The sequence below is a fragment of the Odontesthes bonariensis genome, chromosome 1, assembly GCF_027942865.1.
Source record: "Odontesthes bonariensis isolate fOdoBon6 chromosome 1, fOdoBon6.hap1, whole genome shotgun sequence".
In the NCBI taxonomy this organism is placed as follows: domain Eukaryota; kingdom Metazoa; phylum Chordata; class Actinopteri; order Atheriniformes; family Atherinopsidae; genus Odontesthes; species Odontesthes bonariensis.
This window is the reverse complement of record NC_134506.1, coordinates 5,976,546-6,117,958: the sequence shown is the minus strand read 5'-3', so window position 1 is coordinate 6,117,958 and position 141,413 is coordinate 5,976,546. Positions and strand designations below refer to the sequence as shown.

Genomic DNA, 141,413 nt, shown 5'->3' with positions numbered 1-141,413 from the left:
TAGGTGCCCTAACCTCTCCACAGTGCGCAGTGTTAAAGCGCCTCTCCTGTTCGGTGTGAGGGTGCGCGGTTGAATAATGAGCCATCACTCTTCCAATTACGGAGTTGTACTTGTTTAATTTATTTAATTTGCGTTTATGTTTATATTTATGTTGAAGTCAAATAAAACATGGGCCTTCTTTGAAGTGATAAGTCTGTAATTTTAACCAAGGGATTTGTTGCGACTCATAAGGCACGCACTAGTGATGCTGCTGTTTATGTATGCTATTGCAGTCACCGCATGTCAAAATGGAAAAGTGCGTACACGGCCTCAGACCTGTCGTGGCGATTTCATCTTTCCTGCGCTCACGATGGATTTGATAAATGCCAACCTTTGCGCAGAAAAGAACGTACACACGACCTACGCACGTTTTTCGTCTTACGCAAGTTTGATAAATGAGGGCCACTGTGTCTGATGTGGGCCTGTCTGATCATTCCTGTGTTTTCTTTGAGAGTACGATTTCAGTGCACACAAATGTCTCAACAGCAGTGATCTCAAAACAGTGTAGAACTGAAAACAGTAGTGAGATCTTTAACCAGGTCTTCTCTTTAAAACCTGCCCTGTCTGGGGATTCAGTCAATGAGCTCGTCAGTAGCTTCAATGCTAAAATGTTAAATGTTATGGATACTATTGCTCCCATTTAGGTGAGGGTTATCTCTGGAAGGAAGAAGTCTCCATGGCGAAATTCCACACTGGTGAAAAATGGGAAAAGAGAGTGTTGGAAAGCTGAGTGCAGATGGAGAAAAACCAATCTCCAGGTTCATTATAACATCTATAAAGAGAAAATTCACTCCTATAATTTACAACTGAGGAATGCAAGAAAGTCCTACTTCTCTGACATTATCACCAAAAACAGTCATAATGATCGGGCCTTATTTGCTACAGTTGACAGGCTAACAAATCCTCCTGTGTTAGTGGCAACTGAACTTCATTCCACCATGGCCTGCAATGACTTTGCCAAATTCTTCAGACAAAATCCAAAATATTAGACAAGCAGTTGGTACATCAGAAGCAGGCTCAGCATTTGTACCGTGTCCACCGAAAACCGATTTAAAAACCATGACCTAGTTTCAATCCATTAACAGCAAAGACCTGGAGGACATCTTACGTCAGCTGAACTCCTCCTCTTGCTGTTTAGACATCCTGTCAACAGGTTTTTTTAAAAAGGGTCTCAAAGATTTTAGAGTCAGACCTGTTACTGATTGTGAACTTGTCTTTAATGTCAAGTGTGTTTCCAGAGCCACTAAAAACAGCTGTAATTAAACCTCTGCTGAAAAAGGACAATCTTGACCAGACACAAATGAACAACTACAGGCCCATCTCAAAACTCCCATTTTTAAGTAAGTAATTGAAAAGGTGTTTTTCAACAGCTGAATTACTTTTTTAACTCAAAATAACTGCTGTGACACCTTCCAGTAAGGTTTTAGACAGCACCACAGCAGCAACTAAGACTGTTCTGACCAAAGTGTTTAATGACATATGTCTGAATACAGACGGTGAAAAAAAAAATGTCAGTCTTAGTTTTACTGGATCTCAGTGCTGCATTTGATACAGTTGACCACAATATATTACTCAAACGACCGGAGAACTGGACGGGTCTTTCCTGAAATATACTAAACTGGTTCAAAACATACTTAGAGAACAGGAAGTACTTTGTGTCAATAGGTAACTTTACATCTGAGCAGACAAGAATCACATGTGGAGTTACCCAAGGTTCCATCCTGGGACCTCTTCTTTATAACATCTACATGCTCCCACTTGCACAGATTATAGAAACCAACAAAATAAACTACCATAGCTATGCAGATGACGCGCAGATATATATTACAATGTCATGAGGAGACCAAAGCCCTCTACAGGCTCATGGTAAATGCATTGAAGAGATTAATGACTGGATGTGCCACAACTTTCTCCAGCTAAACAAAAACAAAACTGAGGTAATTGTCTTTGGAGCCAAAGAGAAACGATTACAGGTCACCACAGAGCTTCAGGCTACCTTTACACGGAAACGATCTGAAACCAAAACGCAAAAGTGGCGTTTCGTTTTCACTTTTAAATCTGCATTTAGACGAGCGTTTTAGGGTGAAAATCTGCGTGCATACGGAAACGCAAAAGTGTGTGACGTTTCATATCTATCGATGCAGTAAACACGCCAGATGGCTAGGTGGCAACACTACCAAGTCATTTCTATGTGACGAGAAACGCAGTTTTGCGTTTTCATCCTTTCCACGGTGGCGCGACAGTGGAGCGTTTTCAAGAATTCCACTCTGGAGGGCGGTTTCACTTTTTTGCGTTTTCATGCCCCCTAAACGCTGTTACCATCTAAACCAGGGGTCCCCAACCACCGGGTCCGCGAGACATTCCAAACCGGGCCGTGAGGTTCGGGGGGGGGGGGGGGGGGGATTTTTTTTTTTTTTTTTTTTTTTTTTAAAAAGACATGGAAATCGGGAATTCTTTCATTTCACTCGCTAGATTCTATACTTGGAAACTGCATAGATTGCATTATAGGAGGCCGATTGTGCACGTTTATTTTTTTCAATGATGACTGTCTGTCTGTCATCATATCCTAATTTGTAAAAGCATCTGCTAAATGTAATGTCTGTTGAACGTAAAGTACAAAAAAAAAAAAAAAAAAAAAAAAAAGTATCTCTCCCCCCCCCCCGACCGGGCCGCGGGAACAAATTGCAGAACCAAACCGGTCCTTGGTGCTGAAAAGGTTGGGGACCCCTGATCTAAACGATATAGTGCATCCGCAAAAAGGTTTTGCTTTTTTACCCGTTTTCGTTTCCGTGTAAAGTGCCCCTCAATCTATAAACCTAAAAACTACCAACCAGGCCAGAAATCTGGGTGTAGTGATGGACTCAGACCTAAATTTGGAAAAACACATTAAGGCAATAACAAAGTCAGCCTACTATCACTTTAAGAATATATCAAGGTTAAAAGATCTGATGTCTCAAGAGGACCTGGAAAAACTAGTCCATGCATTCATCTTTAGTAGGCTTGATTATTGTAACAGCATCTTTACAGGTCTACCTAAAAAGTCAGTTAGACAACTGCAGCTCATTCAGAACTCTGCTGCTCGATTCCTCACTAAGGCCAAAAAAGTGGACCACATCAGTCCAGCTCTGAGGTCTTTACACTGGCTGCCTGTCCATCAGAGGATAGACTTTAAAGTTCAGATGCTGGTCTATAAAGCTCTGAATGGTCTAGGACCAAAATACAGTGACCTCCTGACCTAGTATGAACTTTCTAGACCCCTCAGGTCATCTGGATCTGGTTTGTATCAGTTCCCAGAGTCAAAACCAGACATGGAGAAGCTGCATTCAGCTTCTATGCTCCACATGTCTGGAGCAAACTCTCAGAAAGCCTCAGATCAGCTGAAACACTGTATTTAAATCCAGGTTGAAGACATCTATTTTCAGCTACATTTTAATAAAGCTCCAAATATGAAGCTTGAGTTTCAAAACTTAATCATATTTTAACTTCTGATTTTATCTATTGATACAATCAATATCAATAGAAATAAACAAATATACAAATAAACTTGCCTTACTGAAAGGCTGTGTGGTCCGATGAACTTCTCTGTGCCTCGGTTTGCTTGACGAGGCCTTTGTTATGACACAGCTGAAGTATGTAGCGCTTTTGAGCTTGTTTATCGCGGAAAAACAACCGATTTCTTATATTTTCCAAATTGACTCCGTACAGTTGCATTGGCTGCGTTTCTAACAAAACACTTCAAAATAGCCAACTTCGGAATGCCGCGGTCTTTCGGAGAAAGGCTCATCACCCATATAAATTATGTGGCATGACCATGTGATGCTCAAATTATCATTTTACGCCGAACCATTCCTTTAATTCAGTAACATTCTGGGGGCTGAATGGAAAGCTGCTTTCACTGCTTCACATGGACTGCTCTGAGGAATGTTGTTTAAATAGGGGTGAGAAGACAGCTTTTGTGCTTAAGCTATACTTTGCCTAAAGCATGTAAAAATTTCTCTGCCAGTTTGTTAAAAAGAAAAAGAGCATAATATTCCTCCATTAACAACAACAAGGAAGTAGAAAATACATGGCACTAGCAGCATCAACTGATCACGCTGTCGGTAAACACACGTAATCATGTTTTATCATGTTATCTTAAATTGATATCAGATCAACTTACATTCATGTTCTTTGGCCCTTACTCCAACCATTATTAGTACTTGCCTAACCCTGACCTTCCATTTAATCTAAACTGCACTAGTCTTTTTACCTAACCTTAACCTTTAACTGAAATCTAACCTATATCAGCTATAAATTCAATTAGCTAAAATCTAAATATTTGTTGTATGGGGCCTTTCATTAGATTTACAACATGAATAATAAAACTAAACATCACCTCTGTCTATACTGCGGCAAGGCCTTGGTTTCCACAGCAAACATCTTGGATACAAAGATGATGACAGGAGCATTATCCACACTGGAACACTGGATTAATGCTGAAAAACACACAAGTGGTGAAAATTATCACATCTGAAATTTTTACACAGGAGCCAGAAAAAAAAAAAACACTGAACAACTTTTAAGGGTTTTTTTTGGCTTTTTCCAATATGAAATAATGAAATACCACCTTGTATAATGGGTAACCTTGGGTAATATGTAATAAAAAAAACAGAATGCAATGATTTACAAATCATTTAAGAAGAATAGAAAAATACTTTATTCATCACCCAGTGGGGAGAATTGAAAGTACTGTAATTAACTGAAAATAGTGCAAACATACTAAATGTTTGAAAATATTGTTTTGTTATTCAAAAACAAAATGGATGTTCAATATTAATTTGATGCTACTAGCATTAAAAAAAGCTGTGACACTGAAATAAATTTCCCAACTTCTTAAAAAAGTAACTGACAAAACCAATGCTAATTTCACAGCAAAAAAGTTTTACCATGCTTGCTTGATATAGGATTTCATCAGCTTAACAAGTCATGGCTCCGTTTGTTCCATTTTACACTTCATAATGTGCAAGATGTTGTCAAGAGGGTGATGGGTAGAAATACTCATGTAGTAAATGGTGCCCTCAGATGTGAGCGTTACCCATTCCGTGTGCAGAAATGTGCCTCCGTATAATCATGATTACTAGCTTTAAACAAGCCAGATAATCCTTTTCATCTTTAATCCAAATGCCATGACATCCATGGTCTTCAAAAACAATTTCATCAAGTCACTATTGTTCGATACAAAATTGAGCTGGCCCTTTTGAGTCTCGTTCAGCATGAGTGATCTGTCCCCAAACCAATTTGGTTGTGTTGGTCTAGGTTTGAGAAGCTCTTTGGTTTTTTTTCAAAATTTTTCTAGAGAATTACAGTTTTTACTAGTGTCATATGCCACATGGAAAAATGTTACATTGGAACATGTCTATTGACATGAAATTCAAATTCAAAGAAATTCAAAAACATATTAATCCTCAAAAGGAACTATAAAGTTGTTAGTGTTGATATTATTATTGTACATCAATCTTACAATTGTTGTACATAAGAAACGACATAAAGCCAGTCAGGGAAAGAGACCTCGCCTGAAATAGGGAAATCTCGGCACCCACTGGAGCCCCACCTGGTGGCCAAGCCCAAAGAAGCCACAGGGTGCCACCTCCCTGTGGGCTCACCACCTGCAGGAAGAAACACTGAGGTTGGGTGCAGTGTGACCAAAGTGGCAAGCAAAGGCAGGGGTCTGGCTATTGGCTCTTGGGATATGAAACATCACCAGTGTGTGTGGTGGTACAGTATCAACTAGATAGAGTTCGGCTCAACTCCACACAAAGTAATGAGGGTGAACTGGCAGCATCTGGTGGAGGCTTGTGTCCAGAAGATCTTCAACAAATACCTTCAGGAGAGTTTTTCCAAAAGTACCAGATGAGGTATGAACATGGAATCGGAATGAGCCATATTCACAGCCTCCACTGTGGATGCAGCTTCCAAGAGCTGTTGTCAGATGGACATTGGTACCCGTCGTAGCAGCAACCAGAAGATCTGCTGTTTAACACTGGCACCAGATGGCGTCAGGCTGAACAAGTCCTTTCTGGCTTGGTGGTCTCAGGGGTCACCTGCTGAAAGGTTTTGAATGTCCAAGAGGGCCGCAGAATTTGTGGTTTCAGAAGCTAAAACTTTGGCGTGGGAGGACTTCAGTGAGGACATGCAGAGGAACGTTCAGTTATCCTCAATACAGTTCTAGCAAACATTTTGTCAACTCAGAAAGGGAAAGCAGGCCTTATCCCAGGTTGTGCTTAATCTTGGTAGAGAGGTGCCAACCCAAATTTGGGATACTGTCAAGCGGGTTTTTGAGAGAAAACTCAATGAACTACGCAAGTAAGAAAAGCACTTAGCACTGGTTTTATATAAAGCACAACTGGCCTCATACAAGGTTGCAAACAGAATTGCTCAGAGCAAGAAACCACACAAGACTGCAGAAGAGCTCATATTCCCTGCAGCCAGAAATATGGTGTCAAAATGATTGATGAGACAAGCACTGCAAAATTGAAAGCTGTACCCACGTCCAGTGACATTGTTGCAAGACAATGTTTGCTATTCACAGCAACGAAGACTGCCTGCTTATTTCTTATGTTCAATATGTGAACTTAAAATCACTAAGTGAGGATGTGCTGTTCAGAAAATATGTTGCAAACAGAGTCAGAGCTTTGGAAGACTTTAACCTTACCCTAACAGACGAATACCTGACAGAACATGGGCTAAAACGAAAGAACTGTGTGGGTGTTCAAGGACTTGCAGGCACTAATCAAGTGCCAAATGCCCTGTGGTCATACTGCAACATACACAGAGAAGTGTGAGCAGCAAGAAAGTTGAGCCCAGAACTAAATGAGTTTATAACTGACATTATAAGCTGAGTCAATTTCATAGAAAAAGACAACTGAAAGCACAATTTTTCTCTTTTCTCAGTGCAAAGCTGGAAAGCTCTCACAAGATGAGGCGTTATTGCAAGTGTTTGAGCTCTGAGAGGAAATTCAGGTGTTTTTGGTGGAAAAAAATGCATGTATGAAGTTGCAGCCAAGTTAGCTGATAATCAGTTTATGATGAAACTGCTATATCTTAGCAACATATTTTAATTAAGTCTCCAGCTTTAAGACAGACACCAGTATATTCCTCACCTATCAGACAAGAAAAAGTTCACTCACTCGAAACCTTCAGATGTTGGGGCAAACTCCTTGAGAGGGGAAATATTGGCTCCTTTTAGAATATGATTAAAGTTGTTGAGAGTGCTTCCACACAGTGATTTCATGTCTCAAGGAACACATCTCTTTCCTGAGGGGAGTGTCTCAAAAATATCTCTCAAACAGTGCTCAGTATGACTTGGTGAACGATCCCTTCAATGCCGTAGCACTTGATGAATTCAGCACTGCTGAAGAGGAACAATTTATATAGATGACGCCTGACTCCTCCCTGAGACTGAAGTTTGCATAACAGACACTGAGTGAATTCTGGATTATTGTGGAAAAGGAGTATTCACTAGATGGGCGGAGGGATGTGAGTATTAGGCTTCCTCTCACCACTTCCAACCTACAACCAACTCCTCTTTCCCATCAAATACCTGCTCTTTTTTTACACTGACTGAACTTTATTTGTTATTGTTTTGGGTACAGTGATAAGCACCAGAGCCCTTAAAACTTAAAACTTTTTTTTAGTACAAATATAACTAGATTTGTTGCTTTGAAAATATGTTCTGTAGATAACAGGCTCACTCCAGTCACTACTGTGATAGAGACTGGATATTTGTTGCCAAATACTTGCTTTTGTTCTTGTGATCTGATTGCACTCCCTTGTTGTTCAATAGATCTGTAGTGAAAAAAAAAAAGAGGTCATCAAAGCCACTAATTCTGCGATAATATTGAGCTCTCAAAATGTGTTAGTTGTTTACCTTTAAAAAGATTTAACTTTATTGTTATTGTTCTGAAAAGTTAATTCAGCATTGCATTTTATTGATGTCGGTTTTTGAAAAAGCACTGACCGATGGAGCAATGTAGAGAACAAATGTCAATAAAACTGGTCGACAAAGTAAATTTTTTATTGACACAACAAATTACTTGGAGAATATGAAAAAGGTCTAAGTTAACACCTGACCCATTTTGTTGTACTTTTTGGGGGGAAGTGGGGCCAGGGTATGTTTCTTCCAAAGAAAGGCATGGCAGATAAAGCTTGAGAGCCACTGGTCTAGGGGGATGTATAAAAAAAAAAAAAAATCTGAAATACTATAATGATGGATACATGTACAAGTGGTCTACTAATCATTTAATGTCATTGAGTGCAATTGCTTACTAGATATTGACTTCATAAACACCATTTTGAAAATGAATTCTTTACAAACTATTACATTGATGGCAAAAAAAAAACAGTCTATATATTGTCACAATCAGTTCTAAATACTTCAAAACAGTGGGGTTTAGAAGCAAACTATAACTCCAGCAATCTTTCACCAATTCTGATAAACTGAAAAATCCAAGTTATCCGGTATAGGGCTGACTTTTTCAGCTTTGTCTACATAGGCATTTTCTTGATTCTATCTGAATTAACTGCTCCTTCATACACATCTGATTTGGTTAGAACCTGAAAATTGCCACTTCAGGATACATTTCTTCCACAAGGATCTTAAGAGACAGGAGTGCATCTGGCCACATAGTGGTGCTGTATTAAGGCTTAAAATATAATTTTGAAAGGCTACACTCTGTATTCCATGAGCCAAAATGACTTGATATTTGACATGTGCCTAGCTCAATATTCATCCATCCATCTTCTTGAGCTATCCAAGGTCATGAAGTCAGAGAAAAACCTAGACATCCCTCTACCCTGGCAACGGGGGGGGGGGGTTCCAAGGTGTTCACAGGCCAGAAGGAATGTTTAATTCCTCAACCAAGTTGTGGGTCTGCCCCAAGTGTTGCCAAAAACCTCCAGGCTAGATTCTACTAGGAGGCATCCTAATCAGATGTCAGAATCGAAGCAGCTGACTTTTCTATGCAGATGAGCAACAGCTCAACTCCAAGCTCCCACTGGATGTATGACCTTCTGACCTAAACTCAAAGGGTGAGCCCAGCCACCATTCTAAGGAAACTAAATCTAGTCGCTTGTATCCACAAACTTGTTCTTTCTCAACTGATTCAAGTTCAGTTTCAACATCTGTTGTTTTTGTACCGTTTCTGCTTAAATATGATTTATCTGCAAACCACTGCATTCTGTCGGACACATACTGTATGGACTGAGTGGTGCTGGGAAACACCCCGTCAAAAAGTTTTACATGTCGATTACCCTAAAGTGAACCAGTTGCCTGGCTGTGCTATCTCTTATTATGGGTGCCAATGCCAAAGGCATTAGACACACATCTTACTCCTGTGCCAGACTCTTATTATTCTGTTTCCGCCCTAAAGTTCGGCGACTAACTAGTCTGGCAGCGATGGTCCCACCGACATAAAAAGCGCACCGTTAGGTGCGCATTGATCGGGAATAGTGTGCAAAGACTTTTCTCTCTCATTAGTCAAAAGGAATTCCCGCAAAATGGGAAAATTTAAACAGGGAATCCTCATCAAAAAGTTTTAAAAAAATGGCGATTTTGGGCCTTAACGAGCTTGAAAAAGGCATTTTTAGAGGCCTTATAACTCAGCCATACAGCATAGCACAGACCTCATTCAAAGTTTGTAAGTGACACGAGAGTCTCGGCTTTAACTGAATCGAAGGGTTTGAATATATTTAATACGGCTTTGACACGACGGCAGTTTACGTTTGAGGGTGCCAAAATGTCAGGTCGCGCGTCTCACGCACTCACTCTAAAAATCATTAATCACGGATTCGTCAAACAAAACTCTCTCATGTCTGAAATATCTGGCCGATCTGGACAAATTTTATCACAAAACGTAGGTATTTTTGTCCTCTTTCACACAATGTCACACTCATTGACCTCTGCCACACAGATTTATCACAAATTGCCTCTGAGCGCAAAGTGCCGTCTCTCAAATCCATTATAAATGGCTAAAATCCTCAAATCAGTGTTTGAATATGATTTTAAAACTGCCATTTAAAACGAGCCCGAGGGGGTAGCCGAATGAAAATTACACCGCTGGATTCGGCCGTCCCTTGTGGCGCTCACGGTACAAAAATGATTCGGATACGATCTTTACTTTTCGAGTTGTGACCGTTTGTTCGAGAAAGTAGGCGGAAATCAGAAATGCTCCATTTTTAACAGGGACAAGTGTGTGTCATTTTCAGCACCTGTCAGTTGGAGCTGCGCTGACGAGCTGTCTCCTAGCAACAAGCTTAACAGCCTGCTAAGGGCTGAGACAGAGACTGCTTAGGAGGAAAAAGCCAAGATGGAGCCTTTCTGGAGCCATATTGTGCCTTCCAGATGCCTTATCCAAGTACCCACGATGCATTGGGAAAATGCATTGAAAAGCACTTAACATTAAGCACTTAAAGCAATACTATGTAACATTTCTACCTTAAAATAACAGCTTGAAAAAAATTGTGCGGCTAGAATGAGTTTTAATATTACGATTGGCCTGTCTCCTATGCCCTTCGGGGGTCTGAGTTGGAAAAACTGCGCTATGTAACTTTGCTGGAGCGGCCCGGTGGCGGCCCGGTAGCGGCCCGGGAGCTGAGCGGAAGTACTTCGACTTACTTTCTGGCACACCTACCGCAAAAACAAATAGACCCCTCTCACGCTCCCAGGTACATTTGATTACTCTTACCTTCTCGGTCGACATAGCTTGCACCTTCTGACTCCTCGCCAGTTCGTCAACAAACGTGAAAGTGAAAGGGTGTTGTATTTACGACAGTGTAACTGTACATTACCTCCAAGCCTGTAGGGGGAGCTCCATAGTGGGCTTTTTGAGAAGTTACATTGTATCGCTTTAAGCTTATTTAAAATGGCATAAAAACTGTTTTTTACACCGGACCTTGATAAAAATGACAAATGTCTCCCCCATTTAGGGGCTGGCAGAAGCGCAAAATTGAATTGGAAAATCGATTGAAAAGCACAAAATGAGGCCATTTTGAAAATGCCATTAAAGCTGTATTTTAACCAGGACCTTGATAAAAAATGACTAAACTGTCTTCATCAGACCTCTCTTAGGAATTTTGGGTCTCGCAGAGACCCAAAATTCAATGGGAAAATCGATTGAAAAGCACTTAACGAGCCCCAAAATGCATTTAAAAATGCTAAAAAACTGTTTTTTTTTTATAACTGGACCTTGATACAAATGACATGGCTGTCTACAGCTGACCTTTCTTTGGAATTTTGGGCCTCGCAGAGGCCCAAAATTCAATGGAAAAATCGATTGAAAGGCACTTAACGAGCCAAAAATGCCAAAAAATTCCCTGTTTTGGAGGCCTCATAACTCAGCCATATGAAATCACAGATACCTCATTCAAAGTTTATATGGGACAGGAGACTCTCAACTTTATAGGGTTTGTTCCAGGAATATGCATCAGGATTAAAACTCACGGTTATAGTAGAGAAAAAAAAGACACTTTTGCCTAAATGCCAGAAACTGCCCTATTTTGGAGGCGTCATAAGTCAGCCATACGACATCGCAGAGACCTCATTCAAAGTTTATATGTGACAGGAGACTCTCGACTTTAACTTAACATTAACAAACTTATCGATTGGGCGGGCAGTAGATTGGCACCCATCAAAATTTCTTCAGGAATTTTCTAGTTAGAATGTACTGCTGTGATGTTGTCATGTTTGATTATTTCTGTCATGAAAAACCAATAAATAGTACAAAAAAAACATTGCATTCTGTTATTTTCACTTTACATAGCCTCTCTGATTTTTTTAGAAACAAATAAACAACATTGTACTTAATTGATCCTTAGGGAAATGTGTAAAAATGTTTGTTTGCTTTAAATTAAACAAGACATCAAATAAGTGAGTGTGTGTATGTACCCATTTTCAGTTTTTGCGTCTGGTCAGGTAGCGAGTCAAATCGATGCGCTCCAACACTCATCAGTCTCTCCACCCTCTCTGCTGTCATGTCTAAGGGACTGGGAAGCTTATCACAAACCATCACTGTAGTACATGTCAAAGAAAACTGAAAACAAAATTACTAAAGATCTTAAAGAATGATAAACTGAGACAGTAGAGTAAAAGTTAAAAAAAAATTGTAAGCAGAGGTGGTACACATTTTATATCCTACTTTTCATATTTTATTTGTTCAAAATAAGACTACTTCCTATCTCACGACAAAACATGGCAAATGGTTGGTGAAAATTCTGACTTTGAATCTGCTCACATCATGAAGGGATTTAACATATTCTGAAAAACTTTAAAGTGTAGACAGTCTTGTTGGAGCAGACCCTCAATATTTAAAACAGTTACACTCTCTGTTTTTAGTGGGTGTGGCTAAGGCGATGATGGGAGGTTGGAATGTAGAGCTGTCAGAAAAGGACCTTGATTATACCTGAAAAGTCTGATACACTTTCAAACCAAAATGGATGATTTTGGGTTGGGTTTAGGCTATGGCTCAAAGACAATTTTTTTTCTTCATTCATTGGCATGTTTAAGTGTGTGCCAATTTTAAGTAGCAAATGAAAAATCTCATGCCTTTTCGGGGCATGTTTAGGCCCCCACAAATGTAGAATAAAAGCTTGCATTTAATTTGGCCTTTGCACCACCTTTGGTGCTCAGGTCTAAACACTAAAGCTAGAAATACATTAGATCAATAAGCCTTCACTTGCCTTCCTTGCATTGGGCATAATAAATAAAAAATTTAAAAACAAAAAAACATGGAAACTTTTGAAAACAGCAGACGCCGTTTAAAAGCTAAGGTTGAACAAACATACACATCAAAGGATACATAGGACAGCCTGCGACACAGGTAACCACTGGCTGCAGATAGCAGACAAGAGGACTTTTGGGTCAGAATGACGCAAATCCCTCGGTGCCACCTTTATCTCTAGTGATGACACAACTTTTTCCACTCTATCTTGGTCTCTGATTAAAAAAAGATACAATGCATATCCTGACAAAGAGCCTGTGTAACAATAACAGCATAAGGTTCTGATCTGCTGGCCTTTTTGACGGCTTCTTTTTTTCACATATTTTCACATACATATATACATACATTCCTCAAAAAATAAAGGGAACACCTAAACAACACAATGTAACTCAAGGTCAATCACACGTTGTGAAATCAACCTGTCGAGTTAGGAAGAAACACTGATTGTGAATCAATTTCACCTTCTGTTGTGCAAATAGAACAGACAACAGATGGAAATGAGAGGCAATTAGCAAGACAATCCCTATAAAGGAGTGGTTCTGCAGGTGGTGACCACAGATCATTTCTTTGTTCTCATCCTTGATAACAACAACAACAACAACAACTTTAATTTATATAGGACCATGCGACCCAAAGTCGCTTTACAAAAAACAAACAAAGAACATGGACGACCAACAAACAAACAAACAAACAAGCAAGCAGAATACAAGATACCACAGACAGGATGAAGGGGATTACTGGTTGAAAGCCATGTTGAAGAGATGAGTTTTGAGATTGGTTTTGTAAGTGTCCAGAGCATTGCGTCATATCAGGGGGGAGAGAGTTCCAGAGGGTGGGTGGCCCAACTGATGGCCCAATCCCCAAAGGTGCGGAGTCAGAAGCGGGGAGGTCATAGAGTCCGGGATGTGGTGTGGAGATGGAGGAAGTCAGACAGGTACACTGGGGGGCCAGGCCATGTAACCAACTTGTAAGTGAGGAGTAGGATTTTGTATTTTATACGGAACTTGACCGGGAGCCAGTGGAGGTGAATGAAGGTGGGGGTGATGTTCGGCCAGGGCCTGGTGTGAGTGAGGACCCTGGCAGCTGAGTTCTGGACGTACTGGAGCCTGTCCAGGGTTTTGTTGGGAACCCCGAACAGGACACCATTGCAGTACTCCAAACGGGAGGTGATGAATGAGTGAATGAGTTTTGAATGAGTCTGGCAATGTTTTTCAGATGGAAGAAGGCAGATTTGGTGACGGATTTGATGTGGGACTGGAATGAGGTGGATTTGAGGAGCTGCCTTGACCAGTGCTGTGGATGCAATGATATTGGTAAGGGCAGGTGCACATACTGTCCTGGGGCCTCATGTACAAAGGGTGCGTACGCACAAAAAAGTGGCATACACACTTTTTCACGTCAACTATCAGATGTATCAAGTGCAAAATGATCGTGGAAATGTGCAGTTCCTCCTGCCAACTTCAGGGCTGGCATACGCACTTTTCTACAGCGGTTGATTCTTTGACGGCACTTAGAGGTGATGTTGGGAAACTGTTATAATAAATAAATAAATTAGTCCTCAGACTGAGTTGGATCAGCCTGTAATGTGATTTTCCACTTTTATTTTGAGTATGATTCCAAATCCAGACCTCCATGGGATAATAGTTTTGATTTACATTTTTATGTTATTTTGTTCTCAACGCATTCCACAATGTAATGAATAATGATTTTCAACTGAAATATTTCATTCATTGAGATCTAGGAAGTGTTATTTTAGTGTTCCCTTTATTTTTCTGAGCAGTGATATACATATATATATATTAGGGCTGGGACTTTAGCGCATTAATTTCGATTAATTAACTACACACATATTAGCGCGTTAAAAAAAATAACGCATTTTAATCGCACACTATAATTTTTTATTTTTTTTATTTATTATTTTTTTTAAATACAGACGGATGGAAGCGTCGACAAGAGCGTGGTTGTGTGCAGATTATGCAACAAGGAATTCGCGTATCACCGCAGCGTATCAAGCCCAGAGGCGGCGCTAAGGGGTTGCTTGTGGTTGCTATAGCAACCCCAAGAATGTGCTCAGCAACCCCATAGCTACCCCAACTTTGGGGCTAGAGGCAGGTTTACTGCTCACAAAGAACAGAAGTGCAGTGCAACAACGACAACAATATTAAGAAGTAAAGAATCACGTATGTTGCTGCATGGTAGCCTATCCCCGTTTTTCGTTCTTTAGCTGATAAATATACATATGGAAAGGTATAAAACACCACCTTTACTGGTGAAACGGCTATCCACATTGTTCCTAGATCTACAGTAGCTGTGGTGATGTCATTCTACAGTCAGCCAATCACATCTGTTCTAAATTGCCCGGGGAAATCGGAGGTCTAAAATAATATTTCCATAAAGCAGATTTATGAGATAAATAGAAACCCTATTTAATTGTATTCTCAGTTTAATTCGTTTTTGAATAGTCATATGTTACAGTTTTCCTCTCATTTTAGCACCCATTCACTCATAACATAGCTAAACTGCAATTCTAAATGGATATTTGGCAATTCTAACTGGAATATGGCGATTTTGAGAATGTCCTTCTTCAAGTAACACAAATAAGGTAGGAAATCCCAGTTGTTTTTCATATGCTCGCCGAAACACTATTATCAAATAGTCTTCTTGTGACTTGGTTTGTTAGTCGACTCTAGGTGCTTGCAGTCTATCTAGAGCTACTTGCTAAGTAGCCTAGTGTCAGTGCAGTTAGCACCATCTTTTGAAAATAACGGACACACTTTTTACTTTATGTTAGGTTGCCAGCGTGCTTCCTCTGCCATAATGTGATGCGAGTAGATTGGCTTGAGTAGGCTATGTGTCCGCTGTGGCAGCGGACAGACTGGTGTGAGCAACAAGTTTGAACGTAATGTTGTGCCTGTGTGATTTAGCACTGTACGAGGCTACTGTTGGAAGCCCGCCGGGTAGAACTATCTCTTGAAAGTTGTCGCCTACAACTGTTGTGCGTCAGATGAGATGAAATAGAAAGTCCGCACTGTAGCTCATTCACCCACCAGCTCTTTTTTCGAAGATGAAGTTGATCAAAACTTATGTGAGGAACACAGTGGGCAAAGTAGCCTTTGTGGATTGGCTATTTTATCCTTAGTGAACGGGCTATGAATGAATGAGATGGACAGGTATGCCTGTGTGTGCGTGTGTGGTTGCGTACACGGGCTGGGGCTGTCTTGCCCCTGGACCTTCTTTTTTTTTTTTTTTTTATATTCAAGAAAGCACAAAGTAAGATACTTTAAATACAATATCTTGAATTGTTTTGTTTTCTTTTTAACTAAACAGAACCCACCCACCCACAACACCCATATACTGCTGTAAAGGAAAAGGAAAAAAAAAAAAGAAATAAAATAAAATTCATAAGCATAAATAGCAAAGTTAAATAAATGAACATTGCCATAAATTAAATAAATAAATAGATACAAGAAAATAACACCTGGACCTTCTATGCAGCTGTTCCACCACAACGCACAGTGCGACATCTGTCTGCTTGGGAGCAGTAAGCTCCGCTGATAACTTAAAGTTTACAGTATGCAAGGCTACATTACACTATGCAAGGCTGCATGCAGACGGTGGAGTAATGGGTCAGTAACGTTGTTGTGTTGATGCGCGCGGGGGGGGGGGGTGCTGTTTTGAGTAGCAACCCCTCACATTCATGCAGCAACTGCATAGCAACCCCAACGAAAAATCGCTGGCTCCGCCGCTGATCAAGCCTCAAATATCACCTCAACGCTAAACATGTAGCAGCTAGCGTGGAAGCTAACGGGGGCCCAACGCAGCTTAACATCCAAGATTCTATATACTGTGTTTTCATGCATGCTACATTCAGATTTCAAATAGGGATATGTTCTGTGTTTGTTGAAATATTGTTGAAAATGTTAATTTTCTAAAGGATAAAGTATATGCGATTAAAATGCGATTAATTAATTTCAAAGCCTGTAGTTAACGCGATTAAAAATTTTAATCGAGTCACAGCCCTAATATATATATATATATATATATATATATATATATATATATATATATATATATACACACACACACACACAATGTAAAATAGATATATTTCACATTTTAAATTATCTTTCTTTATATTTTATAAATATTACATCTACAAATATTTACACACGCAGATGTACAGTTTAACCCACCTCCTCGTGACAACTGCTTCGTACAAATTCCAAATGTTATTCAACACAAGCTGCACAAACAGTGGCTTCTTTCCTTTGGCCTGCAGAAAATAGAAAGACAAAAACACCGCAATAGAGTAGAAATCAGAAAAAGATGATATTCTGTTTGTTTGTATATATATATATATATATATATATATTTATATATATATATATATATATATGTATACACACACACACACACTATATATAAACATTTATATAGACATATATAGTGTTTATACTGATACACTGCCTAAGGTCAGATTGTTGGATCAGTGTTTTATTATTTTTTTCGGCATGAATTTGTATTAAATTATTCATAACCATCTATTTTCTTCATTTCATACCTTTTTCTTGGTTGCGCTGCTTCAAGTAGTAAATGCTCATGTTAGAGCTTTTATACAATCATATTTCATCCATCAGGTGTTGCCATATCTACGAATTCTTCAGAATTAACAGTGCAGATACTTGTAACTTAAAATCAATGCCAATGAAACTGGTTTTAACCAATCAGATTAATTTAGAGTTGGTGACACCAGCCCATCTAGCAGGTGTACAAGTAACGCTGGCAATTTCACCTTCTTTGATTGGATGACAGAAAGTGCAAGAACTATCAAAAACACATTTGTAGTGACCTGCACAGCTAAAACATTTCCATGATTTAATAGATATTTCTTTCAACCTACAATTGTAAATTCAGTAGAAGATATTGATTTGGTCACAGATATACTTTCAGTGTCATTTTCAAGATGAAATTTTTCCACCTGTAAGCTAGCAAGAGTGTCCCAGCTGGGGAAAGGGATTATCCACCACTTTCAATTCAGTAACTACAAGTGGTACCCTCTGCCCACCACTGGAATTCAATGTATGTATATTGTTTTGATAGTTGCTGTGTAAGGATAATTATTATTGTGTGCTTATAAAACAACCTTAATTACTCTGTTTATTTGCTGACTCCTCAAACTAGTTGAGCAGGAAATCAAGCATATTTACTCTGTGTGAATTTCTTCATTGGTTTCTGCTTTGCCTATTTACAATGTGCATTATTCCTTGTCTTAAATCAATGACTAACAATATGATGGCAGGGCTGTTTTCGAACTAAACAATATTTTATAGACAGACATGTAGTGTGTGAACTTTGCTTAGTGTGATACAAAGTAATTCAAGGGAACTGTGGGAAACAGGGTGCTCTGGTCTTCCCATGCCCAGTGAAACATTTTGTTGCATCTTGTCGCATAACCGCTGAATAACTATGCAATAAAGAAGGCTAGAGCGGGAAGGGAAGGCAGAGAGAGTCCGTGAGTGGAGTTGACAACAGGGCACACTCTCTGTTTTCTCCCTTTTGCAAAAGCACATTAATACCAACTTCTGGTTTCTGTCTGTTTATTCTGGTGTTTTGCTATTATAGCTGTTGTGTGAATCTAACAGCTGCTGACCTGAACTGCTGCCTAACTTGGCATGGGCACTGTTGGGGAAGAGATTTTATATCTCAAGAGTTTTTATTTCCTGGTTAAATAAAATTAAAATAAATAAATAAAGACAAAGCTGTCCCTCATTCTGAAAAAATTAGGAAATATTTAGAGTTATTATGGCAGAGCTAATCTAGAGGTACCTAAGAAGAGGAAAAAAATGCTTGTACACTATCCTGTCAGGTCCACTTTAAATATTTGCCAATTATTTCAGCTGTAACATCAGTTACATTAGTTATTAGAGTCGAAAGAGGTCACTTGTGGTCACAAATGCAGGGAGGAGTCAATGACAAGCAAATCAAGCTAGCAGTTACTTAACAGCGGCCTTTCACTTTGGCCTTTGGCATTTACATTAACACTATGTATTCTCAACCAAAGAAGGTCTGTGTTAGGCAGGTAGTGCATAGCCACTGGTCATTGATTGACTGTCACTCTGCACAATCTGAATAACATAGATTTTAAGCTGAGAAAATAGAGTGCCAAGGAAAGCTTCTGCTACCAAAGCAACATTGAGTAAAACTATGCTTATGATGGAAAACAAAAAAAAAAGGCAAATAGTGTTATATAGTGGAACTAATGTTGCCACAGTAATAGTTACTTTGTAACTTAGAATGTTGGAGTGGAAGTGAATGTGTTGTTGATGGGTGACGGGACGTTTTCTTATGCCGGTATGTTTTGATGTTTTGAGCTGTCATTAAAAGTAAATATAAAAGGATAAAGCAGACTCTCGATTATACTGCATGCTGTCAGAAGTAGTTTCAACGTTTCAAGACACAAAGTAAGAAGACGGACAGTACAAAAAAAAAAAAAAAAAGGCTAAGTTTAACCCTCCAGAAAACTTTGACAAACCAACGGAATGGCCCGAGTGGAAGCAACGGTTCGAGCAATACAGAATTGCAACAAAACTTCACAAAGACGAGGGACAAATACAAATGAGCTGCCTGATTTATGCCATGGGCAACGAGGCAGATTTTTTTTTTTAAGTCATTCACGTTTGCTCAAGACGAGGACCGCAATGACTGTCATTTTTATCGGGAAGTTTAACGACTACTTTTTTTTCAGAGGAAAAATATTATCCACGAATGGCCATGTTTTTAGCAACGGATCCAACGGCTGGGTGAAAAGGCAGAATGTTTCATCAGAGCCCTGTATGATGTCTTGGGGACTGTGAGTTTGCAGTAACTCAAGAGGAAAATATCTGCGAGCACATCGTCATCGAGTTACTGGATAAAGAGCTCTCCCGCAGGCTGCAGCTGATGGCAGACCTGACGCTGATGCAGACAATAAAGACCGTCAGACAGGGTTCAGTGTGTGATGAGAAAAGTGAACAGTGGACTGTGCAACTACAGGTGGATACCACTCCAGTAGAATTCAAAATTGACACGGGAGCTGATGTCACTGTCATAAGTGAGGACACATTTCACACACTCATCCCTGAGAGAACACTGGACCCAACTGACATTCCTCTGGACAGCCCTGGAGGTGAGCTGCTGTGTCTGGGCTAACATGTTAAAATGCATCACCAGCCATCTACAAACCCACAGTGAACTTGGCACTCTAAAACCTGAACCAGTCAAAAGAGAACGCTACATCCTGCCTACCTCAGACGAGACAACAGCCAAGCTGAGCGGTGCAACTGTGTTTTCCTCCCTTGATACTGCCAGTGGATTCTGGCAGATCCCTCTGCATCCAGACAGCTGTAAGCCGACAACATTCATAACACGGGTTGGCAGATACTGTTTCAAGAGATTCCCTTTTGGCATAACAAGTGCACCTGAGATCTTCCAGCAGAAGATGCTGGAGACTCCAGAAGGACTGGAAGGCGTTGCAGTCTTCATGGATGACATCCTTATCTATGGGACCTTGATGGAGCAACATGACGCCCGACTTTAGGTGCTGCAGCGTGTTGAGTTGGCAGGATTGAAACTCAACAAGGAGAAATACTCCCTCAAACAGAGCCAGCGATGCTTCCTGGGTCATCTCGTCGACCAGTCAAGGGTCAGACCAGACCATGACATCTTGCTCTTCGTTCGCCATTTTCTCAAATACCCGAGTTTGTTGTTGTTGGTGGTGGTGAAGAGGTCAACCAGATGTGGCTCTATTAGCGATAGTGGAAATGGGTACAGCGCCACCTATCGTATCGGAGTGCTTTGGGCCTATGATTCGATTCATTCACCGCCATATATCCAAGGATAATTACCCTTGCTCAAATAAGAAGCAACTCAGTCTTATTGTAATTTAGCCAATAATCCGATCCTTTTAAGTGATGTCATGACACTCATGCCAAGAACAAAAGCGGGCCCAACAAAAAGAGCCACTCATCTCTACACCTCTGCCCGACCATCCATAGAAAAGAATAGCTCTTAACCTCTGTGAACACAACAGAAACAACTACCTAGTAATATCAGATTATTACTCATGGTTCCTCAAGGTGCTGCAACTATCACCCACAACAAGTGCTCAAGTCATTCAGAAACTTAAAGCAACCTTTGCAAGGTTTGGGATCCCGGATGAGGTGGCGAGTGACAATGGTCCTCAATTCTTCAGCACAGAATTTCAGGAGCTGGCCTGACAGCTAGACTTCAAGCACATCACGTCTAGTCCTCACCATCCTCAGGGAAACGGTCACGCGGAGAGAGCAGTACAGACTGCGAAGAGAATCCTCCGACAAGAAGACCCTATAACAGTCCTTATGTGCTACAGATCAACTCCCTGTGCCACTACGGGAGTCAGTCCAGCAGAACTGTTCATGGGGAGAAAGAACCGAACAACACTCCCCACATTAGAGAAGAACCTTCAACCTAAATGGCCCAACAAAAAGACTGTTGAACAGAAGGCTGCTGGTGAGAAGGCTAAATAAGCTTTCTGTTATAATCATCGACATTAAGCCAGACCTCTTCCACCACTACGACCGGGAGACACAGTCCTCACCAAGCTGGATCAGGAAAACGCCTGGGTGACACCAGCAGTTGTTTCAAAGGTGTGTGACTCCAAGGTCATACATCATCAGCACACCGCAAGGAACTGTGACGTGGCGGAACCGCCGCCATCTCCGGGCAAATCTGCCTTCACAACCTGCCCAGGACACCCCACTTTCATCAGCTAAGAGTACAGGAGTGATTTCCCAACCAGCAAGTGTCATCACTCCAGAGACTGTTTCTTCTAGTCCGAAGGAAGTCACAAGCCTCACACACACAACTGCACTGACACCAGGACAGTATCGAACCAGAGCTGGACGACTGTGCAGACCAGTCAACAGGCTAGTCCTGTAGACAGACTCTGAGGTGGAAAAAAAAAATGAGAGAGAGAGAAAGAAAGAATGAATTATGTATGTTAACTGAAAACCATCTTGTGATTGTGAAAGTACCTTGGTTAAGTTTAATGTCATAATATTTTATTTAATAATTAAGATTGAGTTAAGTAAATAGCATTTATAGAGTCTACTATTATTCTTACAATTTATGGCATCTTGTGTGGATTACATTAATTAGCCTACAGGGGAAATGTTTTCAGGGGAAAAGTGTTTATTATTGAAGTAGAATTTACATGCTAAGGATACATGTTATGTTTGAATATTAAATATTTTCTGGATGTTACTGTATGTATTTGTCTGTTATAATAACAACTTAAAAGGGGAAGATGTCATAAATAGTTATATAATGGAACTAATAACTCAGATCATGTCTCATAAAAAGAAATCAGAAAGCAGCATCATTGGAACTATTTAACTACACATCTAATGTTAACCCTTTCCAAGTCTAATTTAATGATGAACTTCTAATTTATTTTAAACCCCAGTCTAGCAGAACCAAATCAAAACCCACAGAAGAAAGGTGAAAGGAACACAGAGAAAAAAAATATATGTTAAGACATCTAATTAGCCATTACCTCAGCTCCTTTCATGATCCTCTTTGCTTTAGCATCAAGGTAGAAATCTCCCCACAACGTTTTCAGTAGCACTTCTGCCTTAATACCCATTCTCTCACTGTAAATGTAGGCAAACTGCTGGATGCTACAAAACACAAAAATCAAGCACTTAGTTGGTCATCTGCATTTTATGAGAACACATTGACTACTGAAAAGCATTTGTCTTCTTGAAAGCAATTCAAAGGAATTGATTTGCTATTCTTTTAAACTGGGTGACTTTTTCGTTACAGTCTTGGTAAATTCAAAGATGACTTGTGTTGCAATATTAAAGTAAATAAAGCAAGCTGGCATCGATTGTGCTTGAAAAAGCCTTAGAAAATCTCAGGGTTTCTGAAAAACATAAACATGTCCACTAAAACATTTCATTTCTCAGCCTGTGAACAAACTGGAAACATGAAATGTGTTGGGGATCAGGCAGAAGCTGGATTAGTTATTAGCAAACATTAGTTTCTAAGGACAGTGAACAATGAAAGCCATTACCCGCACCACTGACGGAAGTCATAAACTAATAACTAAAACCCAGTATCAGGCTCAAAGTATGCTGGTCTATACAGAACAGATATGAAGGCTAAGCATCAACTTGACTAATTCTATGTGAATATAAAGGATGCCTCCATTAGGAAAATCAGACCACAATCTGGGTCTCCTCACCACCAACCATATACCCATTGATCAGAGGTTATTAGATTATTAGAGTCATTAGACTGACTTTCATCAGTGTATATCGTAAGTAATAACTTTGGTTAATAATTTTACAGAAATTTAATATCTGTCCTTTGACACTTATTAATATTTGCAAATAACTAATCCAGCTACTGCTTGATTCTCAACACTGCACTATTCTGTAAGTAACTGCAGATAAAACAAGTGGATGTCCCCACAATCACCTGGATTATTGATTACCTCGCAAACAAACCACAGTTTGTGCAACTGAGGAGTTGTGTGTCTGACATGGTGATCAGCGGCACCACAGTAGACTATGCTTTGTTTCTCTTCACTCTGTACACCTCAGACTTCAGTAAATCTCAGTCCTGTTATCTCCAGAAATACTCAAGATGAATCCGCTGTTGTTAGGTGTATCAGTGATGGAAAAAGAGGCCAAGTACAGGGAGTCTACCTGGACAGAAGACTGGATTGGAAATGCAATGCTGAGGCTGTTTTCAAGAAAGTATACAAAAGACTTTACTTCTTAAGGAAGCTTAGGTCCTTTGAACATCTTTTTACAGTATGTGGTGGAGAGTACAATCTGATTTGTATTCCTCTGTTGAGGTAGCAATGTCAGAGCCAGAAACTCTTAACACTTGACAAACTGATAAAGAAGGTTGGCTCTGTGCTGGGGACTGCTCTACAGTCCCTGGGTTGTAAAAAGTAGAATGTTAAAGGGGAAGTTAGTTTTTTTTTGTTTTTTTTTTCAACCTGACCTTATTTCTGGCATAAAATACGTTAATCTTTTCACCGATAACAGTTTGGTGAAAGTCAGCATCCTTAGGAAGATATTTAGATTAGATAAATAAGCTGTGCTGCAGCATTCTCACTGCTGTTTTGCAGGAACAGCTTTTTCAAGTTGTGAGAATGCGGTTAAGCTTTTTCTAGTTTTTAATTAAATATTTATTTTCTGTCAAAGTTGAACATGGCATGTGACACTATATAACCGTTTCAGATAAATACAGAACAGGTATTTTAAATTAAAATCCTATATCTGACCGGTTTGCTCTCTAGCAGCGGTTGTCTCTCTTGCTGTTCTGGAGCTCTCTCCCGACGTTTCAGCTGATGTAGACATCCCTCACACACGTAGTAAACTCACTCACTTACTTGTATAATAAACCCACAGGAAACATGTTGCCCTGAACTCGGTGCGCTGCACTCGCTCACTTGCTTCAGTGAGGAGGTGTCTCTTTATTAAACATTAACCGGGAACACAACTACGACGCGTGTGTGTAAAGTTTGTCTATAGTGACAGACATCGCACTCTAACATCAACTAATCAAAAAAAGTTTGCATTCTCTGTGCTCAAATGGGTGGCGCTGCTTCAGGTAATGAAAAAGATTAGTGGTATTCCCCGTCTTTGTCGGAACATATGCTCGACATAACAGACTACTCTGTTTCGTGTCAGACTTCAAAAATCCAAAATACTTCCACACCACCAAACTTTTCAGGCCCTTGTTATCAACAATGTCATCCCTTATGCCTTGGGCTGTGTCTTCCGTTGTTTCTTCCGAGGGAGCACTAATTTTCTTATTTTATACGGCTGTAGCAGCACAAACAAACAAACACGCCACGGATAACTGCAGGCATGGCTCTATTCCAGCCACGTGATTGGTTCGTTGTCATTGGCTATTCGTACCGTCTGTCAAAAGATGGACGAATGTAATCTATCGAAAAGTATATCGACCGTGTTTCATATCACTATCGAGGAAAAGTTAAATCTTGATAGCTATCGTTATCGTTTTATCGCCCAGCCCTAAATACATGTAGATTATCCAAAATCACATAGACAGTAGCACCAGAAAACAGTGAGTTATTGCAGTGAAGATGCGCGTATTCCAAATGACGAAATCACTGACAATCAATGTTGTCGTGGGAAGACTGGCTGTTTTTTCTGTCAGTTTTTTGTTGGAGCAGTTCAGTTTAATGGCAGAAGAGGACGAAGAATGTTGGTGAATCACGGCTTAGATTAGGAGCCTGCAGTAATGAGAGGAGGACATCGTCTTCCCCAGGAACAATGTTGGTCATTTAATCCCAACATCCAAGGCCATTTACATATGCTCTGTTTTAAGTCAGTGATTACAGGTAAACTACATACGCACTTTCCTAACCTGTTAACAGTTGATTCCCTTTACAGTTTGACAAACTAAAGCATTTTGAGCACATTGAACCAACTAAAAGTGGTGTAGGTCTGGGGGTGCGTGATTTTTAAAAAATTTTTTGGGTAGTAATAAATATTTGTCCATGAGATATTTCAATTCAATTACATGTCATGATTTTGGGGACTTTACTGTATAATTACAGTTTTAGTTTTCAAACACTGTTATACAAAATGCGGAGGAGCAAAAACATAAGTTTGCATCCCCACTTTGAAAAATGGGGGTGCAGTTGCCCTCCTTGCTCCATTGCTCAGCAATTCACATACAAATGGATGCATATGAGGCAACATGGGGTTCAGTTCCACTGATTGGAAGGCGACTGCTCTTCCCTCTGAGCCACTGTCGCCCCAACAAATACCTGAATGCTTCAGACCAGTAAATTGCAAAGCACTGCCTTAATAGAGGTTGTTATCCTTGCAGATAATTAATAAACAGATTTTGATTAGCCGCACCTGGTCCCTGCATACCCTCTTAATTTCTTTTGAATATGTATAAGGGGAATTGTCAGGTCATGTTAATTCTCAGTGCTTGAACGGAAAAGCAACTGGACCTCCTCATTCTATTGAGGTGAAATGTCGTCAAAAAGGTAAGAATCCCTGTATGCTGTTTTTTTTGTCAAACGTTTTCTGATTTGGGGTTGTAAACATTGCTTAATCTATCCATGTTTCAGCTCACAATTCCAGCGTTTGATTTGATAAGTGCTTATCACAAAATATTTACTTTGAATCAACTTATAACTATAACAGCAACAATAACAATATTGACTATGACAGTTTCAGGCTCTAAGGATCCAGCTCTGCCTAATTCTATACTATAAAAGTTGCATGGAAATGTGACATCATATTAAATAATATCCATATTGAATTCTTGGTATCACCAAATTGTTTCTTGAATATTGCTATCTGATTTTATAAATTTACATGGATTTATGAATAAATAGAATAAGAGATTCTTAATGACAAACTTCACCTGAAACCCCATCCGTCTATGGCGCTTGCAAAGACCACATTTCCTTGGTCAGGAGAAAAGTAGAGGTGAGAGTCATCAACCTCCTCCAACCCAGAGCTCCAGTCATAAACCTGGTCACCACTCAAGTTCTTGCCCTCCTTTTTCTCTTCCTTTTTCTCCACTTTCTCCGCCCGTTCCTCCAGCACTTTGGACGTGAACAATGTCCCTGTTACGGCATTCACCTATGTGGGAAAAGTTACGGTGATCTATGAAAGTCTAGCAAACTTTTTTCTACATTCAAACTGACAAAAAACAGTCTTTATTCAAAAGGATTATAACAAAAAAGTACCACTTCACTCATTGGTGCCTTAACAAGCCATACTGTAAAAGCCTGACAAATGTAGTAGTTGTGGCCTGTGTCAGATGAGAGAAGAGCCCACTACCTGTCCCAGGATCTTCTTCAGGTGGGTGTACGCTTCCTGACAGGAAAGTTTCAGCTCCACGATGAGTCTGTCCATCTTATTGATGACCAGAACAGGCCTGATGTTCTCCAGCCATGCCTGACGGAGAACTGCCTGGGTCTACAAACAATACAAGCATGCAAAATAAAACAATAATCCCCATATCTATATACAGTGATATTTTAACTTTTTTTCCTTCCCTTCTCCTTTTTTTTTTTCTTTAGGTTAGTATAGATTTGTATGAACAAAGTAGATTTCATGCTAATAAGAGAGCCTTAGAAATGCAAGTGGGTGGATTTTCTCATTTCGTTAGTGTTAGGCATTTTATTCACAAGACGTATTTTGCTAGTAATCAATAACATCAACTGTGTGAACATTCTAATTTTAAAGCTACTAGATCAACAATAACATTTACCTGTGGACATACTCCCTCCACAGCATCAACAACGACAATTGCTCCATCACACAGCCTGACAGCAGTGGAAACTTCCGAGGAGAAGTCAACATGGCCAGGAGAGTCAATAATATTTAGCAAGTATTCCTCATCTCCTAAGGAGAGAAGATGCACAAGAACATTGTTAAGTGTCCTCAAAATGTATGAACACTGTATTAAAAAAAATCTTTAAAAAGTTTTTTTTTTTATTTATTAAATTCAAAACACTATTCATCCCAGCGGGGACAATTCATAAAGTAAGCAGAGTCGTATGATTAAAGAAAACTGTAGCAGGGTCTCTGCAGGTTTCAACAAGTCAAATTTAAGACTTTTTAAGACCATAATTAATACAATTTAAGACCCATTTCACATCCATACTGTCAAAAAGGAGGCTCGGAATTACTTTCAAAATATATGAATTTATTCGTCGAACATCAGCATTAAGGGACCCTTAACTTTGGAGATAAGGTCTCTCTTGATGAAATAGCCTAATCCAAATCGCGCGATGTAATGCTTATTGTCTTTTCCACACTTAAACGTTTTTGCTATCTCAGAATCCGGGAACATGGTCTGGAGCAGCTCATCAATGTTCTCATTGCCAGTATATCACTGGTACTTAGCTACCGTGTGAAGAGTCCAGAGCACCTCCGCTTTTAGTGTGGGCGTAGACACAAACGCTGTCCGGAAGTCAACTGGAGTTGTAGCAGACTGCACAGGTACTTTAGTTCCGTTATAGCGTCCTCAAAAATCAAAACATTTAAAAGCGGGGCTGAAGTTTATAGATTTGTTTAAAATAAAAGTTACTACAATACATTTTTAAGAACTTTCAAAATCGTATTTAAGACATTTTATGAGATTTCAAGAGAATTTTAGACATTTTAAGGCCTAAAATTCAAATGATTGGTTTTTAAGACTTTTTAAGACCCCACAGATACCCTGTGTAGACATTATAATAGGATTTAGTGCAACATCAGAGTAAGCTGCAACAAAGAAATGAAAACAATTATGGTTGAGATATCAAGAGAATATCAAGGTACATATTAACATGAGGTATATAACTATTGATGGATAACAGCAGTGGTACTGTCCAGTGACAACATGGAAGTGTTCAGATCACATTATGACCGTATTTCATAGCTGATCTGTTCCACATTTAAAATGTACAGTAATATCAGACAAGTTCGCAAATGTGAAGGACTTCATTGAAAAATATAATTTTCAACTACAACCAAAATGGCATTAAAAAGAGAGAAATTTTGAAGTTTGGCTTTACCTTTGCTAAAGTGTAGAGAAATCGCACTAGACTTCATTGTGATTCCTCTGATCTGTTCATCTTCTCTGCTGTCCAGATATCTCAGCTTGATGGTTAACATATTTCAAAGAACAAAAGAAAAAAAAACACATGGCCACCTATTCAAGAATCTTATGCATAATTTGCCAGTAAAAGAGTATGATGGCTAAAACAGTAAATATTGAAAATAAACTGCCCTACCTTTCCAGCCAGTCGACTTGATATGATGCCATTGCTTGCCACCAAGCTGTCTGCCAGAGTGGTTTTGCCTAAAAATATGCAGAAGGTTTCAAGTGAGATTACAATTTACAACCTAACTTTTTTTTGTGTGTGCGTGTGGCTTCTGTAGAAATGGTCCAACATTTCCTTAGGAGATTATGAGAGGAAAAATTTGTCAGACGTATTCAAATTCATTATTCAAAAATCAACACCTCTGTGACAAGAGAGAGGGTTTAATCACTCATTGGCAGGCAAAGAAACTGGTGTAATGACCCATAATGCTCATTTAAAGGTATTGTAGACAGTGGGAAAAACTAGTTTGCCTATATTCCGAACAATATAACTCTTGATTAAAATCAAGCAATTTAAAGACAGAAATAAACTTTCAGTTTCAAGCTGGAAGCCATAATCACTTTTTGGCAGGATATAAAAAATCTATAAAAAGAAGATCTTGACTGGAATAAAACCATTTCAAGAAACATATGTACTTTCAGCCTTAAGATAGGAGCTGTAATCACTTTTTGGCTAGTTCAAAGTTGTATTTGTGCTATTTTAAGAGCATTCCTATAAGGCCAAAGGGGGTTTGTTAATTACTGACCAATTCAAACCCTTTTTTGTCCCATTAATTAAATGAAAGCATTTATAAAACTCCCAAATACATGTAGTGGTGTCTCTATTTTATGGAGTCAAATGCAGTGTTTTTTTATAAGCTGTTATAAGATATACTGTAGCTTAGGAGGAAGAACAGTCCTCTGCCTTTTGAAAGGTTGGCAATTTAATTCCCAGCTTTCCCGGACCACATGGCGAATTGTCCTGGGCAATACAGTAAACCCCACATTCCCTCTGATGTGTCGATCTGCGTGTGATTGCGTGTCATATGTTTTTTTCAAAAAGCACCATGAAGCCTGTAACATTGTAAGACGTGCTGTATAAGTGTGTGTGTGTGTGTGTGTAAATGGGTAAACTTGGCTTGTAGTGTAAAGGTACTTTGAGTGGTCATCTAGACTAGAAAAGCAATACATGAATGTACTTCATTTTGCATTTATATACTATAATCTTTTCCATATTCATATTTTGTTAGTAGGTTTTTGTTTTAGCTTGGACGATAACCCAGATCATTTACTTTGTTAAATCCAGGTGGTCAGGTGGTCTTTTTTGGCTAGATCAATCAATCAATCAATCTTTATTTATATAGCGCATTTCATACCACAGGCAACTGAATGTGCTAGATAGTGTATGACTACCATTTGGACATGAGTAGAAATTTACTGATCAAATTTTAAAAGCTAATCGTACAGCGTGTCCATAAAAACAGGACCCTGAGCTTAAAATGAAGGATGCCTGCATATAAAAGAGCATGGGGAAATTTGGCGTCTAAAAACCACACTTGATGCCTACTTCACATTCTCCATAAGCTGAATAATTACAAGAGATGTCATTTTAGTCGTCGATTTCAGTTTATTATAGGCTCACTATTGTATGTACAATAAAAAAAATGTACACTATAACATCAGCGATAATTACTGCAACATAAATGTTACATGTCTCAACTTACCATGATCCACATGTGCCAGAATGCACAAATTTCTGATGTTAGTTGTGTTTCTCTGCAGTGCAATGATCTTATCCACGCTGACAGGTCCCATCGCGAACGCCTAAATAAATTACAACTTTATGTTTAAGGTACACAGCACAATTTACCTTAATTTGCTAACGATCTAAGTCTACTGTAGATACTGCAATACTCTAGTGAAATGATAGTACAGGCCTAGTATACCGTTTCGTTACTGTATGTAAAATCGTATGTAATCGCTAATGTAGTCAGTAATTTCTTACCATTTGTTAATTATAGCAAACTAACACAAAGATCGACAGTAAACTTAAATTGAGGTACGTGCACTTATTTCTCTTGGACTAGATAGGTGACACCTGCTAATAATGTGGCACGATTAATCCAAACTTAATCCAAGGATAAACGATCTGACTTTAATTCTTACACACGGAACTACACAACTAACACACATTGTGAAACTGTGTTAAGTGAAATACTACCTAACTTAAACCCATATGTTAAAGATCTGGACAACGGTAACTCACGTTGATTTTCTTCCTCACCCTCCTCTTCTTCCTTCTCTTCTTCTTCTTTTTCCTACAGCAGCTGGCATCCATGAAGTTGCATTACTGCCATCTACCGGAATCATCTTCATCTTCTTCTTCTTCTTCTTCTTCTTCTTCTTCTTCTTCTTCTTCTTCTTCTTCTTCGTGTGAGAGGTGTGGAAGTGGAAGAGCTGAGAGAAAGGCTGAGAGAAAAAGTGGTTTTTGTGATCTTTATTCTCTATCCTTGGTTTTCTTTGTTTCAATGTTTCATTAGTTGTGTCTTTCTGAGTACTTTGTCTTGTGTGTTGTGAGTTTAGTTTAGTTTTATTTGTAGCGTTTGTTGGGCGTGCTTCCCAGCACTGCTGGGAAGCCGCAATGGCGGCGGGCGGCTTCTCCGCGCTGTCCAGGCAGCATGGCATCAGGGTTGGTGCCGGTAGTGATGGCAAAATGAGGCTTTGTGAACCAATGAGGCTTTCCAGCCCAAAGGTTCGCCAAAAGGTTCATTACCCGAAGCCTCATTGAAATGGTCTCTCTAGTGACACCTGCTGTGCAAAATGAATATATGACAGACTAAATTAACCCAGAGTTAGAGCATCCTGCAATATAAAATAAACAATTGTTGTCACTGTGTCTCAATGAAAATAAATGTGTGAAAACTGCATATATGGAAGTATTATTGAGTGCTATGGTGTTGATCACTCAAATGAAATATATCAATGATGTACACTGACTACAGTGCTTATGGAACTGGGAGTATGAAAGTGCTTATGGGACCGGGAGTCAGGAATAAACTGTAACAGAGCAGTATGGGCAACAAGACAAATATAAGTTATTGTTTTTTATTTTAAAAAATGTGTGTCAATAACGTTGCGGTTTAATATGCCCAGAAGAAAAAAGAGCGACAACAACTACCGATAACTATGTTCTTCTCTCGAAAAAACACACTGCACCGCGGGCTTTAGAAGAAAAAAAACGCTGAGTCAGGAATGCAGCGGCTCAGTCAGAAGAGCAGTGAAATACACGCGAGTCACTATTTGTCCTACTGTAGCCTACTTTGTATTTTGTTTTCATAATCATTTTTCATTTTCTCCCGTTCTAATCCAATGACTCGGGTCGCGGTGGGGCGGTGCTGATCTCCGCAATTTGAAGCCTTCAGTTCGTATTGATGATTCAAATTATTATGTTACAGTAGGCCTACAGTAGTTATTTGTAAAAAAAAATAAAGGTTACTACTTCACGGATTTCGCCTATCACGGGTTCTTTTTGGAACGTAACCCCCGCGAAAAACGAGGGTTCATATCCTATATAACTATTCTAACACTATTCTAACCTAATTACGATATATTCTAAATGCAGTATAATAGATGATATAATAACTGAACTTAACCACTAACTCTGATACAACCAACGCACACTCTACCTCTCACCAATACCAAACGCCAACTCAAAACCCTCGAAGTGCCGCAAGGTTCAAACCCTTTTTATGCGATATTGACGCTCAAAATGAATCAGTGACGTGTACACTGAATCCGAGGTTCTCGTTTGTCATCAGTCACGTGATTTTTATGGAAACGATACAAGCCTCGAACCAACGCTTCATCTGGCTCGCCCCTTTTTGCTCGACACATGCTCCGAGGCCTCGCTTCAAACGCCACATCACTAGGTGCCGGCTCTCTGTGCAGCGTGGAGGACGTGGCGCTGGCGGTCGGGCAGGTGATCGGGCACAGCTCGGTTAAATCTGCTGCCCGCATGAACAAGGCTGTGGTCATCTTTGTGGCGAAGGTGGAGCAGGTTAAGCTGCTAGTAGAAACGGGAGTCACAGTGAATGGGATCTTCGAGCCGGTGATGCCGCTGACACAGCCGGCTTCGAAGATCGTTCTGTCAAACGTGCCCCCGTTTATCAGTGACGAGTTCCTGATAAAGGAACTCTCCAGGCACGGGAAGGTGGTTTCCCCACTGAGGAAGGTGCTGTCGGGCTGTAAGTCCCCACTGCTGACGCATGTGGTGTCTCACCGCAGACAGCTCCTCATGATATTAAATGATAAATCAGGGGAATTAAACCTGAGGTTTATTGTGCGTGTGGAAGGGTTCGATTACACGCTGTTTGCCACTTCCTCCACAATGAAGTGCTTTGGCTGTGGAGTGGAGGGCCACCTTATTAAAGCTTGTCCCGGCCGGGCCGCTCCGGCCGGCTCCAGCGGAGCCCCGGCTGCCGGGCAGTCCGCTCCTGGTGCCGCGGGGCGGGGCGGGGATGCTCCCGCCTCCGGCTCTGATGGGGCCGCGGCTGCCGGGCAGCCCGCTCCTGGTGCCGCGGGGCGGGGGGGTGATGCTCCCGCCTCCGGCTCTGATGGAGCCGCGGCGGCCGGGCGGCCCGCTCCTGGTGCCGCGGGGCGGGAGGGTCCCGCCCCCGGCTCTGATGGAGCCGCGGCTGGGCGTCCGGGGGGGCAGACACAGAGCCAGCGGGGGGTGAGCCGCGAGGGGGAAAGGGAGGAGGGTGAAGTTAGAGGCAAGGTAAGTGAAACGGGTAAGGTGTGTGAGACAGGTATGGTAAGTGCAACAGGTGAGATAAGTGAGATAGGTAAAGTACGTGAGACAGGTACAATAAGTGAACCAGGTAAAGCAAGTGAGACAGGTAAAGTTAATGAGACAGGTAAGGCAAGTGAGACAGGTAAGGTGTGTGAGACGGGTCCAATAAGTGAAACAGGTAAGGTAAGGTAAGTGAGACAGGTCCAATAAGTGAAACAGGTAAGGTAAGTGAGACAGGTCCAATAAGTGAAACAGGTAAGGTAAGTGAGACAGGTAAGGTGTGTGAGACAGGTCCAATAAGTGAAACAAGTAAGGTAAGTGAGACAGGTAAGGTAAGTGAGACAGGTCCAATAAGTGAAACAGGTAAGGTAAGTGAGACAGGTAAGGTGTGTGAGACAGGTAAGGCAAGTGAGACAGGTAAGGTAAGTGAGACAGGTAAGGTGTGTGAGACAGGTAAGGCAAGTGAGACAGGTAAGGTGTGTGAGACGGGTGAGGTTGCAGGTGAGGTGAGTGTCCTCCCTGCAGCTTGTCCAGGTGCTTTAGCTGCTGGAGCTGGACTCATGGAGACCTGTGAGTCTGGGGAGAACTTTGTTTCTGTAAAACGTCGCAGCAAGCACAAAAATGTGGTGAAGGTTGTGGGGGGCTGTAAAACCGGCCGGCTGGAGGCTGGAGTGAGCGACGCAGGCGACAGCGAGGGCGGTGTGTCTGACTGCAGCGAGCTGTCCCTCAGTCAGACAACCGCCAGTCAGGAGGGTGACCTGTATCCCGCTGAGGTGTTCCAGACCTTCCTGCACCAGACTAAGGGCATGAAGGGCCTGCGGCTAGAGCAGCGTTTTCCAGATCTGCTAAAGTTTTGCGTTTCAGCGAGACACCTTATTCAGCACAAAGCTTCCTCAGGTCTCACTGATCGGGAAATTTACAGACTCAGGAAACACATGATCAAAGTGAGAAGTCAAATCGGACTTTAATGATGAGGGTTTTAGAACTGGTTTTACTTCTCCATTTTACTGTCTTTGGTTTTAACATCTCCTTTACCATGAACATTTTAAAAATGGGGACGTTAAACGTCAACGGAGCCAGGGAGGCCAGAAAAAGGGCTCTGGTTTTTGACACAGCACGGAGAAAAAATATAGATGTGATGTTTCTACAAGAAATCCACAGCGATGGCAGCAACGAGGCAGACTGGAACAGGGAGTGGGAAGGTGAAGTGTTTTTAAGCCATCACAGCACTCAGAGTGCAGGAGTAGGCTTCATCTTCTCCAGAACATTTACTCCGTTGTCTCTGGAGGTCGAGCAAATTGTACCGGGGAGGTGCCTTTTAATCAAAGCAAAGTTTGAACACCACACACTGTTTTTTGTAAATATATATGCTCCGACCAATGGTCCAGGGAGGGAGAGCTTTTTTAATCAGGTCAACGACAGACTGAACTGCTGTGGCTCGGAGGATTTTTTATTCTTGGGGGGGGATTTTAACTGTACTGGAGACGCGGTTTTAGACCGTAACCATGCAGAGCCTCATCCAGCCTCCCAGCTCGCTCTGAGGCGGCTGGTCTGCTCCCACGGCCTGGTGGATGTGTGGAGAAGGACGCACACAGACTGCAGGCAGTACACATGGTCCCACCTGACAGACAATAGGATCTCCTCGGCCAGGCTTGATCGCTTTTATTGTTTTAAACATCATTTTAATGTTTTTAAGGGCTGTACGATCATGCCAGTCGGTTTTACTGACCACTCTTTGGTTTTATGTCATGTTGTTCTAAAGAATGTTTTACCCAGGAGTGTGTACTGGCATTTTAATTCAGCGCGTTTGATAAAGGTTTTAAAGAAGCTTTAAGTTATTTTTGGGCCATTTTTAGACTTAGGAAGGGTGATTTTACGTGTCTCAGGCAGTGGTGGGACCATGGTAAGACTGAGATAAAACTCTTGTGCCAGCAGTACACTCTCAATGTTACACGGGATGCCTGTCGATCTATACAGGACCTGGAGACTGCGATCGTGGAACTGGAGACAGTTGCCACTTCCGCAGGAAATCGAGGATGTATTGAAGTCCTCAAATCTAAAAAGATGGCTCTGGCCAACCTGCTGGACACAAAGGTGCAGGGTGCACTGGTCCGATCCCGGTTCCTAAACATCTCCGAGATGGATGCTCCCTCTAGCTACTTCTTCGGCCTGGAGAAGAAGCGAGGTCAGGCCAAGGTAATCCACTCTCTGCTCTCCGACACAGGGCAGGAACTCACTGACACTGCAGACATCAGACAGCAAGCTGTGGATTTTTACGCATCCCTCTATGCGAGTGCATATGAGGAGAATGATGCACTGTTTGAGGAGTTCTGTGGTGAGCTGCCTCAGGTCTCTGAGGAGACCAGCGCACAGCTGGAGCAGCCCTTACAGCTTTTGGAGCTGCAGGCTGCTCTGCAGGGCATGCAGTGACGGAGGGCTCCCGGCATCGACGGTCTGACTGTCGAGTTTTATAAGGCCTTCTGGCACATTTTAGCACCCGACGTTTTAGCTGTTTTTAACGAGAGCTTGGCTTCGGGTTCCCTGCCACTGTCCTGTCGCAGGGCTGCTGTCACCCTCCTGCCAAAGAAAGGCAACCTTCAGGAGATAAAGAACTGGCGCCCTGTGTCGCTCCTGTGTACAGATTATAAAATCCTGTCCAAGGCCTTGGCGAACAGGCTGAGGAATGCTATGGAGCAGGTCATCCACCGGGATCAGACCTATTGTGTACCTGGCAGGTCTGTGGTAGACAATGTCTACCTGATTCGGGATGTTTTGGAGGTCTCCAGCTCATTGGGCTTTGATACTGGTCTCATTTCGTTAGACCAGGAAAAGGCTTTTGACCGCGTTGAGCACAACTTCCTCTGGAAAACCATGGAGAGGTTTGGGTTCAGCGCTGGTTTTATAGCCAAGATCCGGGTGTTATACTGTAACATTGAGAGTATGCTGAAGTTCAACGGCAGTCTGTGTGCTCCTTTCAGGGTGCATAGAGGCATCCGGCAGGGCTGTGCTCTGTCTGGGATGCTCTATGCACTCTCCCTGGAGCCCCTCCTCTGTAAGATTCGCACACGCATAGATGGCCTGCTTTTACCTGGTTTTAAACAGAGCATTGTGTTGTCTGCCTACGCAGATGACGTCATTGTTCTGATCGGATCCCAGAGAGAAGTAGATATTTTAGTTGAACTAGCCGCCTCCTTTAACACTCTGTCCGCAGCGAGGGTGAACTGGAGGAAGAGTGAAGCCCTTGCTGTGGGCAGATGGTGTGATGGCCTCCCAGTTCTCCCTCAGCACCTGCAATGGAGCAGAGAGGGGCTGAAGTACCTTGGCGTCTTCCTCGGGTGTGAGGAGATGACCAGGAGGAACTGGGAGGGCGTCACAGAAAAGGTTGTAGGCAAACTACAAAAATGGACATGGCTGCTCCCCCAGATGTCTTACAGGGGTAGAGTGCTGGTGCTGGACAACCTGGTAGCATCTCTGCTGTGGCACCGCCTGGCCTGCGTGGAACCCCCATCAGGTCAACTGGCTCAGGTCCAAGCAAAGATTGTCGACTTTTTTTGGAATGGTCGGCATTGGGTGCCACAGGGGGTGCTGTTTTTACCGAGAGAGGAGGGGGCCCAGGGCCTCATCCACCTGGCCAGCAGGGCCTCCACTTTCAGGCTTCAGTTTGTCCAAAGGTTTTTAACAAGTCCAGCGGACTTGGTGTGGAGAGAAGTGGTCGGCTGCATTTTTAAACGTGCGGGTGACCTGGGACTGGATGCTGCTCTGTTTTTAACCGATTGCTATTTATTAACTTTAAACGGGTTGCCTCCTTTTTATCACAGTGTTTTTAAGTCATGGGTCCTTTTTAAACTTGACTCGCGACAAAGCTCTGCCTCCCTGTTCTGGCTGCTGCAGGAGCCACTGGTGCACGGGGCCCGTCTGGACGTGTCCAGCGGAGCTACGCCTGGACTGGGAACAGCACTGTGCAGGAGAAAGGTTCTGGTGTTCCAGCAGCTGGTGGACACTGCGGGGCCGGCGCTGACGGACTCGCAGGCCGTGGGCTCTCTCCTCGGCATCAGGTCCGCCAGGGTGGCAGAGCGGGTACTGGAGCTCTGGAGGCGGAGGCTCTCTGGCAAGGAGAGAGGCCTCCTCCTGGACTACGGCAGAGGGGTGGAGCCGGACCCTGGGGACCCTTTTCCTGGGGTCAACGTGAGTCCCCAGCTTGGGGAACTCAGTGGGCCTCTACTCGGGGACCCCGGGAGCATCAACTTCTGCACGGCTGGAAGGAGGACTCTCTACCACCTCTGTGTGACAGTGCTCAACAGGAGGGGGCTCTGCGACAGGGAGCCCACCGTGTGGACCGGCAGTTGGGAGCCGATGGAGCCGGTCCACAGTGGCGGGTTCTCTACAAGCCTCCCATAAAGAAACGGACTGCCGACCTCCAGTGGAGGATTTTACATGGTGCCATCGCCTCCAATGCTTTTATCTCTGTTTTAAACCCGGCTGTGTCTAACCAGTGCCCTTTCTGTCTCCTTCGGGAGACAGTTTATCACGTTTTTAGCGAGTGTCAGAGACTCACAGTGCTCTTCACTCTTTTAACCACAGTGTTTAACCTATTTAATGAGTCTTTTAGCATCACACGTTTTATCTATGGCGCAGGATATAAAAAAACAGACAAACAGAAGTTTCAGCTTTTAAATTTTATCTTGGGTGAAGCTAAGTTGGCTATTTATGTTTCTAGAAAGAACAAAGTGACGGACAAAGCGGGTCAGGAGGCGGCCTCTGTGTGGTGCTGCAACCTCAGGTGCAGACTGAGGCTGGAGTTTTACTTTTACAAACTCACAGACGATCTCCAACGTTTTAAAAGCATCTGGTGTTTTAACGATATTCTTTGTTCCATTGATGTTAATAATGAACTGCAGTTTGCACCTTTTCTTGACCACTAATTTATCCTGTTTTACAGATTGACACAGTGTGATGTATTATGTTAAAATGTGAATAAATGTTTTTGTAAAAATCAAAAAAAAATCTTCTTCTTCTTCTTCTTCTTCTATTGGGTTTTACGGCAGCTGGCATCCAGAAAGTTGCATTGCCGCCTCCTACTGGACTAATGCACTACAAAATTAAATTCTACTATACAGTCCAGTATCATATAAAAACTTAAAGAAGTGGCGCTTTCCCTTCACACTTGTTCCCACATCAAGCACATTTTTCAAGGAGACGTCCTTCAGCCCACATCGCTTTAGGCGCCTGATCAATTCTTGCCTATGGGATTCATACTTCCCACAAAATATCAATACATGTTCAACAGTCTCCCTCTGCTGGCAAGAACACAGTCCGTCCTGATGCTTCCCTAAAACACACAGAGTGCTATTTAGACATGTATGGCCTATCCTTAGTCTCGCAATGATAACATTCTCCTTACGCTTACCACTAGTGCAGGCCGTAACCGAGTCAGAGACATTACTAACTATGGAATAGAGATGCCTGCCCTTTGTGTCTTGTTCCCAAAGCTGCTGCCATTTAATAAGAGAGTTCTGCCATACTATACTCTTTCCTTCTGATTTTGACAGAGTCAGAGGAACATCTATGTCTTCCCTTCGAGTCGCCTCCTTAGCCAACGCATCTGCCTTCTCATTCCATCTGATTCCCACATGGCCAGGTACCCATAAAAATGACACCTTCACTCCCTGTTTACTCACATTATGGAGTGCCAACAGTATATCATACACAATATCCTGCCGCCCCTTGGACATTCCCTTCCCAAGACTCTTGACTGCAGACACAGAGTCACTGCATATTAAAACCCTCCTATCTCGCAATTGATCCGCCCACTGCACAGCCATCAGGATGTTGTATAACTCTACTGTGAACACATGTAAGGAATCAGACGTGCTCTTTGAGGCATGGACATTCATTTTCTGAACAAAAAAGGCTGCTCCAGTAACCCCTGACTCCTGGTCCTTCGACCCATCAGTAAACACTAAAACACAGTCATGGTATCTTTCTTCTATATGACAGTGAAAACTATACACAAGCTCTACTTCAGGATCTTTTTCCTTGATTTCAAGCAGTGTCAGGTCAATTTCTGGAACACCTAGCTGCCACACAGGAATCACAGGCCATATTACTGTTGAGCAAAAGGAACGATGTAAATACCGGAATAATCTACATTCAGAGAACTTCAAATGCTCTCTCTCTTTTTCCATCCATCCATCCATTATCTATACCGCTGAATCCGTCGATCGGGTCGCGGGCAGGCTGGAGCCTATCCCAGCAGTCAATGGGCGAGAGGCGGGGTACACCCTGGACAGGCTGCCAGTCCATCGCAGAGCCACATAGAGACAAACGAGACAAACAACCATGCACGCTCACACTCACTCCTAAGGACAATTTAGAGATGCCAATCAACCTAACATGCATGATTTTTTGGACAGTGGGAGGAAGCCGGAGTACCCGGAGAGAACCCACGCATACACGGGGAGAACATACAAACAACTTGTAGAAGCATTACCGTCACCAACTGGTAAGGAGTGTGGATCACATGACAATTTCCTAATTCCATATATATATGTATATATATATATATATATATATATATATTTACATGTATATATATATATATATATATATATATATATATATATATATATATTTATTTATATCATACACTCTTTCAATATAAAAAAAATACTGCTACAACAATCTCTTTATTTACTTGAGCCTTCCTAATTTCATTCTCTAGACATATTACTGGATGCATTGTACTCCTCCCTCTTCTAAATTCACTTTGATACTTTGATATAAGTCCTTTACTTTCTATATAATATAACAATCTTTCATTTATCATTCTCTCCATTATTTTACATATATTGGATGTTAAAGCTGGTCTATAATTTTCTGGTTTTGATTCATCTTTTCCTGGCTTTCTAATTGATATAACCACAGCTTCTTTCCAACTTTTTGGTAATTCTCCCTCCTCCCAAATTCAATTACACAATTCCAATAAAATGTTTTTAGAAAATTCACTTAAATTACTTACCATTACATAACAAATCTGATCTTTCCCTGGTGCTGATCATTTATATTTTTTAAGTGCCCTATTAAATTCCATTATTGTAAATGACATATTCAATAAATCTTTTAAGATGTGCTCTCATTTCATTTTGTTTGTTAACAAGAAACATGATGTAGTTTTGTTCTATTTTGGTTTAATTTTATGCCCCGTTTTTGTGTTTGTTTTGGTGGTATGAATCACGTGACCCTGATAGGGGAATTGTCCGCAGGTGTGTCGTATACGCTGTGTGTAATTAATAAAATAGGTGAGCCCGTGGGTGCGGGTCTCTCACTCACTCAAAATGCAAAGAGGCTTGACTTGTGTTATGTGCCACGTATGTGTGCTGTGTTAGATAAGTTACTCTGCTAACAAAATAATTCGATTCTACCATTTTCTCCAATAGCTCCTTATTTTCCAGAATTGTTTTTTCTCACCCTTTTTTCCCTTCTACACTGATATTTTCAGAACTATGAATTTTAACAAACACTTTTGCTAACATCTCTGCTTTTCACTGCTGCTATTTCTCCATTATTTAATACTGGATATCCATTCACTCTTTTAATTCCTTTCATTCTTTTCATCATTGTCCATACCTTAGATATTTCTGTCTCCCTCCCTACTGAGTTACAAAAACTCCTCCAATAATCTCTTTTTGCATTTTTAACAGTTCTTCTTACCTTCGCCTGTAATTTTTTGTATTCATTCAAATTCTGAGGGTTATGATTTCTTTTTAATACTTTAAACGCTTTATTTAGTTTCTTAATAGCTGCAGTACATTCTATTGTCCACCATGGTACCAACTTCCTTTCCTTTTTCCTGCCTTTTATCCTTATAGTTTGACGAGCCGCTTCTACTATAGCATTACATAAATAAAGATTAAAGTCCTCAATACTACTATTCAAATCCACTTTTCGTATTTTTAATTCATTAGTATTCCTAAAAGTTTTCCAATCTGCAGATCTCAAACACCATTTTTCCATCTCATTTATACAATATTTCTCTATATGCATTTTAACTTCTATCATAATAGGGTAGTGATCACTTCCTATAGTTGTTTTATTAAGTACTTTCCATAAACTATTACCTGCTAAAGAATTTTAAACTATTGTTAAATCAATGGCTGACTCTGTATTATCTCTAAAATGAATTCTTGTTCCACTCCCATCATTTAATACTACCAAATTTTTAACATCCATTATTTCTTGAATTACTTCCCTATTATGATCATTATGACTGCCCTATAATGAGCTATGCCCATTAAAATCCCCACACCAAATCCCAAACCCTCTAAATCAGGGGTCTTCAAAGTTTTTCAGGCCAGGGACCCCCAAACTTATGGAGAGTTGGAGCAGGGACCCCCCTACTATTTATATGGCATACAATTGTGTTTTATATTTAACGGGGCCTAGTGCCGTGTATAAACATAGCTACTCTGTTATTGTACATTCAATATTAAGCTATTCAAATAATACACAGGTTAATAGATTCATGTTTTTATTTTAAACATGTGCAAGGTACAGGGTGGCCGTGCCACTGCCATTTATAAACAAACATCTTGCATACAACACTGAGCTATTCAAATAATCCACAGATTTTAACTTTAAACATGCATGTAGATGGGACAATGAATCCTCAAACCATCTGTGGATGGCACACGTTTGCACACAATTTGTGAGAAAAAACTGTTTGAAAAAATCGTCTAATCGTCTAATCAACCAAAGGTTTCGCGACCCCCCTGCAGTACCTCCACGGACCCCCTGGGGGTCGCGGACCCCCTGTTGAAGACCTCTGCTCTAAATACTTCCCAAATTCCTCCATTAACTCTAAAGATAGTTTTTTACATGGATAATAAAAATGTATCATTTTAATGTTCCCATTTATTGTCCAAATTTCAATAAGAAATATACACTAATTATTTTCCTTTAGCTATTACTCTAAATTGAACTCCCTTTTTTATAAATATTATACATCCTCCTCCAGACCCTCCCTCTCTATCTCTTCTAACACTTTCATATCCTTTAATAATAAAATCTAAACTAGGTTTAAGCCAAGTTTCCTGAATACATATAATATCCAAATCTTTTTTAAATTCTTTAATAAATCCTTTAAACCTCTGTCCATTTTCAATTAAACACCTGGCATTCCACTGCAGGATGATCATTATGTTCTGTCTTCCTGTCCTCCTGTCTTCCCTTCTCCCCCTAACTTTTTATTTATGTGCTCCCAAGATATGTCCTTTATCCCAAGGAACTCCTTTCACTATTATCTTGATTTTTTCTGTTTTATATTTTACTTGCTCTGTACAGTTAATGACATATGCAATGAAAAACATAATCTTCTCAGCTGTCAACACTGTATCTGTTCTTATCTGTCTTTGTTCTGATGTTGTACTCATCTCAGCTGTCAACACTGTATCTGTTCTCATCTGTCTTTGTTCTAATGTTGTATTTATTTGAGTTTTCCCTGACACATCTCTTGGCTTCTTTATTCTCTTTGCAGCTTCTGCATAGCTTATATTATGAGTGACTTTAACTTGTTCTATTTCCACTGCTTTTCTCCTAACTTCGCATCCTCCATAACACCCTGTGTTGCCCTCCACAGTTACAACAAATATCCTTTTAATTTTTACATTCCTCATATCCATGCTCCCCTCCACACTTAGGACATCTTTGTTTCCCCTTGCATGCTGCTGCTATATGTCCATATTTCTGACATTTATAACACCTTAGCGGAGGAGAATTGTATGGCCTAACAGGAAAGACAATACATCCAACTCTTATCCTTTCCGGAAGAACTTCTCCTTGAAATTCCAACATCACTGAAAGGCTTTCCACTCTCTTTCCTTCCACTGTTCTCATTAATCTTTTAATTTTGCTTACCTCACTTCCACTAATACCACGTCTGAACTTTTCTAGATCTTCTTCCACCGGTATTCCATAGATAACTCCTCTAGCTATTTTAGCTTCTCCCAAAATCTTTGTCTCATTCACCATTTTTTTTGCAAATGTTCTGAATACTCAACACTTTGTTTTTCTGCTCTTCACTCCCAACTATAATCAAAAGATTCCCATCTCTCAGAATCTTAGCAAGAATCAACTCTCCAAACTTCTTTTTTAGTTCCCTTGATAAAACTAATGGACTTAGTTGAATACCCTCATCCTCTTTCCTGAATTTTATAATTATTTTGGTTTCCTCCCTAACAACCTTCTTACTTACCATATTGTTTTCGTCTGAGCTATTTCCTTCTAAACTACACTTACTACTTTGCGTTCCCCTCATATTATCTTCCTCATCTTCACCCTGAGACGCCATATCAATCCAGTCACAAACCAGTTTATGCCAACCACCCTAACGCCACGTCACTCCAAACCTCTAACTCCTCCGAACTACGATTTCACGGAAATTTCAATTTGCCAATTCGCGCAGTCGGAGTCTGAATTCCGACAGCCATCCTTCAAAATCAAGAAGGTACATGATTATAAGTGATGATATCATGAGTTGGAGGATTGCAAACAGTACTCCAAAATGGCATATAGAAGTGGATTAACTTTCACACACTGCGAACACATCCGTTCTTTACAATACTGTACAGATATAGCAACAGAATAATGTCTCAGAGAAGATATGTTAACAGAAGTGGTGCAAGTTTTTTGTTGATTCAAAAAAGTCAACCTCCCTTAAAAGGCCTTAAATATGCACAGGCAGCACATGTCCCTCTCTGTGTGGAGGTATCAAAGCTCAAAGCACTTCTGTTTTTCCATCCATGAGCCAACTTTGCACTCATACAGTCGCCTCAGGAGGATACTTGTAACATACAATTCCTCAGCAAACACATGGCATTGCCCTTGTGGGAAACCAAGGATGTCATGTGTCCACAAAAACATCAGCAAATGGCATTTATTTTAAACGAACCGGGATGTGTTCAGAACAGAAGAAACCATCTGGAGCGATCCTGGAGCCATTCAAATTCATGTTTCACAACATTGATGACATGTTGAGATTTTGTAGTAGACAAAAACATTTTTTTTTGCCTTATTGTGAATGTCTCACTGAGTAAAGGTCTACAGAACATTTGATCATGTTGTGACTTGGTGTGTTTTTTATGTTTTCTCATTGATCACTTAAAAATTTGACTTGGATTATACTGTAGATATCAAGAGTTAGGGTAATATTTAGTGGTACTAAGGTGTTCCAGCAGCACATCAACATAATTAGCATAGACATAGAACCAAACATGAAATTTAAGAATAAATTGGTTAAGAATAAATTTACAGAACAGAAAAACGAATTGAAACAAATGTATAGATAAAGAGCAGTGCAATAAAGTCAAAATTAAATGATAATGAAACGGCAGTGACGTACTCTATAGTACACAATAAAATGTATAGGCCTGTAGCAATATTTGGCATTTGTATATGTATCAAATATAAGGATTTATAAGACGTTCTCACTGTCTCAATAAACCTTAAACCTCGAATGTAGGGCACCACCTTCGAATGAAGGAAAAACACAAAATCTTACGATCCTGGTATGTTAAATTAATGTTTCAATTAATAATCAATTAATAATCAGTCTCATATCTCGCTACTTTCGTGAAAGTCCTCGTTTGGTTGGACAGACATTACGTAAAGAAAGCATACGACACAATCTGTGATTATAACATATATATAGATATATGAACTATTTATTAAAATGATATGACCAAAGACATGAACCTTAAACAAACAGGAGATGCATTGAATATGGGTGATTATATAAAACACTTAGTGAATGGAAAATAAAAAATATGGGAATGGAGGGATACTGGATTTATTCAAATAGTTTAGGTTGGCTTACTATTTGAAGCTAAAGACTGACATCTTGGATTAATTTATCATTCTAATAGTGAAAGTCTCGAGACATCCATCTAACCCACTTTAAGGTGAAAAACGGGTCGGCCTTACTTTACTGAAGTTCTGTTTAGTCAGCTCGGAACACGGCAGGTGGTAGCCACGAGGGGTCCGAGTGGGTTTTCTCTGGGTTCTGCTCTCAGGGGCCTTCCTTGGTTATGAATGACTTCAGCGGACTTGCCTGGAGGTCGCTTCTCTTCACCGGGAAACGGGAGCGCTGGTGCCAAGGACTTCACTGTGCAGGATGATAAAATCCTCCGAGTGTCAGAGTTGGTCGGTTGCTGATTCCTCTGATGAAGTGAACTTACGTTCACAGAAGGTTAACAGAGGTTGCTTGGAGTTGGCTTTCTTGGTAGGAAAAACTGATGATGGCGTGCAACAGCGGAGGTTAGAACGTGAGACGTAAAAAGGACATGGATGACGAACAAAACACAGAAAGCGTGTATCTTCAGACTACTTCATTCTGTTTCTATCTTTGTTCGGGTCTTTCTTTCTCGTCTTTCTTTGGGTCCTGGCCATCTTCTTCCTCCCTCCTGTCGTCTTCTGCACCGCTCATCCTCTCGTCTTTCCGCTCTCTCCTGAGACTCTGGAAAACTCCCAAAACTCTGGTGAGCTCTTCTCTTCTTCTTCTCTTCTCAAATCATCTCTAAATCTGTTAAAATCTGTTCTAATCTAAAATCTGATTTTGGGATCGCGGGGTCCGTGGTTTGACTCGCGGAGGCGGGGCATGACGTAGGCTTACACGACTCTTTCAGCCTATGATATGCCTGAACTGTGGTGACGTCTGCCTGGGTGTCTCTGTGTGAGGTGATCTGTTCAGCGTCTTTAAAGAGACTTCTAAATATAACAAAGAAACTCTTATTTCTCCATTAATTCCGTCTCATAGAACATTTGTCTCGGTGATTCTGAAAACACCACAACTTGTTAAGATATGCAGATTAAAGATATAACATAGACTTGTGATGTAAAGACATCAAATAACACAACATGATACAGACGATTATGAGTCTCAAAATTCAGATGAATATCTGTAGAGTCGTGACATATGAATAGCGAACCACACAATGTTAATTTTCGGTGTTAACAATGGAGATACCAAACAATAACAAATAGATACCGAAGGGACATCGTTAAAAGTTGTATTGTTGCATATATCTTGTCCATTTTACTGAGTCCGTGTGTTCAACTATTCAACACTACAGACCACTAGGGGGCAATGTGGTTCCATAGGCGGGTTGGTCATTTTTCAACAAGATTATTTCTTCGTCACATTTTAAGCCAGAATCATGCAAATTGTTCCTATATGCATCTGGTGACTTTTCTGGGAACCTGAAAGAACTTGTACAAAGTTATCAAACACATTTAACCCTTTTAATGCCGTGGTCGCAAAATTGCAACAGGACGCGATACTGAATTAAAATGCCTGTTGTGTGATGTAGAGTGTTAAATGTTGTTGAAACTCCATTCCACTGGGGGCAGACCTGTTCTACTTCATTCCTAACTCAGAATAACGTATGCCTTCAATGTATTTTATTCGAGGAAATCTCACTGAAACGTGTGGGATTTCAGCGGAGCTAACAGAGGTAGCAAAGTTTGATGAGCTAGCGGTTTATAGTTTATATTGTGCAGATTACGGTGAAATGGCAAAGCGAAACATGTCTAGAGCTGATGTTATAGGCTTACTGTTTGCAGATCCCGATTCTGAAGCGGAATATATGCCTTCAGAGGATGATATTTCGTTCAGTGATCCGAGTTCTCCCGGCTCGCCTGTGGCAGAGGCAGAGTCTGTGGCTGAGATACGTGTTGCACAAGCACAACCAAACACCCCCGACCCTTTTGCGGTCATCAAAATTGAAGTTGGCCCAAATGCAAATGGTGGTGATAGTTCTGGTGTTCATGGGGAGGTTGGGGGACGTGGTGGTAGCACTGCACGCAGCGAAAACCGGGCTGGTGAAAGTCTTGGCGTTGGGTCGTTTTACCGCACCGACCACGCTGTGCCTGCTCATGGGGAGGGTTTGCAGGGTGATGGCGAAATGAGTGGAGGAAATGTTGGGGCGGGTGGAAGAGGTAAACGGGGTCGGAGAATGACTCGAGGGAGTAGTCGTGTCAGGGATGATACTTCTTTCACCCGCGAGAGCCAGGCAGTGCGCAAGGCTGGTAGGGGAGGGAGAGGGAGAGGTGGCCATCACGCAGCACCTGCTCCACGCGGAGCAAGCGTCAGTAGAAAAAACAAAAACAAAAAAACACACACCCTTACACACCCTTACATGCATGTTTCCATATGACACTATACATAGGCTAGTTATAGTTACAGTTACAGTTGTGGTTATTCATGTAAATAGTTCTAGTTCTAGTTGTAGTTCTACATTATGTTCACTTTTTTCTGATTTTGTCTGAGTATAGAGTAAGTGTGGAACATTGCATTTAGTGGGCGGGGAAATGTTGAAATAACTTCAACATTTATGCAAAATATTTTCAAAATTCAATATGGCCATCACCCTATAACATCACAGTATTTAAATCAGATGTGTAAATTTACTCCAGACATAAACATTGGGTCATTATAAATGTTTGCTTCATCTTCAGTTACACTCAATATCACCAATGTCATCTCACAGTCTTATGAGATTTTTATGCTGACAGTCAAAAGACCCACCGACCATTGCTTGTGCACTATATTAGTTACAATATGCATTGCTAGTTTACAATGTATTGTTTTCCCAATCCTACTGTATGTGTACAACAAAATTAGTGATGGTAGGGGGAAAATATTGTAAAATATATGTAATCATTTATTCAAATGTATTGGAAATTTTAGATCTTTCATTATAAATTCAAAATGGCCACCGCCATATGACGTCATAATATGCAAATTAGGTGGGGACATTTACTCCCAAAATAAACTTTGGGTCATCCACAACATTTCTCTATTGTACTGTTAGGCTCTATCTGTTACCACTGCCCAGCCACAACATTTTGAAATTTTGATGTCCAAACCCAGCATTTTCACAAAAATAACCGACCATTGCTTGTGCGCTATATTATTGTACTATATTAGTTACAATATGCATTACTGGTTTACAATTTATTGTTTTCCTAATCATACTGTATGTGTACACCATAATTAGTGATGGTAGGGGGCAAATATTGTAAAATATATGCAATTATTTATTCAAATGTTTGGATAATTTCTATCATTAATTATAAATTCAAAATGGCCGCCACCCTATGACGTCATAATATGCAAATTAGATGGGGAAATTTACCCCCAAAATAAACTTTGGGTCATCCACAACAATTTTCTAATTTACAGTTAGGCTCTATCTGCTACCACTGTCTAGCCACAACCTTTTGAAATTTTGATGCCCAAACCCAGCATTTTCACAAAAATAACCATGGCATTAAAAGGGTTAATACAGTTTTAAGATTTGGCTAAAAATGAGTCTTGGTAAAGTCTTATTTAACCATCTGGTCCCCTTATCTGGGGAAATGGGGGTAGAGTGTCAACTTCGATTTATTGGTCCAGATAAGATAGGTAAGTCTCCCACTTCTCCAAAAGAAGGGTTCTTTGTTAATTTGAGCTTATTCCAATTTATGGCAAGTGTCTGTTGCTAATTCCACTCCCAAAAGCTTTCAAAGGGCCGAAGGTCGTTATAAATTAGGCAGTTTTCTGTCTCTCTCCTTTGTGGAAAAAAAATGAAGATCTGGTTTTTATCCAGATACATCCCCCACAGGAATGTTGGTATCTTCAGAGGCTGAAGGCCTCTTAATCCAACACTGGGACTGCTACAGGCCTATGGCATCTTATGAGATATTGGCTTATGAATATGAGTAATAGTTTAAGAGAAAATGTGTCTGACCAAACAAAAGTTTACTATACAAATAAAAACAATATATACAATAGACCGGGAATTGATAGATTTTATATCATACTGTTTACTAATTAATTAATTTGTGAGGAAAACGATTCAACCGGAAGTGTATTCGCGATTTTAATTTGAAATATATTCCTTGCATTTCTGGGCCTGACAGTGGAGGTAGGGACCTGACAGTGGAGGTCTGCAGTTTTATTTTGAAATGTATCCCGTGCATTTCCGGGCCTGACAGTGGAGGGACCTGACAGTGGAGGTCTGCAGCCAGGACCTCTTGGTTATTGTACATCATTGTATCATAAATAATAATAATTTCTCAACAGGGTCATATGCTCATATTAACATGCCCTGGTTAAATATGTAGTAGTTATGGGATCATTTTCCAAAAATGCTTTTCATGTAATCATTTAGTTAATTCCTCTTTCATGTTGTTGCTGAATCATTTTTAGTTATAAATTTCCAATCATAGCCAATCATGAGTATGTCCATTGCCAGTGGTGTGACTCTGCTGTTCGGAGCGGGACCTTAGGCACTGAAAGGTAATGAGGTGGTCGGTCGCCAAGTGGAAATGGGGCCATAGGAGAATTTTCCCGGTTCAGCCATCAGGGTTTTTGCTCCTATTCGCTGCAAACAGTAGACGATCCTTGTTATATACTGGGAACTATTGGGGACGGAACTGTAGTTAAATGGGGGTTGTCCCGCCGGGGGCTTTTTAGCGTGGAACACCCCAGTTTGGATGTTGTTGTTTTGCCGTCTGAATTCTCAAGTAAAGAATGACTAAACTGTTTACCTGCCTCCGTGTGGATTGAATGGATTTATACAGAGACACTCGGTTATCACACTGGCGACGAGGATTAAAAGAAGTGGATTAAAAGGAGTGAACGGGAAGTTTAAAAGGAGCAACGAACTTTAAGTCAGAATGATGTCAACGGTTGGGACGCTCAGTGAGTATGTGGAGACTGACGGAGATTGGGTGGAATATGTCGAGAGACTGCAACACTTTTTCGTGGCAAATGACATTAATGACCACTCCAAACAACGGTCAGTTCTCCTCAGTGTATGCGGTGCCAAGACCTACAAATTGATTCGTAACTTGGCGTCGCCGCAGAAACCGGGAGACTTAAGCTTCCAGGACATAGTTAAGCTAGTTCAAGACCACCACAACCCCAAGCCATCAGTGATTGTTCAGCGCTTTAAATTCCACACGCATTCACGCAAGCAGGGAGTGTCAGTGGCTGCATTTGTGGCCGAACTCAGGGCCTTATCCGAGCACTGCGAGTTTGGTGATGTACTAAGTGACATGCTACGTGACAGATTAGTCTGTGGAATTAATGACGACAGTATTCAACGTCGGTTGTTGGGTGAAGCCAAGCTCCCTTTCAAAAAAGCACTGGAGATCGCCCAGGCAATGGAAACGGCGGCAATTAACACCAAAAGTATTCAACAAGCAAGTGGGACGGCGCAACCTGACGCTGTTCATCACGTGACCAATGAAAAAAAAGGTAAACAGCAAAAGTCAGTTGAGTGTTACCGTTGTGGGGGACCACACTTTGCAAATGACTGTGGTTTCAAAGACTCTGTGTGTCACAATTGTCAGAAAAAGGGTCACATAGCCAAAGTGTGCAGGGGCATGAAAAACAAACAAAAGAAGGAATGGGGTGGAAAGCCAAACAAGTCTGCACATCACTTGCAGGAGGATGAGCCTCAGGAAGAGGAAGAGTGTTCATATAACATGTTCCACATCCATGCCATCAGCCAGCCCAGGGCAGAGCCCGTCTACGCTACACTGAAGGTGAATGGAGCTGAACTGAAAATGGAAGTGGACACTGGGGCTTCAGTGTCAGTGCTTAGTGAAAATGCATATCACCAACTCTGGAAAGCAGCAGAGGCACCTGCTCTAAAAAAGTCTGACATGCGATTGAGGACGTATACGGGTGAGTGCATTCCCATCATTGGGGCAATTGCTGTGGATATTGCCTACGAAGGACAGAAGACAGCAGGGACGCTGTTAGTTGTTCAAGGGGAGGGACCTAGTCTGCTGGGTCGGGATATACTACAGAAAATTCGCTTGCAGTGGGGGAACATCTGGGGAGAAGTGAAGCACATGACAGCAGTGCAAGACATAATAGCCAAGTATGCAGATGTGTTCAAGGATGAGCTGGGCACCCTCCAGGGCACCACAGTGAAATTGTCTGTGGACCCCAAAGCTCAGCCTCGGTTTTTCAAGCAACGTCCGGTGCCATACGCCATGAGGGTGAAAGTGGAGGCGGAGTTAGAGCGGCTGCAGAAAATAGGTGTAATTGAGCCGGTGGAATTCTCCAACTGGGCAGCGCCAATAGTGCCAGTGGTGAAGGAAGATGGCGGAGTGCGAATCTGTGGAGATTACAAACTGACAATTAACCAGGCCTCCCAACTCGACACATACCCGCTACCTCGAGTGGAGGATTTGTTTGCAATGTTAGCAGGTGGACAAACATTCACCAAGCTGGATATGAGCCATGCGTACCAACAACTTCTGTTAGATGAGGAGTCAAAACAATATGTGACTGTTAACACGCATAAAGGACTGTTCCAGTACAACCGCCTGGCATTCGGTGTCGCATTCAGCCCAGGTATCTTCCAACGCACGATGGACAATCTGTTTCAAAACCTTCCACAGGTGGCCGTGTACCTGGATGATATTTTGGTCACAGGAAAAACAGAGGAGGAGCATTTGCGAAACCTTGACCAGGTACTGAGGAGACTGTCTGAGGCGGGACTGCGCCTCAAGCGCAGCAAGTGCGTGTTCCAAGCTCAGAGTGTCACATACCTGGGCCATCGGATTTCGGCGCAGGGTTTGTCCCCAGTGGTAGAGAAGGTGAGGGCGATAAAGGAGGCCCCAAGGCCAAAGAATGTAACAGAGCTCAGGTCCTTCCTGGGGCTAGTGAACTATTACGATAAATTCTTACCTGATCTCTCCACTGTTCTGGCTCCACTCTACCAGCTGCTGCACAAAGACAGTTCGTGGAAATGGCAGCATGCCCAAGTGGAGGCATTCCAGCAGGTTAAAAGACTGTTACATTCAGACCGACTGCTGGTGCACTTTGACCCTGCCAAGGAGGTCATCCTGTCTTGCGACGCGTCCCCCTATGGCGTGGGGGCGGTCCTTTCACACCGACTGGAGGATGGATCTGAAAAGCCCATCAGCTACGTATCACGTACACTGACCGCAGCAGAAAAAGGGTACTCACAACTGGAGAAAGAAGGACTAGCTGTAGTCTTTGCGGTGAAACGTTTTCACCAGTACCTCTATGGTCGCCGTTTCGACATTTTCACAGACCATAAGCCCTTAATGGGTCTATTCAGTGAGATAAAAGGCATTCCCCCGATGGCATCTGCAAGAATCCAGCGAAGGGCACTGACCCTGTCTGCCTACCAGTACCACATAGTGTATAAGGCAGGTAGTGAGAATGTAAATACTGATGCTTTCAGCCGCCTGCCACTTCCCGACACACCAAGCCACACCGTTTTCCCACCAGAGTCAGTTTTTCTGATGGACAGACTGGCAAACACACCAGTGACCGCAACACAGATCAAACAATGGACTGAAAGGGATCCAGTGCTATCACAAGTAAAGAGGTGGGTGATGCAGGGCTGGCCAGTAGCAGTAGGGGAGGAGAGATTCAAGCCATATGCAAAGCGCAAGTTAGAACTGAGTGTTCTGGATGGCTGTATCCTCTGGGGCTCCAGAGTGATCGTTCCCCTCCCAGGCCAGGCACAGGTGATGGATGCCCTGCATGATGCCCACCCAGGAGTTTCTCGGATGAAAAGCCTGGCCAGGTCATTCGTATGGTGGCCTGGGATGGACAATGCTTTAGAAGAAAAGGTCAAGAAATGTGCACAATGCCAAAGCAACCAGAAGATGCCGGCGTCGGCCCCATTGCACCCGTGGCAGTGGCCGGGCCGTGCTTGGTCCAGGCTCCATCTGGATTTTGCAGGTCCATTTATGGGCCAGACTTTCCTGGTGCTGGTGGATGCACATTCGAAATGGCTCGATGCACATATCATGTCAAATATGACAGCGGCTGTCACCACTGACAAGCTCAGAAGCATCTTTGCTACACATGGATTACCAGACATGGTGGTGACAGACAATGGTCCCACTTTCACCAGTGAAATTTTCAAAGAGTTTATGGAAAAAAATGGGATCCGACATGTCTGCACTGCCCCCTATCACCCCTCCTCAAATGGACTAGCAGAGCGAGCTGTGGAAACGCTAAAAGATGGACTGAAAAAGATGACAGGACATTCTCTGGAAACCAAGCTCTCTCGTTTACTTTTCCAGTACCGGATTACTCCACACACCACAACAGGGGTATCACCAGCAGAGATGCTTTTGGGGAGGAGGCCAAAGTCTCACCTCGATCTCCTGCATCCAGACGTCGGTGAGAGAGTGGTCCGGTCGCAGGACAAACAGAAGCTGAGGCGGGACCAGCATGCAAAAGACAGAATCTTTCAGCCAGGTGATCAGGTTTATGTTAAAAACTTTGCTACTGGTCTGCCCTGGCTGCCAGGAGTTATTCAGCACCAGACAGGACCTGTGTCTTTTGTTGTGGATTTGTTAGATGGCAGGCAGGTGCGGAGGCACCAGGATCATCTACGTGACCGCTATGATGCAGGAGGGGAGGGGCCTCAACGTGTGGCACACAAGGACAGTGTGTTCAGCCCTGCAGGCCCAGCTGAAGTGCCCCAGGCACCAGAAGAAGACCAGGTCACGCCTGAAGAGCCAGCAGCTCCGACCACTCCGCTGGCCCAACCAGCAGCTCCGACCACTCCGCTGGCCCAACCAGCAGCTCCGACCACTCCGCTGGCCCCCAGGCCAACCCAGCTCGGGGGAACACCAGGCCTTAGGAGATCAACAAGGCCACATAGGCCTCCAGACAGACTGGCCTGGTAACCCATAATGTTTGTTATGTTGTTAAGTCAGGTAACAGCCTAAGCACTTTAAGTTCAAACCAAGTTTAGACAGAGAGGTACAACTGTTTTTAATTTGTGCCATAATATGTTTACATTTAAAGGGGGAGAAGTGTTATATACTGGAAACTATTGGGGACGGAACTGTAGTTAAATGGGGGTTGTCCCGCCGGGGGCTTTTTAGCGTGGAACACCCCAGTTTGGATGTTGTTGTTTTGCCGTCTGAATTCTCAAGTAAAGAATGACTAAACTGTTTACCTGCCTCCGTGTGGATTGAATGGATTTATACAGAGACACTCGGTTATCACAATCCTGATGGTAATGTTAATTGCCTTAAGCAATGTTTGAGTTTAAATATTTTAGAATTTTTTTAGGTAGCTTAGTTAATTATTGTTATGTGTTGTGATGGTACTTCTGGGTGAGCAGGGTTTTGTAAGATTCCACACAGAGGTTGGATTCGGTGCCACATACACACAGAATAATATAAAAAAAGATTAAACATTTATACATATAGTCCTTGCATACACGTAGAGGCGTGTTACTTATAGCTTTTTATAGCTGCTCATTGCAGAGTTATGATCAGTTGAGTAATGGAGGTTGAACTATTATAGGAAAGAGGTTCTGTTCCTAGCATCATGATAAACACTCCTGATATAGAAGGTTTAGCTAACGCATTAGAATTGTTTTACTATTTCCACATGCATGTGCAATGAAGACTTGCTTGCAGCTGATAAACGCAAAGAAGAACAGCTTACACATAGAAGCTCACATAATGATGTTATATCAAAAAGGGGGATAACAAAAATCTCCTCTCTGGTTGTGCTGCACCTCAAGGTAAGTGGCCACTTGCAGTTTGGGGGCCTTCTAAATTGGCTGCCGCTAACAGGTGTAACACAATACAGAATATAACATTCCTACCTCATTTATTTGACATAATAAAATCATGCCAAATGGGGGAAATGTTATAAAATTGGCTTTATTGTTAGACTTTATGTATTCATATTCTGTCGTTTACTAAATAATCTATGTTCTTAGTTTGTACTTTTCCACTCTACTCACATAAACTGTATGTAACTAAAAATGTATGTCCAAAACTTTAAGATTACATAACGGGATAAAATAACTGGGTCAGATAAAGCGTCTCTATTAGGACAGATAGGTCTGGTATAGTAGATACACGCCTGAAACAACACTCACACACACACGTTGTTTATCACATCCAAAGAACATGATGAAGATGGTGGATGGCCTGCTCATCTCACTAGCAAATCTCCAAATATACTTTGTCGAGTGTAAGTACAACCTCTGTGAGATAAAGGTGAACATAAATATGAAATGTTTCCGGATATCGGGGCTTGGTCTGACGGATTTAATGCGAGAGCTCTGTCACTCCGAGTCCAGCGCTGCTATACATTGCATGTGACCACGAATAAATACTTTGTTCGACTTGAGATTTCTCCAGCGTGTTCTTGGGCTTCCAATGAAAGAATCGGGTTAACATAATAAACAAAGCTTATGACTTGGAAGTTGACTGGCTACAGTTATTTTCTTATTCTTATTCAGCATCTCTGACAAATAAGCAATTTCAGAATCAGAATGGGTCTTTATTACTAGGCGATTGGAGAGCAGAATAATCGCTCGGCGACACTGCCCCTCGACAATGTCTGCTCCCCTGTTCAGAATGCCAGGAATATACACTGCTCTGAATGAGAGTAAGTGCATCAGTGCGTATCCGATGCGTATTAAACACAGTAGCTGTCTGGTTATGTTCAGCAGATGTACTGAGCGCATTTCTCTCTGGCGGTTTATGTAAATGGTAAATGGACTGTACATTTATAGCACTTTTCCAGTCAAGTTGACCACTGAAAGCGCTTTAACATATGACATTTACCCATTCACTCACACAGTGATACAGCACATCTTAGTCCATAGAGCTACACAGTGTTTCCTACTTCATTCACACACAGTTATTCACCAATGGATGCATCTGCAGGCAACATGGGGTTCAGTGTCTCACCCAAGGACACTTTGGCATGTGGCATGTAAGCCAGAGTCGAACCAAAGACCTTCTGATTCGTAGGCGACTGCCCTTTCTCCGAACCTAAAGCCGCCACTGGTTTGTTTAGAGATCGCCATTACTTTGTTTGTATGGATTAGATGCTTCTGGAGCAGTGAAGCAAAATGCTGAATCACTTTACATGCTGTGAGGTGCTCCAGTGTATTTATGTGGAGAGATATGGGAGATGGTCACTGTCCTCCTATCACTCGTGACCAGAGATGTATAGTAACGAAGTAGAACTACTTCACTACTCTACTTAAGTACTAAAATGCTGTATCTGTACTCTACTGGAGTATTATTTTGTTCTCCTACTTCCACTTTTACTTAAGTACATATTTTCAATGAGTTTAGTACTTTTACTCCGATACATTTTTTATGTGCTGCATCGTTACTCATTATTATAAACATGTTAGGAATCATTCCAAACCCCACAGTCACTCTAGTTCAAGTCTAATGTCTCGTTCAGAGTTTATGGTTGCTAGAACAACCGTTGCATTCAATTTTACTGTGGCGCGAAGTTATACATGACGTAGAGCTAATGTGTGCAAACTGAAGGGTGACAAGACCGCTCGTGCTGCTCTCTGCTCAGCCTCTTTCTCTCTGCTGCCTGCCTGCGTCAAGAGAAAGTGCTTTGTTTGAACCAAAGATGGAAGAACCAGAAACACCTTCAACTTCGAGTGATCGTGGTGGTGGCGGTGAGGAAGAAGACCACCCCTGGCCCTACTTACAGTCTCTGTTTTCATTTGCCGGAGTGAAAGACAATTCATACAAAATGAAGTGCCTACTATGCCTCCCGAGAGATTGCGAAATATTTTTAACAAGTTGAAAGAAAATGACATGGATGAAAAGAAAATGTGTAATGTGTGAAGTGATGGGAGATGCTTTAAAGGGGGAAGGGACATACTTGCCAATACATATTCTTTTGTTCAAAAGAATATATAACAAATTGTCCCTTTGCCTCCACCTCCCACTTTTCTGTTTCTAGAAGTCAGGTGAAGAGGCAGTTGGAGAGACTGAACCGGAACAAGGCTGCAGGTCCAGATGGTGTCAGCCCCCGAGTCCTGAAGGCCTGTGCAGAGCAGCTCTGTGGGATTCTGCAACACCTTTTCAACCTTAGCTTGACCCAAGAGATGGTACCACTGTTGTGGAAGACATCCTGTCTGGTTCCGGTACCAAAGAAAACTCACCCTTCAGACATCAATGACTACAGACCTGTTGCCCTGACATCCCACATTATGAAGGTCCTGGAGAGACTCCTGTTGACCCACCTGTGTAAGCAAACCAGCACATATCAGGACCCCCTGCAGTTTGCTTATCGCCATGGAGTTGGAGTTGAAGACGCTATCATACACCTGCTTCAACAAACCCACTGTCATCTGGACAAAGCAGGCAGCACTGTGAGGATCATGTTCTTTGATTTCTCCAGTGCATTTAACACAATCCAGCCTGATCTGCTTCGTCTGAAACTCCAGAAGACTCAGGTGGAGGCCTCAACAATCACCTGGATTAATGACTACCTGACAAACAGACCACAGTTTGTCAGACTGAAGAATTGTGTGTCTAACCAGGTGATCAGCAGCACAGGAGCACCACAGGGGACTGTACTCTCACCATTCCTTTTCACTCTGTACACTTCAGACTTCCAGTACAAGTCAGACTCCTGTCATCTACAGAAATATTCAGATGACTCTGCAGTTGTCGGGTGTATCAGAGATGGACAAGAAGCTGAGTACAGAGAGCTGGTGGACCGCTTTGTGGCATGGTGTGGGAACAATCATCTCATCTTGAATGTTAACAAAACAAAGGAGATGATTGTAGATTTCAGGAGAAACAGGGTCAGATCAAACCCTGTTTCCATCATGGGAGAAGAAGTGGAGGTGGTTGAGGAATATAAATACCTTGGTGTTCATCTGGACAACAGACTGGACTGGAGACACAACAGTGAAGCCATCTACAAGAAAGGACAGAACAGACTGTACTTCTTGAGGAAGCTAAGGTCCTTCAAGGTTTGCAACAAGATGTTGCAGATCTTCTACAACTCTGTTGTTGAGAGCGTAATTTCCTCTTGCGTCATCTGTTGGGGCAGCAGCATCAGAACCAGGGACCTAAAAAGACTCAACAACCTGATAAGGAAGGCTGGTTCTGTTCTGGGGACAACTGTGGAACCTCTGGAGACAATAATGCAAAGAAGGATTTTACATAAAATCAAGAGAATTATGGACAACCTTGAACATCCTCTCCATGAGACTGTTATCGGAAAACAGACTCTCTTCAGTCAAAGGCTTCTTCAGTTTGGATGCAAAATGGACCGCTACAGGAAATCTTTCCTGCCCACAGCCATCAGCATCTATAATAATTAACTCCTTGATTTAATTGAGTTACATCAACATTTAATTTCCCTCTGGGATAAATAAAGTATTTTTGAATTTGAATTGAATTTGAATTAAGCTAAATGTTTTAAGGTGCTCTTGTACATTCCGCTGTACTGCTGTTACAGCCAAACATTTTGAATAATATAATCAATTTGATTTTCAAACTTTTGACTGATTTCTTTAATAACTACATTACACAATACTTTTACTTTTACTTTCAGTACTTGAGTAGTAATTTTAAAAATAAACTACTTGCAATACTTAAGTACAAAACATGTTTAATACTTTAGTACTTCCACTTATGTACGGTGCTTAAAGAGCACTTCTACTTCTACTCAAGTCTGAATCGCTAGTACTTTATACATGTATGCCCGTGACAGAAATGACTCAGGATTGATGCACAGACAAGCAAACCATCTCTGCAGGCATATGATTTGGAGCAGCCCCAGGGGAACAGCAATGTGACCCTCTGACATCATGCCAACAAACTGCATAATTGACAGGGCTGTCCCCACACTGTGAGATGTGACGGATCAAGCAGGTGTGTCAGAGCCTCTGGGCCATGAGATCTGCCCCCACATGGCCAGTGAATTTATTACCACTCCCAGATAATCAGTGGCCTGGGATGAGAGAAAAGAGGTTTTCTCAAAATTTATGTAGAAGCCCTGGCTGGATAGATATGTTATCAGCTTCCTCCTTTGTATTGCTGACTCCTCTCTGGGTAGCGCCAGGAACCCAGGAATGACCTCTGTCAATAGGATTTCCTGCAGCTCCAACTGGAGAGTGAGAGACTGTTCTTAATCAAATTTTTCTTATTTTTCTGCTTTAGTTACACTTTCTAGTAACTCTTTGTGCTAAATATCAGGAAGCATAGTGAAAATTTGGTTAAAAACTCCCTGCAGTTTACCTCTCTCCCTCTTCCTGTAAAGCCTGTAGAACAAACAGTCGTGCAATGTTAGAGGACTATGTCTGTTTATCCAAAGTGGAGCTGTGGCTGCATATTGGTTAACTTATTTAACTACACTCGAAATGTGTACTTTTTGTTGGTAGTAACGGTTTTCATTTTATTTTTTTTCATTCGGCAAATTATGTTCGAGGTCAGGTTTTACCTGAACAGCTGGATACAATTTTTTTTTTTATTATCCATGTTAACTATTTCAAAATGTTTCAGTGCCAGAGCATAATAAGATAAAGCAACACAAATTAGCATGTGATTGCATAATGTCTCAACACACAGACCATACAATAATGTAGCACAATGCTTCACAAAGACATAATTGTATAAACAGATAGCAGATGGATGATACTGTTTTGCATTAAGCTTCTAAAAAAAGATTTTAGAAGCTTAATGCTTTACCTTTTAGAGAATCCTGGCAGTCAACTTATCAGTGGACCTGTATTATTGATGCTCATCTCAGAGAGTTTGTGAAGGTCAGATCCGGCTGTAAATGAGTTTAGGGATACCAGATATCGTGTAGATGTATTGAGACTTCCTGATTCTTGCTATGAATACAATAATTCACAAGAGATAGACTTTTTGGCAGAGGTGTCCATGTACCCATGTCCTTGAGTGAAGTGAGGCCTATTGGCTTAAGGTTTATGCTATAAGGGTAAGGGTAGATCAATATGTTAATAAAAGTCAAATTGTGTGGGTGAATTTGCTCACAGTTGTAATGAAATGAGTAACTGTAAAAATACAAGCGGATTTATAAGAGTACAAGCATCTGAACCCACTTGGAACAAAATATGCTTTGTCTGATGAGGACAATCTTTAGATGCTAAAATCGTGTGTAATACATTCTTGGAAAATGTTTTAATTATATTTTAAATGTTAATAATAATTAACAAAACAAAAAAAGATTAAATCTGTAATTTGTCAGTTTGTTTGAACCTTTATTTTAAAAAGTCAATTCCAAAATAACTGAATACAAATCTAGAAGTTGACGTCAGCAACACGTTGATAAAAGTTATCCCAAAAGCAGGCAAAGACAGTGTACAAATATTCCACAGTAATTGCAGAAAGGTGAGGTTGTCAGGATAGTGTCACCACTTTGTACAGAACTTTGTATCAGAGCCCGACATACACTAAGTTTTTTTATTATCCGTCACCATATATCCTTTGAAATACCTGGAGGGACCAGGAATGGTCTTACAAGAGTGTAAGGTTGTCTCATTGTCATCGTAACAACAGAGGTAGGGATAATTAAAACTGCAGGTCATCATCCCCAGGCAACTCCCTAGTCAGCCGGCAGCCAACTGCTGCCCTCGCTTTGCTTGGCCCTTAGAACTATGGCATAGTTTCAAACAAACAACCATTCAAATCTATGCCATGACAGTCTTGGATTAACAATGGGGATAAGATGAGATCACCTAACAACATGAAATGTTGAAGCAGTTTATAAGGTACAAACTATTGCAAAGAAAGGAACGCTGAGTCATGTATCACGATCGCTCTGGCTTAACATTTGCAGAGATAACTACCACAAGCATAGTTTGCTGACTCAACCTCAAACAAGTATAAACTCTATATAAAGAGACACACCGAACTGCAGCTTGTCTGTCTGCAGCATACAGAAAAGGCAGAAATCTACTAATCGTTGAAGAGATGTAAATGACAATAAATTTCAGTACATCCAATTATTTTGTAAAGGAAGACCTGTCATTCGCTAGATGCGAGTCACATTTAATTTTAAAAAATGGATCTTATATGGGACTGGCGGCCTGTCCAGGGTGTACCCTGCCTCTCGCCCGATGACCGCTGGGATAGGCTCCAGCACCCCTGCGACCCGACCGGCGGATTCAGCGGGTATAGAAAATGGATGGATGGATGGATGGATCTTATATGAAAATCGGACTTTCAGAATGCAGCTGAAGTGACTCTGATCTGTCAACCAAATAAGTTATCAAGCAACACAAGACATTAATAATTATTCTATCTTAACATCAATACTGATAAGTGTTTTGGTAATGAACAAGCAGTTTAGCCTACAGAAATGCAAACTGCTGTTTTATTTTAAAGGAAGGGATTAATGGTATTCATTTATCAATTTAGCCTGTTTATGTTTAAACAGTTTAACAAAAGTGTCTTAAAGTGTTGCACTGACGATAATGTATGGGGTGCTTCTTTTTGTCCTGTTGCTATTAATTTTTTATTCAAATTTTTTAAAAGTTCTTATCACTACATAATACAGCCTGCAATTTACATTGTAAGTTCTTGATGTTTACTATCTAATTCCTCTGAACTTACAGTGTAGTTTCAGTGCAGAGAAGAAACCATTCATACTGTAAACATTTAGTAAATACTGGATACTTATGGCATCATTTCTAAAATATCACATAAGTATTTTCTAAGTACTGGGTGCCTACAGAGCAAAGCATAGGTACAGAAAATTATCTGACAAAAACCTGCAGTACCTTTTACTTATGTGTTATTGTCTGGTTAGTTCTTCAAAAACACTTTTTTCACGTTTCAAGTTTTGTGTAAACTGTGCAGACACATTTTATATAATCTAAAACCATTTTTGCCTGAAGAAAAAGGCTTTTGGTTTGTTCTGTTTAGTTAATTTTTGGGGTTAATTTATCATTTTATTACATCAAGATATTTTGTAATTTTATATCAGTGCCTTTTTTCAGGAAACTTCATACAGATGTAAAAACATGAACATATTTACAATTTTTTTGTTTCTCTTTCATCCTGTTTTTGATTTTTTGATCTGTTGAAAAGTTAAGCATTGTGTTTTTTACTGTGAACTAGTAAAACTAAATCCCTCTTGTTTTCTTTTTCTAAAATCAGATGAGTATAGCTTCTGTAATGTTTGGTAGTGATTATTGTCATCATTTGTAAAAAACCTGTTACAATGAAGTAATAAAAGGCGAACAGTACATTTTGTTATCTTGTAATTACAGAGTAAAAGCAAGATAACCAAGGAACAAATGCTCCAGCCTGTAAACCTAAAGCACTCTATAAATACTGTACACAGTAATGAAAAAAATGTGTGCATTATGGATTATGGCACAATTGGTCATTATGTAAAAATGATAAAGGAACTGATCACTTTTAACACCAAAAGCTAAATTTTTCGCATTCACACACTTATACAGTACTTCTTAGCTTTTTCTATCACACATTCACTCATAGATCCCCCGGTAGATCCCCTTATGGCAAAGTGGAGTGCTTTTATGTGTGGAAAATATCATAGTTTGGCATGAAACACATATTTTCACAAGCCAAATTGAAACAATATACAAAAGTCTAAGGACATGTTACATTGTGCGGCTCAGGGATCCTTACATAACATCATATGCCTTGAGCTGGGAGTGAGAGGAGGTCGATGTATCTTTCAGCGATATCAGTGGCTTAGTGACATAGTTCATTAGTGACATAGTTCACTAAGCCACTTTCTAAAAGTCTGAGTTTTCAGTGTCAGAGAGGAGACTCTGTTTTAACGTAACCAGATCACCATGGAACTCATTATCTCCAATTTATGTTAATTTGTGTTTCTGATGGAATTAATTGAAAAAAGCTAAAGACTAACTGATTGCCCTGATGATATTCCAGACAGCAAACTCATTTCAATGTTTTCAGGCAGGATGTTGGAAGTTGATGTCTGACATTGTAACACAATTTGAAGTGCACAATTGAATTGTAATAGCCTAACTGACTAAAAATCAATAAATCAACTCTCATTTTAAAAGCCGATCAAAGTACTACGTTTAGATGTTGATCAAATCTTGGCATTTTAATCACCAAATTTAACCACAATGCAATGTTGATTCAGTATTGGAAATCTTTTCAGCATTGGATCTATGAATTATTTGACACTCAATGGATTTTAATCTTAACTGAAAATCATCCCTTTTGATCAGAACTCAGTGTAATGCAACTCCGTAGATGTAGATTCTGAGCTAAAGGAATAAGATAAATATACAAATCTGTTGACCCACTAAAGAAGCATTGTTACAGTTGCAGTACACAACAAGTAGGCTGTGCATATCATTGCCATAGAAACAATGCTTTCAGTTGGTGAATCTAAATTGGTGATATATATTTTTTTTATATTTTGTCCCAATTTACCAAAAAAAGTTCTATAGCCCACTGCTGATATAGGATCTAACACACTAGAAAAAAATAGTCTAGGCCTACCAATCACATTATTTTAATGACTAAGATTTCACTCAGTAACTTACATGATTTCCATGTTATAATGGGACAGTGTCAAAGCTAAATGCACTTCTTATCAACTTAAAAGCTAACTTCAACTATAATGGCCTGTATTGATGTACTGATTTGCAAAGCTAACAATTTTATTACAGTGGTAATCTATAGTCTTAATTGCAGCAATTCTTATGAATTAAGTGCCAGGTCATTATTGTATTTTGTATGAATTACACTGAAGCGTAAATGGCCAATTTAATGTGAGGACACATAGAGCCTGAAGAGGAAACCCTGAGGCAATAGAAAGAGATCAAAATCAATGTTGTGGCACCTGGTATCTCTGAATAGAGAATTAGTTTTTTTTTGTCAAGTTAGATAACTCAAAGAAAGAATGGCTGTGCTAAACTTGCTTCATTGTACACCTCTTAGCCTCTGTTTAAAAAAACACTGAGATCATATAAATCTGTTTGTAAAAACATAGAATGCCAACATGTTATTCTGAAGGCTGGGTAAACATTAAGCCAACGAAATAGCAACTGTACTGACAAATTACTGGCCCAGTACTTGACTGGCCATTTGTTGCATTGCCCACCTGTGATGTGCACGTCATGTTAATCATGATGTCTTAATCTCTCTTTTGCTGAATATAAGTAACCTCTCCCTCTCTCATGCACCCTCTGCTGCGCTACAACTTCATAACTACAGCAGCATTTCTTTCTGACAGTGAAGCTGGGAACTCATATAACGACAGAATTTTTAAGTCTTCTACTGCTGAGAAAGACTTAATTCTTTCGAGAGAACTGTTGTGTACTTTTGTAACTTAGCTATAGCTAGTGGAAAACAACAAACCTCTCTGAGTAAATGTCTGTTAATACCGAGACAGGTATGTATGCCAAGAAGTCAGATAAACCGGGGCCATATAGAAGAATGTCTTTTGATTCTGTCAATTCTGAGGAGCAACTCAGCAATGAAGTAAGTAGCAAAAATTATATTTGTGTTTTGTGTTTTTTGAAAAGCCTAATGTAAAAAAGGAAACTGTTTTAGCAGTCAGCCGCTTGATTGTTTTTTGTTGTTTTTTTCTTGTTTCTTTGGACCTCTTGGGCTAAACAGCTCTTGACATAAACTTAAAGACATTTGAAATCCATTAGAATATGGCTGATTACACTTGGAAATTTCATTTTGAAAAATACTATTTCAGTTTAAGTTAAGAATAAGCTTTTCACCAAGCTTTTTATTTTTCATTGTTTATATTTTTTTTAAATTTAATTTTCAGATTTGAATAAGTTGACAAAACAGTTATCATCTGTAGTAGATTATACATACTCATCTATAACAGAACTTAATACAAAGCTCATAGGGCGATGATAAAAGTAGTCTTGAATTGAAAAAATATTCAATATTTTTAATGAACCCAGTTTAGTTGGGAAAGATGATGGTGGGTAGCACTGTTCCCAAGCATAGGGCAAGCATTTAGATAGCAATTTAAAATCTACATTGAACAGACTGATGGGTTGATAGGACGAACAGGCAAGGAAATCTTTATTCTTTTCAGGATAAGACAGATAGAAGCTTGATTGAGCATTGGGGTAAACTAAGAGATGAAAACAATTTCCCATTTTGTATTGCTGTAATAGCAACCGGGAGTTCACTGGTGGTTGTTGGCATCTCCAACTTTTCAACCATATCAGGTCTAACCGGAGGAATTTATATTGTTCTGAAAAAATTGTCAAAGTCCTGCAAATCTTAATTAGGCTCAAACATATATATATTGAAGCACAATAGCTTTTAAATTCATCATTAATTCTTTTAGGGTCAATTGTAATACCGGTTGATGTTTTAATTTCGGGGATTTGGTGAGAAGAGGCAGACTGCCGTAATTGGTGGGCAAGTAGCTTGTCAGCCTTGTCGTCTAATTACTTCAAGACTTAAGCAGTCATTCAACAGCATGATCTGTAGTAAGTGTGTTGAACTCTGACTGGAGCAAGAGGCGTTCTCTATATAAATCTCGGAAGTCAAAAATGCATATCATTCACACTTTACAGTATGATATCAACAACTCAAATCCATAATAAGTAAGAAATATACAATCAGCCAACTATTCCTCTACAACTTCCCTCTAGAGAAGCAGAATTTCTTAACCTCGGTTCTCAAAAATTACTATAAAAGATATACAGATTACTGTCCAAAACAGACGACTCTCTCTCTCTCTCTCTCTCTCTCTCTCTCTCTCTCTCTCTCTCTCTCAATTAAGTCTGTCTATTACCAAATGATTCAGCTTTTTCAAATATTAAGCCAATTTTTAAATATGACATGAACATTTTATCTCCTTCTTGATTTTTATGAATCAGAGTGAGCACCGATAACTTTTATACAGTTTAACTTACAGAAAAAAATGATACCTTAAAATGTAGGAAAATTTGTCCTCATTCAGCCAATGTAACTACGAAAGAGCTCACATTTACAGAATTTCCGCTATGAGCCTTGAAGCGAGAGAAACCTTTAGAATTCTCTCACTAATTCCAATGGAAAGTTTGGTGTGACACAGCAGACAGCTTCAAGTGTGTTCAACTCACTGCCATTTAAAAATCTTTCACTTCATTGAAATAAAAACTATATTACTGCGTTCCTCTAACCCTTCTAGTGCTGACGGTCTTCAAATTATTTTCCTCGCTCTTATAGTTTTCTCACAGGAGATCATAGTATCCCTTCAGCCATTTTTTGCTCCTTCTCCTGGGTGTTATCTCGTTGAGCCGCAGCTGCTTACACACATTCCTTTAACTTTGAGGACATCTCTCTTTCACTACTGTGCTACATATTACACTGCCATTTTAACTATTACTCACTTGACTAAATTTTCCCTATTTTCAGCTTTTTTATCATGGCCCCATTCAGCTTTTCAGCATTCTCACTGCTGTTTGGTAGGAACAGCTTTTTCAAGTTTATTTATTTTGTCTGTATGTATTTTCAAATTAATTTTTTCATTCTTTGATAGACTTTGCGACACATCTATCAACAATGTCAGCAATTGTTACACAGCTTGATTTAGGGAAAGAGGACTCTAATCCTAGACTCACAGGTCTACAGGCAGGAAGAATGAGCAAAAGTAAAATTTGATCAAACCTGGTATAGTTGAAAAAAAGGCTGGCATGTAGACAAACTATTGACAAAAAATATTACAAAATGCAGCTGAAAAGTCTCAACAAGAAAAGAAGAGCTAATGTCAAACAAAGTTCAAATAAGTTAGGAAACAAAAGAAAACCTACCATTTAAAGCGATACAATGTAACTTCTCAAAAAGCCCACTGGAGCTCCCCCTACAGGCTTGGAGGTAATGTACGGTTACACTGTCGTAAATACAACACCCTTTCGCTTTCACTTTTCACGTTTGTTGATGAACCGGCGAGTTAGAAGGTGCAAGCTATGTCGACCGAGAAGGTAAGAGTAATCAAATGTACCTGGGAGCGTGAGAGGGGTCTATTTGTTTTTGCGGTAGGTGTGCCAGAAAGCAAGTCGAAGTACTTCCACTCAGCTCCCGGGCCGCTACCGGGCCGGTCCAGCAAAGTTACATAGCGCAGTTTTTCCAACTAAGACCCCCGAAGGGCATAGGAGACAGGCCAATCGTAATATTATTCAATTCAAATTCAAATTCAAATTCAAAAATACTTTATTTATCCCAGAGGGAAATTAAATGTTGATGTAACTCAATTAAATCAAGGAGTTATTATAGATGCTGATGGCTGTGGGCAGGAAAGATTTCCTGTAGCGGTCCGTTTTGCATCCAAACTGAAGAAGCCTTTGACTGAAGAGACTCTGTTTTCCGATAACAGTCTCATGGAGAGGATGTTCAGGGTTGTCCATAATTCTCTTGATTTTATGCAAAATCCTTCTTTGCATTATTGTCTCCAGAGGTTCCACAGTCGTCCCCAGAACAGAACCAGCCTTCTTTATCAGGTTGTTGAGTCTTTTTAGGTCCCTGGTTCTGATGCTGCTGCCCCAACAGATGACGCAAGAGGAAATAACGCTCTCAACAACAGACTTGTAGAAGATCTGCAACATCTTGTTGCAAACCTTGAAGGACCTTAGCTTCCTCAAGAAGTACAGTCTGCTCTGTCCTTTCTTGTAGATGGCTTCACTGTTGTGTCTCCAGTCCAGTCTGTTGTCCAGATGAACACCAAGGTATTTATATTCCTCAACCACCTCCACTTCTTCTCCCATGATGGAAACAGGGTTTGATCTGACCCTGTTTCTCCTGAAATCTACAATCATCTCCTTTGTTTTGTTAACTTTCAAGATGAGATGATTGTTCCCACACCATGCCACAAAGCGGTCCACCAGCTCTCTGTACTCAGCTTCTTGTCCATCTCTGATACACCCGACAACTGCAGAGTCATCTGAATATTTCTGTAGATGACAGGAGTCTGACTTGTACTGGAAGTCTGAAGTGTACAGAGTGAAAAGGAATGGTGAGAGTACAGTCCCCTGTGGTGCTCCTGTGCTGCTGATCACCTGGTTAGACACACAATTCTTCAGTCTGACAAACTGTGGTCTGTTTGTCAGGTAGTCATTAACCCAGGTGATTGTTGAGGCCTCCACCTGAGTCTTCTGGAGTTTCAGACGAAGCAGATCAGGCTGGATTGTGTTAAATGTACTGGAGAAATCAAAGAACATGATCCTTACAGTGCTGCCTGCTTTGTCCAGATGACAGTGGGTTTGTTGAAGCAGGTGTATGATAGCGTCTTCAACTCCAACTCCATGGCGATAAGCAAACTGCAGGGGGTCCTGATATGTGCTGGTTTGCTTACACAGGTGGGTCAACAGGAGTCTCTCCAGGACCTTCATGATGTGGGATGTCAGGGCAACAGGTCTGTAGTCATTGATGACTGAAGGGTGAGTTTTCTTTGGTACCGGAACCAGACAGGATGTCTTCCACAACAGTGGTACCTTCTCTTGGGTCAAGCTAAGGTTGAAAAGGTGTTGCAGAATCCCACAGAGCTGCTCTGCACAGGCCTTCAGGACTCGGGGGCTGACACCATCTGGAGCCTTGTTCCGGTTCAGTCTCTCCAACTACCTCTTCACCTGACTTCTAGAAACAGAAAAGTGGGAGGGGGAGGCAAAGGGGACAGCAGCATCTCCTGATTGGGTTGAAGACAAACTAGTGGAAGCAGAAGAATCCATGACTGAGGTGGAGGTGGAGATGTTACAGGAAAGCTGTGGGTCAGAGGAGGGTGGGATGTCTCTTTGGCTGGGAACAGGAGGGGAGGATGGTGAGCTTGTTCCTGAACTGAACCTGTTGAAGAATGTGTTCAGCTCATTTGCTCTGTCCAGACTTCCATCCATCCGATCCTCCCTCTGTTTGAGGCCTGGGATCTTCTTCATTCCTGACCACACATCTCTGATATTGTTCCTCTGCAGTTTACTCTCAAGCTTCTTTCTATATACCTCCTTGCTCTCTCTGATCTTGGCTTTGAGCTGCTTCTGTATACTCCTCAGTAACTCCCTGTCTCATTCCCTAAAGGCTCTTTTTTTCTTGTTCAATAGTTCCTTTAGCTCACTGGTGATCCAGGGTTTGTTATTAGGGAAGCATCTCACTGTTCTGGTGGGGATGGTGTTGTCCACACAGAAGTTTATATAGTCAGTCACACACTCAGTCATGGCATTAATGTCCTCTCCATGTGGCTTACAAAGAGAAATCCAATCGGTTGCATCAAAACAACCCTGTAAGGCTTCTTCAGCTTCCTGTGACCACTTTCTAACAGTCCTTTTTGTGACAGGTAGTCTCTGGACAAGGGGTTTATATGCTGAACAGAGAAAAAAAAGGTTGTGATCTGATTTACCCAGGGGAGGTCTTGATTTGGAAATGTATGAATCCTTGACATTTGTGTAAAACAAATCCAATGTCTTGTTTTCTCTGGTAGAGCAGCTGACAAACTGTTGAAAAGTTGGCAGTGTAGCAGAGAGTGAGGCATGATTAAAATCACCAGATATTGCCACAAAAGAATTGGGGTGTTGAGTCTGTATCTTAGCAACAACGGAACTGATGACATCACATGCAGTGTCGGCAACAGCTGAGGGTGGAATGTAAACAGCCACCAAAACAACACTTGTGAACTCTCTTGGCAAATAATATGGACGAAAACTTACTGCCAATAGTTCAATGTCAGGACTGCAAAGACGACTCTTCACAGTAACATGTCCTGGGTGACACCATCTGTTGTTGACAAGCACTGCCAATCCACCCCCTTTCCTTTTCCTGCTACTCTTTAAATCTCGATCTGCTCGTACAGTCAGGAAGCCCGGCAGAGAGACGCTGGAGTCGGGGATATGATCCTGCAGCCATGTCTCAGTAAAACACATAATGCTACATTCCCGATATTCTTGCTGAGTCCTTGTCAAGGCTAGAAGTTCATCCAACTTGTTAGCTAACGATCTTACATTGCCCATGATGATGGATGGCAGAGATGGTTTGAACTTCTTCTTTCTTTCTCTCTTCTTTGCTCCTGCTCTGCATCCACGACGCCTCCTTTTCAATTCCAGTGGGATTTCTGGCTTCAGTCGTCGAATTATTTCTGCTTTTCCAATGTTAATCAGCTGCTCCCTGTTGTAAACCACCCTGTTGCTATGGTTATGCATCATAACAAAAGAGCAAAATATACAAAAGTATTGGGAAAAATCAATCCAGCTGCACAGCATCCAAGGCAGGAAGGAACAGTTGTCCAAAAAATGCAATTTCTTCCAAGAAAAAACAGGAATGAAATTTAGAAAAAAAAGAAAATCTCAATGTGAGGTACAAAGCTACTCCAACGTGCTGCCACCCTCAGCGGCGCATTCTAGAACATCTAACATATTAAAACTCATTCTAGCTGCACAATTTTTTTCAAGCTGTTATTTTAAGGTAGAAATGTTACATAGTATTGCTTTAAGGACACACAAAATAATGATAATATAATAAAAATAATAATGATAATGATAAAGCAACAAATGCTGGACAGAGATGCTCAAGATAAAGGTGAGACAGAAACACATCAAGATGAACTGAGAAAGAGAGGAGCTGCACAAAATGAATATCGTACAAGCAGACCAAGGCAAGTGTAGAATTTGGAGATAATACACACAATGTGTCACGACCATGGGGTTTTTCACCATGTTTTTAGTTCTTAGTTTTGTGTTTCTTCATGTTTTAGTTTTCTCATATCTTAGTTTTTTTTTCATGTCCGAGTTTCTCATGAGCTGCACTCATTCACCAATCACCCAGTCAGTATTTAGTTTCCAGGTTTCCCCATTCATCTTGTGAGATCCTTTCACCCGTATATATCCTTCTTGCCACGCCAAGTTAAGTATAATCATGCCAACTCAAGTTCTTTGTTTTTTCTCAGCCATAGTGGTGTTTTGTTTTCTCATAGTTTAGTTATTGTCATCCGGCTCAGCCGTGTTTTGCGTTAACCTTGTTTTTGAATACTAAATCAGTTTGCTTTTTGAAGTCCGCATCCGTGTCCTTCCACGCCTCGCACCCCACCATTCTGACACAATGACAGAAAGCTAAACCATTAAAAAAACTAATTATGCAAGTAACAAAGTAAATAATTTTATATCTAACCAATAGAGAGACGGGATTACCATTAAGACAAACTGGAGACCCTCAGTGGGCCTACATGATGAGATTAATTTGATTATAGCTATAGTTAAGTTATGCTCCATATTTGAGCAAGGGCAATTATCCAAGTATATATGGCGGTGAGTAAATGGAATCATTGGCACAAAGCATGTCTTACCCCGGTACGATAGGTGGCACTGTACCCATTTCAACTATTGCTAACTATTGCTAACTTCCGGTTGACCTCTTCACCACCAACAACAACCACAAACTCAGGCATTCGAGAAAGATGGCTGTGGCGTTCTTACAGCCACTGCGGGTTCTTTCAGCGGTTAAGGTTGACTGAGACCGGGTGTCAGGGTAAGGGTTTTTATTTTGTTCTTTCTTTTTCCGTTTGCCCGGCTTGTTGCAGCTCTTCCCATCCGGTCTCCTTCCTGCGCTCCCTGCGCTGCGAGCCGGTTCGTTCTCCTTTCTCCTCTCCCCTTGGTTCCAGCATGCTACTGTGTTTTAATGGGGGAGTGATTAGACAAGTGGATACTGGTGTACTAATCACTCACCTGGTGCCGCTCCCCTGAGCTCTCTCCACACCTCTCTCCTGCAGCCGATGCACCACGCCCCCTCCACATACCTCCACCGCCCGACTTAGGCCGGGGAGCCGCCCGGCCTAGCCCACTCCCCCCCCCTCCTCCTCCTCCTCATGCAAGCGGGAGAGGAAGTCGGCCACAGCCATCTGTGTCCCCGGCCTATGGATCACCTTGAATTTAAAAGGTTGTAGCGCAAGATACCAACGGGTGATCCGCGCGTTGGCATCCTTCATGCGGTGGAGCCACTGGAGGGGAGCGTGGTCCGAGCAGAGGGTGAAGGCGCGCCCCAGCAGGTAATAACGCAGAGCGCCGACCGCCCACCGGATGGCCAGGCACTCCCTCTCCACCGTGCTGTACCTGGCCTCCCTCTCGGACAGTTTTCGGCTGATGTACAGCACTGGGCGGTCGACCCCCCGCACCTGCTGGGACAGAACGGCCCCCAACCCCCTGCCCGACGCATCAGTCTGCAGGACAAATGGGAGAGAGAAGTTAGGTGTGTGGAGAAGAGGCTCCCCGCAGAGGGCCTGCTTTACCCTCTCAAGCGACACCTGGCACTGCTCCATCCACTGGACCGGATCTGAGGCACCCTTTCGGGTGAGGTCGGTCAAGGGGCTGGTCAGCGCCGCGAAGTTGGGAATAAACCTCCGGTAATATCCGGCCAGCCCCAAAAACCGCCTCACCTCTTTTTTTGTCTTGGGCCTTGGGCAGGCTGCAATCGCTGCTGTCTTGTCGACCTGTGGACGCACCTGCCCGCCGCCCAAGTGGTACCCCAGATACCGTACCTCCCTCCGTCCAACTGCACACTTCTTCGGGTTGGCCGTGAGCCCCGCCTGCCTCAGTGACTCGAGCACCGCGGCCACCTGCTGCACATGCTCCGCCCAGCTGTTGCTATGGATGATAACATCATCCAGGTAGGCGGCAGCATATGCAGCATGCGGCCGCAGCACCCGGTCCATGAGGCGTTGAAATGTGGCTGGGGCCCCGAACAACCCGAACGGAGTGGAGAAGGCCGTTTTTTCCCTGGACTCTGGAGACAAGGGAATCTGCCAGTAGCCTTTGGTCAAATCCAGCGTCGTGAAAAAACGAGCAGTGCCCAGGCGATCCAGGAGCTCGTCGACCCGGGGCATAGGATAGGCATCAAACCGTGAAACAGCGTTCACCTTGCGATAATCCACACAGAACCGAATAGACCCATCCTTCTTGCCCACAAGAAGGATGGGGCTACTCCAGGCACTGTGGGACTCTTCTATTACGCCCATTTCCAACATGGCTTTTAATTCTGCCTGAACCACTTTTCTCTTGTGTTCAGGTAACCGATAGGGCCGTGACCGCACCGTCACGCCCGGGTGAGTCTCAACCTGGTGTTGAATAAGGCTTGTGCGTCCTGGCAGGGGGGAGAACACATCAGCGAACCGCTGCTGCAACTTGGCTATGTCTGCTCCCTGGGACGGTGAGAGGTGGCTTTCACAAAGGAGCGAGGTTGGATTGGTCGATTTTGGTACCTCAGGCCCCAACTCATCTCTCTCTGCAATTGTCGTCACCAAGGCAACAGATTCCGCCTCCCTCCATGCTTTCAGGAGGTTGAGGTGATAAATCTGTGTTGCACCTCCCCTGTCAGATCGCACAAGCTCATAATCAACGTCACCCACTCGTCGTGTGACCACAAATGGCCCTTGCCACTTGGCGAGTAATTTTGAGCTGGAAGATGGGAGTAATACAAGCACTTTATCTCCCGGTGCAAATTGTCTTAACTGAGATCCTCTGTTATACAGCCGCTGCTGACGTTCCTGGGCCCGGAGCAAATTCCCACGTGACAACTGCCCTAGTGTGTGGAGTTTTGCTCTCAGGTCCAGGACGTACTGAACTTCGTTTTTACTGGGGCTCGGACCTTCCTCCCAGCTTTCCTTAACCAGGTCCAAAACCCCACGTGGTTTTCTGCCAAACAGCAGTTCAAAGGGAGAAAATCCCGTGGAGGCCTGGGGTACCTCGCGCACTGCAAACAGCAGAGGATCTAGCCACCTGTCCCAATTACCACTATCCCCGTGCACAAACTTACGGATCATGGACTTCAAAGTCTTATTCAGGCGCTCAACGAGGCCGTCAGTTTGGGGGTGGTAAACACTCGTTCGAATGGACTTGATTCCCAATAATCCGTACAGTTCTCTCAGTGTTCGTGACATAAATTGCGTGCCTTGATCAGTCAGGATCTCTTTCGGGATCCCGACTCGGGAGATCACTTGAAACAGTGCCTGTGCAACACTCTTTGCAGAGATGGTGCGCAGTGGCACTGCCTCTGGATATCGTGTTGCGTAATCCACCAGGACTAACACAAAGCGATATCCGCGTGCGCTTCGGTGAAATGGCCCGATGAGGTCCATCCCAATCCGCTCAAATGGGACCTCGATCAGCGGTAATGGGCGCAAAGGCGCTCTCGGGATGGCCGGTTGGTTAACCAACTGGCATTCGGGGCAGGACGCACACCAGCGGCGTACGTCTGCCCGAATGCCTGGCCAATAGAATCGGGCCATAACCCGGTTCAGTGTTTTTTCATACCCCATGTGCCCAGCCATCGGGTTATAATGAGCCGCCTGGAAAACCATTTCCCGACGGCTTTTCGGGACCAACAACTGGGTTACTGTTTCTTCGGTCTGAGTGTCACGACTCACTCTGTACAACCTATCCCTGCACAATGAAAAGTGTGGATATGTTAACGCTGCGTCAGGGCGCACCATGTGACCATCAATTTTTATCACTTGGTCAAAGGCACAGCGTAGAGTATCATCACGAGACTGCTCAAGTGGAAAATCTTCCATGGAGTTAAACACGGGAACCGGCGGCGCCTCCTCAGGAGGCGCTGCCGGCTCCCCCTCCCCGTCTGCAGTGTCGGACAACCTCGCGTCACCGCTGAGCACGGCGCACATATCCCATGTCCCTGCTGGTCGTGAGCGCACCCCCACACACTGCCCCACCAATCTATCAAACCCAGGCCAATCCGTACCCAAAATCAGGGGGTGCACCAGGCGGGAGCTAACCGCAGCCTTCACACTATGCTTTTTTCCCTTATAGCGAATTTCGACTGGAACTACAGGGTATCTGTGAATATCCCCATGTACACACCTAATATCCACCCACCCCGCCTCTATCAAAGCCCCGGGTCGAATCAGATTCTGGTGAACTATGGACTGCGTGCAGCCTGAGTCCACCATTGCCTGATGTGTACCCCCCTGAATCCTTACCGGAACGCTGTACGTCCCTCCTGGACCGGCGGAGGGTGCTGGAGGGCCGACAACCCGGATCACTTGGCCGACCTCCATCAGCGGGCACTCGCGGCGGAAGTGACCGGGCTGCCCGCACCTCCAACACACCTGCACTGCTGCCTGAGGGACCCTCTGCGGGTCGGGAGCAGCACCTGTAGCGGCTGGAACCTGGGGTGGGAAGAGACGTGAGAGGTTAGTGTGGGGCGGTGGTGATGGTCGGGCAGTTGTGTGGGGCAGGGGCTCGACTGAGAACTGCCCCCTTCGGGGCGCTGGTGTGGGACGGCTGGGCATTGCTGGTCGAGCCTCCGGTGCCCGGCCCCGGGAGAAGACAGCCAGATGGTCCTCTGTGAGGGTGATTGCGGTCGCCAGCTCCACAGGTCGGTGACAGCGCACCCACTCTGCCGTCCCCGTCGGCAGCCCCTCCACCAACTGCTCCAGGATAATTTGCTCCAGCATCCTCTCCTCGCCGTTTGACCCCCCCGGCTGCAGCCACCTCGTCGCCGCGTCCTTTAGCTGCTGAGCGTAGGTAAACGGTCGATCCGTGGGGCCCAGTTTCATCCCCCTGAAACGGCGGCGATGGTCCTCCGCCGAGTAGCCGAGGCGATCCAGCACTGCCCTCCTGATCGCCTTGTAGTCGCGAGCGCGCGCCGGGAGACCCAGCGCCGCTGTGTGGGCGTCCCCAGACAGGAGGGGAAGCACCCGTACCGCCCACTCGTCCTCCGGCCACCTGCATGCCTCCGCCGTTGCCTCAAACATCTCCAGAAAAGATTGTGGGTCATCCGTTGGCGACATCTTGTGCAGTGCAACTGCTGCGAGTGGGGGAGCTGGTGTTCCCGCTCCGGCCTGCTCCACCATCACCTCCAGCAGGTGGGTCTGTCGCTCTGCCTGGTCCTGCAGTGCTGCCAGCTGCTGCCTGCTGAGAGCCGCCTGGTCACGGTTCATCGCCGCGACCTCTGCCAGCAACTGGGCCAGCATGGTGATCGGCTGTTGCGGTTGCGTCATCTCAGTTTTCCCCTCCTGTCTTCGCTGAGTCCCTGTTCAGGTGCCAATGTGGCGTTCTTACAGCCACTGCGGGTTCTTTCAGCGGTTAAGGATGACTGAGACCGGGTGTCAGGGTAAGGGTTTTTATTTTGTTCTTTCTTTTTCCGTTTGCCCGGCTTGTTGCAGCTCTTCCCATCCGGTCTCCTTCCTGCGCTCCCTGCGCTGCGAGCCGGTTCGTTCTCCTTTCTCCTCTCCCCTTGGTTCCAGCATGCTACTGTGTTTTATAAGGAGAGTGATTAGACAAGTGGATACTGGTGTACTAATCACTCACCTGGTGCCGCTCCCCTGAGCTCTCTCCACACCTCTCTCCTGCAGCCGATGCACCACGCCCCCTCCACAATGGCGAACGAAGAGCAAGATGAAGCTACATCCCTCTACATTTAGTTTGTGATGAGCATGGTTATTGCACAAACACGATGCACATTCTCCATCGTGTTGTTTATTTCTTTCTGACGGCGACAACAACAACAGTAATATCGTCTCCTTTGACTTCCGGTCCAATTTTTAGTCAAACTAAGGTGTATACAGTCTTATTGTAATTTAGCCATGAATCAGATTATTTCAGGTCCATATAATCCCACTGACAAGAGCTCAAGAGAAGTGAGAACACATTAGAAACAGAATGGAAGAACAAAGGAACAAAGCATGACACTTCTGGACGGATGAGCAGACTCGGTTCATGCTGAACATCCATCCATCCATCCATTTTCTATACCCGCTGAATCCGTCGGTCGGGTTGCCGGGGGGCTGGAGCCTATCCCAGCGGTCATCGGGCAAGAGGCAGGGTACACCCTGGACAGGGTGCCAGTCCATCACAGGGCCACACAGAAACAAACGACCACACACGCTCACACTCACTCCTAAGGACAATTTTTAACCTAACATGCATGTTTTTGGACAGTGGGAGGAAGCTGGAGTACCCGGAGAGAACCCATGCATACACAGGGAGAACATGCAAACTCCACAAAGAAAGGCCCCAGCCGGGAGGTGAACCTGGAACCTTCTTGCTGTGCTAACCACAACACCACGTACAGCCCTCGTGCTGAACATGTTCATGCTTAATATTTCTTATAAATAAAACACTTAACTACAACTTTCATGAGTGTTTATTTATTTGTGGAATGAAACAAGCGTAAACTGTTCAGTAATTGTATAAGCAATTATTTCCTAAATACCAAGACAACTAAGTAAAGGTGTTTGGCCCAAACCTACCGATACATGTCGTCCACCACGGCTTGGAGGACATACAAGGGCCATCCTTTGCGGTTTACAAAGTCTTTGTAGTCATCACTTGGTGGTAAAACTGGAATGTGGATTTCATTGATGCACCTGATGATTTGTGGAATCTGCTGGCTCTGCTGATGGCTTCTTCTGTCGTGGGCACTTTGATGAAGTTGTGTATGGCCGACGTAATCATTCCTGTGAAGAACTGGTACACCATCTTCATTACCATTGATTTGTAGATGCTGAACAGGTTGGCCACAATTCTGTATTCGGCACAACTGGCCAGTTTGTATAGAACAATGGCGACCCTCATTTTGAGCGGTATCGGTACACGAATTTTCACCTCCTCAGGCTTCATGACTCCTTCCATAATCCCACACAATTTGTTGAAGGACCTGCGAGTCATGCAAAAGTTTTTTTTTTCTTTTTCGTAGAGACCTTTGTGGCAGAGTGGCAAAGTTCAGTAACAACCTGTTGGTCCGTCTTAAACTCTTGTGTATCGATCAGTGGCGGCGTCTTTCCTCCATAATCATCGCAACCAAAAGCGCCATTATGCATTTCGTTTGTGCAATAACCATGCTCATCACAAACGAAATGTAGAGGGATGTAGCTTCATCTTGCTCTTCGTTCTCCATCTTTCTCGAATGTCTGAGTTTGTGGTTGTTGTTGGTGGTGAAGAGGTCAACCGGAAGTGGCTCTATTAGCAATAGTTGAAATGGGTACAGCTCCACCTATTGTACCAGGGTATGACATGCTTTGTGCCAATGATTCAGATAATTGCCCTTGCGCAAATAAGGAGCATAATCCAATTATAGCTATAATCGAATTAATCTCATCATGTAGACCCACTGACTATGAACTCACTGAGGTTAATGGGGACATCTGGGCCTTTTTCTCTGGTTTCAATTTGCTCAAGTGAGGGGGAAACCTTGTTTTGAGTTACTCCTCGTGTCATTCTGCCTCTGAGTTTTCCACTTTAATTTAATTTATTTCATACTAAGGGGAGCCCAAGACTCACAGAGGACTAGGACACCCCCGATCTGTCTCCAATCTCGTTCTGAAAAGTTCCAGTGGCCAAAAATCCAAGGGTGGTGAGGACCTGGACGTGTGGTGGAATTGGGTTTGATCGACATGTTTCTTTCTGGAGTTGTGGCGCTAGCAAGCTCCATATTTGCAGCAGCACAGTCCTTGGCAATCTAAATCGCGTGTCAGCCATTTGTCTGTCAACATGGTCTTGGAGCACACATGCGCTAAGGCATCCAAAAGTAGAAAGTCAGCCGCTGGTTACGCTTCCCATTGACCTTGTTATATACAGAGTCAAATTAACCTTCAATTAGTGCATAATTTAAGTCAAACAGAATAATGTCAGCATCATTATGGGGCATAATGTATATATTTATTTATGTTTGCTTCAAAGTAATTAAATATACAGTCCATTAGTCAAGCAAACTTGATTCGAATAACAGCAGACTATTTTACGAAACCCTTACGACAGGTCTGGATCACTCGTAAATTCTGTTCGTACCTGAAAGAAAACATAAAATACGAAAAGATTGGTGAATGCGCAAATTCTCTTAAATCCCTCGTACCCACGACTTAAGAACAAATCTGTGCATATGAACGGTTGTTGCATGAGGCCCAATATATTTACTTAGTGCTTTATCCTATACATAGGTGGCCAGATTGTCAGCAACTGGCTTTTATTTGTATGTTACATCTCAAACTTAACTATATGAATTTACATGGAGCCAGCTTCAATCAACTGAAATTATAGGAGCTATGTGGCAAAACTAAAATATTACTAGCAGCACATTGCTAAAACAGTAGATTTAAACACAGTGCATACTCTTAGCCATACCAGAAGGTATGGTGTCCGTAAACTGATGCTGAAGAAAAATCTTACTTGTTTATACTATCTTACTTGTTTATACTCTCTGATTTTATAAATGTCTTTTTTTCAACCCCCAATACAAAAGGTAATATTCAATAGAAGTGAAGAGAACCAGGAAAATCTGAGCCTATCGAGTGGAATGCCCACCTGTTCTGCAAAAAGGACTGTGACCATCATATTCACACTGAAAAAGGAATTGGGTAGTCTTGTTAAGGCTCTTCAGCTTTTCCAGGTAGGTGTTTCAGAGAATGATGTATGATCCTTTGTCATCTTGATATTAAGAGTCAAATTGTTGAATATCTTTTTAGGGAGAGTATCCTATTCGGGTTTTTTTTTCAATTCAGTGGTGTTGGCAAACTTTCCCTCATGTTTGTGCAGGAAAAAAATGTCAACCTTTTTCACATTGAGTCTCGCAAGTCCAAACGAAGGGATTCGGACTTTGACATCCTTGTACATTGTCACACAGAGCATGAACAGCTGAAAGCGCTGGCTCAGCTGCTTAGGAAGCACAATGATATTCTTGAGATCACTCCATTTGACAACTCCACTGTATTTGATGATGGTAGGCATACATATTATAAGGACCAAATATGATAAAGTAGTGTAAATACAATCACAATGGCATGCAATACAAACTTGTTCAGATGCAAGCAGAATTCAAACTAAACTACTTTTTCAGATGTGGACAGTGGGCCATGGTTCCCTAAGAAGATCTCTGATCTGGATTTATGTGCAAACAAGGTTTTGATGTATGGCTCTGACTTAGATGCAGATCATCCGGTATGTATGGTTGGACAGACTATGTGTTTATGTATACATTTCTGTTACTTCCAGAATGGATTTAATTTTTACAAGAAGAAATTAAGGAAAAAATTAACAGAGGCTATGACCATACTGTTTTTGCAGGGATTCAAAGACAATGTATACCGTAAAAGAAGACACTATTTTGCTGATTTGGCCAGTAACTTCAAACAGTAAGTTTTTGTTTTACAGTTTAAGAATGAAACCTGGTTTCATGTTTTACTTGGTTTTGCCAGAAAAACATGAAACCAGGTTTCATTCTTCATTTAATTTTCATTTCATTCTTGGACCAAAACAGGAAACTTTACATTAGTTCAAATCGACACAAATCCTTTTTTTTTTACTGCGATACACCAAAAGTAATTTTGGAATTGGCAACAACTCTCCATCCGAGTTGACTGCATTCCATTTGCAAGTCAGATATCCAGTAGGTTTTGCTCAGTGACTTGTGACTAGATATTGCTGGCAGAATCTGTTCAATCGGAAAAGATCAAATGAATGATTGACAAATTTATTGCTGTACAATATTTAGAAAAGGTTTGGTGTACATATAATTGGAATAAAGTTTGGTGGTTAGACCGGTGGTAGGACCCGCCTCCCAAAGAGAAATAAAGTTATTTACCAAAAATAAATTCTAAGCTAGCGTACAAAGCTAAGAGACGTTAGCGGCAATAAGCAAAAGACGTTGATGAACAAAGAACTAGTGCCCTGCACGGGCCTATTATCTGGGCCCGAGCCCGGCCCTGGCCCGAGGGGGTGGAGCCCCAGCCCGGCCCGACAGGTTTTCAGAATTCTCAGGCCCAAACCCGGCCCTGCCCGACTTTTTATTTTTAATTTTTTAACCTCCCATAACAATGTTTTAGCGATAGAACGGGTATTGTTTTAATTATTTCGTTTTTTTGAATGAGCGCACAGCAAGTTGACCTGAGCAATTATAATAGGCCTATAGGGTAATAAACACTTATATCCAAACATAAGGTAGGCTACAAAAACCAACAAAACGCTTAAACCTTATTATAGTGTTTATTAGGTTAAACGTAGCAAAGGCCTTTTTCGTCTTCTTAATAAAGACAACAACTGTTGCCTGGGCGTAGTCAACTCAAAAAACAAGTCTTCATCTGAACATGGCGATACAATTATAAGAACAACTGTATATAAGAACAGCCTATACGTCCAATTTAACAACAGTGAGCCGCTTAACATGGCAAAAGTCCTCCGTTGTTTTAACACCACAAGAGGAACAGTCTATTTGGCAGAAAAAGAATAGCATCCACCGTTTCAGGGGCAAGTCTAGTCCTCCTTTCTTCTATCATTCTTCCAGCTGCGCTAAAAGCGCGCTTGCTACTGCTACTGCTGGCCGGGACACTGAAGACAACGCGGGCCAGACGTGCCAGTAATGGCAATGTGGTCTCGTGTTGCTAACACCAGCTCAGTAGATCCCTTCCATCAGCTTCCATGGTGGGGTTGAGGCTGAGGTAGACCTGGATTTCATCAGTATCCTCGTTCTCCTCTCTGACATTTTCCCACGCGTCCTCAAACTCTGCCAGTGCTCTCCTCTTTGGTGCGGGACCAGCAGCTGCCACTCGCACTGCGCCCGACCCAAATCACAACACAATTAGGCTATTTATAAGGCCAAGGTCTATACCTACATTAATAGGCTACAGGGAAAGTAGTTTGTTGGTTACGTAAAGTAAAAAGACAAATAGGCCAAATGTATTTGGCAATAAAAAGCTAATGAAACAAAAATACCTGATTGTGTAGACTGCTCCTGCTGACGCGCATCCTCTCCCTCCCTGAAGCGGTTTATCTGGATTCTCACCTGTTGCTGGATGTCGGTCCTCTCAGCGAGAGAAAACATTCGTAGTTGGTTGAACTTTGGCCATAAAAAGATGGCAATTTTATTAAGTGGCTGGATTTCGATTTTTTTCATTAACCAGTCAAGGTGTCGTTGGCGGATGACAGCCTGGGAAGGAGTATCAATCACGTCTGGTTGGCAGTGGCTTTTCAGCTTGTTGGCCCAGAGAACGACAAGGTGCAGTGTTGGGTATATGTCCCCTTCCAGCTCCTTTTGCGCGTCGCTAAATGGGCGCAGAAAATTCCACCAGGAAGGCTAGAACATCTGGGGAGACATCACGCAATCATGCGCTCTCACCACGACTCTGAAGAAGCTCCTGCAGCTCTGCATGGACTGACTGAATTGACTCCAGTGTGAGGAAGACTGTACTATACCTGGTCTCTGCCATTTGTTTAACAGTTCTTGGCAGCTGACTGACCAGGCCTGACTGTTTTAGGTAGCGGACTAAAGCCTTGGCCGCCAACAGGGTCTCTGCTACTTCTGGGACAACTTCAGCCAGCTCATCTGTGTTTAAGGCATGTCGGAGGACTGTGTTATACAGGTGATCTTGACAAGCCAGGTGCCTGTATGGACGGAGAGCGGCCAACACGTTTGCGCCCTGGTCGGTTACCCAGACAACATTGTTCATAACTGATGCATCAAAGCCGAGGACTGTGACTAACTGCTGTTGAAGCTCTTTTCGGATATTATCTCCTGTTTTAGCATGGTTTGGGAAGCATGTTGTGGTGAGTAGCTTGCTCCTGAGTTCAAATGTCGGTGTTACATAGTGACATGTGATAGCCATGTAGCTCATCTTACGGAAATCATCCGTCCACATATCTGTAGTCATGCCAATATTTATGAGTGACATCACCTCCTTTATCTCCTCAACTGTCCCTCCTCTCCTTTCACTCGCCATAATTTTGCACCTTCGGGAGATTGTAGTGGGGTCGGGGAGAACTTCACTGGCTGAAATGCGGCCATATGTTGCACCGACATTTATAAATTCCTGTGCTAAGTCTCTGAAACCTACTCCCACAATCGTTTCAAATGGCCGAATGTCCATGCAACAGAAGTTCACACATTTTCTTGTGACCTCTGACTTCACCTTTTCTGGTGGTGGTTTTGCGAAAGTGTAATAATTGGCCACACTCAGTTGTTTGTGACCGCTGCTGGATCCGCCACAAACCCGTTCAAAATGTCTCTGGAGATGTGATGAACCTGTTTTTTTGCTGTCATATGACAGAACAGCTTTGGATACAACACACTGAACAAACCCGGTTGGCTCATCTTGAAGGGTTGTAATGAGATGAAACTTAGTCCAGAACTGAGCTTTTCCCTTGCTGTTGTTCACTCTCTTCAATTCACCATTTTCAATCTTTTTCTTTATGTCGTTCTCCATGTTTGTGGGAGTCGGGAAGTCGCGCGAATCGGATGTGTAAGTGAGGTACCGTATGCCCATATAAGGGAGGTGTTGGCGCGGGGCAGAGCAGCTGCTGCTGCGTTCAATTGTTTCCATTTAAACACAACACAGTTCTTTAATTAGCAGTTTTTTTTGTTTGTTTTTTAATAATTAAATTGATAAATAAAAGTGCCCGAGCCCGGCCCGTGTCCGAGGTAATTATACGGTCGTCGGCCCGAAGCCCGGCCCTCGGGCCTAGGGCTCCAGTGCAGGACTCTACAAAGAACATAAGAATAAGCAAGGTGCCTGCATTCAGGCTGAGAGGAGAGGTGAGAAGGTGCCTGCTTTGAAGTTGAGGAAAGATGTGAGAACGTGTCTGGGTTCAGGCTGAGGAAAGAAGAGAGGAGAGAATGTGGCTGCTTTGAGGCTTAAAGGAGGAGAGAGGACATGCACGTGTTCAGGCTTGGAGGAGAGAACCACCACCAGCTATATGCTGACTCACCACAGTAAACCAAGGACTGAAAGATTTAGGTAGAGAGGATATTTGAAGTAAACACAAGAAACTTGTGCTAAAAAAAATGGACCAGACTCAGTGAATAATTCCCTATAATCCCTATATAGACTAGTGAGCAGTGCTGACCAACATGTCAATGGGGTCATCAGGTGGGAACCTCCTTTCATCAGTGTTTCGTCTAGTTGGCCCCTCCAGGACACCTCCAGGAGGCTAGACAGTGATCACTGGCATCCCAGAGTCACTCCCCTAATGCTAGCCATCACGGCTCCTCACATCACAACAACCATCTTTTCTTCCACAACTACAAGCTACCCCAGCCTCTCACCAACTGCACACCAGTCATAGCAGGGTGGGGATACAAACCCTGGTTCGGGTAGTGGGTAATAAAAGTATAGAGGGTGTCAGAGGTGGAGGCACGACAAGACACACTAGCAGATTCAGCAGACAAACTCACCTAAACAGTCCTGCAATCGCTAAAAATGCCAGCAAAAACAAGGCCATACAGGCCAACTCACCTAAAATGGCTTCTGGTTTCAAAAGGCTCACATGAGCCAAACCCTCCACTTAAATATATCCAGGATTTCTTCCTTGCTTCTTCCAAAAGTCTGTTTACCCTGAATGCTCCCCCTGCTGGGCCCCCAGCTACTATTGCTTCTTTTAATCGAAATCCACTGAGTGGACTTTACTGCCTCATCTGACATTTCCTTTACTATTTTCCTCACACTGTCCACTTATACCCAAATCCCTCAATAATGAGACAACAGACTTTGCAACAAATCCTCTACATCCTACATCCACTGGACATATCCTAACTTTCCATCCTCGCTGCTCTGCTTCTGCCCCCAACTCCACATACCCAAGCTTTTTCCTTTCATATGTTTCTACCCCTAGTTCCTCCCAAAAAACGGTCACCTCTATGAAATAGACTCTCATTCTACTCCTAGACCACAAGACTATATCAGGCCTTAGATTTGTAGAGGCTATTTCCTGGGGAACAACAAGCTCTCCTCCTAAATCTACCCGCATCTCACAATCACAAGCATCCTCTAAGCTGCCTTGCCTCCTTATTGTCTTATTAACTTTCTCTCCTTCTTGAACAAACTGAATTGCATATTTGTTTATCTTAGACCCTCCTAAATTTACCTGCCTTCATTTATCTTCAATACCTGCAACTAAGCTTCTTAATACTTGGTTATGTCACCATGTATACCGGCCTCTTGACAGACTAACCTTACCACCTGACAAAATATGCCTTCGAGTTGCAGTACCTGAACATAACGAACATAGCGAACATAACATTTACCCAGAGTTTTAGGTTCAAGGGAGTTGGCAATAGATCATATGTTGCCCCTATTAAAAATCTAATACTCCCTTTCCTCCATAATCCACAGCTCTTTCCAACTAAGCTTTTTCTTCTCTACACCTTCCCAAGTCAACCACTGTCCCTGCTTAGCCTGAGCCACTGCCTTTGTACCCCTTAACATTTCCTCCTGTCTACAAACCTGCTCAACAACTAGCTTTCTCTTCTCCTTGGGACCTGCTCTACTCCACACCGGTTTTCCTGGGCCAAGCCCCAAGCCTCCCTGAACATCACCCACAACTCTGTATGTCTAAGAGTTGCCTCTGCCTCCTGAGCTGCCATTCTTGGATTCTATTTCCTCCCCTTGGTTGGGTTTGGAACCACCTTATTAACTACCACATCTTTACTCCCAGCAAACAGGAGCTCTGTCATAACTTTAGTACATTTAAACTCCTCTACTAGCCTAGATACTGGGAGCTGGAGTATGCCTTTCCCATACAGTGCCACAGTACTTAAGCATCTAGGAACACCTAGCCACTTCCTAATGTAAAAGCTAACTAATCTTTCCATTTTTTCTGCAACAGATAATGGAATCTCATACACAGTGGCCACACCAACATAGGAAACAATCCAAACTGCAAACACCACAGCTTCAACTTTCCTGATTTATCTATTCTATCCAGTCCCTCAAGCAACATCTTTCTGAAACTGCACTGCCTGCTCTCCATCATTCATGTGTTCCTGGTACCACCCCCTAAACTCTATACTGCCTTTTCCCTAATTATTGGAATTTTTTCTTCATCTATTACAAACTTTCTATCACTTGATTTCCCTCTACTTATTGAGATACTTCTAGACTTAGTAGGTTTGATTTTCATACTAGCCCACTTTAGATTTTTTATTAAGTCTCTCAAGTATTCTCTTCATACATGGCACTGATGTAGTCACTAACGTCATATCATCCATGTATGCTCTAAATTGGTGTAAGGCGCATGCCATCCTGACGTCTCTCTCCACCTACAACCCACTTGGAAGCTTTAATAATTATCTCCATCACCATTGTAAATGGAGAAATCATACACCCTGCCACAATTCCTATTTCTAGCCTCTGCCAACCTGTTGTGAAACCTGCTGTACTTAGGCACAGTCAAATATCCTGGAAATATTACCTTACTAAGTTAACAACTACTACAGACACTCTAAAATAATCACTTTCCAAATAAGGCTATGTGGCACTGAGCCAAATACATTTGCTAGATGCAGAAATATAACATGCAAGTTTTTTTTCTCTATATTGGCTGTCTGAATCTGATGCCAAAACATGCTAGTGAGCTCTAAACACCCTGCGAAACCTGGCATTCCTGCCTTATGCACAGTAGTATCTATTAAGATATTCTTTTCTAAATAACTAGCTAATAATAGTGCAACTACGCAAAAGAAAATCTTCCCCTCTACATTTAGGAGAGAGATCATCCGGGACTGACTCAGGTCTGAGGACTCTTTCTCCTTTGGAATAAGAACGCCTCCTGCCTTATGCCATGCTCTAGGAATAAACTATTTCTCCCAAACTATTCTTAATTGCCTTCACAAACACTTTAGGATATCAGGTACACTTTTATCAATCCTGTAGGGGACTCCATTTGGCCCTGGGGCCGACAAAGCCTTTGCACGCCTGACTACCTCCTCAACCTCTTTCCACCTAGGTGGTGTATCATCCATCTTATGAGCTATCTCTCTTAATGGTGGCATGTCAGGTGGAAGGCCTACTACTCTACGCTGCTCAAGATCTAAATATGTATTTCTTAGATACTCTTCCACCTCTGACTTTGTTGCCTTAAGCTACCCTCCTTTTTCCTGGTTAAACAACCCTTTAACAAACTTGAACGGGTCCCTGTAAAACACAGTCCTTACATATTTTACATTTTACATGTCTTTTTCCTAAGATATTCAGCCCTTCTGAGTATTGCTAGCCTGCCTCTCAATTCTTCCTGCAAAACATCCTCCCTATCTTCCTCTGTAGCTCTTTTCCACTGCTTTCTTAAATTTCTTCTTTCCTTAACCAATTTCTCCATCTCTCTTTGCCGTATAGACTTAACTAAATGTACTCTTTCAACCCTCTTTCTATCTTGCACCAAATATCTTTCTACACCATAGGAATAAATTATATCTCCAATCTTCTCTGGCCTATCACTTGCATTTCCTCCTAACCTACTTAATATTATCGACAAATCTGTTATGACTGCCTCCCATTCTTTGTTGCTATTTGCCCTAGGCCACTTAACTTTAGGTTTCTGCTCAATATTTCTCTCTCTAACTGGCCTATTCACCTCAGTATCAGCTGCATTCCTTCTTAGAACCTCCTCCTCCACCTCCGTAGCTGTGTTATTGATATCCTTCGGACTGTGGTTTTCTACCTTCCCCTGGACTTCATCCGACTTAAAAAGTCTTAAAAAGTACTGATCAATGCGGCACCACTGCCCTTCTTTTACCACATATCTCTTTCTTCCCTGATGCATTTTAAGGCCTCGAACTGACGTTACTTTCTGCCATCCACAAGGACAAACCTGGAGCTTATTTCCCTCTAGCCTACCACTTTTATTTTCTCCAGCTACACTCTCTTTCCTCTGAGAACTAGCTCTAGCCCTAGAGAATAGGTCTGTGTCCCTATCCTTCACTGAGTCACATCTCCAACTCATAGTCAATTTCGTTCCAGTGTCAGTTGCCATGTAGTCTGCCTGTGAGTCATCTTCCACCCCTGCTCTCGCTGACCCTAGGGGTATTCTCCTTAATTTACTTGTAGCTTATGCTGGTTGTAACAAAGCTGCTAGGCCTCGCTACTGCTATCATTGATTGTTAGCCCATGGCAGCACCTTTGAGGTCTTTGTCTCCAGTCAGCTGTCTTTCCAATCTGTCACATGGTCTTTCCTTTGTTGCCAGCTGCCTTATTCACAGCAGTCACTAGCTAGGCTAGGTTTGGATTCGAAGTAAACACAGGATATAAAACAGTATTAGTTTGAATGTTAGAGAAAAGCTACTGACTAAGCTGATGGAATGAGAGAAAAAAATACACTGTACAGCTGCTGCCACAGGAGTACCTTACCTAAATTATTGAACTGAATATTGAGATCAAATAGCATTTGACTAGCTTTTGACTAAAATTAAGAAAACCATTCAATTTGAAGTGGGTAAGTTTATGATTTGAATGATTAATGAACTGTACAATTGGAAATAAATTGTTAGTTCACAAAGAGGAGTACCTCGTGTTTGACCCGGGATGTGTGAAATGTGACATGTGAAAGGTCGGTGTATCTGAAGTGGTCTGGGGAGTCGGAAGCGTACGGCCACAGGGTTGACCACCTCACTGATAGGGAAGGGTCCAATGAACCAGGGTGCCAGTTTTTCGTCTCTCCTAGCAAAGCAGGAGATCACACGTGGAGAGCCACACTTTCTACCCTACTGGGCAAGAGAGGGCTGGGATTTGATAGTTGTTTGCTTGTCTCTTAAGACCTGACAGAGTTATCCAAAGCAGAACAGGCTCTCCTCCAGGCCAGGTGACATCATCAAACAGATGCTTGAGCAAACTGAACAAAAGATTCCTTTTCCTGATAACTGAAGAGCAGGGATTGATACCCATAAACCCCCTAGAAAGGGATCAATCCTATGGTGGATGATGGCAGAGGGTTGCGTGCATACTCAACCCAGACCACATTTCTCGACCAAGATGTAGGGTTAGGACCCTAGAACACAGCAGACGGAGTCCAGTCTCCAGCTCCTGACTAGGCCTCTCAGTCTGGCCATTTTTCTGAGGATGAAAACCAGATGAGAGGGTGACAGAAATCCCTAGAAGATGACATAACTCTGCCCAGAACCGGTCAGTGAATTAGGAACCCCTGTCAGAAACAATGTCAACGGGGAGTTCATGAAGTCGGAAAACATTATTTAAAAGCAGGTCTGCCATCTCCTTGGCTAAGGGGAGTTTGGGAAGTGAAATATAATTAATCTTTGAAAAATGTTCAACAACTATGAGGATGCAAGGTTGATCATTTGAAGGGGGTAAACCAGTGACAAAATCAATAAAGATATGGGATCATGGGTGTCAAGGGATAGGAAGTGGGCGTAGGACTCCTGATGGAGGTTTCCAGGAAGTTTTTGATTGGGCTCAGATGGAACAGCCAGAGAGAGTGGCAGAGTGGCAAGCAAGACAGGAAGAGTGGCACCAATCCAGGAGTCTGAACCTGAGGTGGTCTGTGATATAGAGACAGTGGGACACGGTGAGCAGGGACATGAGCACAGAGGACTTCTTCTTCTGTGTCCAGCCAGGTTGAACCAAGTTGAGCAGATGGAGGAAAGATCTAAGTGTCGAAGTGACGGGACAAGGCACCGGCCTTAAGATTCTTAGGACCAGGACGGTAAGACAAGGTAAAGTTGAATTGTTTGAAGAAGAGGGCTCAGTGAGGTTGATGAGGGTTAAGGCGTTTGGCAGTTCTTCGACAGTCCAGGTTCTTTTGGTCGGTAAGAACAATGGGCCTCATGCAAGAACATTTTCGAATTTTTACTCTAAATTTCTCTCACTTCATTCGTAAGAAGGTCTCATACGAACACGCCATGTCAGATTCAACAAACCCTCTTAACTTCGGAAAAAGTGTGTAAACGACCTGCGTAAATGATGAATGCCACCCGTGCGTATTTAAGTGCACGTGCACGAGGATAGTAAATTTGCATACTCCACTCCCAAAATAATACCAGTGCCAGGAATTGTTGAGTGTTGAGTCAGGAGAATGGCATTATAATACTACAATAACAACTTTACGGGCTCTGAGATTGAAGTTCTGCTTTCAGAGATCCAAAAAGGAAAATCTGTAACTTTTAGCAGTGTCAGCAGTGGAATTACGGGACCTGCTAAAGCGAAGAAATGGGAAGAAATTATGAGTGCTGTTAATTCCATGTCACCTGTAGTTCGTAATGTCACCAAAATAAAGAAGAAATTGTTTGATATGAAAATGGATTAAAAAAGAAATTGTCAGCAGGCGCTCGATGACAGCAACTAAAGCCGTGGAATCAGTTGTTGCCTCAACATGATGGCACTTTGATGGGGTAGTCCATGAGGGGGGTCTTCTGGCACCACAACTTCTGGTCTGCCTGGGCTGGTTCAGGTAGTGGGAGACCCTCATTCATGGCAATATTGCACAAATCTGGCATGCCTTCTCTGGGCTATAGAGCAGTTTGCCCCCTGTTGTATCGAGACACACCTGGCTTTCAGCTCACTAGTGCGCTCCACAACGGCACGGGTGCTTTGATGCGTTTATGTGTGCAGTCTATTGCTATGATTATGTTTGACAGTCCAGCCATGGCATGAAAGTCCCTCTTAATTTGTACTTGTTGGACAGCGGTGTACGGGAATTTGATGTACCATGGGTGATAATCTGATGAGAGTTTTTATAACCAAGGGGAGCGCACAACTCACAGAAGACTGGGACAGATCTGTCTCCAGTCTCCCTCTGAAAGGTTCCCGTGGCCAAAAATTCCTGGGTGGTGAGGACCTAGACGTGTGGTGGAATTGGGTTTGATCGGTGTGTTTCTCTCTGGAGTTGTGGCTCTAGCAAGCTGCATATTTGCAGCAGCACAGTCCTTGGCAATCTAAATTGCGATGTCAGACATTCGTCTGTCTTCACAAGGATATCTACACGGTCTCTTCCAATAGCCTGACGCGCAAAGGCATCTAAAAGTAGCAAGTCAGCCGCTGGTTTCACTTCCAATTAAGACAGATGGGAAGACAGAGTCAAATTAACCTTCAATTAATGCATAATCAAGTCAAACAGAATCATGTCAGCATCATTATGGGGTATAATGTATATATTTATTTCTGTAAATTCTGTTAAAAAAAAAAACGTAAAATACGAAAAAATGGGTGAATGGGCAAATTCTCTTAAATCACTTGTACGCACGACTCAATAACAAATCTGTGCGTACGAACGGTTGTTGCATGAGGCCCAATGAATGGTTGTTTGGATTCTTCAAGCCAGTGATGCCACTCCTCCAAAGCAAGCTTAATGGCTAGCAGTTTCCAATATCAGAGGCTGTTGTTTTTCTTGGCAGGGCATAAGCACAAAGAGAAGAAGGCATAAGGATAGACCTTATCATTCACAGACTGCTGGGAAAGCACCGCACCCGCTTCAGAGTCAGAAGCATCCACCTCAACGGTGAACTGTTGATCAGGGTCTGGTAGGGTGAGGATGGGTGTAGAGGAGAACCTCTCCTTGAGTTGGGTGAAGACTTTCTCAGTGTCTGTGGTTCAACAGAACTTAGTTTTTGAAGACATTAGTTGATGTAAGGGACAGGCAATGGAGCTGTGGTGGTGAATGAAACAGCAAAAGAAGTTTGCAAATACCAAGAAACATTGCGATGCTTTCCGGTTTTGAGGACTAGGCCAATTCTTCACTGCTTCCACTTAAGACGAGTCCATCTCAATGTGACCGGCTGACAAAACAAACCCAAGGAAAGAGACGGTGGAAGTGAGTAACTCGCACATCTCTGCTTTCACAAAGAGATTATTTTGGAGTAGTCTCTGAAACACAGCCCAGACATGTTTCACATGATTTTTCTCTGATTTGGAGAAGATAAGAACGTCATCAAGATAGATTAACACAAACTTATTCAGCATGTCTCCCAACACATAGTTGACAAGATTCTGAGACACAGTTGGTGAGACCAAAAGGCATGATGTAGTGTCTGATACTTATAGTGTCTGATACTCGTAGTGTCTGATTGGTGTGTTAAAGGCAGTCTTCCATTAATCCCCCTCTATGAAACGAGTTTCATATCGTTTTTAGTTTTTGGAGGTGTTTCATTAACAAAAGTTACAAATGATGGTTTGCAATTATTAATCCGGAGCACTGAAGGCAGCCTGTTGAAATGCAAGCGTTTATTTGCCCCGAGCACCAGAAGCGATGTGAAAGCCTATTGTATCTGTAGTTATTAGGCACGAGGACTTAAGGCAATGCGAAGGGCTATTGTATCTGCAGTGTTTATTATTTTTCTTCTTCTTATTCTTCTTTCGTTTCTAAATTAATTGCTTTTTTTGAGGCAAGAACATGCTTAAAAACTTACATATGCCCCCAAGGGAATGCTTAAAGGAGCCATGGCATGACATTTTCACTTTTTAAGGTAGTTTAACATTAATATGAGTTCCCCTAGCCTGCCTGTGGTCCCCCAGTGGCTAAAAATGACGATAGACTTAAATCATGCACTGGAAATTATTCTCCGCCTTTGGTAATGTGACCATGCAGATAGCCTGATCGGGAAAGCTGCCTCATATGACGTAGCGCCTCATATGACGTCGAGGTTGTTTCCCCCCAGAGCCCATATATGGCCATGCCAAAACTGCCTTTCCCCGCCCACAGCTCTTTGGCCAGCTCATTGCGCTGTACATGGATGTAAAAAATCTTTTTAGAGCTCCTGCATCAGAACCTCTAAAGAGTCAGTGGACAGATTTAGTTTTTTCTGGGAAAGTGACGACAGAACCGAAGAGATTTGTGTATGTGTGCGCCAAACATTTCACCGACGAATGTTTCCAGAACTTGGGCCAATACCGAGCTGGCCTTGCAGAACGTCTGAAAATTAACCCTGGATCAGTACCAACTCTCAGTACCAACTCTCTTTGGCCCAACTACAGACCTCGGACAAGTAAGTAATTTAACGCTCTATAATTGTGTTGCTTTCCTGTATGTACAGTATAGTTACATAGCTTGTTACCACAAGAAAATGTCTGTATCGTTAGCTATGCAGCTAATAACATCAGTTATGCGTGTGTCATGTTAGCAAGCTCTTATCTCTGCCAACTTGGCTGTTGGAGGTGTTTGCATGCCCATGAGATGATTAGCTCTCTCATTTTAGACCAAAACCCCCTACTTCAAGCTTCCTGAAGAACAATGAATCCGCAAATTCAGTGCATTTCATCAGGATAATGATTCATTCATGGTTCCAGCGCTAGAGCTGCGTGCATCTTTGCAAACCAGAGCAATCAGATGACAATGTCAAAATCCTAACTCCTGCTTTCCCCTTCACGCACGCCTTTTTTGTCGTCTTGCTGTGTCTTGTGTAGCACTTGCTTGATGTTTGACTGGGTTAGGAAAGTTGTTCACTAACTAGTTTGTCATATTGTCAAAGTAAGCTCATTTCATTTCAGGCTGTAATTCTGCACCAAGGCAGAATTTTGGGGGGAAAAATTCAGATGCAGTATTAGGGGACCACTAAGCCTATAAAAATATATAAAAGCCTCCATTTATTTTCATGCCATGGCACCTTTAAAATGAAATCTTTTGGATCTCGTGAATTTTGGGGGGAAAATGACTCCACTGCGCCAAACCCTTTGGTAGCCCTTGGCAAAGACATTAAGATTCACAAAAAATCCTCTTGGAGCAATGTCCCAAACCCAACAGAAAGTCACCCATTTTGTTTCAAAGACGCTTTGATGTTTTTGATGTTTCGCCATGAAACAGGAAGTTGATATATCTACCAAATTTTACATCCAATCTGTACCAAACGTCACATATATGATCACATTCAGCTCCTCATCAGATTTACATGTCAATATTTTATCATTACCATAGCACCACCCACTGGGAAAAGGGTGTCGTATGTTTCACTCTTGGAGTTATTACTTTGACAGTGTTCACCTTATCTACTTCAAGTTTCGTAAGAGAGGAGCATAAGCGTCACTGAGTATCTGCTAGGTGGCCACATCGCTGTAATAGTAAAGCTGAGAAACCTGATTTCATGTTCACTGGATAAGGAGCCATCCTTTAGGGAACTTGATCCATTCCCCTGGTTCCATTCCTAAAACGTAGGCCAGTGGAGGTTAAAAACGCACATGGTACAGGTCGCCTGCCTGTGATATGAGTCTGTTTTTAAATGTGTTCATCTGTAAATAAACATCAAAATCTATTTTTTCTATTTTTCTTCATAATGACCGCTTGGAATCCTATAGCGATGGACCTGTTCCTCCCCAGCTTTCCTCCATTCAAAGTAAACCAAATGTTTTGGAACGTTGTGATAAGAAATCTGTGTCAAGGCAACTTGCCAGAAGTCTTCTAAATCAATTTGCTGCACTAAATCCACACGGAATCTGGAACGAGTGTGATTCTTAAAGACTTTGAGACTGGCGTTGGAGGGTAGCGTGACATATAACCCTTCATCCTTTAACATTCAGTCCATGATGTAATGGTGTTAGTAGAGTGTAGTAAAGGGTTTCCTTTATATGTCTCAAAGGTCAATAGCTTTGACCCAGCTATTGAATTACTTAGGCCGATTTTTCTACGTACAAAGTTCCATTTTATACCCTTGATGGTGCGTTGCTTTAATATCTTTTCCACTTACTGTCAGGGTGGGGTTTAGGGAAGGACACGGATGCGGACTTAAGAAAAGAAAACTGGATTTATTCACCAAAAAACAAAGTAACAACACAAAGGCTGAGCCGGAATCAAAAAACGTAATTGAGGAAAAAAAACAAAAACACTTGGCATGGCATAATATATAAATACTTATCTTGGACAAAAATTGGTAGCATGGGTGAGTAGACAGGAAGGGCACGAAACGAAAGCAAGGTAAGCAAACAAAGGCAAAGATCCCACACACTGAGAGGGGAGACTGGAAACTAAATAGGGAGTGAGAGGGATTGGAGAGTGAGTGCACCTGAGGGAAAAAACACAGGTGAAGTGAGTGAAACTAATGAACTGGTAAGTGAAGGGAAACTAAAACATGGCAAAACTAAAAACTAAACATGGACTAAGAACCAAAAACGTGACCTAAAACATGAAACTAAAAACAAGAGTCCATGGGCGTGACACTTACTGTCATGATGTGTTTAAGGGAGGACCCAGGTGCAGACACGACGGGAGGCAAAAATAAAGTTAAAGGATTTATTTAACAAGGGAAAAAACCAAAGGCGCACCAAAGCTGGAATATCAAAAACTAAACTGGACATGAAACTAAGAAAACAACAAAACACTAACAAAAGGACAGACGAGGAAAAACCAGGGACCGGGGTGAGAACACAAAGGCGAGGAAGGCGGACTAGTGGTTGGACTAGACAGACATATATACTGGGGAGGTGATTACTGGAGTAGGAACTGGTGGTTGATTGGAAACGGGTCGCAGGTGAGTGAATGAGAGCAATGGGCAGGAGAGAGACTGAGGAGAGAGAGAGATGGCAGAACACAGAGGGCAAGAGAGAGCACATTAAAGGATAACTGCGGTATTTTCAACATTAAGCCTCTTTTCTGAGTCGTCTGCAATGTTTTAGAACCCCCCTCACCGCTTTTTTGATGTTTACTGCTGTCTCCGGTATTTGCCTAATTTTGATTCATCTCAACCTGTTTCAGTATAAGTCATGTGCATGTCCAAAAAGGTCCGTAAAAGCACCATAAACGTCCGTTTTCAAAATCATCAACTCACCGGAGTGGTTACTGGTGTGCACTGGTAATCCATATCAAATTTCGTTGCGAAAAGTTGCTTCTGTCGTGTTTTATTTGGCAGCTCGTTCATGCTCGAACTATTTTCTTAGCCACCTCACAGCCGTGGATAAACTTCCGCTCAGCAGTTGAATCTGACTTGCTATACTCCACACCACTTGATGGTTTCGGTGACGGAGTAATATCAACGAACATCCAGTCTTCAATAGAACTCAATGGGATTTACAAAATGTCAAATAAAACACAACAGAAGCAACTTTTCGCAACGAAATTTGATATGGATTACCAGTGCACACCAGCAACCACTCCGGTGAGTTGATGATTTTGAAAACGGACGTTTATGGTGCTTTTACGGACGTTTTTGGACATGCACATGACTTGCCATTCTGAAGCAGGTTGAGATGAATCAAAATTAGGCAAATACCGGAGACAGCAGTAAACATCAAAAAAGCGGTGAGGGGGGTTCTAAAACATTGCAGACGACTCAGAAAAGAGGCTTAATGTTGAAAATACCGCAGTTATCCTTTAAGGGAATACACAAGGAGAAAATAAAACAACTGAATACTGAATAAACAGAACTAAAATGAAACAAAGACTAAATCTAAATACAGAAAACAAAGTACTGAATAAAAACAACATCAATAACTAAGCCACAAAAACACAACTTAAAATCCCGATCCTGACACTTGATGCATCTTGTCTTCATACAGTTTTACTTTTTGAAGCTCCTCCGCATTAAAGGAACCTAGTGTCTCCATCAAAATCTTTAAGTTTGTATACAGGAGGAGATCAAGGAATCCGCTCGGTCATTGTAAACATTCAATTCGTAAAACTCATATTTGCTGTCAAACACATCTCGGACCTTAGATATTCTGACAAGATCTCCCCTTTTAAACTTTATCTTCCCTGCACTGTTGGTTGGAAGCGGTGCTGTGCAGATTCTGAAAAACTTGAAAGGCATTTTTCAAGGTCGCCTCCATTTTAATACTCGAGTGATAACTATAGTTGTAGCTTCTCACTAGGTCCTGTAGGACATTGAGGTATCAGCACGTGTACAGTAGCACAATAGCAGTAAATTTCCACATTTTGGTTTTTAATGTGTGGTTAAACCTCTTAATCACAGAGGCATTTACATTGATTGCTGTAGCAAAATGCTCATGCTGTATTTCTCCATTAAAGCCTTAAAATTCTTGTTAGAAAATTATTTGCTGGCATCAGTTTGAAGCTTTTTAGGGATCTGACTCTCTCAAAAAACTGATTCAAAAGCCTTCACCACCTCAGTGGCAGTTTTCCTCTTAAAACTCAAACGTAGGCCCCTTTTTAAAAAAGAAAATACCTCAGTAATGGTTAATAGATAATGAAAACCATCATTGTATTCTGCCATGGCTTGCATGTCACAGAGGTCAGCTTGGAATTGTTTTAAAGGTTTAGTGACAGAAACATGAAGGTTTACGTAGAGTATAGGCATTTTGCTCTGATAAAAAATCTTGCACTTTTTCAGCCGCCACTTTCTTACCCGTTTCATCTGACACAGTGCTTTGCAACCTGTCTACTCCCCCTAAACTGGGTGAGAGTTGTAATTTACCTTTTATATTAACCTTCTCCCTGCCATTCCACCTTAAGCAAGCTCTAACATAAACACGAGTGTATTTAAATCTTTTTTTTTTTTGGCTTTTTTTTTTTTCAATTTATCTTTTTTATTCAAGTGTGTTGTTTAATCTTTTAAATGTTTGTTTTCAAATTATTTGTTCAGAATAAGCTAACTGATACTACCTGTCTTATAGTGGCAATCCTATTCCTCGTATAGACTACACTGCAGAAGAGGTGCAAACCTGGGGTGTGGTGTTCAGGGAGCTCAACAAGCTATATCCCAGCCATGCCTGCAAGGAGTATTTGACGAACCTCCAGCTACTGACTAAATACTGTAAATACAGCGAAGACAACATCCCACAGCTGGAGGATGTTTCACACTTCCTAAAGGGTAACTGTTAGACTTTAGCCGGAGTTTAGACATTAGTTTGTTTCAACCATTTTTTCTATGAAAAATAACTATCAGAAAGAATGACAAACGTATGTGTCTCGGTCTGTCCATATCTTTGTTTTTCTGTGAATAGAACGTTCAGGCTTCATCATTCGGCCAGTAGCAGGCTACCTTTGTCCCCGAGACTTTCTAGCAGGGCTGGCTTTCAGAGTATTCCACTGCACTCAGTATGTTCGCCACAGCTCAAAGCCTTTGTATACACCTGAACCGTGAGTGCACAAAATACATTTACTTGCACTTTTACTCCTTACTGTGTATATGTTTTCAAATTTTTGTGTGCGTGTGTTTCATGCAGGGATACATGCCATGAATTACTGGGTCATGTTCCACTGCTTGCAGAGACCAGCTTTGCCCAATTCTCTCAAGAGATTGGTTTAGCATCTCTTGGTGCTTCAGATGACGCTGTACAGAAACTTGCCACGGTGAGAAAAACCCATTAGATCTGTTTACAGCCATTCTTACTTATGCTAAAGATGACATGCTCATTCTATCAAAACATTTTGATATAATATTCAGTGTTGCTGAGCAGCTGAATGTTAGATTACTGTCAATGGGGTTGAGAGGATGTGAGAGGATCTAAATGACACGGATAGGCAGGAGGTTGAGGAACAGAACTTGATTTATTCTAAGCTAGAACAAAAAGCACGGCAAAGCCGGAAAACACCATAATACTACTGTGAAAACAAACCCTGACTACGACTATACACATGAATATGAGCAAGAATAGACATGGGCAACATGAGGTGACAAACAACGGCGAAGATCTGACAATGACTCAGAAACCATAGAGCTTAGATACTGTGGGAACTGATGAGTGAATGGCAGCTGAGACACAGGTGTGTGAGTGGAGGAAATGACCGGAACATGAAGGCTGAGGAAACCTGAGTGAGAATATGAACCAGAAACCCACATGACTGAAAGGAAATCTAGACTATATGACATGATAAACAAAATCACAAATAAAGACTTCACATGAATAAAATGTAATAAAAACCCATGACTAAATAACAAACAGGAAAGAACAAAACCCAGAAAAAACTAAACTAAACTAAACCAAAGACCACAAGAATCCACAAATCCTAACAATTAGATTAGTCACTTTGAGTCAACAGCACAAATTAATGAATGATAAAGATAATGCTATGTATAGTCAAAAATTGTAAAGTCTTACTTTTCAATAAAGTTTGGTAGAAAAAAAAAGAATGATAAAGATGCTAAAGAGCCCATATTATGCTCATTTAAATATTCATAATTTTCATTTGGGAGAGGGGTTTATTGAAAAAGGTGTAAATGCTTCACATTGAGTTGCCTGTGGTATGAAATGCGCTATATAAATAAAGATGCCTTGCCTTGGATTAAAAATACAGAACCTCTCATACTTGTACTATAGCACATTTTGTAGCCCCTGTGTCTTGTAGACTCCTATGAAATCCCAGTTATGATTGGTGAGCTGGGAACCAACAGAGTGCAGGAATATTAATTTGTTAATCATGTATGTGATCAGGACAAAAAGGAATATTTATTGCTTTGATTATAAAGCAGAGCCTAAAATGTAATAAAAATATAAAAGTAAAAGTTTAAATGTTTGAAACCAAAGGAAACCAAAGAATCAAGAAACTGCAATAATGTGCCTAGTTTCCAGACAACCCTGACATGAATATGCCACAGCTTGTGTAGTAGCCTCTTTTCAGGGCCAAAGTAACAGATGATGCTCCTTAATGTTTCCAAGAGTCTGTTTTGATCATGCTAATGACTGATTTACAGTAAGAGAAGAAACTTCTCCCTCACATCACAGTACATTGCCTAAGTGAGGAGCACATCAGTTGGCAGTTCAGTATCCAGTGTATACAGTTCAGTTTACAAATTAAAAAAAAAAAAAAAAAAAGACAAATGATAAGTTGAGCACATTGTCATCCTGTAAGGCAGGGGTCCCCAACCACCGGGTCGCGGACCGGTACCGGTCCGCGAGACATTCGAAACCGGGCCGTGAGATTGGGGGAAAAAAAAAAAAAAAAAAAAAAAAAAATAATTTTTTTTTTTTTTTAAAAGACATGGAAATCGGGAATTCTTTCATTTCACTCGCTAGATTCTATACTTGGAAACTGCATAGATTGCATTATGGGAGGCCGATTGTGCACGTTTATTTTTTTCAATGATGACTGTCTGTCTGTCATCAAATCCTAATTTGTAAAAGCATCTGCTAAATGTAATGTCTGTTGAACGTAAAGTACAAAAAAAAAAAAAAAAAAAGTATCCCCCCCCCCCCCGGGCCGCGGGAACAAATTGCAGAACCAAACCGGTCCTTGGTGCTGAAAAGGTTGGGGACCCCTGCTGTAAGGTATCAGTGTAATTTCTTGAAAGCCAACTTTATTCCAAGCACTTTTTTTTTTCAGAACAGCCTGTTACACTAGATTCTCACTTGTAAAATTAAGTTTTACAGATCCAGTTTAGTTAGCTAGACTGTGAAAAAATGTCATTAAAGTTTATTATTAAATTTAACTCTCAAAATTCCAGGATACTTACTAGTCCAGGCAAAGTAGCATTTTACGACGGACTAATTGTAAAATAAGTTTTTTCAGCTTATATCATTTCTATGAGGTGTCCAGAACAACATACTAAATGTCCTAAGAAATCCTAGTTGGGGAAATATGTTATATTCTCATGAATCTGAGATGTATGCCAATACGGCCAGGCAACAATACACCTCAATGGGGCTATTTTTTTTCCTTTACTCCTATCAAAATGAAACTTTACACAATGAAAGTACCCACGAACAGTAACATTTTTTGTATTACAAGTTTCTTTGAAAATAAATTGTAATATGCAAATGAGCTATACACTAATCGAATATGCCCAAAATACATCCAAATAGGCCTAATTTTTTCTTTTACTCCTACCACAATAAAAGTTCACACAATGAAAGTGTACATGAAAAGTAAAACATTTTGTATTAGAAGTTTCTTTGAAAATTAATTTGAATATGCACATGAGCTCCACCCTTATACTAATTTGCACAGGCAGAAACACCATTCATGTATGACAAATACATCGGCCCAATCTTCATCCAATCATCCTACTGCCAATGGGTGATGGCAATGCTGCTCTTAGACTGGCCTCTAACCTGAAAACTGCCTGGCTTGGTAGTACCTGCCAGGGGTATAACCCCCACCAGTATAGTCTTCAGTGTCACGGAGGCACACAAGCCTCCCCACCACAACAAGGTAGCAACAACAGGGGAGGTTTTTTTTTGTGTTTTTTAATTTAATTTAATTTTTTTTTTTTTGGTTTTTCTAGATTTTTTTTATTTACTTATTTTTTATTAGTTTTTTTCTTATTCATCTGATAAATCAGGCAACTGTGAGTTTGTGCAGCTAGTACCACGACATTCTCCGCAAATGGCAGTGCAAGGGAGTCCATGTCTTCTGCATGTGCATTTCTTTGTGCTGCAGTCTTTCCTGCAACTACAGCGGACTACATCGAGTATCTCTGGTGGTGCCGCAGGCTGATCTGTCATTATTGGCGTAAATCTCCCATCCAAAACATACCACCCCCAGTCTTTTGGGTCCATATGTTCACTTTCCCCTTTCCACTCCATTATCTGGTGAAAGACCCGAAGACTGTGGAACTTTGCAGCTGTTGATGTTGGAGGGAGAGTTTGAGGTTCCACTGGAGACGAGTTCTGAGTGGCTTTCTCACAGAATCGCCTGTATCTCAGCATATCCAGTGATTCATCTTTTTCGCCCCCATACAGTGATACCAGAACTTTCTCACCTGCTGCAATAATGATGCCTTTTCCCACATGTTCCTGTGACTGGCTGAACACCTTAGCTTGTTCAAGAAAGCTAGTGTCATTCTTGACTTTTTTCAGTGCCATTCCCTTTCCTATGCCAAAAAGACGAGATGTAGAATCACAGCCTAAAATGGCATGGATAAAGAGGAGATTGTCACACACCTTGGGACCAAGTAACTCCTTCATTTGCTTTATGCACCATATCCGTCTTGTTTTTGTTGCTTTCTTTGGTTCTGGTGCCAGAAACAGCTCCTGTGCATTCAGATCAGCATGATGCAACAAGAGTACTAACAAGTCTGTGTCATCACCTACTAAGACTGTGTCTTTTGTTCTGGCAGAGGCAATGGCTGTTTGAACAATGAGCACATCTGCGTCATGCTTTGCATGGTCTGTGATACATCCAGCCCTCTCAAGTTTTTCACTGAGATAAACCAAGAACCGTTGTTTGTTTTCCTTATTGTTAAGGAACTGGTCCTTTTTGGATTGGATGATCATGTCACCAGAGAAGTGTACAGTTACACCAGGAGTAACACCTGTTCGGCGCAGTTGAGTGGCATTTTTTATTGTTGGTTCTTCTTTGTAGCCATCAAAGACTATGACAGTAGCCGTACCATATTTCTGTGTGACATATCTGACGTAAATTTGTTGCCAAATGTTGCCATTTGTCAAAAGAGCGGGAAAGCTGAGTTCTCAGTGGGGTCCCACTCCCAAGTTATATCATGTGCATACATGATACGGGCATATTCGATTAGTGTATAGCTAAGAAACTTGTAATACAAAAAATGTTACTGTTCATGGGTACTTTCATTGTGTAAAGTTTCATTTTGATAGGAGTAAAGGAAAAAAATAGCCCCATTGGGGTGTATTTTGGGCATATTCGATTAGTGTATAGCTCATTTGCATATTACAATTTATTTTCAAAGAAACTTGTAATACAAAAAATGTTACTGTTCATGGGTACTTTCATTGTGTAAAGTTTCATTTTGATAGGCATAAGGGGAAAAAATAACCCCATTGGGGTGTATTGTTGCTTGGCCCTACTGGCACACATCTCGGATTGATGAAAATTTAACATATTTCCTCAACTGGGATTTCTTAGGACTTTTAGTATGTTGTTCTGGACACCCCATAGAAATGATTTATGCTGAAAAAAAATCTTTTACAATTAGTTCCATTTTTTACTCAAAAATTAGTTACTTTGCCTGGACTATACCTGCGTCATGTTAGTTAATCTATTGACAAGCTATGCTAGCACTCTTGATGAAAGGTTAGCTGTAGAGAAAACTAATGCGGACATGTGGTGTTGCAACAATCTCTAAATAAATTGGATATATGACATTTGACAAATATTTATCTGAAATCGTCACTCTATATTTGTTTTACTAATAAGAGAATAGGAGGAATGTGATCCTTTTCATTTGAAACAGCTGGATGCAGGTTGCTGTAGAGTTTGAGATATTCATTCCTGATGCTCAAGGTCAACTCTGAGACAAAACCAGTTGTAGCGTTATTGGTTACCAAATATAAGGATTTATGAGGGTTCTCACTGTCTCAAATAAGCCTTAAAACCTAGAATTCGGGGCACCACCTCCTTGATTGGCTTAACTTAGTTAAGTTGCAGTTCAAAAAGGGAAACTGTTAAGATAATAAATTGGGTAGTCTCATTCTGATTCGTACGTTCTGTTTGAAGTGACAACCGACTTAGTAACTGTCCGTGACGCTCTTAAATGGATTAATACAAACATTTATTCAACATTGCACAGGTATATAGGTGTATAAACAATTGATAAGAGACAGAATATGGGTACTTTGCAATAGTTGTAGGGAAACACGGTTGAAAGGGAGAGATGACTTAGCTAAACGGGAGGACTAGTGACCTGGGGTTAAAACATTAATACTGAGTCTGGTTCTTCACACGGAACTGCTATGGCTAATCACTTCGGCCGGTTATTTCCTACGGATCTCTGCACAACCATCACCTCCAGAGGAAGGATTCAGCACTCCGAGTTCAGCAGAGTTCCACTGCTCCAAAGATATCAGACTTTATGCACCTTACTTTTGCCGTAGAGTATCGTGGTTCTTTACAAGGTGAGCGTCAGTCCTTGGAGACCACGTTTCCTTGGTTACCAGCGGCTGGGCGTCGTTGTTGGAGACCACGTTTCCTTGGTTACCAGTGGCTGGGCGTTGTTGTTGGAGACCACGTTTCCTTGGTGACCGGCTGGGTGACGTTGAGTCGGCTGTTCTTCTTGGGCCGGGCGGTGTGATTTAGCAAACACTCGCGTGTATCGGACCAGACTTTTATAAAAAAAGGGAAGTCTAAAAAAATGGGAATTAATAGTTACGGAGTAAAATAGAGAGAGGACAGAAGAGTTGCGGGGAAAGGCAAGATTACAAGAGGTCAAAAATTGTAAGCATAAGCTTAGGGGACAAAGGGAGTGGTCAAGGCTTGGAGGACCACAGGGAGGTCCCAGAGTTGCGGATTTTGAGAGTAAACAGTAAGAGCGAGCTAAGAGGGGAGAGATGGTAGATATGAGAGAGAGAATCTCTGGTGCGCTCGGGTTTTAAACTCGAGGTCACATGTCAGCTTTCGTCCAATCAGCGTTTCACTGTCCCCCAACCCAAAAAGCTAAAAAGGGGGGTGGAACTGAGAACAAAAGGGAAAATTCTCTCTTTCAAACGCATTTACCTACGTTACACTGATTTATACAATATAATGTTCCTAACAGACAATATTGTCGCATAAAAGCAGGCATAAACACAAATATGAGCATGAAACACTTATTAGCATACAATACTTCATATTATCATGACAAAAATGGTAATGACAACTTTGCTTGCTGTTAACTAGAATGATCTGCGGCTCCTTGAGTGATACCTGTGGGATTAACACCATTGGGTTATTTATTGTACATAATGAGAACATTAAAACATCCTTAGTTATGAGTGTCCTTGGTCATTAGGCTGACAGAGTGGAAAGTGTCCGTCATCTATGTCCACTGGGTGGTGCTGTGGTTCCATGGCAGAGTTTCTATTAAATCCAATATTCCATAACTTGGTAAATACTCCATGTAAAAGAATGGCGAATGTTTCAAAATGATCTGTAGATTTATGCAGTTCCGATTTTAACAGTTTTATTCCAGGAGAAAGTGAGGATTATGGTGAAAGTTCTACTTTCTAGAAAATAGAGAGTTGAACATTCCTTTGTAACAGGCCAGGAAAGAAGAAGAGCACGCTACATATCCCCCACTTGATTCGGAGGTGTCCTGGGGAGATCTCGGAATCACGGAGGAGTAATCCCAGTGGTCTCAGGTCCAAGAGGCTGAGGTGTTCTCTGAGGTGGTTGTGTTGGCTTTTATATCCCTAGCTTGTAGTACTGTTTTACTGTAAGACTTATAGAATTAGAAAAACATATAAAAAGATATAACGAATTTAACTACGCTTTCTTAAGGGACTATAGTCGTAGCCTGAAACTAATGTCTAACCTATCTTCTAGCTAATTCTTTATAAAAGGGTAAATGGACTAAGTAACAAAAGAAAAATCAAAAAGGGGAAGAGGTGACAGAAGAGTTGGCTTAGAGCTATACTTCGTTCGCTAGTTCGTGGACTGCGGGCGAATATATGACTCGGGGTTCTTCCGATTCTGTCTCCTCATCAAAAGTCACTAGATCGGTGGTGTTTTTGTTCTGATCTGGCTTCTTACGTTTGTTACGTCTCGTGGTCCATTTAAGTAGGTTAATTTGGCCCTGGAGGGCGTTAGCGCGTCGAGAATATAGGTACGCGATTCCGAAGGTGAGGAGGTAGCCTAGGGCAACCAGGGTCGCGGTTACTGTGTCGGGGCCTGACCATGAGTACGATATAGTTGGTCGGGGAGGTTTGTTGCTGGAGGTTATTTCTTTCAGCACGTTCTCTATGGGACTGACGTCAATGGTTTTAAAACCTTCAAATTGGAGTTGAGTGACCGTGTCTGCCTCAAGCTCCAGGGATTGCTTCGAGTAGAAATCGGAGATTTCTATTTCCCCGTCGTATTGGTCAGGATTAAGATGGTAAAGGGCCAGGTCTCCTACGTGAAGGATTGCGCCTTCAGGAACTGTGACCCACAATGTGCGGTTTGGTAGTTCCATTTTGGTAGACGTGTCGTGTTGATCGTAACTAATAGTGGCGGTCTTCGCTGGAGTGTTAACCAACCAGCGACTTCCCACAGTTTCTGCTTGGGTGTTAGTTACTTGGTATTTTGGTGTGAGAGTTGTTTGGCACCGGGAGTCTTCGGTGAGAAGTTTAAGTCCACAGAGGCCCCCAGTGTCGTCTCTAACGAATGGTTTGCTGGGGCAGAGATAATGAATGTCTCTGGTAAGGGTGCACATTTTTAAATTGGGCGCGAGGTACAAGTCTGGAGAGCTATCGTGGTACGCTACCACTGTTGGTGTGTGCACTTTAACGTGGGTTTCACCTTTCCAGATTCCTACGTTGATGACGTCTTTTAGTCGGTAGATGTTGTCGAGGGTAACTATGGGAAGATTAATGAGGAAGGCTATTTCGCGGGCTTCGGGATTTACGTGAATGGGAACTGCGCTGCCTAGTGTATAAGCTAGATGTGCTTGTAAGGGGTTAACAATTTCTCTAGTGGCCGTGGACAGAATGTCCTGTACTACGGCTAGCGACACTAGGTACGGAGGGATTTTTCCCATAGCTAGAGTATCAACTGAGGAGCTAACATCTCTTATCAGGTCAGACATGAGCATAGTTACCAGCTGTGTGTGAGCATAATCAACCTTTAAAACTCCCAGCAGTGTTTCTTCTGCTGCGACTGTCTTCATCAGGGTTTCACTATGGGAGTTCAAAACCAAGACCGTGCCTTCCACAGTTTTGGTCACCGTGCTGAGCTGTCCTCTCTGCAAATCTAGTTGCTGTTGGATGCCCGGGATTTCACCCTGTAACTCACCCATATGACGCTTTATCGCGGCAATGTTTACGGCATTCACGGCTGACGACCCCAAACTGAATAGGGAGCCGACGGCGGATGCGGCTGCCAGTAGTCCCCCAATGAAGCGTTTCTCCCTTCTGTTCGCCCCACTCAGTTCTGATTGAGTGATGGTGAACTTCTGGAGTTGTTGCAACATATGGGTGATGTCTACCTCCGCATGAGTGATGACTTCTCTCTTCCACCGAGCGCCGGCCCACGAAGTCAGTTTGGCGGAGCTAGGCACGTTCCTCATGCACAGCACACTAGGACTGAACCGGACATACACCTTCTGGGTGTGTAGCCGGCAGTTGGTGATCAGGAGTCCGGGTTGTTCCGTTAGAACAATTCCGGAGTCTGGTCCGGGTTCAACGATCTCAGTCCAAGTGGGAATAGTTGCCAGTCCCATCGTCGCAAGTATGAGCCAGAGTGTCATCATCCTGGTGAAAAACAGTGATGGATATTAGGGCTCATTTCAAATTGATACACTTTTGGTTGGACGGAGGTTAGAGTTGGCTAGTTCACCCCCACTTGTAGTTAGTGTGTTAGTAGCATTTGTTAGACAGGCAGTCGTATCGGGAACACGGACTTGAGTTTGAACTATTCTGGTTTTGCCTATTTTGATTTTAGTTCCTTGCTAGTAATATTGTTTAGGAGGGAGCTCTGTGTTTTTTCTTTTATTGTTTTGTTAAGGCTTTTGCTCCCCCCCTTGTGGATCTCGGTTTTATGGGTTTGCTGAGACATGATTGTCCTCAGCGAGTCCCCTAAAGCTTTTATGTGGTCTAATTTGGTTTCTGTGGACCCATTTGGACTTGGCTTCTTTCTGTCCTTGGCTGATTTTTATCTGATACGCCACTGGTGACAGTTTTTCGGTGATCAGGTGGGGTCCTGTCCATCGAGGAAGGAACTTTTTGGCCAGCTTTCCAACCTTGTGACTCGTCTGTTCACCGGTTTTGGTGAAGTTGTAGTACCAGACCTTGTCCCCCACTTGGAGTTCCTCCTGTGAGGCTTTTTGGTCATAATAGCTCTTTCTTCCCTCGACCGATTTTTCCAGGTGTTTCTGAGCGAATGCAAAGGTTACCTGTAGGTTTCTGCTGAGGTCCTTCATGTACTGGTGAGTGGTGTACGCTGTTGCTACACTGGCTTCACCTGGTTGGTAGAGCACATGTAGTGGCATTGTCATCTGTCTGCCTGTCATCATTTCAAACGGGGAGATTCCCGTTGCTTAATGTGGTGTTGCTCTGATGGCCATTAAGACCAACGGCAATTTTACATCCCAATCTCGTTGGTTGGATGCAACGTACTTCTTAAGTATGTTCACCACAGTTCGGTTGGCTCGCTCTACTTGACCTGAGGCTCGCGGGTGATAACTGATGTGAAAGTTTGCTTTCACACCCAGAGCTTGCCACAACTGTTGCATGACTTCTGCCGTGAAGTGTGTTCCTCTGTCTGAGTTGACACGACTTGGAAGGCCGAATCTTGAGAACACATGGTTCATGAGCAGGTAGGCGGTAGTTTCAGCTGTATCGTTTGCAGCTGGTAGGCATTCTACCCATTTGGTGAATGCACATGTAACCGTGAGGAAATATTTGTTGCCTCTGGTTGATTTGGTGAGAGGTCCCACCCAGTCAATTTGGAGGTCTGACCATGGGAATGAGATGCCTCTCCTCTGCAACGGAGCCCGGTGTATCGGGTTTGTCGGCTGAAACTGACAACACACAAGGCATCCTTTGATGTAGTCGGCTACATCTTTTCTCATTTTTGGCCAGTATGCCACTTGTTTTAACGCGCTGTATGTTGCTTTGACACCTTTGTGTCCAGCCGCGGGAAGGTCGTGTGCGTGCACGAGCATCACCCCCCTTTGGTTTCGAGGGACCACGAACGCAGGTGAAGAGAGTGCGTCGGAAACATGAACTAAGACACCTTTGACCAACCGCAGGGCTGATCGAGTGGCAAAGAGTTTCTTTAAATCAGGGATGTCATTGAGGTCAGACTCAGAGGGTGTGTTTGAGTCGTCAGACACGAACGACACCATTTTATTGATGGCAGGGTCAAGAGATTGAAGGGTGACCAGATCAGTGTCGGTGAACGCTGGTTCCACTGACACTGATCCATCGTTAGATGTCTGGGCGGGAGGGTTCGTTTTGGAACGCGTCACCACACAGACCTGTGGTTCGGAGGAGTCCGAGGTGGCTGCGGTTAGCCACGAGGGATCCAGTGACCAGGGGATGCCATGCATCGCTCCCTGTTTTGCCAAGGAATCAGTTAGATCGTTCAGTTCTTTGTCTTGCCCCGGTACACGTGAGTGGCCTCTGACCTTTTTCCAGTAGATCTGCATGTCGTTGGACTCAATGGCATGGTTACATGCCAGGAACAATTCTTTATTTTTCACAGGTTTTCTGCTGGAAGTCAGGAAACCATTGCGTTTCCACGTGGCAAGGTGGCAAGAGAAACTGAGACGAGCGTAGTTAGAATCAGTACAAATCAATAATTCTTTCACACCTTTTTCTGCGGCGAGTTGTACCGTGATCAGGACACCTGCCACTTCTGCGTATTGGGACGACTGTGAACCAAGCTGGAAGCTTTGAGGTTCATAGGGGTTGTTTTGGAGCCAAACGACGCCTGCACCTGCTCGTGTAACCGTGTCGTGATGAAAAGAGCACCCATCTACATACGCAGTAGTCATGTTTTTACACACGTTTTCATCGTAGTAGTGATGGTGGGGGTTGGTTACAGGTGAGGGTTTGTCTGTAATCGCGCAGATTGGAGGTGTGTCTGCAGTGCAGTTCTGACATGCAGCAAGATCGGTGCCGAGAGGGCTTTTTTTTGTTCTGCGCGTAGCAGACTTCTAAGTCGAAACTTTGCAGAGCCATTAGCCATGAGGCCACACGGGCATTTGTTACAACTCCATCCCTTATACGTTGGCTGTTAAGGAACGTGGTAGGTTGGTGTTGTGTTTCTACAATGACCTTTTGGCCTCCGAGGTAGTTGGAGAAATGTTTAACTGCCCAAACTGTGGCTAGCAGAGCTTTTTCACAGTCAGAATATTTCAACTCAGGCATAGCTAGCGTTTTGCTGGCGTACGCCACTACTCTCTTATCCTGGTCGTATTTCTGATACAGACCAGCGCTTAAGCAGTGAGCTGAGAAGCCCACTTCGAGGTGGAATGGTTTGTCGCAGTTAGGGTAGTTTAAACATGGTGCTGTGCACAGTTTTTCTTTTAAGGTGGACATGGCCTTTTGTTGTGGCTCAGCCCAGATAAAAGGTGTGTCCTTTTTAAGTAGTTCAGTTAGAGGTTTTGCTATGTCGGCATAGCTCTCAATGAACTGTCGAGAGTAGTTGCAGACTCCTAAGAAGCTGCGGAGCTCAGAGACGTTTGAGGGAACTTTGATGTTACTGATGCCCTGGATGCGGTTAACTTGTGGCTCGACCCCACTGGGTCCTACTAGGAGACCGACGTAATCTACTTTGGTTTTACACCACTGACATTTTGAGAGTGATATTTTTGCACCCGCAGTGGTGAGTTGACCCAGGACATGGTCGATTTCCTGAATGTGTGCATCCAGGCTGGGGCTACGGAGAAGGATGTCATCGACGTAGATGAGGTTACCTCGTTCGCTGGCATCAGGGCATGCTTTGTTTAGAAATATGTTAAATTCAGCCGGTGAGTTGGCGTAGCCAAAAGGACACCTCGTGAATGTGTATTGACGGTTAGCGAACGTGAATGCCAACTTGTGTTGGTCCTCAACGTGTACTGGAATGGTCCAGAAACCCGACGCCACGTCTAGAGTGGAGAAGTATTTGGCATTTTTAACGCGAGGAAGTTCTTGTTCGAGCTGAGTCATTGGCCACCTCGAGAGAGGGACCTGTTGGTTGAGTTTGCGATAGTCGATCGTGAGTCTCCATTTTCCATTGGGTTTCACGACCGGCCAGAGAGGTGCCGAAAGTTCTGTTACAAGGCCGAATGATCCTGTTTTTTAACAGGTCATCAATTATTTCCTGTATAGGCTCCTGTGATGCTAGAGGAATCTTATACTGACGCACAAAAGTTGGCGGTGCGTCTGGTGGAGTAGGGATGCGCATTGAGTGGATTGTGGTTAAACCACAATCCGAAGAATCAAGTGAGAAAAAGTCCTGATATTTGAGAAGGGTTTGGCGTAGCTTGTCGCGTTCTTCGTCATTAACGAGAGCGTTAGCTTGCGTTACCACTTCTTCGATTCGATCAGCAACATTAGGGGATGGCCCTGTTGTTACTTTTTCCTGTGCGTCGGGAGAGTCTGGGGTTGATGTAACCGCCAAGACGTCAATCGTGTGAAGTGTCATTTGTTCATCATGACTAAGATCGATGCGACTGACTGAGTTCTGGTCGAGAGTCACGACCGAAAAGAGTGCGATCGCCCTTGAAGGCTTTGTGTAGACAACCTGGGTTGTCTGATGTTTTGGAAGGAGTGGAGTTGGGATTTGTCCCAGTATTGGGATGCCCAGCTCAAAGTCATGGAAGTCAGTACTGATAAGCCAGCCCAGTGGCGTGCCTTTTGGGATCAGTATGGCTTCCTCACCGATGTTGTTGATCAGCAAGAATGTGGTCCTAGAATTTAGGCCCAAAAGAGGAGTTGCTTCCAGGGACAGTCCAAGTTCGAAGAACAGTGGCGAAGGTTGAAACAGAGCTTGTGAGTGGTTAAGACTCTGGCCTGGTTGCATGCATATCTGGAGAGGGACATTCGCCGTGCGTGCTGGTATTGTGGCATGTTGGAAGTTAGCTACTTGACATACCTCTGGAATTGTCTGTCCTGACTTCAGGTTGTCTGCGTCAGGCAGATAAGAAGAATCACGCACGGGTGTTAGTGACCACAGAATGTTATTTACTATGTCAATTTGGACTCCTAGTCTCACCAGTATATCGCCTCCTACGTACACTGAGTGTGGAAGGTCGGGAATAACCAGAAAAGTGTGAACCAGCATTCTGTTATTCCACTTTAATGTGAGAGCACAAACACCCATGGCAGTGAGTGTTGTGGTTGGTGTAGGATCTAATGGGAAACGGAAGGTCTTTTTCACCATCCGGAGATTGGCGTTTTCTCGTGCCAGTGACTCATATAGATCTTTACTGATTGCGGATTTATCAGCCCATAAAGCTATAATCACATCATTTATCTGCGACTTTTGCAGTTCAAGACCCCCGAGCACCTGTGGACAGTACTCGTCCTGCGTGGCTGACGGTTGTAATGCACACAGGAAAGTGTCTCGTTGTGTCGCGAGCTGCGTCACCAGGTTGTCAGGGTCGGCCTGAGCGGCTGGACTGCTGTGGACAACCTCATCGTGTGTTACGGTTTCGGACGGCTCGAGTGAAGTTATCTGTTGGACAGAGTTATGCTTTTCACTTTCAAGGACATAGCAGCTAAAATCTTCATTGTACGGAAAAGTAATCGTCAGAGGTTCTCGCACCTGTGCCCACACTTTCAATCGTTTGAAATCGAGCAAAGGCTCAAAACGGTTCAGAAGATCTTTTCCGACAAGCAAAGGAATGGACTCAAGCGATGACACATACACGGGATGAATCAGAGTCATTGGTCCGATTGACAGTTGTATCAGAGATACCGCTGACAGAGTGGTGTTATTAGAGGTGTACGGGCGCACTTCCAGAGAGCAAGGTTGGAGTTTTAACTCTTTATTGCCGTGGTTTGCTGCCTTACGAAGTCTGTTAAAGAGAGATAGAGACATTAAAGTTATATCCGCGGCGGTGTCGAGGAGAGCTTCATGTCTCAGCACATCTTCCAAGGTTAGTGAGATGTAAAACTTGCGTGCGACTCCCGTTTCAGAGAGGTTGCACAGAAATTGGTGTACAGGTGGTTCAACTTGTATCAGAGAGGCATCCTGGTCAGAGGAGATCTCTTTTTGATCCAGCTGTACAACCAAGACTGCGCTAGGTGGGAGAGGATCTTTCGCCTCTTCTTCTGTGCTGTTCACGGGAGTTTGTGACTCTGTTTGAGCCTGTTGTGGGTCCAGCTCAGATTCTGGAGTTGGCTCGGCTGCTCGTTCTGGCTTTGAAAGGGAATCAGCTGGCAGGGCCAGGTTCTGTGTCACAGTGGTTATGGACAGAAGATCAGACTTTTTGTTAACTTTCTTTTCTTTCATTTCTTGCAACAAACGTTTAATATTGTCTATTTCATCCTGGCTGAGACCAAAGGCTTCTTTTTCCTTTTCAGATCTCATGCCTGGAGAGTCTTTGTTGCTCCTTTTGTGTGAATCATTCGATTCCTGTTGAGATAATTTGGACCATTCCGTGCGTGGATGTCTGTCCCGAGGCCTATTTTTATAGTCACCCTGATTCTCCCGAGCTGGGTATTCGGGGAACCGGTTTGGGAAGAACTTTCCTCTGTGAGGGTTAAAAGGAGGTTTGTTGTGTTCTGCACGTGAGTAAGATCGTTCTTTACTGGGCCAGTGAGGTTTCGAGTAGCCGTCTTTCGGATGAGACGGTTGAGTCTGTGATGTCTTGTGACTTTCACTAGACCGCTGTGGTCGGGTGTCGTGACCAGTTGCCTTACCCCTTTGGGCTCCTTCGAGCTCCATAGGTGGGTGTTCGGCGTTCAGCGTCAGAACAGTGTTATGCTCTGGATGTTTAGCTTGTCTGTGTTTCTGGAAACCTAAAGTGGCCCACTCACGGAGCTGCACAATTGTGGCTGTTCGCGGATTAGCCATGACCCCCAAGTGGTGACTAGTAACGGGATGGAGATTTTGGATGAAGAGAGTTTTGAAATTTATATCTTCCTCCATTCCCTTGTCGTTGCGTGAGCCAAAATAAGCTTTGAGGAGACGGTAATAGTACTGCTGAGGCAGCTCACTACGTCCCTGCTTAATCATCATGGCGGTACTTAGACCAGACTGAGACAGCTCATCTGAAAATTCCCTCTCCATCGTTTGACAGAGAAGTGCATAATCATTTTGGATGTAATCAAGCTGACGTTCGATGAATCTACTTACTTCACGGCTGGACGTGATTTTAATCAAGTAGATTTTGTCCGTAATGGATGCGTTTGGAAATCGACGCAAATAGAAGTCAATATCATTTAAGTAAGCTCGGGTGTCGTGTGGCCCCCCAGGAGTGGGTTCGAACCTTGGCACGTTGCGAGCGATTTTGTCTAATTCTCGGTCAGAAGGTCCCAACGGTGTGTGGTTCCCCAGAGCAAAGGTCGACTGATCCAGTCTGGTTGGTTCTGGGGACTCACCGTGGGTTCTGAAAGGATTTGGGGTAGCTGGCCCTGTTGGAAGAAAGAACGACTCCCCCTGGGCTCCCTTATAGCTAAAACGGCCTTCCTTTTCTGGTTGAGAGGGATCAGGCATTTTCAGTTTGCGTTCAGCCTCCAAGGACTGACGTAAATCTCTTTTTGCATTTATCAACTCTGCTGTTAGGCGTTCGTTTTGCTGATACGCTTCATTGATTTTGTCTTTAGCTTCGCCGAGGTGTTCCTGCAAAAGCTGTATCTGTTTTTGTTTAGCACTGAGATGCGTCTCATAGGATGCGACTTCAGTGTTCAAATCCTGCACTGTCTGCAGGGCATCGTGGAGAGGTTGTTGCGAGTCCTTATGGGCTTTATTAACCTCTTCCAGTTTAGTTTGGTTAGCCAGCAAATCTTGTTGGCACTGCTGGAGCGATTCCCCAAGCTCCCCGTTTATCCCTTTTAGTTGATTCATATCTCTGTCTGATTGTTCAACCTGGGTTGTTAATTTCTTTATTTGGTCAGCAGCCTGGCTTGCTGTCCTTTCAGAGACGTCTAATTTATGTTGGAGGAATTTCTTTTCCTCCTGTAATTGCGTTATCGTTTGCGACCGAGTTTTGAGTTTTTCAGCGGCTTGCTCCACCACCTTATGTGCATGTTTGAATCGCGCGGAGAAGACGACAGCTAAGCTCCCCAATAACTTTGTTAAAGTTTTGTCTTTGGGCGTCTTCGCTTCCACTCCTGCAATAAGTTCTGACACTATTGCCCCGAGCTCGTTGGGGTCAGTGCCTGTTATTTGGTTGACATAACCTGGAATTAGCTCTTCAGTCAAATCCATCAGGGTGTTTTCCATTGCTTCGAATGGATCGTCCTGACTGGACGTGTCAGAAGTCATGTTGATTTGTCGAGAAAAGTTTTGTTAATCTATTTGTTTAGGCGTAACTGTGGTAAGCAGTTAGGCAAGTTATAGACTAAGTTTGGCGTGTCTGGAAGAAGGGAAGGAAAGTAAGAGAAAGAAAAAGGAAACGAAAAGAAAAAAAAAAAAAAATATTCAAAAAAAAAAAAATTCTTTTAATTTAAAATTAATAAAATATATAAAAATTAAAATAAAAATAAAAAATAAAATTAATGATCAAAATTTAAATTTAAAAGTTTATCGCTTAAAATTATTTAATTCCAAATTGATTTTGAAATTAAACTTAAAACAAAAATTAAATAACAACAAGATGGAAATAATCAAACAAAAGAAAATTAAAAAGAAGTATTCCTTAATAAAATTTATCTTACTTGATTAAGCCAAATTATTAATAAGTTCTTTCCTTCTTCCAAGTGTCGTTACTTTTCTAATGATGTTAATTTTGGGGTTGCTGATTTGGGGTGTCACAATTTAGGAGTTGTGGATATAATCCACCGTTTTAGGTTGACTCTCTTTTAACCTTAAAAATCAGTTACTGTTGAGTTTTCTGATTTTAAATTTCCTATTTATTTAAGAATCGTTTTTCTCTTAAACCCTTAAACAAGTTATGCAAACAGTCATTGTTAGTACAGGAATTAGTTGTGAACCACGTGATTGCTTTTCAATTCAATCACTTCACCACAAATTACGATGGCGCTGGTCAGATTTGTTAGTCAAACACCATTTCCCAGAATTCCTTCACTTTGTTGTAATTAACCAAGCTACCAGCAGATGACGCTGAGGCTCGTTCTTGCGTTATTTGCAGCGGACTTCCAGGGGAAGAGTGAGAAAGTGCTGACGTCAGATGTTGACAACTTTGGCACCTCCCACTCAGGAAGTCTCATTCCAGCGCGTGTGGCTTTTAGCCCACAGCAATTTAGCTTTGTAGCATCAACGCCAAGCTTTTAAACATCAACATTCATGTCACAAGCAAAAAGAAACACGGCGGTTTCCAACACAGCTTTGCAGAAAAGACAGCAGCAGTTTGCGAGACGCGGCAGTCTCCAACTTTCCACCTTAAACTTTTAAGGGGCTTCTAAGCACGTCAGCGCTTCTACCGGCGTGCTGACGTAATTGGGCTCGTGAGCTTCTACGAACACCAAGTTAAAACAGACTTGCCTTTAGGCACTTCAATTCTTCAAAATTGACTAAATTACCCTCTCTTCGGGAGGTCACAATACACACGCCGTGTAGACGTTACTTTCACCCGCCACGGGAATCTTCGCCGTGCCGTCTCAAATCTCCTGACTGTTTGTAAACAAACCAGTTGCTAGGCTGGGTAGCTACGCAAGCCTTTAGCTCGGAGTCCTGAGCACAGTAGACAATACCGGAATTTCGCGGATAAATTATCTATGTTCCTCAGAGTGGTTAGATCACATTGGTTACTCGCAATTATTGATCCCCACTTGGCCATATATTATTGAGCGTTTTACCACGCTCTTGCATGCAAAATTACTTCAGGGGGAAGCACACCTAGGCGGCGCTGGTGCCTTCCGTTTCTGTGTTTTTGTAATTCTTTCTTACTACAAAAACCATTCAAACAACAAGTTTATGCGTCCATAAAGTTCGTTATTTGGCTCTATATCTTTGCTCTCGTTAACTCTCAATTGCAGGAAACAACAGTTTGTAGAACAATGCTCACACACAGACAGTTTTGCTAAGCGCGGCTATTTTGCAAAAACGCCTCGCACGGGCGGCACCAAAAATATGTAGCGTTATTGGTTACCAAATATAAGGATTTATGAGGGTTCTCACTGTCTCAAATAAGCCTTAAAACCTAGAATTCGGGGCACCACCTCCTTGATTGGCTTAACTTAGTTAAGTTGCAGTTCAAAAAGGGAAACTGTTAAGATAATAAATTGGGTAGTCTCATTCTGATTCGTACGTTCTGTTTGAAGTGACAACCGACTTAGTAACTGTCCGTGACGCTCTTAAATGGATTAATACAAACATTTATTCAACATTGCACAGGTATATAGGTGTATAAACACTTGATAAGAGACAGAATATGGGTACTTTGCAATAGTTGTAGGGAAACACGGTTGAAAGGGAGAGATGACTTAGCTAAACGGGAGGACTAGTGACCTGGGGTTAAAACATTAATACTGAGTCTGGTTCTTCACACGGAACTGCTATGGCTAATCACTTCGGCCGGTTATTTCCTACGGATCTCTGCACAACCATCACCTCCAGAGGAAGGATTCAGCACTCCGAGTTCAGCAGAGTTCCACTGCTCCAAAGATATCAGACTTTATGCACCTTACTTTTGCCGTAGAGTATCGTGGTTCTTTACAAGGTGAGCGTCAGTCCTTGGAGACCACGTTTCCTTGGTTACCAGCGGCTGGGCGTCGTTGTTGGAGACCACGTTTCCTTGGTGACCGGCTGGGTGACGTTTAGTCGGCTGTTCTTCTTGGGCCGGGCGGTGTGATTTAGCAAACACTCGCGTGTATCGGACCAGACTTTTATAAAAAAAGGGAAGTCTAAAAAAATGGGAATTAATAGTTACGGAGTAAAATAGAGAGAGGACAGAAGAGTTGCGGGGAAAGGCAAGATTACAAGAGGTCAAAAATTGTAAGCATAAGCTTAGGGGACAAAGGGAGTGGTCAAGGCTTGGAGGACCACAGGGAGGTCCCAGAGTTGCGGATTTTGAGAGTAAACAGTAAGAGCGAGCTAAGAGGGGAGAGATGGTAGATATGAGAGAGAGAATCTCTGGTGCGCTCGGGTTTTAAACTCGAGGTCACATGTCAGCTTTCGTCCAATCAGCGTTTCACTGTCCCCCAACCCAAAAAGCTAAAAAGGGGGGTGGAACTGAGAACAAAAGGGAAAATTCTATCTTTCAAACGCATTTACCTACGTTACACTGATTTATACAATATAATGTTCCTAACAGACAATATTGTCGCATAAAAGCAGGCATAAACACAAATATGAGCATGAAACACTTATTAGCATACAATACTTCATATTATCATGACAAAAATGGTAATGACAACTTTGCTTGCTGTTAACTAGAATGATCTGCGGCTCCTTGAGTGATACCTGTGGGATTAACACCATTGGGTTATTTATTGTACATAATGAGAACATTAAAACATCCTTAGTTATGAGTGTCCTTGGTCATTAGGCTGACAGAGTGGAAAGTGTCCGTCATCTATGTCCACTGGGTGGTGCTGTGGTTCCATGGCAGAGTTTCTATTAAATCCAATATTCCATAACTTGGTAAATACTCCATGTAAAAGAATGGCGAATGTTTCAAAATGATCTGTAGATTTATGCAGTTCCGATTTTAACAGTTTTATTCCAGGAGAAAGTGAGGATTATGGTGAAAGTTCTACTTTCTAGAAAATAGAGAGTTGAACATTCCTTTGTAACAGGCCAGGAAAGAAGAGCAAGCCTGGTTTGTTTCTCTGTCAGAGGGTGTCAGTTTGCATAATTTATTATGCGTGGCTGGCGTGGAGGAGAGAATCTCACAAAGAGACTCCAGTTGGTCGGAATTCACATCTGGGTCCTTATCTTCTTTAGGTAATCCGTTGAAAGGGTCATAAACAGTGAAATGTTTTCGATGTCAAGACATTTGAAAAAGGGGGGAAGGTTAATGTAAACATCTCCGTTCTCTGTCTTTCCTGAGAGCACGCTACACAGTCAAGCACACATTTCTATTTTACTGACTTTAGTAGTTTTGATTTAAAAAAAAAAGAGAAAGTTTAAGTGTTTGTAAGACATAACCTGTCCTGGTTTAAAATGATAAATTCAGTATACTGTGGCGAGCGTGAGGTGGGGATGGGATAATGCCCCAATAGTTTATATTTTAATTAAAGAAAAAGGAAACCAAAAACCGACAACGCCACCCCAGGGTGTAACCCAGGGAAAGAAATGGAAATCTATGAATAAAGTAAATTACTAAATCTAAACAAAGGACAAACACAAGTTCGTTACACTGAGCAGGCAAGAGACGTGTTTCCAAAGAATATCCAAAAGTTTATTTTGAATCACTATTAAAAACAGTTCAAATCTACTAGCTAAAAAAGGTTACCTTATCTGCACAGAATACTGTATCTTCCAGGGCTGGGGCCTTCGTGCTCAAGGTGAGGGGCGGAGTGAAGGTATCAACTTAACATGGGAGCACCGCAATCCACATTTAACACACAAGCACAAGGGCAAAGCAAAAGAAAAGGGAGTGAATGGGGCACTACACACACACACACGAAGGGACACCATCACCAAAAAGGGTTCACCAGTGAGGCCCTCAGCACCTGGAATCACAAAGATGGACAGTTAGTGAGAGACCGAAAATATATCCAAAACAGTAAATAACGTTCCAACACAAAGATGGAAAAGAAAGGGATAATGACTTCAAAGTAATATTATACAGACTTAACTCAAGAAACTAATCCATTAAATTTTCTAAATAACATAAAAAAAGGAAGAAAATCTCCCCTGCTGTCCACCTCCTGTTGCTTCAGGTAGCTAAATCCTGACACACACTACAGAGCAGGGATACTCGATAACCGTAAAGCCACAGCGTGCTATGTCCCAAAGAAAAAGCAGTTGATTGCATCCCTATAAAGCAGCAGCAGCCCTAGACGCAGAGCGATTCAACTCGTGGTAGCCGGTTGCCGAGTCCTCAGCATGGCATAGTTCCGGCACCGAGAGGGGAATGAGCAGACGTTGCATACCGCTCCGTCCACCTGCCAGCGCATAAACACGTCATTAATTAGCGTGCACGGATGGAAAAATCGGCACGCCCAGGGTCGGACTGGGAAAAATAAAAAATAAAAAAAAAATCCAAAAATTCCTGTTTTTCCCATAGATGACAAACACACATTATTAAGCTCAATGAGAGTCGTGTTGTTGCAGCACCTGAAAAACAGCCCAAACAATTAACTACAATAATAATAATAATAATGACTTGGTTTTATATAGCGCCTTTCAAGTAACCCAAGGTCGCTTTACAAAAAGGAGATGGGGCTAGGGAATAGAGGAAAGAAGAGGGGAGTGGGTAGAAATGGGGATGGGGCCAAGGTGATTAAGGACCATAGGCCTCAGTGAATAAGTGGGATTTGATGTGCTTTTTGAACGTTTCCAGTGTGTATAACGCTTAATGAAGTCTCTACAGTCAAAAATCAATAAAAAGTGCCGTATTGCATCAGTAAAATAAATAGCTAATAATTAGCAAATGTAGACTCGATAAATACATTTAAAAATCGTATATTTAAAAAATAAATAAATAAATCAGAGGCCACCAGCCCAGATGTGGACCGGCCCACCAGGCAATATGTGCGGCATTTGCCCGGTCGCACATATTGCCAGTCCAAGCCTGGACGCACCATAAATAAACATACCTGTGCGGTTGAACACCAGAAGAGAGAAGAATGCATAGCGTCTGCACAACCTGCAGCCAGGTAACCCAGAAGAAGAACACATGCACCCGTTGCCAGAGAGAGAGGGCAGATCTACTAATCCCTCTTCTTAAATGCTGGGCAATTAAAGGGGACAATACTGTTGGCGGGGAGAACTACAGGGAAAGCAATCATCCTGCTACAATACCATAAAACATTTTAATTACAAATAATGGGAAGCTTATTATAGTGTTGATGGAGGTGATTGGCATAAAACCAGTGGTCTTTGCTTGGATTGAAAGTGGCAGGGTAAGAGAAGCTCAGGCGCACAAGCAGTCACCAATCGGAGGCTGTTGAAGCGTCCTTCCGTAAGACACTTAACCACACATTGTCTATCTGTCCATCGGTGAAGGAATGCATTCAATAAAAGCATAAAAGCACTGGCTAAGATGTGCTTTATGAGTGTTTCAGTGAATGTGGCATATATTGTTAAAGCACTTTGAGTGGTCAACTAGACAAGTACTATACAAGTACAGTCTGTTTATTACATCTCACTCTTATAAATCCATCCATCCATTTTCTATACCCGCTGAATCCGTCGGTCGGGTCGCGGGGGGCTGGAGCCTATCCCAGCGGTCATCGGGCGAGAGGTGGGGTTCACCCTGGACATGCCAGTCCATCACAGGGCCAAATGAGACAAACAACCACTTTCACTCTCACTCCTAAGGACAATTTTAGACACACCAATTAACCTAACATGCATCTTTTTGGACAGTGGGAGGAAGCTGTAGAGAACCCACTCATACATGGGGAGAACATGCAAAATCCACACAGAAAGGCCCCAGCTGGGAGTTGAATCTGGAACCTTCTTGCTGTGAGGCGATGGTGCTAACCACCACACCACCGTGCTTCTTAGAAATATAGTCTATAAAATTAAAGAATGAACATAAAATGTTTTTTTTCTAATCAAAACCAGGCTTCTCAAAGAAGAGTATGTCAGTCTCTATGAAAGCCATGACATACATATGCAGAACAATACTCTTCAAAACAGATGCTCCATTTATTTCCTGTTATAACAGCTCACACCAGCAGTGAATGGCCACACATCAGTGCTCTGTGATTAGAGCTGTAACAAAATCCGGGTTATCCGGTTTTCAACCCGGATAAATACGTCACCCGGGCAGACCGGATGGTGGCATGCATTTGATCCGCCTTAAAAAAAAAATAAAAATAAAAAGAATAAAAAATGATCCGCCCAAGTCGAGCCAGACGGCATTTCATTATGTCAACAAATGGCAGTTACAGCGCTCTTGCACCTTTGTCGTGAGAGAAATGATGAAACCGGAATATATATCCCTCTTTAGTTGCCTACTAGGCTACAGTCATTCTCTAGCATGGTGTTCAGTCACGAACACACAGTCACAGACACACACTGAGTGAAACGAAACCTAACTCCCGCCCCGTTTGTCACGAGCCCGTTTGTTGGTTAAGTGAGCCATGCCCCCTACTGATCCGTCCTGACTTACGATCCATCCGGACGGGACGAATCCCCGCTGACTCGTAACTGCTCGCTCGAACGGCTCACTCTGCTCGCGCTCGGCTCTTATTATTCAATAAAAACACGACTTATGTTCCAACTTCGTACCATTGCATTTTTTTCTCTAGTTAAGCCAGCGCCACTTCATGACGGATCCTTGCTCGGTCAGATCGTATATTGAGTTGTTTCTGTGTCAAGGAAGCGGGTGCCTGAGTCTGGCGAATCATGCTGGCTCTGGGTGACTCACGGCCAGTCGAGTCACGCGGCAGAATCGAAACTTAAAAAGATCCGAGTTGGCATGGATTCGCTACTTGCCCGTCTGACCGCTGAGTCACCCAGAGCCAGCGATTCACATATCAAACTTAATTGTAAAACTGATAAAGACAAACAAATAATGGGGTTTGAGGAATTACTGTAGCTTTACAATCCTATCAGAAATATTGCTCTTCCAGTAAGTCACCAGGTTTGAGTTCTGTCAGAACCACTCAATGACAACAGTATGACATTGTTGGCAATGAGAAGTCGGTGGAGCAGGGGAGGTGGTGGGTGCAAGCAGAAAGCAAAAAGAGCAGTGACAGCAACCAAGTTTAAATGAAGCGCCCCAAATGCCAGCATCCAATTGCGAGCAGCAGCTGATTACCCATAAGCGCAGTTGGTTTGTGGACAGCCATAAGGGTTGGGTCGGCGTCAGCCAATAGGCAAAGGGCGCGTTGACTACGTGGTCTGCCAGAACTATCGCGTTGCTCCATTTCTGTCAGAACCACTCTCGTCAAAACGAGACGAGAAACAGAGATAAATTTCAGAAGCTTATTCTGAATGCATACAATTGTGTTTGGCGATATGGCTGGTTCGGAGGAAGTTCCCGACTTTTCCATGAGCTCCATGGAAGCCAAGACAGGGAACAGCAGCATCCTCAGGTGGAGTGCCTTTCATTTGCTGTAAAGGCAACAACCCATCAAAGTAGTAGTAGTATTACAAAAATAATTATTAAACCGCGACTAAGCTTGACGTTAAAAGGTGGAACTGCCGTAGGCCTACATTAACAAGACTGAAATGTGATGCGAGTATTTAATTGGGGCAAGCATTGAACTCAACCACTTAGGTACACCATAAAATATATAGTCGGTCTCCACAGCAGCGACAGAGCTTTGCGGCAGGGCAAAGCAGAGCAAGATCCGAGCAAAGCAGAGCAAGATCCAAGCAAAGCAGAGCAAGATTCAAGCAAAGCAGAGCAAGATCCGATCCAAGAACAGCAAAACGATCCAAGCAAGCAGAGCAAGATCCAAGCAAAGCATACATGTATATATGTATATGTGTGTGTAAATTAGTAAAGAACCAAGTCTTCTTCCAAGGAATCTTAACTTCCACAGTTTAATTCATCTTTGCCCTCTATCGGTATTAAAGAAATCACCACCTTATTCAGGAGAGTGGGATCATGCCAGTCTTTAATTTCCTTATAACAAGTTTTTAAGTACGTACTTAGACAGAAAAACTGTCTGAAACCTGCTGCTATATTTGTTTTAGATTGAAAATAGCTTTTTTTAAAAATTTATTTGTCCGTATTTTGGCAATTAATAACATATTTTCCCTTTAGGTTACCTCAGGCAATTTTATCAGGTGAAAAAAAGTGTTGTGAGTACAGATTTTTGTAAAAAAAAAAAAAAAGGTAGAAATGATTTATGTTTATCATCTGATTTGTGTTCTATTTTACAAGTGTAAGGGATCTTTTACTTTATGTTTAAGTTTCTGCTTTGTTGCCTTTTTAATTAATAAGCAAGAAGCTGATCTAGCTGATTTAGCTGATCTTAATTTAGATTTTTTTATTTTTATGTTGATTTTAATTTCTTTAGTGCACATTTAGTTGAATTAGTTATTTTTCTTGTAAATTTCACTTCATTCACCTTGTTCCAGAGGTTGTTTTATGTTTCTTGTCCAATTTGTTTAATTTTATTTGCAGTTGATTTTTTTTGTTGTTGTTGTTGTTGCTGCTTGACTAGATTTTAAAGAAAAGGGGCCTTGTACACGGCTTTGTTTTTATATATATATCACATCTTATATATAATCTTACCATTACACTAGTTAACATAAAGGGCATATATGTTACCACCTTTCATGTGGGTGACCTGGGTTCAAATCCCCTGCATGGAAGGTACTAACTCCACCAACCCCTTACCCTACCAGTGTAAGTTGCTTTGGACAAAAACGTCTGTTGAATACATAAAAATCAAACCTCACAACCACAGAAGTATGCCACAGCATGCAATTAAAAAGGAAATGTGGCATGGAGTGTCACGTTTTCCAGATGGCTTTTAACAAATGGCCCACTAAATGTCTATAAATTGTGGAAAGTTGAGGGCTGTAATTTTGAAACATGGAGACAGTAGAATAGGCAAACCTGGAGGGACGTACACCTCAAGCTCATGTTTTTAAAAAATTCAGGAAGGATGGAAAATTACACGGATATATTATGATATAAGATAATAATGGTGTATTGGACAAAGAGCTACAAATTAAAGAAAAAAATAGAAAGGGTGTTGATTAGTAGGGGCCGCTTAATAAATAAAAGGTGAAGCCCAGAGATAATAGTCAGACAATTCTGGAAATGTTTCACTGCATGTTATGGGCAAATTAAATGTTCCCTGCTTGCACTTTGCTGTCTACAGAAGATTATTTTTGACTTCTCTTTTGTCTTCATTAAATTCTTACGACTATTTTTAAGAACTTACAAGAACGGAGTCTGAACCTGCATGCCAGTTGACCATGAGACAGGGAATGTAGTGACGACAAGATTAAGTAGTGGCACAAGCATCAAGCACAAGCACAAGCATCTCACAACATAGTTGGAGATACTTGATACTTCCCTGTTATCATTTTTATTAATAATCTCTTTTATATCTTTTTTAAGCTGTTGTCCCATTTGTTTTAAATTTCTGTTAAGCCTACAAATAGTCTGCTTCTTTTCAGGTTATAATGTAAGAGCCATGTAATTTGGGGCATGATCAGATAGATTCAGCATCTTAATGTACCATTTAATTAGTTAAATCACCCCGAAACATTTATAAAAAAGCCTGGAATATATCAAATTTTGATATGAAAAAAGGAAAAGTCTTTTTTTGTGGGGTTCAGATCTCTCCACATGTCAGAGAGGGCTAGCTTTCTCATCATTATTTCCATTTCTATACAATGTCATCTCAAGGCACTTCAAAGATACGGTCCAATTCAAGCCAATTACAATCCAATTATTTGTAATACAATCATGATCCAATCAAATCCATTTAATAAAATTGCAAATATGTCCCAATTCATATAGAGCCATTTTAGAAAAGTTCCCTGGCTAAGGAAACCAACAGATTGTATCAAAATCTCTCCTTAAAAACAATCCCCCATTCTTAGCATGCACAACGTGAAGATGGAGAGAAAAAACTCCCTTTAAACAGCAAGAAATCTGTGACAGAACCAAACCAAGGCAGGGCGGCTATCTGCCTCAACTGGCTGTGGGTTGAGAAGAACAGTAAGCCCTAGCCCTAGAGCAGCATAATTATGGGTTTCAGGGTCACCCAAAATTTCTTGCAAATAGCCACAAGGTAACGTCAATCTCCCTTCAGTGGTCCTCTATTTTTTAAGATATGTATTCAAAGTCAAGATACTGGACTACTAGCTGTGAGTTTATGTGCAGGTTAAAATTTTTGCCAGGGTGACATTTTCCCTTTCACGTGACTGTGAGTTCACATGTGAGTTTGCTGTTATATGGAAAAGTGATTGATGGATCGGAGAGGGTGCTGATTTAAACCCTTTGCTGGTTAGGTTAGGAATGGTTAGGAAGTTACGGGTTAACAATATCATAATGATGGGGAAACGTAGACATCAATGGGGCACAGTTGGGCTAAATTCCGCTGAAAACAAATTTGTCAGTAATGATGACTGCTTTTTTTTTAATACTGTCGAAGTCTTAAAGATGAACTGAAACGAATGTTCATCTATCATTCAAATGAAATTTTTGTCTTTTTCTAAAACCATCAATCCAACTTGAACTAAATTTTCCGGGCATAACTTGTTAAAACGGCCATTTAAAAATGTGAATTGTGGCCTTTGGTGCGAAATTGGCCACATGACCGTGACGTCATAGGGTTGACTCCCTTATTTGCTAGTATGGCTGGCTGTGATAATAACATACATTTGATGGACCTATATCTCATAAAGGAACCAAAATTCTGATACAAACATCAGCAGGTCGAAAGAACACACCTCTAACATTATGTGGAAAAACTTTCGTTGAATTTAAGCCACACAAATCGATTTAATATCTATACTGTAGAGGCTCTCTGCACCTCCCGTATGGGTAATGGAAATGAAAGTTACCATTTTCGGCACAGGATCGGCGGGCAAAAAACAGCCATCGCTCCTACTACACGCTGATTATTATTAAGATGTTATCAATCAAATGACACAATAGTGTATGTTTGCTGTGGTAAACTGGAAAAGATTTGAACATGCCGGTTTCGCAGATATGGCATTCTGCTGCGCTGTCTTTGACACATTGAAACCTAACGAAGGGGCACTTTGAAATCCAGCCACTTAAAAAAAACGTATTTGATAATAACATGGTTTTAATATAAGCTTAATAAACAATGGCGTGCATTAACGGGTCGGAGATCCTGTGCGCGGCCCCATCTGCGGATCCTCACGGGTCGGCGGCAGGGAGGTGGGCACCCGGCCTCGGCACGACTGACAGCAGCCATCGGTAGGACTGATCCACGGAGCCTCGGATGTCGTAGCCGGCGCAATCACCGGAGAGACCAGACAGCAATTCTAGCTGGATATGTGTGTGGACCGAAGAGAAAAGCGAGCAGTCCCCTGCTTCCGAGCAGCAATTCAGGTGCAGCTATCGGCAGGCGGCAGCACGCTGTGATACGGTCCACCGTGCTCTCAGCCAATAGCAGTGGTCGACACTTGCCTCTCAGAAGCGAACAGTAAGCGAACATTATTATATATAAAAAAAACAAGTCCAGTAATGTCCGATCTGGAAATTTCAGACTCACCTGTCTTCGCGCCCGAGCAGTAGTTCGAGCAGGGACAGTCTCCGTCGGCACACCAGGTCCAGCGATGTCAATAGTTGGAACAGCTTCAGCTAAAAGACGTCTCCTATTCCCAACCATTCCCGCGATCTCCACATTTTTAGTGAAACAGTTGTGATGGAAATGTACGGAGCACAACACGGATGTTGAGGACACTTCAAAATCACGACGATGCCTCCGTACAAACTGTATCCACCGTGCTCTCGTCTTTGCCTTCTCCTTGTCAGCCTCAGTTCCAGTAGTTTTTGGTTTGGGAAACATGTGCAGAGAGATCCCTTCAGTGAAGCTGCTATTTTTGAAACTAACACCATTTGTTCCTCCAGCAACACAATATTTTCTGCCGTGCTTTGATGTTTTAGCCATAGATGCCGCCATTACAGTTAGACTACGAGAACTTCTGTGTCAACCCTATGACGTCACGCATTAAAAAAAGAATTCGCACAAATAGACAAAATGTGGCTCCTTTTGAGCCCGTTTTAACATGACTTCCCGGATAAATTATTATCCAGACAATATCTCATTTTAATCGCAAGGCTTGGAACCTTTAGAATCAGCAGCAAAAACTGTGAAATTCCAACAATTAAAATTCGTTTCATAAGCACTTTAAGGGGTGGATTAGACACTGATGAGCCTTTTGGTTATTGAGGAGACAATGATTTGACAAATACTAACCCCACCAAGTTGTTGTCCCTCTTCTTAACTAATTTCTGGACACAGATAAATTAAACTAGAGAAACTGCTGTTCCTTCGAGCTTTAATTGTTTAAACCCCTTTTATTCAATCTGTCCCAAACTTCATGGAGAAACGTTTTCAAACCTAAAAGGCCGTGGCGACGCCTCAAAGTTCGATGACTCGCCATCACTTGCCACAAAACAATGAAGTCGCTTATAACTCCCACATACATTATCCAATCTGTCCCAAACTTCATACGGCAAATGCTGGACCCAGCCTAAACGCGTACATATTATCATAGTGACATCCACCTATAGGACCACCTGCTGGTGGTTGGAAACGTCTTTTTTTATCCACACCTCGCATTTGATTGAACTCCTCCTACAGATTTAATGGTAACAGTTCCAAACTTGGCCAAGTTACTCTTAAGACATGGGGGAAAAAAATCATGGAGAAACGTTTTCAAACCTCAAAGGGCGTGGCCGTGGCCAGGCGGTGAAAATCGTGTGATGGCGTTTGTGATTTGAAAGCCTTATCATCATTGCAAGGTCATGCAACTTGGCACACACGTCCACCCTGACGATCTCGTACGTATGTAAAGGGTATCGTGTGTGGGCGGAGCAAAATGGCTCATTGGCGCCCCCTACGATACTTAAAAATTGTCCCTGCAATGGGGTTAGTTTCGCGAGGGACGACGAAATTCAGTACACTCATTCATCATGCCCAGATGCACTAAAAAGTCTCTTGCCGCCATGGTCCTCCGTCCACAGGAAGGTGGCCATTTTGTATGGAAGGTGCGTTTTTGTGCCATTTTTGCCAGATTCCATGCCTTGCATGTGATCAAACTCGTCCTACAGATTTAATGCTACAGGCTTCAAACTTGGCCAGTTTACTCTTAAGACATGGGGGAAAAAAAATCATGGAGAAACTTTTTCAAACTTGAAAGGGCGTGACTGTGGCAACACCTCAAAGTTCGACGACTCGCCATCACTCGCCACAAAAAATGAAGTCAACCTGACAACCTCGTACGTATGTAAAGGTTATCGTGTGTGGGCGGAGCAAAATGGCTCAGTGGCGCCCCCTAAAAATTTTCAAAAACCCTTCCGCATTGAGATTATTATTTGCTCGTACGTATGCAGAGGGTATCATGCGTGTGGGCAGAGCTGTGCGACTACGGCGTCCAGCGTGTGTCCCGACTTGCCCACAGAATCGGTCTTTTAGTATTTAGAAAAGCGCTTTTACATAAAATGTATTATTATTATTAAATACATCAAATCAAATACCTGTAAACCTTCAACAAAAAACTTTTTTAATCTTTGGTATTATTTTTGTTTTTTTACAGTTTCCTTTTACTAGAAAGCATTTAAAATGGTGACTTTCTGCACAAATTTGAATTTCATCAAAGTAGTTGTAGAATTGTGTGTAGTGCATGTTAAGGCCATTTCAGGCTAACCAGTCAGAATGTTTTTTTTTTTAAAAGGAGCAGCCTTTCTTTAGAAGATGAAAGAAGAAGAAAAATAAAGGGACAACTACCAGTGTCCCAACAACAAAAAATTTAACACCTTTTTGCAGTGCTTTTAAATTATTCTGGGATGAAGTAATATTTTAAAACCTGTTTGTTTTAGTGTTATTTCTTCACAGTGGAGTTTGGACTATGTAAGCAGGATGGCATGCTACGGGCTTTTGGAGCTGGACTCCTCTCCTCCATCAGTGAATTAAAGGTGACATATGTCCTGCAAAAATACATCATGACTTCTACTGTATATATGTTAAAAAAGACACAAGGTTTTTAATAAGTTGTGTTGGAATCTTCTTTCCACATTATTAATATTTCATTTGTTAACACGAGCCCACTGAATGTAATTATAGTGACAGTATCTTTATTTGTTTATATTAATCAACAATTTGCCAATCACTGGCCATAACTAGTAAAACATGCAGCCATAATCTTACCAAGAATACTAGACTTTTATCTTATATGGTCACTTGTATAATTTATCTTGAAAATTAAGAAAACAAACACTTGAGAATTCTACATTGATGACTGGTTTATCGTTATAGCATTCAACCTAAATTGTGTTTATCTACATGCCAGGTTAAGTAGGGAATTCTCTCAATATGTCTTTTGAATTATTTAAATATCTGACCACAAACTTAATCTTTCTCCTTTTAGCATGCTCTGTCTGGCAAGGCCAATATCCTTCCATTTAACCCTATTCCTGCCAGTAACCAAGAGTGCCTGATAACCACGTTCCAGGATGTCTATTTCGTTTCTGAAAGTTTTGAGGAAGCCAAGAACAAAATGAGGTATGTAGAACTCTACTCATAATGTGATTACAATCCATTGTTATATCAGTATAAGTTAATAAGTGCTCTCCTGAAAAGTGTATTTGTATATGTATATACATGTACATATATGTACATTTAAGAATTATTCCTTGATAAAAAGCATCTACTCAGTCCCAGCAAATTAGTCTCTATGTTGTGATAATGAAAAGACATCTGGATCGCAGCCGGTTAAATTGATATTGAACTTCTTTGGTGGGAAGAGTGATCCTTCTTAGAATTTTTTTTTTCTCATGGAGCTGATATTCAAGTTGTAATTTTCCTTCTATAATACTGAAATGATATAAAAAATACTTGATGTTCAACTTGGCTAATGACAGTATTGATTGTGATTTATTTGCAGGGAGTTTGCGAAGACCCTTCAGCGTCCATTCACAGTGCACTACAACCCCTATACACAGAATATGGACATTCTGAGGGACACCAACAAAATCAATAGCATGGTAAAAGACATCCGGTATGAGCTGGACATTGTAGAAGATGCACTGAGTCAACTAAACTACCGCAGGACAGCAGGAAAGAAATCAACAGTTTTATCCATTTGAGTAACTGTCATTGAATTGAATTGAACTCAACTGAAGGGAATTTAAATTAATTATAGCCTGCCTTTTCATGATAAAAAGTCACTGTATAGGGGTTACACTGTGGTAGAGTAGGACCTCTATTACAGTTATTTGTTGCAAAGGGGCTAAAGAAGCCTCTAAATGAATATTCTCCATTGTTTTATCACTATGTTGATGATTAAAGGGTGTGCAGTGGTGTTGATTATGTTTAGTAACCTTTCCAACATTCTTCTTTGCACAATCAGCAGAAGACCCCAGCACAGACCAGCTTTCTTTATCAGTTTGTTGCTCTAATGCTGCTACCTTAACAAATTGCTGAAAAGCAAATTGCAATATCCACCACAAACTAATGGAAATTTGGCAACATTTTGCTGAAAAAAAAATTAATTGCTTTATTTCCTCAAGTAGAAGAGACAGTGTTGCATTTCCAGCCAAGTCTGTTGTTCAAGTGAACACCTCATGTCCCATGATATAAACTGTATTTGGCTTATTTGTACTTTTCCTAAAATCCACAATCATCTTCTGTTCACATTCAATATTAGGTGATTATTCCCATGATTATTCCCACACTATGTCACTAAGTGGTCAACCAGATCCCTGTACTCCTGTCCATTACGAATCACAACTGCAGAGTCATCTGAGTTTCAACATATCACAGAAGTTTGAGTGGTACTGAAAGCCTGAGGTGTCCAAAGGGAAGAGAAACGGGGAGAGAGGGAGAGAATAGTTTCAATGTATACTGATGTGGAGAGAGATGCTTGTAAGACTGGGTTGAATCCATAATTGAGGTCCAAAGTGAGACTCTCGAGGGAAGCCTTGGGTCCAACTAAAGGGTGAGGTCTGTATGTCTGGAGGCAGGGGAAGAGATTGTTGAGCATTGTTTTAAAAAGCTCACTGGGTCTTTCCAGGCTTTCATTATTCTGATCACCCTTAACCCTGAATCTTGTGATCTTTTAATTCCTGTGATCACACCTCCCACAATCCTGCTAATTGTAGAGAGTATGGAGAGACACTTGCAGGTGACAAGTCCTTTATTTCTCAGTAACATGTCCAAGATTACATCATGTGTTGCTAATAAGTGTTGCAATATCTCCGCCCATAATATTGCCACTCATTGTGCTCTCTCTGTCTGTTAATATAGTCTGAAAACCAGGTAGAGAGTAGTTGGTGTCCTAGATATTTTTCTGCAGCTATGTCCTTGTTAATGCTCCAAGCTCTTTAATTGTTTTGCCAATGATCACTCCCCATGATTTTGTGGGAGAAAATTGTTTGAACTTCTTCTTTTTCTCTCCATCATTCTCCTGCAGTACATCCATGGGATCTGACTAAACTTATGTGGGACTTGGGTCTTATTTGGGGCATTAGTTGGAAATCAATCAGTTAGCTTGCCGGTATGCAACTCTTCCACTGGCTTGCTTGCTCATCATAGAAGACATTAAAAAGTAATAGAATTACCAGGAGAAACCATTCAAGTAGCAAAGCTTTCAAACCAGTGTGAAAAAATCCTTCAGAAATGAGTGTTTTAAAAATACTGTGGACGATTCTCAACATTGTATAAGGCATACATGACAAGATGCAAGGTTTAAACTTGATATTTGTACTGCAACATGCTGCCACTAACGCTGTTCAAAATGGAATATAATCAAATACACTACAAAAGATTATGTGAAATGCAATCGATTAATTTGTGTCGTGGAACACAGATTTTTCTCATGAAAATGTAATGTAAGATGTCATTATCAGCTTTAACAGGCTGAAATGTGGGTATTTGGAAGCTGGAGGGTTTTGTTGTAACATACCTAATTGTCAACCAAGAGATTTAATTATGTTTGCCAATGTACATTCTACATTTACTGTAGTTTAAAAACTTAAACTCAACATCACTACTTACACAAAATCTTCACAGCAAGGGAATACAAGCTGTTGTATAGATTCTTATATTTTTCCCAGTATTGTAGTGGGTCCCCTGATCTCTTGATATTTGGTTCTGCAAGGTATGTTTTGACTTCCACTGTTGCATCAGTGGTTTAATTTTGGATCCTTCTCTGCTGTACTGTGGCGTCCAAACGCTGCCACAGTTTGCTTCCTAAAACAGACAAGCCTACTGTAAGTGACTACATTCAACAATGACACAAAGAAAATACATTGATTACCATGAGTCCCAGGCAGAGAAGCTTCTGATGAGGATGATGTGGAGGAGGAGGATGATGAGGAGAAGAATGATAAGGATGATGAGGGGGAGAACACGGTGGTTCTAATTACAGCAGCATATTCTGCTATTAGTCTCTTCTCTGCCTCCTCGGCTTTATTAGGACTATAGAAGCCTATTTTTTTAATTGTGGATCCAGACGTGTTGCCAGTGATGTCATACTCTGTGACTGGTAGATGAAAAGCTTCTCCTTTATTTGTTTCCTCAGACTCTCTGCCAGATCCCTGCTCTCTGGAGTTTGTAGCATTCCAAGATCCTCCTCTTCCATTGCATGGTGTAACATAGTCAATAGGGGAATTACTTTGGATCCTGAGACCCTTTTCTCCTCAGATAGCTCCACTATGGCATCATGAAATGATGACAAAACTTTTAGACATTCTGTAATTATATATCACACAACACAGTTCAAGAGTCTTTTTAACAACTAAATTTAAACAATGTGCCACACAATGTGAGTGAGGCAAATTAATTACCTTGACACAATCACCCACGTTTGCTGCACCGTCAGTCACAAGTCCAGTAACTTTGTGAGTTATACCCCACTGTGACATCAGTGCTGCTACTACTCTTGCCAGATTTTCAGCCGTTTGTGACTGAGGGAAATGCAGCACCCCTAAAACAACAGATTGTAATGAGGTGCTTGTATCTATAAAATGGCATGTCACAGCTAGATATGAGTCAGTGTTTATAGAGGTCCACATATCCGCTGTCCAACTAACTGCTGTTGTTTGGGACACTGAGGGTTTGGCCTTCTCCTTGGACTTCTTGTATCCATCGTCCACCATAGCTTTCAAATCCTGAAAGAGAGAACATTCTTGGTAAATATCATAAAATGGGGAAAATGCTTCATGTGCTCACATACATATCTGCCTTGTGGGGAGAACATAGTTAGGGTTCAAAGCTTTAACAAGCTTTTTGAACCCTTTATCCTCCACAATGGTGAAGGGCTGTGAGTCCTCTATCACCATATCAACCAAGGCCTCATTTAGTATTCTTCTCTCCTGAAAATAATAATAAATACAGTAGTATAGTATATACATTAATATAGTAAAGAGACTTAGGCTACCTGGCTTACCTGAGCTTGGTTCGTTGTTGTTGGTCTCCTTGTTCTCATACAGAGCTCTATAATGCCTCAGCATAGATGAGGTGTTATTGTTGTATTCAGTTTCTTTGGAACACAACAAACACTTCACTTTTTAAAATGCCAGAATGTGGAAGATGGATATTAGTACAAGGGTTATGCAATGCAATATCACATTTATATTATTTATAAAAACATTTATTTTAATTCATAATATTTAAAATATATTCTATATATGCTATTTATCATGTGTTCTCATAGCTATGCTACAAACATTTCCCTATGGGATTAATAAAGTATTTCTATTCTGTATCACACAATTATCATTCTTTGCCTACCTTATTAGGAGCTCAAAATGCTGCAAGACAGGAGAAAATCTTCTCTTTCTGGCTAGCTCGCCCATTGCGTTTTGCTGGCACTTATATTTTGAATTATGCGCAAAGCCACGAACGCTTCCTGAACCGGTCACATTATATGGCCGGTTCGCAAGGCCTCAAATGTCACCACATATGTCATCGACACACGATGACGTATTTCACAAAACACATCCCAAATTACTCGATACACGCCTCGGCACATCTCGTAACAGGGCTCTCAAGTCTCACAAGCGTGACAGTCACGCTTTTCGGTCTTTTGTCACGCACTCCCACCACACATTGTATTTCTCACGCTGAAAAAAATCTCACTCTTGCCTGCATTCAAAACTTGAGAGCCCGGTCTCGTAACTTCACTACTAGATGCTTAGCTGGCCCCTTGTAGATTCTCAGTTTGTTTTACTTGTAGTTTTTTCAGGGTTTTTTCAATAAACCTACAAAACTATCTGCAAGCTAGTCTTTCTCCATTGTCTGCATTTGGATCCACTCCTCCAACAATCTGTGACATTAGGTCTGGGTATTACAAATTACATGGTTAGATTAAAGCATTAAAAACTACGATGAAGTTAGGCTTTGAAAATACCTTAAAACAGAAACTCTCATAACATCTACCACATATCCTTTCTCTTGCTTAGTGGTTGGGTCCTGCCCCTCTGCAAAAGAAACAAAATGTGGTATTGACAAAGGAACCACACACTAAAATACATTAAACTGAAAGTCATGCTTTCTAAGTTCCTGTCCATAAACTGGAATGATTTCTTGACTTTGTCACATTTTACTGTGAAACAAGGTTAAGAGAGATTCTCAGCTATTCTCTTTGACCATGAAGGTCTCTGCAGTCAGAAGAATTTTGCAGTGATCTGTACACTGATCGCTTTAAAGATTAGCACACAACCTCCATGTTAACTAAGTTTAATGATGCTGATAAAAATGTAATTGCTGGCACAACAAAACTAATAGGTAAATGAGTGGGTTGTACACTGCCAAAGCTGAGGGGATGTTAATCATTTCACAAGTAGTGTTCCTCATAACATAGAAAAAACTTGACTATATTTATTCAGCCTATGCTATGCCAGAGAACACTATTATTACTTCATAATATATGAATAATGATCAATGATTTGTTTCTTTTTCATGTGATTTGGATAGGTTATGTTAAACACCATAAACATGAAATAAAAGCTAAAACTTTAAGGATAGTGTCATGTATGACTGAAATACTGAAAATGTGGAATGCTAATGTCTTGCATTTGTTGGTAACTCACTGCCATTGTAATGTTTATGCTAATCTATGTGATCTATGTGTATGGTGAACTTATGTGATGTTCCTAAATGTAAACATAGCATTAATATTATCCCTCTTACATTAGCCATGTTGTGCAGGTTCATGTTTTGTACTATCAAATAACATTATAACAATGGATTCTTGTGTTTAAAGTCGTAAAGCAGTAAAGAGTAAAGCAGATATAAATCCATGTCCTGAGTTTATCACATTTCAGTTAAATTTGTTATTAATCATCGAAGCCAAACAACAGTGATTAAAATAATCACCAAATAAGTCAAATTTTGTCTCAAAATCTTGAGCCAAATTCAGCAGTCCTCTCTCCTCTCAGACACTGTCCACTGAACACGCAGATCTCAGATCAGCTCAGATTAACCACACTAATCACACAAATGCACAATGAAAAGATTTATGATACCAATGATACTGAATTATGCAACTTGCATCTCCATGGCAGGGCAAGAGCACACCAGCAGTGGAAAGAAAATTAATTCTGGCAGTTGCAGAAGTGTATCAGAACATCTATTAATCCCAACTATCACCACTAAAAGTTTTTAAAACTCCCAGATGAAAAATGATACAAGCATTGATAGAGATTTTCAATTCTCTATTATCCTATCTCTGCACAAAATCAGTCTTAAAGCTGCAGTCTGCAACTCTTTTTCAAGCATAATGCCTGGAACTGTCTGGGGATTCTGAAAGTAGTACATTAAATACCCCAATACAATAAAAAATGAGTTCTCTAGGTCCCCTATATGTCCCGCTATGTCCCTCCAAAGCCAGCAGGTTTGTTTACAAAATTGCAGACCGGACCGGTAAAAGGTAACAAATCAGGTTACGAGCTGGGCTCTGCTGGCTGTCAATCACCGATTGTGCACGCGCGATACAAGGTAGGCTCGTCCCCACGCTTATTTATCTAGACTATTGAACTTCATTACGGGCTAGTCTACTTACTGTGTCTTCCATGATCGCAAATGACAGGTGAGTTGATGAATGAGGAGTCGTGTAAGCGCATCTGGCGTGCACGTCTACGTGCACGAGTTCTCATGTGTTTTGATGGGGCGGGACAGGAAGTTGAATAACTTTTTATTTTTCGGTTAAAAAATAAGCATTTCTTGCATTTTGCGACTACGGAGGTCACCGTTTTCAACTTCAAGCGTTCTGATAGATCATGTAAACTCTTAAAATGCCAAAAATTAGGACTTTACGTATGACAACAACAAATCTTGCAGACTGCAGCTTTACTAACTGTCATTATTCCTGAAACCTCAGTTTTAAGTGGAATGAAAACAATAAGTGTTATTAATTATCCTACCTTTTCTAAACCCAGAATGTTGAAAATGTAACATGTAATCCAATTATTATTTAAGTAGGTTAACCATGCCCTGTCCCTCGTCGTTGTGCAATGTGCATCTCCTGAATAAAAGGAGAGATGGATCGCGCTTTTGAACTTCTTTTAGATAGGCTTTATTTCTTCTCAGTTGTTTTCAGCAGCAGGAGATCATTATAGCTTTTGTATTAAACACGTTTTTAGTTAGCAGGACTGCAGCTTATCACCGCTCCCGCCCGCTCCCGCACTGGGCACTTCCCCTCCCCCTCCCGCGCCCGCGCCCGCAATGAGCTTTCAAAATGTGTCCCGCGCCGCACTGCTTTGCGTTGGGTCCCGCGAGTCCCACGGGACTCCCGCGGGAGTGCAGGGCTCTAATTCACATGTTGAAGGAGGCCAAAAGTGTCAAGTATAGAGCCGAGTTCTTTGGCATTAGTGTCCATGTTATTGTCCATGTGAATGTTAAAATCCCCTGTTATGATTAAAAAGTTATGGTCAGTGCAGATAACTGACAGCAGTTCAGCAAACTTATCAAAGAAAGTTCCTGGGTATCTTAGTGGTCTATAAATGATCAGGAAGATAACTTTTGGATCCCCCTTTACTAAAAAACAGAGATATTCAAAAGAGCTAAAATCACCAAGTAAAATTTCTTTGCACTGAAAGACTGATTTAAAAATGGCGGCAACTCCCCCGCCCTTCTTACCACTTCGACACTTATTGATAAAACTGAAATTTGTTGGTGCTGCCTCATTGAGAATGGTATCACAGCTACATTCAGTCAGCCATGTTTCACTAAGAAATAAAAAGTCTAGATTATAGGTCATGATCATGTCCTTTACTAAGAGGGATTTTTTGGCTAGTGATCTGATATTGAATAGGGCTAATCTCGTGGAGACAACAGGTGATACTGGTGCGTTTCGGGGTTGACACACTATATTCAATAGATTGGTAGATTTAACTGAACCTTTTTTATTTCTCACCAGTTTGACCACTTTTCTGTTACCTGTCATCACAGGGATTGAAAAGGCTGTCTGAACTCCATAGGGCCCTGACTTTTTCTGGGGAAGAGCATTCTTGATATCAGTATTACAGCCTGGACCCGGCACATATCAGTCAGACTCACAGATATGATCATTCAGAAGAGGTGGGGGGGCTTGGTGACTTTTGTTTGAGGGTTGTTTCCAACGTGATGGACGTGGTGGAATGGGAGGGGCTGGATGAGATGGGATGTTAAGGGGGAAGAATATGGGATTTTGGCGTGGTGTCAATTGTATACCAATATTGAGAAGGCTCTTCATCCTGTCAGGGAAATCCAGAAGTGAGGAGTCCAGACTGAGTGGAGAGAGCTGCGGGCTGGGTGGAGTCCGGGGGGGCGAAGGCTGGGGGTTTCCCACTGGGGCTGGGGGAGACCCCACCTGTTGGACTAACGGGGCTGGTGAAGACTCCACTTGTTTGGCTGTTGGGGCTGGTGAAGACTCCTCATCTTGGGGTGAGGATGATGACGTTGCAGACTCCTCATCTTGGGGTGAGGCTGATGACGTTGCAAGTTCTTTCTGGATCCGCTGTCCTCCATGGTCAGTCCTTGTCTCAGCGCTCTCACCAGAGCATTGTCTTATCTGTCGTTTTGGATAATTTTGTCCTGTCTTGTCCTTGATAGGGGCTGCTGGTGTGTGACGCAGAAAGTAAAAAATGTTGGAGCTTAGCAACTGTACTCCTGACTTCTTAAGGTGAAATCCATCTGCCTTAAAGAGGTGCCTGCGTCCCCAAAAGATGTTTAAATTGTCAATAAAGGGTGCCCTTGGGTGCCCTCTCCGGGGGAGCCTCTCTCCCCTGGTCTTCTAGATCCCCATACCCCTCTCCCTTCTGGCTCCTGTACACAGCACACATTTACACACGTAGGGTTTGAGGGCGGGTGTGTTCTGTGGGGGGCAGCGGATGGGTCCACGTAGGTGGTCCCCTTTGCTGCACTCTGCAGCCCCCCGCCCTTGTTTTAATTACACCTTAGACATTACTAATCATGAGACACACACACACACACACACATTAGGTTTTGGGGGGCGATAGCACTGAGTGGTATCTGGTGGGGGGGGCAGGAGGAGGAGTTGTCCTGCTGGTTCGGGGTCTGTGGTGGCTGGGGGGCTGCTGGCCCCCGGATGTGCCCGCTGCGCCACACTCCAGCGAAGGTGGGGGATGGATGCATGTGCTGTGTGAGTGTTTGTGGATGTTTTTTTTTTCTTTTTTTTCTTTGTGTATGTATGTATTTATTTATTTTTTTTTTTATTATTATTATTATTATTTATTTATTTATCTTATATGATTTATGGGGTGACTGGGTCTGGGTCCTGCTGTCCTCTGGCCTGCTTGTGCTGTTCCTGATGGGGGGGGGGGGCATTGCTTCTCCCCGCTGCTCGCGGCCTCACCCACCTGTGGGCACGTCTTGACTCCGGGGGCGCTTGCCCAGAGACACTGGGGCAGGCGCTGGCCCACTGCGGTTGGCTGTCTGGGGCGCCTGGCCCTCTCGGGTGTTGGGCGGGGCCCCTGCCGGGGGGTTTTAGTGGCGCTCGGGCTCGCGGGGACCGGTTCCGGCGCGCGGCCCATGTCTGGGTGGCGGGGGCCTGGCGGGGCTGGTAGGCTGCCGCCTCTGGTCGCCGGGGGGGCTCTGCCCGATGCTTGTGGGGACTCTGAGCTTCCTCTGCTGTCTTCTGGGGGGATGCGTGGTTGTCCCTATGGTGGGCTTCCCGGGTTCTGTGCTCCTTGGGGGCTGTTGGTGGCCTGGGTCTGGGGGCCCTCTCGGCCTGCTTCTGATTGCTGGGGGGCGGGGGGGGTTGTGACACTATACACTGATATTTAAGCATGGTTATTATGTGGGACCATCTATGTGTATTGCATGTTCACACACACACACACACCACACTCTCACACACACACACACACACACACACACACACACACACACACACACACACACACACACACACACACACTCTCACACACACTCACACACACATTCATTAATTCAATTCAATTCAATTCATTTTTATTTATATAGCGCCAAATACAACAAATGTCATCTCAAGGCACTTAGATAGTAAGTCCAATTCAAGCCAATTGGAATTCAATTAATTAATAATAATCATAATTCATAAAATAATCCAATTCGTTCATATAGAGCCAATTCAAAAACAATTTCCTAGCTAAGAAAACCAACAGATTGCACTGAAAACTTTTTGTTTTTCGGTCCAATAGCAGTTGTTCTTTTTTTCTCTTATATGCTTTCCCTCTCTCTCTGTCCCCCGGTCCGGTTCGGCACTATTATCATATCATGTTAAATATTGTAACAAAAATAAATAAATAAAAATGAGGAGTTGATGAGCGTCAAGGGGAGCTTTACATTCATAAAGCTTCCCGTGGCATATCAAATGTGTTTAGCATAAACGGTATTCAGATTACAATTCTGCTGCCATAATGCTGGACAGGACAAGGAAAAAAAATAATAAAATAAATAAATTGTCAATAAAGTTCATTGAATGACCATCACACGTGTCTTTGAGCCATCTGTTTAGCATCATCAGTCTGCTGAATCTCTCATCTCCTTGCCAAACTGTTGGTAGAGGTCCACTGAAAAACACCTCTGTACTTGTGCAACAAACTTTGTTTACCAGGTCCATAAAGTCTTGTTTTAATACCTCCGATTGTTGCTTCACAACATCAAGGGCTCCTGTGTGTATGATGAGAGATTTCAGTGTCGGATGCTCAGCAACAATGTCCAGGATCTTCTTTGAGATATCAGAAACCATGTCGTTGCTAAAACAGAGTATTTTGGTGTTTTTCTTGCTGCAAAAACGTTTTATCTCATTCACAGCTCTGTCACCCACTATCAGAGTTTGAGTCCCAGTATTTAGCTCTTTCTGTGGCCTTTTAGCTAAATTTAGCCTCATACCTTTCTCCGGTCTTGGGAGATGAGCGTTCTTTTGGAGAGTCAGGATTTTGAGAAAGTGGAGCAAATCTGTTCCCTTGCAGAATTCCTATGTCTTGTGGCAATTTGCTCCTGGTTTTGGTGGTGGTCTCGGTCCATCGTTGCTTTTTCTTTGGTATTGGGGTAGAGACATTCCTGTGTGATAGTGCAGGCCACTCAGAGTCATTGTTGGTCTCCAGGTGTTGGGTTCTGCCTGATAACCGTCTTCCCACATCTGAGGGAGGCGATTTGTAGTGTTTTGACTTAGCACCAAGGGAGTTCCAGGGAGGACTGGTTGAATATTTTCCATTTACACCAGGCTCCTGCCGCGTCTGGGTGGTGCTGGTTAGCTTCCTGTTAGCCTGCTCCCTTTCAGTGTTTTGGGATACTGGCAGAGTAGTTTCATTCCCATATTGTCCAAATAATCTCAACGTTCACTTCAAGCCGATTAATTTTTGTTTCCAGTATTTCTATCTTCTGGAGTAGCTTGTGGTAATCGTCAGTGGAAAAGGGAGGAATCTTGTTGCTAATTAGCTTCAGTTAGCTGAGCTCCTCCAAAACAGGGCTCTCAAGTCTCACGCAATGAGCGTGAGACACACGCATTTCAACAAGTTCACACGCTCACACGCCACACATGCCATTTCTCACGCTGAGAAATGATCAACTTCGTCGCACAGAAATTCTAATGGCCGATACTACTGTATAAACGAGTCAATGGCAGGTTACTGTGCGCTCGTACAGCTCAGAACTATAGCTCTGGTACAGCTGTCTTGATTTAGCAACCCATCGGCAAATCACAAAATAGAATTTCTCAGCCAATCAGAAAACAGAATTTCTTGTTGCCGGGTGTGAAATAGCTTTCAGCTGCAAGCACGCGTCCCATGAATGCACAGCAGACATAGCCTATTATGCTCTGAATGCGTGCAGAAGTTGTAGACGAGCTGGAGGTGGAAGAGAACCGTCAGGATCATCAGCAGGTCATATCTTCATTTATTTGAATCTTTTATTAGTTACTATAGTTTTCCTACTCCTTGTAAAAGACCAATAGCCTACCGGCCGATTAAAGTGTTCGTTGGAGTAGTAGGCCTAAATATTCAGCACACACACTTTGACATGAGCAACTTAATGAAAAATGAAAAATATGTAGGAGTGTAATTAGGCTTCCGTGGTTAATTTTTTTCAAAGGTGACTGGTATGAACAGATTCTCAATAA

The 141,413-nt window shown here is 42.2% G+C and overlaps 2 protein-coding genes across 4 annotated transcripts in view; one reads left to right on the top strand and one right to left on the bottom strand.

Moving 5' to 3' along the window:
- Positions 1 to 30,894, bottom strand: part of efl1 (elongation factor like GTPase 1) — a 133,493-nt gene extending 102,599 nt beyond the window's left edge. The window contains exons 1-12 of one of the 3 annotated variants that reach the window (XM_075467914.1): positions 30,715 to 30,894; positions 30,173 to 30,272; positions 28,600 to 28,667; positions 28,381 to 28,465; positions 27,090 to 27,223; positions 26,657 to 26,794; positions 26,235 to 26,455; positions 22,363 to 22,486; positions 16,985 to 17,064; positions 12,870 to 13,006; positions 11,960 to 12,082; positions 4,415 to 4,514 (exon numbers count right to left, since the gene is read on the bottom strand). In XM_075467914.1, coding sequence (XP_075324029.1) covers positions 4,415 to 4,514; positions 11,960 to 12,082; positions 12,870 to 13,006; positions 16,985 to 17,064; positions 22,363 to 22,486; positions 26,235 to 26,455; positions 26,657 to 26,794; positions 27,090 to 27,223; positions 28,381 to 28,465; positions 28,600 to 28,667; positions 30,173 to 30,272; positions 30,715 to 30,786 — 1,382 coding nt within the window. In that variant the 5' untranslated portion in view covers positions 30,787 to 30,894. Of the gene's footprint in view, positions 1 to 4,414; positions 4,515 to 11,959; positions 12,083 to 12,869; positions 13,007 to 16,984; positions 17,065 to 22,362; positions 22,487 to 26,234; positions 26,456 to 26,656; positions 26,795 to 27,089; positions 27,224 to 28,380; positions 28,466 to 28,599; positions 28,668 to 30,172; positions 30,273 to 30,453; positions 30,473 to 30,714 lie in introns of those variants that run through there. The other 2 variants (XM_075467998.1, XM_075468084.1) reach the window with 2 other exon arrangements.
- Positions 30,895 to 79,135: 48,241 nt separating this feature from the next.
- On the top strand, positions 79,136 to 129,954 carry LOC142383195 (tryptophan 5-hydroxylase 1-like). The gene is made up of 11 exons (XM_075469178.1): positions 79,136 to 79,144; positions 79,246 to 79,392; positions 79,539 to 79,722; positions 79,840 to 79,940; positions 80,067 to 80,134; positions 97,265 to 97,461; positions 97,595 to 97,730; positions 97,817 to 97,943; positions 128,689 to 128,784; positions 129,237 to 129,370; positions 129,753 to 129,954. Exons 1-11 carry the CDS (start codon positions 79,136 to 79,138, stop codon positions 129,952 to 129,954), a joined length of 1,401 nt encoding a protein of 466 aa, XP_075325293.1.
- The last annotated feature ends 11,459 nt before the right edge of the window (positions 129,955 to 141,413 follow it).

Bases quoted from the DNA above. Each gene is read 5' to 3' on its own strand.
- LOC142383195 (XM_075469178.1), top strand. The intron at 79,723-79,839 runs GTAGGCATACAT...CTACTTTTTCAG, and splicing joins CTCCACTGTATTTGATGATG to ATGTGGACAGTGGGCCATGG. The intron at 80,135-97,264 runs GTAAGTTTTTGT...CCTGTCTTATAG, and splicing joins TTGGCCAGTAACTTCAAACA to TGGCAATCCTATTCCTCGTA.